The sequence below is a fragment of the Zootoca vivipara genome, chromosome 1 (genome assembly GCF_963506605.1).
Source record: "Zootoca vivipara chromosome 1, rZooViv1.1, whole genome shotgun sequence".
Lineage (NCBI taxonomy): Eukaryota > Metazoa > Chordata > Lepidosauria > Squamata > Lacertidae > Zootoca > Zootoca vivipara.
This window is the reverse complement of record NC_083276.1, coordinates 55629428-55773606: the sequence shown is the minus strand read 5'-3', so window position 1 is coordinate 55773606 and position 144179 is coordinate 55629428. Positions and strand designations below refer to the sequence as shown.

Genomic DNA, 144179 nt, shown 5'->3' with positions numbered 1-144179 from the left:
TTCAATACCCTGGAAAGGATAGTATTGTCTTCTCATCACCACAACTCACTCTAGTAGGAGAGTAGGAGCCACCTAACTGACATAACCAACTTGAAACTGTATAAACCTGCTTAATGTTTGACTATCATTTACAGTACACCAGGCATAGGCAACCTTGGCCCTCCAGATGTTTTGGAACTACAGCTCCCATGATCCCTGACCACTGGCCCTGTTAGCTAGGGATCATGGGAGTTGTAGTTCCAAAACATCTGGAGAGCCAAGGTTGCCTATGCCTGCGGTACGCTGTATATGCATGGACAGCGGCATAACTAGCCACTCAGGTGCCTGCGTGCGCAGTGCATATGGGGGCGGGACTAGCCACCATGAGGGTGGGGCTAGCTGCCATGGGGCGGGGCTAGCTGCCATGGGGTGGGGCTAGCTACCACAAGGGCGGGGCAAGTCACCCACTGGGCAGGGTGAGTCGGGGCAGTGGCCAACAGCCTCCCCCTCAGCTGGAGGGCAGCCGGGGTGCACTGCAGGCCCAGTGCCACACGTGTCCCATGCCATGTCCCATGCTGCATTTTCAGGCAGCTCTGGGCCCATCCGCTGGAGGAAGTCCTGCAGCCCCAGTGCCGCCCGTGGCCCCCAACCCCCTCCCTCTACTATTGTGCAGGGGTTAGAGGTATATGGGGGTTGTTTGTCATAAGTCTTATCAGAGAATGATTTATTTTAAAAAAATTAATAAATATATAAAGGTAAAGGGTCCAGTCGTGACCAACTCTGGGGTTGCGCGCTCATCTCGCATTATTGGCCGAGGGAGACAGCGTATAGCTTCCAGGTCATGTGGCCAGCATGACAAAGCCACTTCTGGCAAACCAGAGCAGCACATAAATATATATATATACAGATACAATAAGAGAAAAGAGTGAACATACACCCATTTAAGAGGTTTCTCTGGAAATATTTCTCCCTCCAGAGATACACTACTCTTGACCTGAATACCAAATGTATGAACATTCAGGTCAGCATTTTAAATCAGGAAGCTAAAATGCACATAATTGTATATTGGGCTGTGATCCTTACTGCAAAGGATAATTGGTGCCCAAGACCTCAGCACTAGCTTCCTTTGGGTGTAAAAGGTGCCAAATGACCAGGCTGAAATTAATCCTACAGCTGCCACCACTCCTGTTAGTCTATATCCAGCAGGAGCCAGGAAACATCTCAAGCTGCACACCAGACATTCAGGAGAGCAAGAGCTAAACATCCAGACTCTCTGCCTCTTGAGCCCCAAGCTCTGTAGCAGTTTGACTAGTGCATGGGTAAGCAAACTAAGGCCCGGGGGCTGGATCCAGCCCAATCGCCTTCTAAATCTGGCCCATGGACAGTCTGGGAATCTGCGTGTTTTTCAATGAGTAGAATGTGTCCTTTTATTTAAAATGCATCTCTGAGTTATTTGTGGGGCCTATCTGATGTTTTTACATGAGTAGAATGTGTGCTTTTATTTAAAATGCATCTCTGGGCTATTTGTGGGGCATAGGAATTTGTTCATTCCCTCCCCCCCAAAAAATATAGTCCGGCCCACCACAAAGTCTGAGGGACAGTGGACTAAGCCCCTGCTGAAAAAGTTTGCTGACCCCTGGTGGGTAGGTACTGGATTCAGAGCCAAGCAAACCAATGTCCATAGACAAGGTTCACGGGTTATGTCCCTTATTTCGCCCCGGTTAGGCTTCCTCAGTAGCTTGCAAAGATAGAATCGTAAACTCAAAGCTCTAGGTGTAATGCCAAATACTGTAATGTTCCTCAATGTCTACGGACATTGCTTTGCCATGCCTGTTTGCCAATTGGATATACTGTTGCCACCTTATGGACATTGGTTTGCCACGCCTGTTTACCAATTGGATATACTGTTGCCACCTCTACACCTGATGTACACCTCTTCTTGTGGAATTCTAATATTATTTCTACTTCGAAAGTACTTTTGAATTGACTTATCTCCACATGAATTACCTCATGAACACTTCATTTATTTTGGACTGAATCCTTGTTGATATTTTGAACATGTGGGTGTGCCATTTTTGTTGACTTATGTTGATTTTGTTAATCTGATAAATTCTTTGAACAAAGTTTTGAATAAGATTTTGCATATTCTGTTACAACAGCGCATGTTTACATAGATATTTCTCTCATACTAACCATTAGAGCTGCTCCCCCCCCACTGAGAAACTGGCAATAAGCACCCAGACGTGGATAGGTGTGATGATCCAAAACTGAGGCACTAAATAAAGGGCAAAACCACTTTTATGGAAAGAAGCCTGGATACAGAGGACAACTATTCCTTAGCCTGGGTCACCATAACTTTCCAGCACTGAAGTGCGAGTGAACATGATACCTCACCAGGAAGGCATCTGACCTAATTAGCTAGACAGCCATAATGGCCTTGGACTTGCCTCATATGAGCTAATGCAGTGGCAAGGGGGAATTCCTGTTTATGGGAATGAACTTTTTACCCAGCCACAGTGTGCCCAGAAGCCTGAGCCAAAGAGCCATTTTACAATGAACCAAGGAAATGCTTCTCTTTGTGCTTCTCAAATCAGCCAATAGAACAGGCATAGGCAAACTCGGCCCTCCAGATGTTTTGGGACTACAACTCTCATCATCCCTAGCTAACAGGACCAGTGGTCAGGGATGATGGGAACTGTAGTCTCAAAACATCTGGAGGGCCGAGTTTGCCTATGCCTGCAATAGGATATAGATTCCAATCTATAGATTGTAATAGTTTCAGCATAAGCAGTTACCAGATATGCAACTTATTTTCTTTTGCGAAAAGAATGTTCGGGGGAGGGGAATTGTGTCAAAGACCTTGTCTAAGGTATATGAGGCATGAACTAAAGAGAATGAACTAGGAGCAGAAAGCCCTTAGTTCAAATCTCAGCTTGGCCATGAACTACCATCTCAAAGTGATGTAATGAAACCAGAATTTTAGGGACAGATTTGTCCTGGCACAGGCAGGTGGCTGTTGAAAAGGAATGTTGAAAGGGTTACAAAGATGAAGGGATACAAAGACAAACATTTTGTCTTCTTAGAAAAAGATACTCTCTAAACACAAAGCTATGATTAACAAGTTAAGAAGGATTTTTAAAAGAAAATGATATCAAACTTCTGGGAGTTCTTGTATGCATTGTTCCATCTTCAGGGAAGCAAAGGTCACTTTTTCTGCATCATCATCATCATCATCATCATCATCATCATTTATATACTGCCCTATACCTGGGTGTCTCATTTTACTCACAGAATAAAATCAAGAGCATGAGGAGCTCCTAGCCAAATAACATCATGAGACAAGCAGTAAGAAACTTGCAGCAATATACTTCTGAATATTTTCTTCTTTTCTACATTTGAATGGCATGCGAGCTAATTTCCTGAAATAAGTAAGATGTTGCTTTTTTATTACTATAATCCTGTCTCTGGGGTTCCTTTCTAGTGGCCTTCCACACCCAGTTGCAGATGGTGGGGTGGAGGGGCAAGCCCTGACCTCCAGTTGCCTGCATCGTCACTGCATACTGGGATGGAGGGAAAGAGAGGGGAGGCAGCAGCAAGTTCTATGCGGTGCAAACACACCAGCAGGAACTGCAAAGATGAATTTCAGAGAAAGCAGTTTTTAATAATAGAGGTACATGATGGCAGATTTAGAGGACATAGTATAATGTAAGGACAATACATGGTTTGTGGAATAATCCAGTAAATCAAACATGGGATGGAGGTGATGTGTCAGAAAAGAGACATCTCCGCTGTTTGCTTTGGATTATCCTTCATATGAATATTGAAACCATCCATTTCTTTTCAAAAAGAGAAGAACTTAGCAAGATTAGTAAATGATGATGTCTACATGGTGCAACAGCCATCTTTTATTATTAAACCTCATTTCTAAGACACTGACATTACATTGTTAGAAAACAAATGTGTATCTCCTGGTGTCTTCTAATCACAATTAAAATCTTCAGTTAAACAAAGCATCTGTTCTCTGAGACAATTCAGGTTCTTGAGGACAATCCACACAACTGCATTAGCACCCCAAAAATTGGATTGAGTGGATCCATGCAAGATTCAGCACGTGGTAAATAGTTATGTGTGTGATACACCTTTATAATCCATATTTATGGTAACTGTGGAATAATTTTGGGTCACTGGGTAGATTGTGAAGCAACCACACAATCACATCACCATGTCTAAGTTGAGCATAGATCCATATAAGACACACTCCTACTTTTCTACTTGAATCGTGCAACTTAGCTGAATTTTTTGTGTGTGGAAGTAAGGTCCACTGGAATCAACTGTGCTTGCTTCCAAAGAAATTAATTTAGGATTGGGATTCCAGACTGTATTTTACATACAACTGAATTATCACAGTGCGAGTTTCTTTGGTGCCAGATAAATCACACATGGCAGAGCCTTTGGCTCTCCTTACTAGACTAAATATAAATATCCCTTTACCTTTGTGAATCATCTTTGAAAAGGAATGTGCATATCCTTCTCATATAACTGCGAATCATCAAACCAGCTGATGGATACTAAAGCTTGCCAAGAATCAGGCATCAAAACTCTTGTGAACTGGTTTGATGTTAAAGAGGGCTGCTGGCCATGGTTACCTATGAAGTGTTGTGTAACATGAAACTCTGCCGTACATAAATCACTGGCCTTTAGTATCCTGCATCTGGAGCTTAGATTTCTTGGACTTTGGTTAATGTCAAAAAAGACATTTGTTTCATATAGCATTCAAACATTCCACAAGACAGAAAGCATTCTGGGTTCCTGGCTCCGTCAAATTTGTAACTACTATTGGAAAAATCCTAGGAGGACCCCTAGAGGATCTCTAGATGACAATCACATCAGGAAGATAATAAAAACCCAATCATTTCAATCCTGAACATCCTAACCAAATCAAGTCTTTCTTTACGATGGACAGCTCCATTAAAAGATACAGAGAAGCCAATGAAGGCACTTGTTGAAGAGAATGTACAGAAAAAAATGCAGCACAATGAAAAACAGGTCTCTGGAAGCAGTGTGTCAGGAGTATGGGCAGGAGTCAGGCTCTGGGGCCTGTAGTGCTTTGCAGGACTGGGGCCTGCCTCAGCTTGTGCTGGAGAAGCAAGGCGTGGCCACACAGGTGAAGACCTCAGCTTGTGCTGGAGAGGCAAGGAGTGGTCACTCAGGTGAGGCCACTTGATACCTCACTGCACCTGGTGGCAGGAGCTGGGAGGGATAAAAGCTCAGCATTTCCCTTCAGCTCTTGGCCACAGCAACGCTATCCCTGCCTGGTTGCATCTGGCCTCTTGATCCTTGCTCCATGGACCCTTGCCTTGCAGACGTCTTGATCCTTGCTCCGTGGACCCTTGCCTTGCCGACGTCTTGATCCTTGCTCCGTGGACCCTTGCCTTGCCGACGTCTTGATCCTTGCTCCGTGGACCCTTGCCTTGCTGACGTCTTGATCCTTGCTCCGTGGACCCTTGCCTTGCCGACGCCTTGATCCTTGCTCCGTGGACCCTTGCCTTGCCGACGCCTTGCTTCTTGTTCCTTGAACCTTCGCCTTGCTCCTTGACCCTTGGACCTTCGCCTTGCTTCTTGTTCCTTGAGCCTTCGCCTTGCTCCTTGCTCCTTGGACCTTCACCTTGCCGACGCCTTGCTCCTTGACTCCCAGACCTTCGCCTCTGCCTTGCTCCTTGACCCTGCAACTGCCTGCTGCTGAACTCTCAGCCCCGCACCTGTTCCTGCTTCTACACCACCATCTTGCCTCTGGTCCTGACGCCCGCCGACCGGACCGTGACACAGTGTGATGTAAATTCCTTGCTGATGCTGCTCTGTACATTGATGTGTTACCTAAATAACAATATTCTCCCTTGGTGCAAGGCATATAAATTAATTCTTCTAATATGTGACCTTCTAAAATAGGACTGGGGGACATTTTTCAGCCCAAGGACGGCATCCTCTGAGACAAAACCTTCCAAGGGCCACATATCATTGGCAGATGGGGTTGGTATATTTATTGTTTAATTGTAACTGGAATTCTAGAAATTATGGAAATATTAGTGGAAGGTGCAGATATACAACATAAAGAAGGCAAAGAAATGAATATTTCAGACACCAGTATTAGTACTCCATTGTGTTGGTTGCCTAGACGGCAATAACAAGATACAGGAACTGTTATCATTTGCTCCATTATCACAAGCATGTTGATAATATCCCTTAAATGATCTGTTTTATTTGAGTTCTGTAAGAGCTGGATTATGAACCTTCTGACCTAAATCCAGCACCTGTATTTCTGCTTCATTTGGGGTAAATTAGGGGACCCAGGTGGCGCTGTGGTTAAACCACTGAGCCTAGGGCTTGCTGATCAGAAGGTCGGCGGTTCGAATCCCTGTGACGGGGTGAGCTCCCGTTGCTCGGTCCCAGCTCCTGCCAACCTAGCAGTTCGAAAGCACGTCAAAATGCAAGTAGATAAATAGGAACCGCTACAGCGGGAAGGTAAACGGCGTTTCCATGTGCTGCTCTGGTTTGCCAGAAGCGGCTTTGTCATGGTGGCCACATGACCTGGAAGCTATACGCCGGCTCCCTCGGCCAATAATGCGAGATGAGCGCGCAACCCCAGAGTCGGTCACGACTGGACCTAATGGTCAGGGGTCCCTTTACCTTTACCTAGCGCCCATGGACTGAAAGAATATCTGCCACAAGGGTTTATTTGTAGCATGATCAGAGTGTCAGTTGTTGCATTTGCTGCACAATGGATGCACCCGGAATACACAGGTACTGTATATCTGCAGCTGTAAAACTCAGTCCTTTGTATTCTCTTCTTTTTCCATCTGGAAAACAGGCATGGGTAGGCACAGGAGCTGGAGAATGGAAACCAGCATGCCCTTAAATACTTGGCATCTCCTTGTATTCCAGCCATGGCAAGGTCTGGGCTAACACACGCTGTTCTAAAACAGTAATTCCCAAGTGATGAATCAGGGCCACCAATGAATCACACAGAAGTTTACCATGATGATGTTCAGATATTCCAAGAAAAGAAACACAGACAAAAAGAATCCAAAAATCAGACAAACAAAAAAGGCAGAAGCATGGACTTAGGCTACACTGATAGAGGCTGTGTGCATGTTTAATAGCCAATGAGTCCCAAACAGAAAGTGAAATTTGAGTGTTAGCTGGTTGCCTTCAGTCAGGTCTTTGTGCAGTTGTTTTGTGCAGGAGGTTTTGTATCAGAATCCAAATTTCAGGGCTAAATTTCATGTTATGCAGCTCCGATTTTAAGGGCAGTGTTTTTGTTATTTTTCTAAGTGCCAGAATTTCTATGGATTGGGACCCTAGCACGGGAACATAGGAAACTGCCTTATACAGAATCTGACCATCGTTCCATTTTAGCTCAGTACTGTCTACACTGACTGACAGTGGTTCTTCAGGGTTTCAGACCAGAAGTCTCTTCCAGTCCTACCTGGAGATGCCAGGAATTGAACTTGGGACCCGCTGCATTCTGGTGCCTAAAAACATATAATGATGGTGCCAAGTGAGCCTCCCTGGAGAGAACATTCCACAAATGAGGAGCCACCACAAAAAAGGCCCGTTTTCGTGTTGCCACTCTCCAGATAAGTAAATAATATTTATTCCTGTTAATATTTGTTCAGCAGTACATTTTCCCATAACTCTCCTAAACACAAAAGGTATTTTAAAAGTTGTTTTGTTGCACCAGGGTGATAAAACAGTTTAATCAACTTAAGTTGCACAAACCTACATTTCTGGTATGTGTTTGAAACGCTCTGGCAAAATACTGATAATCTGGAGGTGACCTTAGACTGCAATCTTACGTTGCTTTCCTAGTAATAAAGCCCACTGAACTCAGTAGAACCTCTGGATAGACATGCATACAACTGAGCTATACAATATTTTGTAATCAAGTGACAACTCTATTAAGACCCACCTTTTGCATTCTAGTATTGATGCATTTCACTATTAATTGCATTCCACTACCACCCCATCTATTTTGCTTTCCCTTAAGGGGATTCAATCAGTTTTGCATGCCACTGGCCTCTTTGCTCATGCTGTAAGCAATAGTGCATAAATCTTTATGCTTAGCCTTCTTGTTAGTATGTCAGTGGCAAGGGTTCTTCGTCGAGAGGATTTCCCTGCCTAAAGGTTTGCTCGTTTAGAAACAAAATTTAGCCTCAGTGAGAAATAGACTTCCTTTAAAATGTATTACTAGTAAAACCACGATCTCTAAATTTAAATTAGTTTGCAGACGACACCAAATTGGGAGGGGTGGCTAATACCCCAGAGGACAGGATCACACTTCAAAATGACCTTAACAGATTAGACAACTGGGCCAAAGCAAACAAGATGAATTTTAACAAGGAGAAATGTAAAGTACTACACTTGGGCAAAAAAAAAGGCACAAATACAGGATGGGAGACACCTGGCTTGAGAGCAGTACATGTGAAAAGGATCTAGGAGTCTTGGTAGACCACAAACTTGACATGAGTCAGCAGTGTGATGCAGCAGCTAAAAAAGCCAATGCAATTCTGGGCTGCATCAATAGGAGTATAGCATCTAGATCAAGGGAAGTAATAGTACCACTGTATTCTGCACTGGTCAGACCTCACCTGGAGTACTGTGTCCAGTTCTGGGCACCACAGTTCAAGAAGGATACTGACAAGCTGGAACGTGTCCAGAAGAGGGCAACCAAAATGGTCAAAGGCCTGGAAACGATGCCTTATGAGGAACGGCTTAGGGAGCTGGGCATGTTTAGCCTGGAGGAGAGAAGGTTAAAGGGTGATATGACAGCCATGTTCATATATATAAAATGATGTCATATAGAGGAGGGAGAAAGGTTGCTTTCTGCTGCTCCAGAGAAGTGGACACAGAGCAATGAATTCAAACTACAAGAAAGAAGCTTCCACCTAAACATTAGGAAGAACTTCCTGACAGTAACAGCTGTCGGCAGTGGAATTTGCTACCAAGGAGTGTGGTGGAGTCTCCTTCTTTGGAGGTCTTTAAGCAGAGGCTTGACAGCCATATGTCAAGAATGCTTTGGTGGTGTTTCCTGCTTGGCAGGGGGTTGGACTGGATGGTCCTTGTGGTCTCTTCCAACTCTATGATTCTATGAAATTTGTACCCTTGAGTCCCTTTTCCGGCACATAATGATTTGCTCTCAGGTGCTATCCTGTGTCAGCCTTTGGGCTCCTTCCTATTGAAACACCACCCTGGTTCCTATTGAATAAGAAGCAGCTATTCAGGATAACGGGGCTGTTCCTATCTGGAATTGCGGGTTTTTGACGATCGGGACCATCAAGGGAACATCTGATTGTCCCTGTTAACACTGTGCAGTTTCAAGGGATAAAAAGGCCAGCTTTTAGCATATCATTGCCCAGTAAAAATAATCTGGAGAAGATTATTACATCTGCGGCCCTCCAGATGTTTTGGCCTACAACTCCCATTATCCCTAGCTAACAGGATCAGTGGTCAGGGATGATGGGCATTGTAGTCCAAAACATCTGGAGGGCCAAAGTTTGGGGATGCCTGTGTTAAAGGGACAACACCTACAGGGGTACAATCCTAAACAATCCACCTACAGGGGTACAATCCTAAACATTTAGGATTAGCATCCACACCTTTGGTTGTGGGGAGTTGAAGCCCGCTCTGTCAAATTGGTGGCAATTAGATGGTCGTGTACATAGATCACATGGTATCCTAAAACAAACTTTTTTTGGAAAAAAATTAAATAATAATATTTCTATCAAGCCATACAACATTTAAGTGACAAAGTGGAGCTTCTGGAATGTGGGACATTCAGTGTCTCAAGATTTCTCTCTCAACCCTAGATTTGAGAGAACCCCATAGGCCCTATTCTGGCATTTTCAGCTGAGTTTCACTCTAAGTTTTCAGAGGCTGGCAGGGCAGCAGCTAAGGGCCTGCTAATTCTACAACCTAGAGGCTGAATGATGTGCTATCTGACATTATCTTATTTTTTTAAAAAACACCAAGAGGAAAAATAAATTTCCCGCTCTTTCACCGAAACATTCACAATACGAAGCAGGTCAAACGCATATTTCTTCCTTGAGGGCAGGCCTGCAGAAGTTGTGAACTGTCAATCTGAACATGGTCCATCAAGCGTGGCCTACCAGGTTTTTGATGACCCTTCTGTCATTGCAGTCCCAGCGAGGCAGTGAAAACAGGTTGCTGGTGGGTTGGCATGCAAAATTGTGGGCAGCGTTCTGGGAGGAGGGCTGCTCCTGCCTCAAGGGAAGACACCTGCATTTCTATATACCACCTTCAGAACATAGCATCTGTTGGTGGGAGGGAAGGAGAAAGAAACCCAACAGGAGAATTATTACTGGTCCTGGGGTCTTCTTCCTTTCATCTGAGTTTTCCAGCCCATTTTTTATTAATTACAAGGTGGGGAGCATTTCATTGTAACTTAATGCATTTAATGCCTGCATTTGTATTCAAATATTGTTGTACAGGAGTGAACAGAAACAAATGACAAAATTGCTTTTGGCCTGTAGGTGGAGTAAGAAGAACATTGTTGGGGAAACAGAAATTTGCCACAAAGGTCAGTTTAAAATACCATATTCACAGCCAGATGGGGAAGGAAGTAGACATTTAATAATCTTTGAATGTGCAAATGTGAAATCTATTATGAACCGTTCCACATGAAGAGAGTTTTTGTCCAGTTCTTCTACCTTAACATCAACATCAAAAGTGGTAAGCTTGTCTTCTAGTTTCACCATAAAACGCCATATTTCTTCATCTGAAAAAGGCATTATAATTTGATAGACAGTTTAAAATAATCTTTGACATTTGAACTGTGTTTCCTTTTGATTTTAGTAATGAAGCTAGTAATGATTTCAGTAATAGAGCAAGTACTGTGTCTATCATAGATATGATGGTGTCACACATTTTTGGCTATTGGTACTCCATCTGTAAAATAGGAATAACAATAACCTCACTTATTTAATTACATTATTTACTTCAAAAATTGTAGATACCACTTGATTATTATTTTTTAAAAAACAAAGTGATTTATAGCTTCAGAGTCTCACTGTTAAAGTGAAAACAGCAATTATTTACAGTAAATAAAGGTTATATAAAAAGTACAATGCATGTTTTGCTAATATGATGCTTGTTTTAAATATTGCACCATAGACACATCATAAAGTGTCAGAAATTATTGTTTTTATACCTTGAAACCATATTAAAACAAGAATATCTGCCACTTTAAAAATATGTCTATCATAAAACAAAGACGAATTATACGCACACACACTAATTTTCATAGTATGTAGATTATACATACTATGGTAATCCAGTATAGTGACAGGCTACAATACTATGCACACTTTTTCTGGGAGTTGATACCTTGAATGCAATGGGACTCTCTGCTGAGTAAAGACACAAAGAAGTACATTGCCTAAGACAGAACCACATCCTTGGTTGAAATACCATCTCTGACAAGAACTTGCTTAAGGCAAGCCACTGCTTTTTCAGCATCACTCCCTTATCCACAGTATGAGGCTGATCAGCAACCTAATGATTCTGCTGTAAGGATTTGTGAAATAATGTGTAAGAGCACTCTGAACGATCTCCAGTTCTAAATGCAACATCTTATGAATTCCATCCATTTCAGTTTTTTGCCACACGGTGGAGCCCTCAATTGCAGTAACGGTGTGTTATCCCAGGATGATAACAGTGTCTATAATTACTTGTAAAACTTGTCATTTTATATTAAAACCCTGAACGCTTCTATTAGTTGTGTAAATAATGAATTGGGGCTAGCGGATTAATACATTATAATGTATGACAGGGAGAAGCAATTATGTAATTTTAACATCCGTGATGAAGAAAATGTAGGTGGTTTGTGCACTTATTAAATACTCGTGAAGGCTGGTGGAAGTTTCAGCTAGAACTCTGGAGGGCTTGTTTATTTTATTGGTGACCAGTCCTTGGAGAATGGATTGTAGCATTGGATCAGGCTTGAGGTGGGCAGTGTGCTCTGGCATCACCCGGGTTATTAGACAGGATAACCAAACAGTGCCTCCAGAGGCAAAGGCAGTATACCTCTGGACAGCAGATACCAGCAACAAACAGCAAAGAGGGGGGTGTTGCCTTAATGACCTTGTGAACTTCCCAGAAGGAAGTTGGGAGCAGAATGGCAAGCTAAATGGGGAAGGGCTGTGGCTCAGTGGCAAAAGATCTGTGTTGCAAGGAGAAGGTCCCAGGTTCAATCTGCAGTAGCATCTTCAGTTAGGGATTAAAGAGGCTTGTCTGAAACATTGCAGAGCCACTGCCAGTAGCCAATGCTGAGCTAAATGGACCAAGGGTCTGACTTGGAATGAGGCAACTTCCTAGTATGTTCCCATTTTCCTAAGTAAATTCTTGTATGCTTCTGGCCATCTGATATGTGATTGGGGTTGTGTTCATACACTGTTAATTTAGACCAGTGTTTCCCAGCCTTGGGTCTCCAGCTGTTTTCGGACTACAATTCTCATTATCCCTGACCACTGGTCTTGCTAGCTAGGGATGATGGCATTTGTAGTCCAAAAACAGCTGGAGACCCAAGGTTGGGAAACACTTGATTTAGACGGTCTGTGCATGCACCCTGGTCCAACAGAGGAGCTATCAACTCTTAAAGAAGCAGATATAAATACATAAAACAAAACCTCTTTAATGGGCATGGACGAGTGCTTGCGTTATCACTCATGGGGCTCCCTCTGACACTCATTCCACGAACCATATTCTAGACATTCTTCATGTTGCCATGGCTTGTCCTTTTGTTGCAATGGGGAATAATTGCATCCTTCCCTCCACCCAGCAATCATATATTGTTTGAGGATGGAGGGGGGGGTGCAATACTCTCTAAAAGTGCTTTTTAGACAGATAACACATACCGATCCTGCACAACACATGACATTTTTGCTTGACCAACTGATATTGGTGAAGGCCCCAAGATCTGAGAAAGGGACTGTTACATTTAGACTTTGAGAAATTTAATTTTGGTGTAATGTATTCAGCTGGAGTTGCCTCTGGTCAAGAAGGATATTGAAACAAGAATTAAGAAAGTTCAAGGAGGAGAGAAGGTCCAGAGGACAAGTCACAAGCCCCTCTGCTCTAGAATGTACCTAGTTTCCTTTCTTGGAATAGTCAATAAAACGTTCCTTTAGAGATGCTTTGGGATGCTGTGGCCCATTTCCCATCCTTCCATAGCAATCCTCTGGTGATGGTCCATTCTTCTTTGTTGTAAATACAAAACTCCCCAGATTATTCCCAAAGGGGTGTGAAATAATAACACCAAGCTGGTGGTCCACATGTGTGACAGCTTGTTTGGGTGAGATGAGATGACTTCATAAGCCAAAAGAAAAGAGAAAAAAAGCTTGCGTACATGGTGGAAGCAGAATTTACATCAAACTGTCTGGATCCCTTCTAATTACAGATTGTACTTTAATGTTGCAACTCAATGTAGCTACACACATTTTTATTTTTTAAAAAGTTCCACTGAACAAAACAGAGCTGGCATCTGAGGATCACAGTGTAACTGCCACTGAGCTGGCAAAGAAAGCAGGTTGTGACTGTCATTTCTGATTTCATGTTAATTTTTCCCCTCAGTTCATTTTTTCTCTCTGTGGGAGGATGAGAGAAGGAATCACTGACGCCAGCAGATAGCAGCCTAGACTTCAAACCATCCTTGATCGATTTCAAAGAGCTCCCGCTTAATAAATATTTACCCAATGTTACCTGTAATTTGTGCACGTTACTGATACATATATAGACAAAGGGACTGATGCCACAATAGTTCTGTTAGATCATTCCGAAGAAGCCAAGTGGAGCGTCCCGAATTTACCTCTTATCGGTTCAGCCGGGAGGAAACAGGACCGTTTCAGCAAGAAATGTGGATCCACTTGTGTTCCTCACCAATGCTGCCTTTCTTAGTGCATATATTGCAAGGCTGCTGCTCAGTTGGCAGGATCCGAACCCCGCATAATCTGTGCACTATTTACTCTGAAGCAAATCCTGCTGATGGGGACGGGGGGGGGGATAGGGTTCCTGCGGACTAAACGTGTGACTACTGCCCTCTTTCTAAGGGTAGCCTTTTCTGTGCGTGGCGGGCAGGTGGGAGGTGCACATCGACTCTCGCTCCCCGCTTGCAAGGGTCAAACGCCGCTGCGTTTGTGTCGCTGTTGCCGGGATGCAGCCCACCCCTCTCGCCAGCCTCGTTTTCCTGCTCCGTCCCACGCTCCTCTGGCCCTCCCACTCCAGCAGAAGGAAGGCTCTTTGAAACCAGCGCTCGGCTCCCATCTTTTCTTCTAAACGTGCCGAATCCTTTGTGCTTCCCAACCCGGGTGGGAGGAGGGAGGCGCGGGCGGAGGCGGCCCGAGGCCCAGGCCGCTCCGTCGGAGAAATGCCCCCGATCGCGGCTAAGAAGCTAACCAGGGGGGGAATCAAAGCCCACTCCCGGGGTCAGAGTGACTCGGGAGGCACCCCCTTTCCTCGCAGAAGCCCCCCACGGGCAGCCACTCCCAACGGCGGGCTCCCCTTTTCTGGGGCCATCGCCGCTTTAAGCTGAAAGCCACGCTGGGCGGTGGGCTGGGTCGGCGCGCTCCCTCCCCCCGCTCTCCCACGTGGTCTCGGCGCTTGTGAATTGCCCTAGCTGGAGGGTCTCGCTGCAGACGCCGGTCCCGCCGCCCGGAGAAGAGCGCTCTCTCTCCCTCTCCGTGGCGGGCGGCTGTTTTCCTCCGGCGGACTTCTCGGAGCAGCGCCACGCCATGAGCGGAGGAGGAGGCAGCCGCGGGCGTCGGGAGAGCCGCGGGGCCACCCGGCCGCCGGGTCCCAGCGCAGCAGATTGAGGCAGCGGCGGCGGAGGCGAGAGCGGGACGAGACGGAGGAGGAGGAGAATGCGACGTGCGGGTCTGGCCGGGCTGGGCTTCGTAGCCGGGCTGTGGCTGGTGGCGCTGGCGGGGCTGTGGAGCGGGCGCGGCGCCCGGGAGCCCGGCGTCGAAGCGGCGTCGAGCGGCCGCCTCCTCCGGCCGCCCAGCGAAGCGGCGCAGAAAACTTTCCGCGCGCTGCTCACGCTGCCGGGACAACCCTCGGAGGGACCGGGCGAAAGTGGGCAGGAGCCGCCGCCTGTTCCCGCGGATCCCCCTCGGGGCGTCGCGGAGCCACCCGTGCGCGGCGGGATCTTCTGGAGCCGGGCGCTGGAGGCGCAAGTGCCGCCGGGCTTCTCGGCCGAGGAGGCGGCGTCGTGGGTGCGGGCGGCCCGCGAAGCGCGCGTCTTGTCCCTGGAGCGCGGCGGCTGCGGGCGCAGCTCCAACCGGCTGGCGCGCTTGTCGGACGGCAGCCGCGCGTGCGTGCGCTACGGCATCAACGCGGAGCAGATCCAGGGCGAGGCGCTCTCGTACCACCTGGCCGGGCTGCTGGGCATCCAGGAGCGGCTGCCCCCGTTGGCGCTGGCGCGGGTCGAAGCCCGCGGAGGGCAGTGGGCTCCCGTGCGCGACGAGCTGCGCGGCTCCCCCTGGGCCGACGGCGCCGTGGTGAGCCTGGCGCGCTGGGTGAACAACCTGACCGACGTGGTGGCTCCCGCCCCCTGGCGGGCCGAGGCGGGCGCGGCGGCAGCGACGTCGGGCCCCCGTCGGCTTCAGCCCCTGTCGGCCGGGGAGCTGCGCGGCCTGAGCCAAGCGCAGCTGGTGGAGCTGGTGCAGTGGAGCGACCTGATCGTCTTCGACTACGTGACGGCCAACTTCGACCGGCTGGTCAGCAACCTGTTCAGCCTGCAGTGGGACCCGCGGGTGATGCAGCGCGCCACCAGCAACCTGCACCGAGCGCCCAACGGTGGGCTGGTCTTCCTCGACAACGAGGCCGGCCTGGTGCACGGCTACCGGCTGCTGGCCATGTGGGACAAGTACAACGAGCCGCTGCTGCGCTCCGTCTGCGTCTTCCGAGAGGCCACCGCCCAGCGGGTGCGGGAGCTGCACCGGGCGCGCAACGCCGCCGCGGAGCTGCTCCACCTTTACCGGACCCGGGAGCCCCTGGCCAGCGTGTTGGGCTTCCTCTCCGAGCAGCAAGCGCAGCTGCTGCAGGACCGTGTCGACTTTGTCCACAAGCACATTTTGCACTGCAAAGCCAAGGCAGCCTCGCTGTGACCCCTCTGGGCCTGGGTGGATTTAACATTTCGATGGGCATAATGAAGGCACTGGAGGTGTGCCCGGTAGCAGTGTCCCTAAAGGAGATGAACGCAGGGGCCACGGTTGTAGGTGGCTGGAACGCAGCTTCTGATTTAGAGCACTTCTGGAAACCTTGCCTTGAAATATCTGACCAGCCTGCCGAAAAATGAACTTAATAATTGAGAGTATTTTTTTTTAGGGGGGGAGGGCAGAGAGACTAGTTAATGGTTCCCAGACATTTTCCTGCTGGGATCCATCAGCAGAATGTGGTCTTCCTTTGTTTGGCGCACACAGTTTAAATTCCAACCCCAAAAGTGAAATTTCTGACTAGGCAGCCTTATGCAGCCTGTACTCCCAGCTTCCCACCCGGTCCTCAAAGGAGACCTGGGTTGGCTTAGATTTTTGTCAGAGGGATGCACTGAAAACAATGGCCTTTCTAAGGTGTAAGGTATAATGTTGCCCTGATGCACCTGTCCTGCACTATTGTCTGCTATAAAACTAGGCCAAGTAATATCCTTCCATTGCACAGTGTGTTGTTTTTCTTTTCTTTGTGTCCAAAGTAATTAGGGTCCAAAATAACTCTGAGGGACTCAGTCTGTGGCCTGGGAGTATACGGTGCTGGAACTAAATGGTCCTATCTAGTCCCTTGGATAAGAGACAACTGGGAGCCTCCTGTAACATCATGGCATAATGATAATAAGTGTATATTTTAATTGCTATATATCTCCCTGTATTAATTTCATGCCAGGTTTCTCTTTCAAGTGTGCCCCCCTTAATTGCTCTTATAGGAGCATCCCTTAAGAATTCACTCTGAAATACTCTGTGCAAAAGCTATTGCCATGGGTGGGTGGAACCAGCTACCTTTTCCTTCCAGTGGGGATTTGTATGTGCACAAGATTCCCTGTAACAATCCCCTTTATTGTATATGAAAAAAGTACTTGCTATCCAGCAACACTCTGCATCTATCCCACTTATGGACTTGCATTTCCCTGTGGCTCTTCCTAGCCAGGGCGGACATAGTTTTGACAAAAGTTAGTATTTTTAAAAAGAAGAAGTGATGAGAAAGTCACTGTTCCAGTAGCTCTTGACTTTAACCAGTGAGAAGCATTTGGCAAATATCATTAGTTTCTCTGTGTGTCTGTTTTTATATGTAACCACTGCTGTACAGTAAATAATTGACTAATGGGGTGATGGAGGAGAAAATATTCCCAGGTTTATATAGTATTGTCAGTGTATTAAAATGTTTTGATGCATTAATCCGGAGGAGGAAAACATCAGTTTCATGCACTTTACTTTGACTTTTCTTATTTTTTTAAATATAAAAAGACTTTTTTATTTTAAAAGAAGTCTGCATTTTAGGTACATGACGTATGTTCTTAAGCTCTTCTGTAACATACTAAAGAAATGGATATTTCAGTAAAAATGTGTTAAAAGTTTTGCCTTTTGGTGTTTAAGGTTTTGGCTTTATGAAAAGCAATGTCTTTCTTCCGACACTTTCCCTTCTCTTTCCTTGTTTTAATGGGTGTTTTTCTTTACTTGGTATAAAAGAGTTAAGTTGTTCCATACAGAACTTGCTCTTTAGAGTTAACTTTGCAGCCTCTCTCCCTGTGCCTTAGCTGATCCAAAACCCTGTGCTCATCAAGAATGCGTAACACGCATGTCTAATGGTTGCTGCTGATTTGAGTAAGAATTCCTACACAAATTTCTAGGAGAATTACTGTGTATTTTTTTTTAAAACTAACTTGATTCAGTCAGTTCAGGTTTCAGCACTGACTGCCTCTGTTGGTTGCTTCTCACACACTGTTGAAAAACCTGTTATAGTAGTACCAAGAGCTATAAAATCAGAGCATCTCTGAGAGCATGTGCCATATTCAGCAGCTGTTAATTCCTTTTCCATTTTGGTTTCTGGGAAACCAATAACAAATGGAAAAGTCTATGACCTACTGTTCATGCCAGAATAATTCAAGGCTTCTTTTCAGCTTAGTTTCTATCCAGATCTAGGTGGGAGTGGGGGACAGAAGCTGAAATGAAATGTGTACATAATTGCAACTAAAGTTCAAAACCCCCATCTAGCAAGGGAGATCCATTATCTAACCAGCACCAGTGCTCTTATCAGTGTGTATTGTAATGCTTGTTTGGGTTCCAGGGAACTGGCTGGCTATGTCTTCCAGTGCGTGTCAATACAGGGTGAATACAGGCTGTCAATAGGTCGTATGTGGCCAGAACTGGTTTGGGTCTTTAAAGTCTTTTGGCAGCCTTGATTGAGCTTCTGAGGAGCCACACCGTACATTAAGGAGGGCAATGTTATAAACGCCTCTCTTTGTAAACACAGGATGTAGAGGTATGGAATAAAGCGTCTGAATTCCCTTTGAACTGTATGTGCTTATCAGATAAGAATATAATCTCTGCCACATCTGGGGAGATATCTGCCTTTGCAGACTGGAGGTCAGAGGGCATTTTGCAGGCATCAGATAAAGTAAGTGCAGTTGAAATCGTTTTGAGCATACAAATATCCTTAAAGAGTGCTAAGAGCTTCATCGCCAACAGATTGCACCCATTCTGGTAACAACGCTTCCCACAAGTGATGGGGCTGGTTCGAATCATCTTGATCATAATTACTTCTGAGCCCAAGAGCACAATGATGTTTTTACAAAGGTTAGATGCTGGACCTTTAAAATACCTAGGGCTTGTTAACTAAGTATTGTTCTCAGACCTCCTTAACTGCCCTAAGAAGGCTCTTTCACTCCACTGCCCAGACTGACAGCACTCTTTCTTTAACTCTTATTTATAACTCTCCACTCTTTTATCACACTGCACAATGCACAGAGTCCCATGTGCCGCTTCTTTTGCCATTTGCATGATAATATACAATTTAGCTGTGTGATTCTTCCTAGCACTGTTTGTCAGCATGAGTTTTGTTAAGTAGCCTGGCTGCAGGGTTCCCCCCCCCCCAGATGTGTTCGCTTAATGAAAATGCATTTAAATAATATAGCAGTGGCATAAACTCTCAACCACCCGCAAGAGCGAACGGTTGGTGCTACAGAGATCCTTAAGGTTTTCCTTCCGCTTGAAATGTTTCTGAAAGTATCAACACAATTGCAGTTTCAAACTGCTTTAATGGGTGATATGTCTCTGCAGCAGTGCCAGATCCGAGCCTTAGATAATTACACCTTTCAGAAAGGAGCCGGGGCTTCCTCTCTGATGATTGGTGACTATTTCAAATTATACGTAGGCAGTGATGTTTGGAAATGGGAGAATAGTTTTAAGTGTATGATGCTGGAGGGGGGCAGGAAATCTGTGAATGGGGGAAATGGCTTCATGGGGGAGATGGGCTGTTAGTTTGATTGTATTCCACCAGATTCAGAGCATGTGACTAGAATTTATTAGGACCAGGAATCACAGAATTGTAGAGTTGGAAGGCACCACGAGGGTCATCTAGTCCAACCCCATGCAATGCAGGAATCTTTTGCCCAACGTGGGGATTGAACCCACGCTCTCAGTACCACTGCTTTTCTGGTCGACTTGTACTTCCCATCGGTCCCCACCCCCTTCTTCTTTCCACTCCTTTGCCTCTCACCTCTGCTGGTCCCCCTTGCCTTAATACCATTGGCTCATATGATACCATAGCTGCTTTTGTTTCTCTTTTCAATGAGTTGGTATTCTCTACCTGAGCTCCACCACATAAACCTACACGTTCGGCCTCCTAGGACTAAGGATTCTTTCTCCACCCCTGCCCCACTCAAATATATTATAGGGCCACATCCGGAGAATACATTTAAAGCATAAAATATTGGAAATTGTAGTTCAGGGTGCTGGGAACTGTAGTTCAGTGAGGCGTAAATTACAGTTCCCCAGGATTCTGTGGGGGAAACTTTAATGTATGCTGTGGATGTGACCTATATCTCTGCTTAGGAAACTAAATGTCAAGCTCCAACCAAACATTTAACCTGACATACTGCTTTCCTATGGGTAGGAAACTTTATTTTGTGGAATAGCATTTTGCTATGTGGTACAGCCCTCAGTAAGAACTTGACCCAGGTTGGCTTTCTGCTATTGGTCACAAGCGGCCTTATGTACCACAACCTATATGGGGGGTAGGGGAGCTCTCTCAGCCTGGGGGCCACAGTCTGTTGTGGACAGCCTTCCAGAAGCTGTGGGGCCAAATGCAAAATTAAGCGGAGCAATAGCACTCAAGGATAATGGAGGGAGTGTGGCCTCTCAAGGGCCATAGAGAGAGGTTTTTTTGGTGGGGCACACTTGGCCCCTGAGCCTCATGCCCCCCCCTTCTGGCCTATACAGTACATTGATAAATGGAAAGCCATTTTATTCTGAATTTCAGAATCAAGCTGTGGATGCAAATCGGTTGAACTTTCTCAGCATCTTTCCCAGGGCCAGGCAGATGGTCAGCAACAGGATTAGCCACAGTTGTTGAACTGTTGGTGTCTATGCAGTTGGTCTAGTAAAATGTGTCATAGTATGTTGTGCACTAAGCTTTAAATCTGCTTTGGCCGCTGTATTTTGAAAAAGGAACATCCCTAGCTCTGGCGCAGCTGAGGCTATCCAGTTCTAAATAAGTGTTGAATTGCATTCCGATTAGTTCTGTAAGATCAGGTGCTGGTTCATTGTTGCCCCTCTGCCCTGCCTCTGGAATGATTCAGCTGCAGAAAGCCAGTGCAGACAGGAGGGAAGAACCAATTAGTCCACTCAGCCAGGGCTGAAATCTATGAGTAAGACATCTTTTTGTCCTTCCTCGTCCTCTCTTCTTTAGGGGTGTGTGGGACAGCTTGCCAATGGCTGCTTCAGAATAGGAGAGAAATCAGGGGAAAATCTGGCTTATCTATTGCCAACAGAAAACACAAAAAGAAACTTAAACAGAGATTAAACTCTCTAGTTTTGGACTAGATCCCATAGTAGTTAAGAAGCAAGAAGCACATCTTTAATCTGAGGGACCAAGGCTGCTTCCAGGTGACCCATCTAGTCAGCAATCACCCCCATTTGTTTGCAGAGAGGTTAGAGATGCTGCTGCATCCAAGTCAGTGCTATTAGACACTGCTCAGGGCATTTCCCTAGCACTTCCTTTATTGCAAAAGCCAACTATAATTTTGCAACCTGAATTTGCTGGTATGTGACTGAATCCCAACCAAAAATAGTGACAGCCTGGAAGCACCCTAACCAATACCTAAACTGTGTTATGACATTTAACAATGTGCTTCAGAATTGCAGAGAAAATAGTGTGGGGTTCTCTGCAGATTAATCTGCTGGTGCCAGGGACCCTGGGTCTCCGAGAAATACATTCTTCAGTTCCTATCAAGTTAAGGAACCCTCCCTCATCCATTCCTTTAAAACAGAACACTCTCTTATGCATTCTTGGTCTGCCACATTCCTTGGATTCCAGCTCCTGCTTAATACCCTGCCTGAGCTTTTGCTGCTTTTTACCCAAAGAATCAAAACTTTTTTTCTAAACTTTTTACTGATTGTGCTCTCGGCATCGTTGCTAGTGTGACTTCCTTTAAGTAACTCCAGCCATTTATTTGAGCACAAATGGTAAAGCAGATGGATTGGCAAAATGGAGGAAAAACATAAACGGAAAAGTTGTTCACAAGAAAAGAAAATTACCAGTGCAGGCATGTCTGTGCAAAGTTACCTAACTTGTATACAGATCATTCTGTGATGCTAGGTTTCCTTCCGCAGAGTCTGGAGGGTTTGGGAGGAGACAGTAAGAACCTATTCAATTGCAGGAGGGAAAGTGCAGAGGTCCTGCTGAAACCATCTCTGCATAATGCCTGCACATTTTCAAAAGTTACACTCTGCTTCTTCAGCTTAGTCATTCATGTAGGTTGCACCATATTGCTATTCAATTTGATACTGTTTCGCTAATTAATCCAAGGGCATTATGAATCACATGTGAATCATCTAATCCTGTGGAACCAGATCCAAAGAGTACACTATTCACCTTCGCCCATGTAGTATGCTGCCATGTTTGAAGCGGAGATGTACTGCAAATCTGAATTTGATATATGTGGTAACTAAGGGTCAGACTGAATGAGACACCAATCAAACACTTAGCAACTGCATTATTGGCTTTCTATTGGGGTGGGGGAATCCAAATGGGGATCGTGGCATCTTGCATCGTCCCAGTTTGGACTGGGCCCCATGCACCTTCAGTTCGTGTTTGGGGGGAGTTCCCATTTGCTCCAATGGGAGTTTTCCCACTTATGCAAATAACCAGCACAGAACGCATAATCTGGATCAGGACCACAGTAGAGTGGCAAAATGTGTGCAGACTCCTTTTGTAAGTTGATCCCTTGTTTATTTGTACTGACATGAAAAGAGAGGCCTTTTTTTATTCTTGCGGAGGTGGAATCAATATGGAAGGTTGGAATCCTGTGTGTTTGTAGGTAGACTTATATCTGGAGAGGTCAGGGTCTCTAAAGCAGAGCTGTGATCTGCCATACAGCTCCATGCCATTTCAGTACAGACAATAAATACTGACCACATAATGAACTGGTAGAAGGAGAAGCACAAAGAACCTGTGCACATTTTCCTATGAACAAAGGACGGTTAGTGTTTCTGAACAAAGGAGAAGGGTAACTAACTTCAACTCTTAATCTCAGGGTCATGGGTTTGAGCCCCATGTTGGGCAAAAAGATTCCTGCATCTCAGGGGGTTAGACTAGATGCCCCTCGGGGTCCCTTCCAACTCTGCAATTCGGTGATTATATGGCTGGCTGTTTTGCACAATGCAACTTAATGTTCCAAGCTTCCAAATTCAGCAGGATGCTTGTCAATGGAATCTTCACCTGCCTTTTCCTGCCCCCAGCTCGTTCACTTACCATGTTTCAGCAAAAATCAGTTTTCTAGTTGCTTGCTTGTCGAACAGTTTAAGCTGCTATGAATTGTTGAATAGTGGCTTTCAAGTGCTTTAGCTATGGGATTCCTTCCGGATTCTGTCTTTGCTTGAAGTCCAGAACTGGAAGTGACCATACAGGCTCATCTGCCACAATTTCATTGGCATCTGCTAAGAGCAACACATTCATCTAGTTTCTATGACTGCCTGATAGGTTTTAAGCCACAGTTTGAACCTCAGGGACTTGGGGATCTCATAAATAGTAATACACTTACCTTATTGTTTGAGTAAGCATATTCTGTAGTTACCCAATCAGTTCATGTGTAATGATCACATTCACAAAGTAGCTTCTGGTATGTTGAATTTGCTAGTGTCTACCTTGCAGGTGACAGCATTCTGAATTTTCAGAAGACCAGCTTATGCAGTGATGGTCACAACTGCTCTAGATAACATGCTGCTGCAAATCTACCCCGCATGTCCACCATTAAAGTGGTTTGTGACTATGCATATGCTTACTGCATGTATAGAAGCTAAGTCTTTTTTCGAAAATTGTTTGGGATTTTTAGCTTTGGGAAATGCATCACACCTCATTCTGAACAACTTTTTCCAGTTGCCAAATTCCCCAAAGTGCTGCTAGTTTGTTTGTTTGTTTTTCAAGCAATCTGCTGCAGCGCAGATGGGGCAGAATTCAGTACAGTATTTGGACAAGTAACATTTCACCATTGCTGCATCAACAACAGAGTACTGCCTGATCACTTAACAGTTTGAAAATGTTGCCAATGCCCGGCAACAAGGGATAAAGATAGCAGCTTCATTTGGATTCCTTGGGGTTGGCAGCAGACGCTACCTTTTGCTTGGCCAGGAAAAGAAAGGAATTTTTTTGTGATTCGTTTTCCTTGGGGACTTGTCTTCTCTACGGTGATCACATCCACAATGCAGGTCCAGTCCTTGTTTGACTATGAGATCACATTAGGACCTAATTCCATTTGGTGTGTTACTCTGTCTTGTTCTGGATTCACACTGTGCCATTTTAACTGGGGCTTCAAAGCTGTACGAGGACATGCCAATGTCTCTTAACAATAATAGGGTAGACTCTGTAATCTAGCAGCTCCTGCTGAGGCCAAGAATGACGGCAGGGATAGCCACCATCTATAAACCCTTTTACCTTGAGGTTGTTCCTTGGCCCAAAGCATTAGCCAGGAAGGACTTATCTGCATGGGGGACGCGACCTAGATTTACAGGCATGAGAGGCCACGCAGCAGGGTAGATTCATACAGGCAGCAGGCTACCATCCTAAACTGTAGGCAGGCAGTCTAAACTGCTGCAGGCAACATTCTGTACTACTTCTTCGTATTTGGTTTCCCACATCTTCCCAAACTGAACTTCCGTTTAGTAACCTGCCAGTACAATGAGCGCCCCCAGTCCACAAGTGCTCAAAAGCATGTCATGAGTTGCACGAAGGGTTCTTGGCTGGTCTGGTCTGGTCAGAGATGGAGAAAGATTGTGATGAGTGTGTGGATCTGTATTCTGGGAAGGAGACCAGTGAGTTAGTTGCCTGCAGGGAGTCCTACCTCTGTGTCTTCTGATGCCTGATGCAACTCGGGGTGAGAAGGGTCTAAGAAAAAATGACATTTTATCAGTGGTAGAGTCTCTTTGCTCACCATAATTACACAGGTCGACCCATAACTTACAGAACCAGAGGAAATTATGCAAAATAAGCAGCCTGTGATAATTTGTGCAGTTTATGCAAGCAACAGAATACAAACTCTTTTTTTTGCATAGGTCACAGTAAACAGCATTTATTTGAAGGCCCAAACACCAAGGGTATTCATGCAACATTTTTACTGTTTGCAGTTCACAAGTGCAGAACTTCAGTCTGTTCTGGTCCCCAACATGGTTGACATGGGGTGTGGTGTAAGCAGCCTGTCTCGCCACACTTGGGAGAGGCTTCTGGGGGTGCACAAGGACTGGGAGAATGAAAGAGGGGGGAATATGGAGTTTGAAGAAAAATGCAGGATCTGGGACTGGATAGGGCAGGAAAGGAAAGGAAGCTCATTGAGGTCTGGCAACCTGGCATATAATAAGCCCTATTGAACTTTTTGCTAAACATGCCTTTAAGATGAAACGGCTTCACACACACTTTAAGCAGGCAGACATGCTAAAAAAAACCATTAGGATCTCTGAGGGAGACAGAGCTATGCTCGGAAAGAAGCATATGTAGATGTTAAAGTCAGATAAATGCATCCAGAAGCCAGCGATTGGGCTCCATATGTGTACACTAAGGATCTCACAATGATATTGGATAAACCGATAGATTGGAAGAGACGGAGGCAAATGTGGGCTGCTGTTTCTTCCGTTTTCCAATCAAAAAGCTTTTTCACGCATCAGCAAAGCTTTCCCAAAATCCTAGGAAAGCAGCAGACACTTAGGCAGTTACAGGAAGTGGGATTAGCGGGCTAATAGCACAGATGGTGCGTTTAGTGGAGGCACTTTGAAGACATTCTTTGCACTGGCATCTCAACACAGCACAAAGGAAAGGTGGCTCATTTCTGTGCCTGTACATTTCATTTGTAGGAGTTATAATTTTTTAATGCGTCTGTCTTGCTATCTTCCTCTTTTGTGTCCTGCTGTGGGGAAAAAATGCATTAATAAACTATATTTCAAAGCTGCCGGTGCAATTTTTTTCTTCTTATGGCTTTTTGGAATTGAGCTAGGAACCTTTCAGTCGCGGTCTTTCAAATTGCTGAATATTGTTCGGCTGTTTTCATTTGTAGCTCTGTCACCTTTAGGCTTCTGAAAGTTTTCTCTTCTTGAAATAACACTTTCCTTTGCATTGCTAATGTGGTATTTAAAAAGTTGCTAGGCTGGCAAATATTTTTGTGTTTATCCTCTTCCTCCTAACACAAAATCACGTGACTCATAAATCATAGATATATTTGAAGGGGAATATACTGATATAGGGTGTATACTGAGGTCACTATTCCAGAGCCCTCTTGATCTGAGGTGTAGAACTGTCCTCATAAGAACATAAGAAGTGTCTGTTGGATCAAGCCAATGGCCCACATCTAGTCCAGCATCCTGTTCTCACAATTGCCAACAAGATACTAGCAGGAAACTCACAAGCAGCGCCTGAACACAATGGCACTCTCCCCTCCTGTGATTTGTAGCAACTGACATTCAGAAACATGCTGCCTCCAACTGTGGACATTGATCATAGCCATCTTGGCTATTGATAGCCTAATCCAAGCTTCCTCAACCTTGGCCCTCCAGATGTTTGTGACCTACAACTCCCATGATCCCTAGCTAGCATGACCAGTGGTCAGGGATGGTGGGAATTGTAATCTCAAAACATCTGGAGGGCCGAGGTTGGCCTAATCCATGAATTTTTCCAACCTCCTTTGAAAGCCATCCAAGTTGGTGGGCGAAGCTGCCTCCTGCAGGAGTGGGTTCCATAGTTTTAACACTATGTTGTGTCAAGAAGTACTTTCTTTTTGTCTGCCCAGAATCTTCCAGCATTCAGCCTCATTGGTTGTCCAATGTGTGTGTGTGTTTCTTTTGGGGGGGGGAGATTGAGAGGTCAAGGCTGTGTGGGCACAGCAGCAAAGTGAATGCCCAAGCAGCTCTACCACTGAGGTGATGCCACTGCTGGGAGAGTAGCTATGCAGCACCAGCCCACCCATTTCTGCCGCTTTAAACTCAGGATGAATCTTTCACATTTCACTATGCTAGGCCAGCCACAAGGGACCCAGGTGGCGCTGTGGGTTGAACCACAGAGTCTAGGGCTTGCTGATCAGAAGGTCGGCGGTTCGAATCCCTGCAACGGGGTGAGCTCCCGTTGCTCGGTCCCAGCTCCTGCCCACCTAGCAGTTTGAAAGCACATCAAAGTGCAAGTAATTAAATAGGGACCGCTCCGGCGGGAAGGTAAGCGGCGTTTCTGTGCACTGCTCTGGTTCGCCAGAAGCAGCTTTGTCATGCTGGCCACATGACCAGGAAGCTGTCTGCGGACAAACGCCGGCTCCCTTGGCCTATAGAGCCGCAGCGAGAAGAGAGCCGCAACCCCAGAGTCGGACATGACTGGACCTGATGGTCAGGGGCCCCTTTACCTTTACCTTTACCTTTAGGCCAGCCACATTGTCAGGTTTTTCTTGTATTGGTGTTGGCAATGTCCAAAGCAGACACACATGCGGCTGGCCAATTGCACAAAGGGTGGCAAAGGATCTGTGGCTTGGACGACATATTAAGCCAAAGCATGACTTAGTTCACAGCAGTGCAGTAACAGTAGTACCAGTGGAGGAGCATAGCAGCTACTATTTCTTCTCCAGGAATCCCTCTATCTGAGCTAAGCTATTGTTTGGCTTAGCAATGATTCTTCAACATCAACTTCGTTGGACTGCTAATGTTGTGCGGATGCCTGATGATCGTCTTCCAAAGCAACTACTCTGTTCCGAACTTAAAAATGGAAAGTGTAATGCTGGTGGTCAGCAAAAGAGGTTTAAAGACTGTCTCAAGGCAAATCTTTAAAAATGTAGTATAAACACTGACAACTGGGAAACGTTGGCTTGCGAGCGCTCCAGTTGGAGAACAGCCTTTACCAAAGGTGTTTTTGCTGGTCCATGACCGTAATAAAGATATTATTTATACCAAAGGTGTCGTGGGCTTTGAAGACACTCGAACTCAGGACGCAAGGGAGAAACGTGCTAAGAGGAAGGCACGCTTGGCAAATCCACACCGTGATCAACTCCCCCCTGGAAACCAATGTCCCCACTGTGGAAGGACGTGTGGATCCAGAATTGGCCTCCACAGTCACTTACGGACCCATTGTTAAAACCGTGTTTATGGAAGACAATCTTACTCGGCTATGAGTGATCGACAAAGAAGAAGAAGAATTGTTTGGCTTACTGTGTCACCTGACCCATGTTTGGCAGCTCAAGCAACAAAAACGCCAGGCATTTTCCAGGGTTCTAAAACACGTGAGGAGTTTCCACGCGAGCAGAAGGCTCCCTGATACAGTCACCCTCCAACTTGCAGAGAACACTGAAAACAAGGATTGAGCATAGCTCTAGCATGCTCATCGCTGCTGCATCTCCCCACTTTGTGTCTTTAGTAAATATTACATATAAACGCCCGAAGAGGGTGATACACACTCCCATACATCCAAAAACAGTGGACATTTGGGCACATTTGCAAATTGGAGAAACTGTCGTGGTTGCCACAGCACCCTGCAACCAAGCACACACTGACTGCAGCCTACTCTGTTAGCTACCACAGGACACTTGTTTCAACTCCAGTATTAGTGGAGGCAAAGAATAGTCAAATTAGTCTGACTGCCATCTTGCACAAGGTTCTGGTGAGGAATGGAAAACTGACCCCCAAATTTGTGACTAATAAAAACCCCCAACTGAAATAGATTTCCTCTACTCAAGCGATGCTTAGTAACTGAATGAGAGTTCATCGGTGGTTAGCATCTTATACACTGTATGATTGTATTCTGTTATTCTTTTACGACAACGAAAATGCAGCCAAAGAATGTCCACTGGCAGCTGCCAAGCATCTAGGAGAAATATGTTTGCAGAATTCAGAGGGCCAGGACACAAGCATACGTGTGTGTGTGTGTGTGTGTGTGTGTGTTTATGAACTGCTTTATCGTTGGCTTTTATTTATAGAGCCTACAAAGAAGGTGTAGCAATCATCTGCAGGCTCATAAAAAACAATTACTTTTGTCGAAATCAATCCAAACTACAAGCAAGGAAAAAGAAAGTTCAAAATGGGAAAGTCTAGCATATTACTTCCAGGTTTGTAAAACAGATTGCTGGAAGTTTTGTGCCAGTCGGTGTGCAGGAGGGAGGCAGAAAGTGCCCAGGACACTTGACCTGTACAAATCAATTTAGGGAATGTTGTCCCAAAATAGCACAAGAAGAAAAGTCCTACTGGAACAGATCGGTGGCTATTCCAACATCCCATTCTCACAGATGCCTGTGGGAAGCCCTCAAGAACAATGCCCCTTTCCAGCTCGTGAACCCAGCAAAGGATATTCAGCTGATGATGGGTCCCAAAAGAACAGTAATATGGGATCCAGGAATGACTGAAATCTCAAAACAAGCATACTGCTCCACCTTGTTTCTATCACTATGCTTCCAGTTTTGTTTTTGTTTTGTTTTTAAGTGATGAATCACTTTTCTTTTTCATACCATTTGCCATTTCCTTTGGGGCACTCCTGTGAAAGCCAATAAGCCATTTTAAAAGGGCTGTCAACCAATTAAGAGAACATTTACTTGATTAATCGTGTGGGATTTTCACACTGATTAATTAATCAAATATAAATAAATTTGGATGTTGCCAATGATTCAGAGAGGTGTCCTTAGTCAATCTCTCTTCCCAGGGAACAATAGGAATTATAGCTCTGTGAGGAGAATAGGGGTCTCCTAACAACTCTTGGTACCCAGTACAACAAACTACAGTTCCCAGGATTCTTTGGGGGAAGCCACGACTGTTTAAAGTGGTATGATACTGTTTAAAATGTATAGTGCAGATGGGCACTGGCGGAGGAATGGGGGGGACGCGGGGAGCACACTGCCCCCAGCACCACCGGGGAGGGGGGGTACCATCGCGGCCGCACCCCAGACACGCAACACGCACCCCCCACCACCATGTCGGGTGCCACGCCCCCCCCCGGACGCACACCATGCCCCCGCAGACAGGGGCCAGAGCCCCAGGATGCAGGCCACGCCCCCGCCTGCTCTCCACCCCCAGTGCTGGAGCATGCAGCTTTGCCACTGCAGATGGGACCTCAGTAAAGATGCCTGCTGTGTAAATTAGTTTCTAAATAATGAAAAACCCGTCTGAAAGAATCATCCCTTTAAAGTTCCTTCTCTGTGGAGAACAGAAAGTTCTAAAACGGAAGTGAGATCCCATGTGACAGATGACATGCATATAGTCTATATGCAGCCTGAATCAAACAGTTTGTAATCAATACATACCGGTAGTTAGTATTACTGCTGGCCTAATAATGTGCAAATGGAGACTCAAGGTCTCATTCCATGTTTGCTAACAGGTGTTAACAACTCAACACTTACTCAAAAGTAGCCTGGAAACATATGTTCACAGGAAAAAAGAAGACTATTCAATTCTTCTGTGAGAAATTAGGTACCTGACAGGCAAATATCCACAGCCCTGAAGTGAATGGAAAAACTGGAGGAACACAAACCAGACTAGTTTACCCAAGAGAGAAAGAGAGGGGTTTTTTCCCCTGCTTTTAACAAGATTTTGGGTGAAAACTATAGCTGAGGTATGTACTTTTTCAATTCCTGGAAATTATTCTAAAGCCAAACCAGGAGCACATTATACATTTTTATGCTTTCAGTAAATGGCACGGAAGGAGAGGTATAGACACCAGAAAGGTCAAGCCTACCAGAATCGTTAAACAATCTCAAGATTTTTGCAAATTGCATTGACGCATTAGAACTCTTAAATGGATTTTTCTGTCCTGATTTTTTTTTTTTTTTTTGCATGCTATATTCTTTCCTGAGGAAGAGCAAATCTAAGAAATCTGACAGTTGTGATTTGGGTGAGGGATTTCCATTAAAGGCGTTAATGTGGCTTTTCAAGTGTCTGTCGGCAGGTGACAAAAGATGTTATCTAATGACTGACAGCTTTCACACTGGCTTGTGATGCACAGCTGATCTGCGGAATGTCAAGAAAGAAAGAAAAAATTACTGACAGCCTGGAAGCATATGGAAGGGTGAAATCAAATGCTGTGGATTGTACCTCCGGAGAATTTAAGCACATATCTTTGTATTATTAACAACAGCTTTCATGATTGAAGATTGACATGTGTATTTTATTATTATTTTTACACCACCATGCTATGTAGTCCGCTAGCTTTCTGTTTGCACTGCATCCATCATGGACAAGGAACATAACAAGGTACTTTGTGGCTTCCCATAGCAGTGAAATGTTATGAGGACAATGCTACAGGGTTTTGTTTCCTTTGGATGACAACACTGGAGGCTGACGTTGGCTTTGTAATATTTGCTTTCTTGTTTTTTATGTACATTGAAGCGCAGGATAGTGGAGGCAAGCACACATACCCCGAAGCAGATTGCACAACACTGGTTTCTGCACCTGGAGCAGGAGCTGGCTCTAAAGGACTGTAGTTCAGCGACGCAACAACTTCATTGCATACAGAAGGTCAATTCCCAGCTTCTCCAGCTAGGGGTGGGAGAGAACCCTGTCTGAAATCCCAGAGAGTTGCTACCATTCAGTGTAGACACCACTGCGCTAATGGTCTGACTTGGTAAAATATAGATTCCTTTACAGGGTAAAGGGGCCCCTGACCATCAGGTCCAGTCGTGTCCGACTCTGGGGTTGCGGCGCTCATCTCGCTCTATAGGCCGAGGGAGCCGGCATTTGTCCGCAGAGAGCTTCCGGGTCATGACAAAGCTGCTTCTGGCGAACCAGAGCAGCGCACGGAAACGCCGTTTACCTTCCCGCTGTAGCGGTCCCTATTTATCTACTTGCACTTTGACGTGCTTTCGAACTGCTAGGTTGGCAGGAGCTGGGACCGAGCAACGGGAGCTCACCCTGTTGCGGGGATTCGAACTGCCGACCTTCTGATCTGCAAGCCCTAGGCTCTGGTTTAACCCACAGCGCCACCTGCGTTACACTAAATTCACAGTTTGTCTTCTCTCCAACTCCAGAACTGCTGTTTCTTCAGGGGCTGACTCTGGTATTTTTAGATTTCAGTGGAACCCTGTGCAAGGCTGAAATTGGGCACACCTGCCTCATGACTCCCATTCTGTTTGTGCATTAAATCATATTGATGCGCCCTGTGGCATCCCTACCAATGCCCAGTTTGGGGGAACCAGCCACACTGCCCTAAATCTGGCTCTGATTTCTTTCCCTGTAACACAGATTAGAACATCCAGCCCTATATGTGAATTACCGGTACCTATTCTGGAGACCATCCACAGCTATTAAAGTCATAGGGACCCTGTGATCTTCCAGATGTTGTTGTATGACAATTGCAAATGCAATAAAAATCTGGCTTTTGTTACACATATTAGTGTGTGATGTTAAGTTAAGCCCTCAGTATGGAACTGCTTAATATGTCCAGTTCTACCATCAGGTCCTTTGTCTCCTTCACTACCACACCCAATGCTTTCTCCGTGGCTAAAAGTACACTTCCAGAAGTATACCTGATGCTCCAGAAACCTTTCTGAAACACCATTTATGGTGATATACTGAGAGAGTGAGAGAAACCATTTTACGATACATCTGCAAATAAGTGTTAGCTTCACTGTTATTTTCCAGAGTACAGTACTGGCATTTTAATAGGGATTGTAAGTTTCTTTTCAGTTAACGGCAAGCATCAGTATGTTCCTTATCATTTGCAGAATTTATTTTCAGTGTGGGAAGGAATTTGCTCACTGATCACAGCAGGAAGCAGATCAGAAAGTTCATCAGCATTTAATTGTTTCCATTAGGACAATACGAGAACAAATACACATTTCCCACTGGATCCCTCTATTCCTTTAGCTGTGACAATATCTACTAATCTTTTCACATTTTGTACGTTCACAAATTTTATTGGATTTATTCACGTCATCCTGTAAAAGGATGGGGAAATGGACCATGGATAATAATGGTTATTAACGCTAACCCGTGCCTTGGATTTCAGGAGTGAATTAATAATAATAAAGTGATTTCTGCTTAGATAGTAGCATACCTTTTATCCACCGATCTCAAAGGACTTTGAAGAAGCTGAACAAAAGTTTGACAGAAGTCCTTCGAAGAAGAAAATGAATGTGCTAATGAAAACAAGAGGCATAGATAATTTAGCGCTGTATCAGCTCAAGGAAGCTGGTGTTTTTCCTTTGCCCACTGGAGTTTGTTCTGCACAGCTCAACCCATGTTGTGGAGGCTTGTGGTGGAGTGCACAAATTACATGTTGTTCAAGCTAAGCTAATCAGGGGTGGCTTGCACAATAATTTCAGCCTGTGGCTTGCCACTGAAAAACCACTGCCTGTTCTGATTCTCAGCCAGTCCAACCCATAATGTGACGAGTGTGTACATCCACTGCCATGTGCAAGGCCAGGCCCAGTTGTGCTGGAAATACCCCAAAAGCAACTTTTGCCATGATTTGGCAGGGGAGGCACACTTCCAGCTTTCCAAAGGCTGAAGTGGCCAGGGAGATACCGGCAGTTGCAAAAAGCAAGAAGCAGCTACTGGCAAGAGGAGGAGGAGGGGGGGAAGGGGCAATATTAAGAGGGGAAAGGACAACTTGATTGCTACAAGGAGGGCAGTTCTGTGCTTTGCTGCTCGGTTAACGGAGATGAGAAACCAGCCTGGCCAGATTAACGTTTGTCAACCCTGCATGGCTCAGGGCAACATATTGCTGGGATGGGGGAAGGGGTTTGTTCCACTTCCATGGTTGTTGTTGTTGCTGCTGCTGCTGCTAAGAAGATGAGATGGCTTTTGCTTCCCCAGCACTGCCATGGTGCATCACGCTTTTGTTACTAGCAGAAAGTAACCTGAAAAGAGAGAGCTAGCTAAGCGGCAGGAGAGGAAACCCAGAAAATGTTAGGGTAGTCCAAGAAAAGTGTCTGATGTAGGACTTAGTTTGGCGAGCAGCAGCAGCAGCAGCAATAGCAGCTCATCAGAACCTATAAGTGACCTTCACTTTCCTTCCTGATATCAAAAGGGAAAGGAGTGATCTGAATCCATCCAAAGCCACCATTGGTTTCAACCCAACTAACTATGTCCACGCAGAAGGAATTGCACAATCCCATGAGAATTCAGCGGGGCTTGTTTTGAGGCAACAGGGATTGTAGCATAAAGCATCAAGATAACACACTTGCTGTTGTTTAGACGTTTAGTTGTGTCCGACTCTTCGGAGCGTGTCAGGTACTCCTGTCTTCCACTACCTCCTGCAATTTGGTCAAACTCATGTTCGTAGCTTCGAGAACACTGTCCAGCCACCTCGTCCTCTGTCGTCCCCTTCTCCTTGTGCCCTCAATCTTTCCCAACATCAGGGTCTTTTCCAGGGAGTCTTCTCTTCTCATGAGGTGGCCAAAGTATTGGAGCCTCAGCTTCAGGATCTGTCCTTCCAGGGAGCACTCAGGGCTGATTTCCTTCAGAATGGAGACGTTTGATCTACTTGCAGTCCATGGGACTCTCAAGAGTCTCCTCCAGCACACTTACCTTGAATTAAATAATCCTGTTGACTTAAGTGCCACTTCTGAGTAAATGTGTATAAGACTGCTTGTGCCATTGAAACCAATTGCTTCCAATGGAATTAGTCACAGTTAATTTAAGTTCCCTTTCTCTACTGTAACTGAGCCTGTAACTAAACAACCACCTGTTTCTTCCCTGTTCCACCCCCACCCAGCTCCATTGATCACACCTTCCTTTATTTCCCCTGCATTGAATATTAAATTGTAAGCTTTTCAGGACAGAGACTTGTCCCCTTGGACTCTGAAAGCACAGGCACACTGGTGGTGCTAAATGAATCAATTTAACTGCATCAAGCTCCCAGAGTTTTTTATGGGCAGATTTCCCCTGGTGTGTGGGGAATTCCTTTTATGGACAATAAAATCACACACACATTTTACATGAAATTAGCATTTTGGAGATCAGAGGTTTTGCACTGTAAGGCATTATCAGTATGTGAGAATGAAGACAGATTGGGACTTTCAAAGTTATGTGATTTCATATCTAGCTTTGCAAACACCTTCCCACACTATGCGCTTGCTTTTGGTTTGGTCCCCAAGACAATGAGGTTATAGAATTTTTGCTAATCAGGATGCCTACCAGTTTGCAAAAGCACAAATTGCTATTAAAAGGACACAGCAGTATGAAATTAGCCATGTTACTGTTCCTATAACATGCATTTATGATATTCCCTTAATTTAATTGCAGTAATATGCAGAACTTTAAGGTGGTAATTTTGAAAAGAAAATCTTTTACTGGGGCATAAATTTCAGGAAATTAAGAAATTACAAGACGGCAAGACTTTACTCTGGAAGCAGTAAGGCTTCTTCTTCGAAGCTAATCTGCCCCAGCTTTAACACGTAGACTCTATCATTTCGCTATCTGTAGTTTAGGAGGTAACTGAGCACTTGCCAAACTGGCTAAATTCACTGGGGCTTGTTTCCACGATGGTTGAATGATGGACAAGTATATATAGGACCTGAATACACCTTTCAAGAGGGCATGGTAAGTGTCCTTAGAAGCGCACATAGATGTAGCTGGACACCAGTCCTTTTGGACTGGGAAACTAGAAAACAGTTGGACCTGGTTCTTGCTCATGTGAAGAGACCAATACTGACATAACAATGCTTGGGACTTACATAACAGCTTTTCCAAAGTACTTAAAGCACTTTGGATACATTATTTCAGTCATCTTATGGACCACACCTATTGTATACTTAGTCAAGGTCGGCCCACCCATGGGACCAGGTAAGGAGACCACCTCAGTCAGCAGGATCCACCGGGCAAGCAGATGCCAATGTAATAATAATAATAATAATAATAATAATAATAATAATAATAATAATAATAATATATTTATACCCCGCCCATCTGGCTGGGTTTCCCCAGCCCCTCTGGGCAGCTTGCAACAGAATATTAAAATACAATAATCTATTAAACATTAAAAGCTTCCCTAAACAGGGCTGTAGATCTTTCCAACCCCTTTGTTCCTGATGTAGATCTTCTATCACCCCTTTTTCCCTGGCAGGGAAGGAGGTGCCATTTTGGAACCCACCTCAGGTTCTAAAATGTATTGGGCTGGCCTTGTACTAGTGGTCATTAAGATCTTTGGGCAGTCACTGTCACTTAGCCTACTTCCAGGGTTATTGTGACAATAAAGGTAATTTAGAAAATTGAGCATAAGAAACTGACCCATACAGAGTCAAACCATTGGTGCATTTAGCTCAGGATTGTCTAACTGGCTGGCAGCAGTCTCCCAGGGTTTCAGACAGAACTCTCCTAAGCCTGCCTAGAGATATTGGACATGGAAGGTAGAACCTTTTGCCTATGAAAACACATTTCACTGAGCTGCGGTTCTTCCTGGGACGGATGTTTTATAGAACTACTAACTGGCCCTGCCACGCGTTGCTGTGGGTTATTTGTGTGATTTCCGCTACCCTGTGCCGATCCATGACATATCCCTGTGATTCCCCCACTCCTCCCCTTCCCCCCTGGCTTATCCCTGTGATTCCCCCCCTCATCCCCCTCCCTCATCCCTGTGATTTCCCCAACTCTGTCCTGATCCATGACCTATTATGCCCCCTCTTCCGCCCACCCGTGGCTTATCCATGTGATTTCCCCCCCCTCCTCCCCCTAACCCCCCTTACCCCTGTGACTTCCCTCCTCTCCTCCATCCAAGCCCCCCCCCCTCGGGTTATCCATGCGACCCGTTCATTTTGCACACAATCATTCCCCCAATGCGCGTGCTCTGTAAAATTCTGTAAAATTTTGCCCTGTCCCAGCCCTGACTCCCCTACCCACGTGTGTTATGTGAAATAACATTTATTCTACCCAAAGTCACGGCCCTGTAAAAGGTCCATATTCAGTTGATTCTATGCTGCGGCCTATTCTGGCCCCCCCATCCCCCAAAGCCGAGGCGAGATACTGTGGAGAGGGCAGGTTTCATCCCTGTGTCTCCCCCCACCCTGTTCTGACCCATTACCTATCCCTGCCCCCTATTCACCCCCCATCCTCCCCAGGCAGGCCCCTACCTCCACTTGGCAATGTTGGGCCTTGTTGCTGCAAAAGGCCTGTTTTCATTTGGTTGCTGTGGAATTTTGTGATGTCATCTGGTGGCGCGGCTTTGCAGGCAGCAGTGGGCGATCTGCCTTTCTATTGGATGCTGCTGGAGTCTTCAGAGCTTCTGCTGGTGATGTCTAATTTGGGCACCACTTTTTTGTGTTTAATCATTATTTTAGGTATGAAAGGTTTGCTTTTTTGGAAAAAAAAATTATGCCAGATCCCTCACTGGTGGGCATGGAACATTGTGGCCAAATTTGTTACATTACAGTTCAGAGGTTACGGAGAAAGGCTGTTACATCTGCGTGCGCAGTGCCTACATATATATGTAGAAGAGGGATTCAGAGTGCATAGAACCAAACTACTCTCTCATTCCTGACGTTTGTGACCTGGTAAACATCTGTTATGCACTGTATTTTAAGAATTATATGCTTCAGATGGTGGTGGTATCATGGGAAGTCTCCAGGCAATAACTTCAAATTCCTGAGTTCGATGCTCTTCCTGCTAAGGTCATACCACCCCCACCCCCTTTGCTTTCTAAAAAAGAGTCTATTTACTTGTTTTGTTTGTGGGTATAACACTATCTCTGGAATTAAGCTGCTCTTAATGAAAGCTTCAGTAGTCATCAGCATTCATATGCTTCTCACAGAGCAGCAAGTTTGCTCTATCAATACTCGTTAGGTGACTGCTGTTAAAAATTCTGCATGACATCTCACCTCAAGGCAATCCATTCTCTCCCTCCTCCTTCCTCAGCTTCCCTCTCTCCAGCACTCATGGAATCTGAAGTCGTTTCACATTCAATACGGTATTTTGTTTTCCTTTGTTCTGAGTAAAATGGCATGCAAAATAGGCGGGACTATGGCAGCAGCAGCAACACCTGCCTGCCGCGAGTCTAAAAATGCCCTTTGCACAGATAACTTTCAGCCTTGAGCCTACAAGCCACATTTGGCCTAGCAAGTTGGTTCAGGAGGATGTTTCCCCTAGACCACACCTACATACCCTCCAACATTTTCCCGATGAAAATAGAGATGTCCCATTCCATAATGATAATTTTTACTATTTATAGCCCACACACCTTACTGGGTTGACCCAGCCGCTCTGGACAGCTTCCAACATATATAAAAACATAAAAAAATCAAACATTAAAAAACTTCCCTATATAGGATTGCCTTTAGACAAAATCAAATCAAACTTTATTTGCATAGCCGACGGGCCATAGCATCAAAAAGACAAACACCAATAAAAATACATTACAAATATGGTTACCAATAAAATTTATAAACCTATTAAAACCCAAGTTAAAAGCTGGGTTGTCATTCAGTCGATATCCCTCTGTCCCATGGGCGGCAACCTTCTCGCTTTTCCAGGCCGGTTAAGTGTAGAGTCCAGCCAAATTGAAAGATTGTGAATATAGCCTTGGGAGGATGGTCAGGACAAGGAGAAAGATAATAATAACCAAATAAGCGGAGGATAATAAATAAAAGTGAATTAATAATCTCATTCCTTGAAACTTGGCATAAATAAAAAGAATAAAATCCTGGGCGGGGAATCCAGGTGACTACACTGTTGTCATTCAAATAGCAGCTCTCAGTCTCATTGCTCTCTCGATAAATCTGGCAACCTTCTCTGTTATCGAGCTGTTCCGGTCGGCTAGGAGTGAAAACAATTTGGCTTCACATGAGCGGCCTGGGATGGCAGAAAGGAGCGGCGTGATGATCTCATCCCTCAGGTCTTTATATAGGAGGCAAGACAAGAGAACGTGTCACACGGTCTCTACGTAGCTGGATCCACAGGTGCAAAGCCTGTTCTCGATTGGATTTTTTTGGTATCGACCTTCAAGAACAGCTGAGGGTAACATATTTAGTCTGGCCAGCGTGAAGGCCCGCCTAAATTTTGGGATGGTTAAGTTAGACAAATATGGTGCCCGAGAGTCAAAGTGGGCGGGGGGCAGATAAGCGTACCAAGCACTAAATTTCTTAATAGAGGCCAGATTATTCTGTTGTTTGATATCCTTCAGGCGCTGGTCAATAAGGGTTTTTGCCTTGGGGAGACCCATTTTAAGTAGGTGCTGTGCTTGGAGGCCACATGTAAGTAGTTTTTGATGCACTGCTTTGGACCACAGACTTCTATATGCATCCCGTGTAACTAGGGACAATAGGCCGGATGGATTTAAATTTAAGCGAAGCCAATAATTGAATGTTCTTAGCCAGGTCCGAGTTTCGACAGAGGGGAGGCCGGCCTCCAATCGTAGGGCCGCGTTTGGTGCACATGGCGGGATGGCTAGAATCTGTCTTAAGAATTTAGATTGGACCGTTTCAAGTGTGCTACATTGATTTCCCGTCCAGATTTGGGCCCCACAGTGTAATTGTGCCAAAGGTTTTGCTTGAAAAAGCTCTGGAGCCACTGGAATATGCCTGCCTCCCTTCGTATAGTAAAAGCAAGACAGTATCTTGGCGCTTTGGGATGCTTTTTCCCTAGCGTATTTATGATGAGCCTCCCAAGACCCCGTTGACTGGAAAACTATTCCGAGGTATTTGAAAATTTTGACCTGTTCTATTGGCTGATTGTCCATCTCCTATCTGTGTAGTCTGTGTCTCCTAGTGAAGACCATGACTTTGGTTTTTTGGTGATTTACCACCAGTTGATCTCTCCTGCAATAGGCTGAGAATTCTCCTAGAAGCCTTTTGAGGCCTACTTTAGTTCGTGATAGGAGAACCGCATCGTCCGCATAAAGGATTGATTTTTCAGCCAGCTTAGGGGCATGAAACTTGGGTGCTGTTGGGTATTTGACCATGTCGTTTATGTATAAATTGAATAAGGCCGGGGCTAAGAATCACCTTTAGACATCTCCGGGGTTGGATAACTCCAAACCCTCCAATATTTCTTCAATGAAAATAGGGACATCCTAAGGAAAAGTGAGACATTCTGGGATCAAATCAGAAACCGGAATGGCTTCTGGAAAATAGGGACACTTGGAGGGTCTGCAGGTACTTGCCCCACACCTGACATCAGATATGAGGCAAGCAGAAATGTGTCTAAGTAACTTGGCCACACAGCTGCTCCTTACAGAAAGCTGTTTTGCCAGCCCTGTGCTCAGTGCTTTACCAAGCGTAGGGTTGGCAAATCCCCTTGCACCAGACAACCAGCTGGTTGCCAAGCACTTGGGAAACAATGCGCAAAGCACTTTGACAAGTGAGCACCTGCCAATCATCTGACATTCCTCTAAAGCAGGGTTTCCCAAACTTGGGTCTCCAGCTGCTTTTGGACCACAGTTCCCATCATCCCTGACCACTGGTCCTGCTAGCTAGGGAGGATGGGAGTCGAGCTCGAAAAACAGCTGGAGAACAAAGTTGGGGAAATGTTGCTCCCAAGGCAAATACAATGGTACCTCGGTTTTTGAATGTAATCCATTCCAGAAGACCGTTTAACTTCCAAAATGTTCAAAAACCGAGGTGCAAAGTGTGGCCAGCAAATTCAATAGAGAAAATTGAAAAAACAACAACAACTCAGCAGAAGCCATTTGACTTCTGAGGCGTGTTCAAAAACAAAAGCATTTACTTCTGGGTTTTTGGTGTTTGAAAACCACTGTAGCAGTAAAATCACTTCTAAGTCCAGTATTTTATTTTATTATATAAAATGCATGATAAAAATGAGTAAATAAGTAAAACAAAAGAGCAAAACAATAATCCTCGCTTCCCACAGATACATTTAAAAGGCTGTAGAATATTAATCAGCCAAAGGCCTGGTTGAAAAGGAATGTTTTTGCCTGGTGCCTAAAAAATATAATGAAGGCACCAGGTGAACCTCCTTGGGAAGAGCATTCCACAAATGGATAGCCACTACATAAAAATCCCGTTCTTGTGTTGCCACCCTCCAGACCTACTTGGAGGAAGCACATGAAGAAGGACCTTGGATGATGAACGCAGAGTCAGGGATGGTTTAAAACTAAAGAACATGGCGTTTGATCCTTGATTAGGATCTCTCATGCTTTCCTTTCCTTTGCTATTTATTCCTGCTAGGCAGTGCATTTTTCTGGGGAGCGCAGGGGGACGCATACCCCTAAACATTTTGTGGATCTTTGTACTTTTTTCCATTTACTGTATTTATTGATTTGAACAATAAAATGGTAGTTTTATTGAGTCATAGAATCATAGAATCATAGAGTTGGAAGAGACCACGAGGGCCATCCAGTCCAACCCCCTGCCAAGCAGGAAACACCATCAAAGCATTATTGACATATGCCTGTCAAGCCTCTGCTTAAAGCCCTCCAAAGAAGGAGACTCCACCACACTCCTTGGTAGCAAATTCCACTGCCGAACAGCTCTTACTGTCAGGAAGTTCTTCCTAATGTTTAGGTGGAATCTTCTTTCTTGTAGTTTGAATCCATTGCTCCGTGTCCGCTTCTCTGGAGCAGCAGAAAACAACCTTTCTCCCTCCTCTATATGACATCCTTTTATATATTTGAACATGGCTATCATATCACCCCTTAACCTTCTCTTCTCCAGGCTAAACATGCCCAGCTCCCTAAGCCGTTCCTCATAAGGCATCGTTTCCAGGCCTTTGACCATTTTGGTTGCCCTCCTCTGGACACGTTCCAACTTGCCAGTATCCTTCTTGAACTGTGGTGCCCAGAACTGGACACAGTACTCCAGGTGAGGTCTGACCAGAGCAGAATACAGTGGTACTATTACTTCCCTAGATCTAGACGCTATACTCCTATTGATGCAGCCCAGAATTGCATTGGCTTTTTTAGCTCCTGCATCACACTGCCGAGTCAAAATGAAAGTACCCATAAAAATTTTTTAGGGAAAAAAAGCACTGCTGCTAGGAGCGCCTCAAATGCAGCTTGAACACCCAGCACTGCCCCTTTTATGATTCATGGTGACTTGACTGTGAGCCTTTGTGGTGATGAAAGCATTATGCCATCTAATTTATGGGTTGATGTACAGAAAGTTGGCAGAGCCGTTCTGTGAAAGTCCAAAGCTGCAAGTGTCAGTTCTCCTTGCCTCTGCGTCAACAGCTTTGTTGTTGCGAGTCTCGTTTCTCATAAAGAGCAGCCCCCCCCAACCTGTTAGTTTTATCTCTTTCAGAGAACCCTCTGTAGACCACTTGCTACATTATGCATGGTGTTCAATCCCTGTGATAACATACTGCTGTCCATGTGAAGGATTGGTGTCACCTTCACAGGCATTTGATCCTTGGCTGGGCCCTCTAAAGTTCACAGGGTGATTGAAAATTCCCCTCAGTTCTTTGAGTGTATCACACGAGCAAATGCTTTGAGGCTCTGAAGCTGGCGAGGGCAGCATTGGTTCTCTCAACAAAAAGGCTTTCCTGTCATTTGCAAACGGACAGTGATGGCCTCAGACATCTTGGTGCCTGAGGCAATAAAATAAAATAGAATCCAAACGGTGGCAAAAACACAATGTATTATAATGATTCATGTATTGGTTTGACAAATGTTTGTCAAAAATTGTCGACAATTTGTTCACCTATGACACTATCCCAAAACCTGTCGCCACCTCACACTATCCAATAGGTAAGAGTGGGCCTAAAAGCTAACAGCATTCAAGTTTACAAGAAGACATTATGGAGGCACATGTTTTTGATGTTCTGATAGTGAAGTATTACAGTACTAAGTTACATTTCACTAGGTCTGAATGACATTTTCCCATCAATGAAAAATGTCAAAAGGGGGTGTGGAATCATATTTTCCCTTTGTGAATCTTCTACTGATAGGTACTTATGCTTTGTTTCTGACATTTTAGTTTCCATCAAAACGCTGTTAATGATCTTTAAGGTCTTTTTCAGAGGATCACTTTGCCGAGGAACAAGCGCACAGGTGGTAGTCATTTGCTATGTGAGATGCATATGACTTCTTCCAAAAAAGTGCTCCAGGTTTCAGATTATGGCTTTTCCCCAGAGTTTAAAAACCACAATATATTCTGAGGAAAAAAATATGTATCTTTTCCACCAGCTAATGGGATATCCGATTTGGAATGCTGCTGCGTAGTGTGGAGTTGTGCAAATGTAATGTGCACCTGCTGAATATTATGTAGGGCTGGAGATGGGAAAGCGGCTAGAGCTGTCCACCATGTTGTCGACTCCACAGCACCTAAGCTAGCTTGCTTCCAGTCTAGTCACAAACACAACATGCAAATATCCATCCATGTGAAAAGAAATCTCCACAAGCAGAAGAGTAGATAAAAGGCATTAATGTTTTCCACCTGCACTGGCAGTGGGATGTATTATGGATGAATTGGCCCAGATTTATCATAAGACAAGAGTCCATATAGCATATAATGCAAAGTAGTCCCATTAAGAACCATGAGTAATGAAAAGCGAGAAGTGTGTTTGTGCGCGCGCGTTATTTATCTAAGTGTCAGAGTGTACTGAATTTGCTGAATCAGCCTTGGACAAATTATACAATATGTCTGCCCCAGTTTCTCCATCTGTAAACTGGGTTAATGATATTTATCTAAAGGGTATAACCAGAATTAACTAGGTGATTAAGATGCTGCAGAAAGTCTAAGCATAAGATTACACTGTGTCTTTATTGTCATAAATCTCGGCGTGATTGTGTTACTTGCCAGTTCTCATATGTGGAATTTGCTCTTCTCTTTGCAGCTCATGATTATTGCATTACGAGATTAACACAGTGATTCCCAGATGCAAGGCAGATCCCACTCTGAGGGAGGCACAAGACATCTGGAGGGGATTTTAATTTTTTTTTCTTTTTTGGCAAGGGAAAGGATCCTGCAAAAGATAGAACCAGAGACACTTTCTTCCCTGGGACAGGAGCTTAACACTGCAGCAATGAAAGCTCCTATGCTGCTCATGGAGGCTGCAGAAAGGTTTCTATGGAAATTTTTGGACGTGACAGATCTTCTCCCTTCTGTCTGCTTCCCTGGCTGGCTACTTTTTAAGGAAGCAGGAATGAACACACACACAATCTTCCTGTGACATGTGAAAATGCTATGTGTTGGCTTCCAAAGAGATGGATGCTGGTGGGCTGGCATGTTAGGGGGGGAACCAAACCCACATTGGAAAAACACTTATTCTAAGGACCAATCTTAGAAAATTCATGAGATTTAGCCAACTTGGGTTGTTGTTGCTTTTTTTTTCTTTAGCAACTATCTGAACAGTTCCTAGACCCTAAGTCCTCACAACTAGTACAATTGCTATAACAACGCCGATAGTGGGCTTTGGCATGAACCCAAAATACCAGCAATGGTCAAAATACCAGGCTCAGAGAAGAAGAAAGTACAGTTGTACCTTGGATCTCAAATGCCTTGTGAGTCGAACGTTTTGGCTCCTGAAGGCCGCAAACTCGAGAGTGAGTGTTCCAGTTTGTGAACGTTATTTTGAACCCGAATGTCTGATGCAGCTTCCGACTGGCTGCAGGAGCTTCCTGCAGCCAATCAGATGCTGTGCCTTGGTTTCCAAGCCAGTAAGAAGAGGAAGACAAGGAACTGCTGTTCTCACATGCTCCACCCCTATACACCAAACCTGGGAATGGTATACCGGTAGTTGCTGAGATGCTCTAGCCCCCTAGCACCTGTCTGAAAGGGCCCAGCAGCCCAGATTCAAGAAGCTGCCTTGATGATAAAGGAAGGGGTGGAAAGGGCAAGTGGTTAACTTCCTGCTGCAGGATGAAGCCTTCAGCCCCCATGACTCGAAACTATGTTATAACCTCTAGAAGAGGGGTGGAGAACCTAAGGCTTGGGGAGGCCTCTCTGTCTGGCTCTTGGGCCTCTCTCCAGGCAGGCTGCTCCCCAGCCTTGCTTCATAAACCCTCAAGTGCTTTTGCCTGACTGGAATGAGCCCTTGAACTAACTTCTGCTTGCCTGGATGGAGGATAGAGAGTAGTTGTGAGAGCATGTATTGAAACCAGCCCCATATTGCAAGTTAAAATTTATATGCATGCCTCTGCCCACTTTTTTTGCCTCTAGCCATGCCTACCACTGGCATGTCGCCCCTGGAAGGTTTCCCAGAAAGGAATGGGGCCCTCAGGTTGAAAAAAAAAATTCCCCACCCCAGAAGTTCATTGAAATGAACTACTAGACTGAACTATCTGAAACAAATGTACCAATGACAAACGGATGCCTGCATTTAAAACCAACAAACCATATTTTTTTACCATTTTCTAGTGTCGTTTTCACATGGTTTCTTAGGTGTGATTTTGTAGCTGAAGCAAAAATACAGTTGAACAGTATGAGTTTTCTCTCAAAGTTATATTGGACTGAGGGTTTCTTAAGAGCAGCAAAAAAATCAAACCCACCTCAGCAGGCTTTCACTGAAATGGGTTCACTTCATTTCAGATTATCGTTTCCCACTGGTTGCATGATTATTGCTTGCTCCTGAATGCTACTGCTAGAAACGGTAGTTTCCCACTGAAGTTAAATGAATTATTAGGGAATGGTTGGAAATCTCAGCTCAGGGGATCAAAGGAAGTCACTAATTTGCAGACTTGGGTGGATAGAATTCTTATATCAAAGCCAAAGGGACACAGAGCAAGACTGAACAAATTAGCTTCTTACTGCAAAGAATAGCTTTTCCACACCTGAAGTAAAGGAACTCTCAGGGTCACCGCTGAAGGGAGGTCTATAGCAGTGCATTAGCACTTGTTTGTTCATAATTCACTTTTACCTTTAAAAGGAGATAAACAGATGAAATTGAGGGCAGGATGGCTGGATTTCATTTAACATCAAGTGGTTCTAAGAATTTCACTCATGAAACGGGCCTGTTGTAGATGTAAGCTCATGGATATGAAGTATAGAAAATGCAGGAATTATAGGAGTTTCAAATGTACCTGACAGATTACTGTATAGTGTTTCACCTAAATTGGAAGTCACAAGTTCCCAGCTTACATGTTAAGAGTCTCTAGGCTATGCATGTGACTGAAGAAAAGACCTCAAAGTGTTTCAAAGAAACATCGAAAGGGGCCCAAGGTTGTGACCTAATGCAATGAGTTGTTAAATAAGCAGTGGTATGGTTTGTGGCACAGAGGAGAGTGCACACTAATTTGGAAGTAAGTCCCACTGAGGTTGATGGGGCTTACATCTGAGTAGACATCTTTGGTCCCACAATAGTACTGAGTAGTGTAGCCCCACAACACAAAACAGGAGGATGGGGAGAGCATTCTGCCTGGCAAGCTGCAGTGCATATCCTGATGGAACAATCTCCTCTATGTTGAATTCCTCCCTTAATGTGGAGATTAGGGTTGCCAGACTCAATAGAGGACAGGACTTCTGTGCCTTTAATTGCCCTGCTCTCTTTTGAGTCTGGAAACCTTAAACAGAAACCAGCAGATCCTTTGCTTGGAAATGAAACAAAGGGTCTGCTGGTTTCTCTTTAAGGTTTCCAGACTCAAAGGAGAGCAAGGCAATTAAAGGCACAGAAGTCCTGTCCTCTGTTGAGTCTGGCAACCCTAGTGGAGATAACAGATCTCCACTGGGATATCAGGTAGGCATAGCTGATCCAAAATGGCCTCACAGGCCAAATTCAGAGGTCTGGTGGGCCTAATCAAGCCCACATGGTTTGCTGTGACTGGGCAAACGGTAGGTTTCTGTGTTGTTAGTCAGGTGTTCAATGTCCCACATTAACTGAGGAAGTGCTCTAGCAATTGCCCTAGACCAGGCATCTCCAAACTTTGGCCCTCCAGATGTTTTGGACTACAATCCCCATCATCCCTGACCACTGGTCCTGTTAGCTAGGGATCATGGGAGTTGTAGGCCAAAACATCTGGAGGGCCACAGTTTGGGGATGCCTGCCCTGGACTCTTCTGCATTGTATCCTCCTGACCCCCACAAAGCCAATTTAGGGGGAGAGTAGTGGCAGAAGTCCTTGCGTGGGTTTCTGTTTGTGGGGCCAAATGAATCTGCTCGGGGGTTTCAGGGGTTCCTTCTATGACAGGGGTTCTTCAGAAAATGTTCCATAACTGAAAGTTTGAACATCACTGGCCTAAATGGTAAACCCTGAAAAGGACCCTACCATGCCTTGGCTGAGCATCATCACATTTTTATCCATAATTCCTGGAGGGCATATTTTTATTCTCAGATGTTCACATAATGTGTGTTACAAAAAGGGCCAGATGCATTAGAAGGAACGTGACAACAATATATAAAAACAATGTTCCATTTATGTGAAATCAACTTGGATAAATAATAAGGGTTTCTAAATATGGATAGATGTCTTTGTGTTCTTGTGAGATGATACTGTTTACAATGAAGCAATGTGCAACAATAATTAAAGAAAATGATGATTAAGGAATAGTTTCATCCCAAATGACGACATAGCTTCGGGAGTTGTTAAATGGCTCTGTCCTTATTCTTTTTTTTGTCTTTGTGACTGTGCATAAAAGGAGCAATACGGACATGTGAATAATTCAGCTTAGCCCACAAAATAACTTATTTAGAATATTCTCAGATAGCAGGATGGAATATTTAGGAGTTAAATCAAAGCCTTTCTCTGGCAACTCTGGCAGGTTATGTTCATCCACAGACGTGGAACATTAGCGACAGCTGTGCGTCTTTCATTCATAACATTTCAGAAACTGCATTTATTCAACAAGAGGACATTACATTTTGCAGCCATGCACTCTAATAAGATGAGATATCAGTTAATATGGGAACAGCAGGAAATCAGATAAGGTGATCTTCGGGGACTGCCTGCTAAAATGAAACTGGCCATAAACTCTAACGGCTTGTATTGCATGAAAAAGTTATCTGCTTTACAGTCTCAATATTAAAAATATGATTCCCCACTCCCTTTCTGGAATTTACTCTTTTCATTACTGTGGCAAGGAATGCAAATAGCTTCGTGATTAATCCCACAAACTGGAAATTGTAGTCATTCTTGAATAAAAAGGATAGCTCACTTAGCATACTAAAAGATTCTCTGCAGAAGAGAGTAAGTAAATCCATTTTGTGGAAGCAGGTAAATAGCTTAGTGATGCTATGAGTGAAATTAGCCTACCATTATTTTCAGGGAAAGCATTTAAGTCTATATGCAAAAGCCCAATGACAATAGTTCCAAAAACAAAAAAACCTGCCACTTCTTCTCCATAATATATCAGTTAAGGGTAATTTTAGGTATCAGAATATTGTCCTAGAACCTATAGCTTATTTCATAATTTCCCCAAAGACATTCAAGTATAGAAACTTCATGGTTGATTTCTTTTGGAGTGTCCAGATTTGGAGTAGGATCATTCCACTGCAGAAAGTCAGGAGGTTGTGGACTCCCCGCTCCTTGGAGGTTTTTATGCAGAGTTTGGATAGCCATCTGTCATGAATGCTTTAGCTGAGATTCCTGCATTGCAGGGGGTTGGACTAGATCACCCTTGGTGTCCCTTCCAACTCTACAATTCTATGATTCTATGGTCATACATTTAAAGCACATTTAAAGCACGCAGACACGCGGGCACACACACACGAATGAATCCTGAAAACTGCAGTTTACCCCTCTCAGAGCTACAATTCCCAGCACCCTTACCAAGCTGCAGTTCCCCAGATCCGTTGTCAGGCATGTGTGCTTAAAATGTATGGTGTGCAATGCATCCTTCTGGTGTCACTATTTAATTCATGCATGCTGCTTTGTTACAGTACAGTCGAACCTTGGTTAGCAAACGACTTGCGAGTCGAACATTTTGGCTCCCGGACACCGCAAACCCGGATGTGAGTGTTCCGGTTTGCGAACGTTCTTTTGGAACCCGAACGTCTGGCACGGTTTCCAAATGGCTGCAGGAGCTTCCTGCAGCCAACCGGAAGCCACACCTTGGTTTCAGCTTCCAAGGTACCATTGTATACAAATCAGTGCTCCTGGCTCCCCACCTCCATACCCTGAGATTACAACTTTAGCCATTTGCACAGTACATGAAAGTGTAAGAGTTTCCTGCTGCATTCCAGACCCCTCTGTGCTCAGTACACAAAACAGGAGTTGTACATCATGATTAAAGTGTTAAGCCAGGACACGGGAGACTCGGATTCGAAATCCCCACTCAGCCAGGAAGCTCCCTGGGTGCCCCTGGACCACTCCCTGACTTTCAGTCTAACCTACATCACAGAGTTGTGGTGAAGATAAAATGAGGACCACCTTGAGCTCCTAGAAGAAAAGGTGAGTTGCAGGTAAAAATAAATAAATCTAGTACCTGTACCCAGGTACTATTATACATTACATTGTGCGTTGTTTCTTATTCTGAAGCATTAAATCCTAACCAACTGCAGTATGGTCTACAGGAAGAATAAGGAAAAAATTGTAAAATGTATCATGTTCTCTTCCTATTTTCTGTCTTATATGATGTGTCTACAGTCCACACTATCATTTGTGTTTTAACCAGTGGCAACAGCATGTGTGTTTGCATACTCTGGACTAGGTGTTTAAATGGATGGTGTCTGATTTCCTATCAAAATATGCCTACATGTACAGCCATATATATTCAAAGGTAGTACAGAGAAAAGTTCAACTCCTACTCTTTGATGCACTATTGGGTTCTTCCCTCCCACTGCCTTCTGTCACATGAATATATATTTTAAGAAATGTATATTTTTAAAAGTACAGTTAAAAAAACTTAAAATGGCTTATGCACTTTCAACAGTTTCACACAGCATTACAAACCACAGTAAAACCAAGTTTTGTTCTGAGGTCTGAGCAGCTTGTAAAATCTAGATCAAGGATTATGAAGGTAGCATCCTTATGTAGAAATATCAACAACCTCAGATATGCTGATGACACAACCTTGATGGCATGCCATAGACCATAAAGAAGGCTGATCGCGGAAGAATTGATGCTTTTGAATTATGGTGCTGGAGAGTCCCATGGACTGCAAGAAGATCAAACCTATCCATTCTGAAGGAAATCAGCCCTGAGTGCTCACTGGAAGGACAGATCCTGAAGCTGAGGCTCCAATACTTTGGCCACCTCATGAGAAGAGAAGATGCCCTGGAAAAGACCCTGATGCTGGGAAAGATGGAGGGCACAAGGAGAAGGGGATGACAGAGGGCGAGATGGCTGGACAGTGTTCTCGAAGCTACCAACATGAGTCTGACCAAACTGCGGGAGGCAGTGAAAGACAGGAGTGCTTGGCATGCTCTGGTCCATGGGGTCACAAAGAGTCAGACATGACTAAACGACTAAACAACAACAACAAAAGGTAGCATCCATGTGCACAATAGCACACTTGAGGTCTTCCCCGGTGCTCACAAAGCAAACCATGATCTGTAACCCAAGAACAAACCTTGGGTACAGCTCATGGTTTGCCGATAGACAGAAACCAGAGTCTGGGGTTCAAACCAAGGCTTAGCTCCCAGCATCCTCTACAGGAGGCTGCAGGCTCACACTAAGTCATGATTTGGATTAGCATTACAGTACCGGTATGTGCAAACAGGGCCTGTGTGCAATGGTGAAAGGAACATTAGAAAGAAGGAGAGGTAAAGTTGCAAAACAATTAAAATGGCTGTGCCATTAGGTTTTGAGGCAGAAATCTAAGCCTAAATGTAGATGGAGCTGCCATGCAAAAAACCCCACTCATTTCTCACAAGCAATTGCAAATGCACCACATTTGAAAAGATGCTTGTTATAGAACATCGTAGCCTTAGGAAAACACAATGGGCCTCCCGCATTTCAGAACACTGTAGCTCCATTGAGCAAATGCTGCAGCAGTTAATGCCTGTTGCTTCTTCTTTTTTTAGTATTTTCATCTGGCAACCATACCCCAAGAAATCTGTTATCCTCTTTTGTTCACTTCAAAACATGTTATTTCCGGCAATACAGACAACACATTTTAAAACATTTAGGTACCACAAAAACATCTGTCAGCTTAAGAGTTCAAACAGAGGACTCCTCAGGAATGGCAGAGGCCTGCACTAACACCCAAGAGGGGAAGCATCTTGTAAACCTTTTATGAAGGCTCAGCACAGATACAGCTGGGAAGATATTTCTGTGGAGTGCTAGATAATCATGGCAAGAGGGGAAAGGGTAGGAAACTGGCCATATGGGGTTCTTTTAGGCTTTATTTTACTTGCAGACTGCTTGTCATGTTTCCAAGCTTCCACAGTAGGCAAACAGGGATGAGAGCTGCTGGGCTACTGAGATTTAATATGCAGTCAAGTGGCAACATAAATCTAGAGATGCACGGTCCTTCCTTCCCTATCATTGGTCCATTGAGACCATGTAGTAACCAGCTGTTAGGGTCTGTACCATCTGTCTCTATGAAGGATGGGGAACTTGTGATTCTATAGATGTTGATGGACTCCAGTCTGCATTAGCCTCAGCTAGCCTCCAGTGCTCCCTGGAAGGACAGATCGTGAAGCTGAGGCTCCAATACTTTGGCCACCTCATGAGAAGAGAAGAATCCTTGGAAAAGACCCTGATGTTGGGAAAGATTGAGGGCACTAGGAGAAGGGGACGACAGAGGACAAGATGGTTGGACAGTGTTCTCGAAGCTACGAACATGAGTTTGACCAAACTGCGGGAGGCAGTGCAAGACAGGAGTGCCTGGCGTGCTATGGTCCGTGGGGTCACGAAGAGTCGGACACGACTAAACGACAACAAAGCATGGCCAATGATGAGGGACGATGGGAAATGCAGACCAAGAACATCTGGAGAGCCAGAGATTTCTCATCCCTGATCTACAATCTGCCATCTACTCATAAGGAGATTATAGCTTTAAAAAGCCCCAATTCATGTGTTCAACTGAGTTGGTAGAGATACAACTTACAGAAAAAGGCAGGCTTGTTGAAGCAGGCTTGCCGGTCAAGCACAGTACTTCCTTGCATGTGCCAAGAAAGTGGGATTCTCAAGTAGATTCAGGGCAGTAGCAACTAGGGCTCCTCAAGATGTAGATGGGATCAGAAGAGAGGAACATAGATATGACACCAATGCAGATGGTTAACACATAGGAACCAATACACATGTATCCAAGAAGCTCCTATGGCTAACAGCCAGAATATCTGGAAAACCAATGGAAAACAATAGCCAACATAAAGATATCATACCAGGCAACTTTTGACAAGCTGGACACCAGGGTGCATGAGGAAGTAAGCCTAGAACATATAAGGAGGGTCAACTGGTAGGCAAGTTAGCAGTAAACTCAAGAACACTGTGTGTATACAGTATTATCCAGGTGAGAACTGGATACCTCAAACCAAAGGCCATCAAGACTAACATGTCTTAGTTAATGGAGATAGTATCAGACCTCCCCTTCAATAGGACCTATCCATTAGCTACCATGAGAGCATAAGACATAATAGGAGGATACCGGTAGAAGGAGGATAGAAGGGAGCTTGGTGACAATGCAGACAATTTTGAGGCTTCAAAAAGCCTTGGTTTATGACCTGCCATCCCTAATATATTCTGGGAGAATGTGTTCATATGATAAGGAAGCTGTCTGTAATAGCCAATGGGTAGAACTGCAAAAGCTATTTTTCACAAGCTATGATAGTAATTGTTGAACTGGCCCTTGAGCTATGGAAGATAAAAGGCAGCAATGTATAAAAGATCAAGATAAATACCCACAAAAAGCTTTTAATAGCCCAATTAAAATCACAATGTTCTTCTTCTAGACCAGATCACTAACTACTCCTTAACTCACACTCAAAAGCATTGGATGTTTACAGATCATTCCTTCATCCTTAACCCACCCACCCCCCACCCTCATCTCCAACCAAAATGAAGCCTAATAACATCCAAGAAAGTTAAATTTGGGTTTTTTTTTCATCTGCTCACATTCATCGTTTGTAAACACATTGCTTCTTCTCTTCATTCTGTTTTCTCCCTCTCATATACTTACTAGTGCTTCACCTCTGATGTCTAAACTGTGAGCTCTCCCTTCCCACCATGTTATACTGTAACACAAGTGGTGGGCAACCTCAGGCCCAGGGACCAAAATCAGCCCTCTAAGCCTCTTATCCAGCTTTTGGGACTCTTCCCAGCCATATACCCCTCTCCAGGCCACATGTCTCCTTTGCACCCTCCTTGAATGTTTCTGCCTGGCTGGAACATGTTTTTGAGCTCCAGTAATGCCTCTCACTTGTATGGATGGAGGATAAAGAGGTAGGGATAGGGTGTGTGTGTGTGTGTGTGTGTGTGTAGAAACTAGCGTACTGTAGAATGGTAAAATTTACAATGATTGTTCCGCTTACTTTTGCTTCTCCCTCAGCCATAACTGGTGTGCAGATTCATGTGAAGTGAATGCAACCCTTCAGCTGAGAAGGATTCCCCACTCCTGATGTAAAGGGAATTGCAACAGTAACAATAACCCCAATACTGACATTAAGCAGGCAGTCACAACACTTTGCGATGCGACTCCCATTCATTTTAAGAACTTACATACTGCTTAATGTAACATCTACCCCTCATTTCCCTCTACAGCTCATGCAGAAACCGTCTTCTTGATCCTTGGACCCACTATTGGTCTCCTCCTCTCAATCTGTAGGAGCCCGTCCTTGCATGCAGGGGACCACCTGATCTCACTGAGGGTTTGAGACCCATCGGCTACCCTCACCTGGTTTAGCCGGCCAGTCAAAGCCTTTTCCCAGGGTGTGGCTGCTGTCACATGCCTGCTGCTTCTACCGGTAGGAGCCACAGGTGAGAGCCAAGTGCAGGGTGGGGACCCAAGGTGGACAAACCACTCCAGAAGGAGCAAGAGGTACTACCCTCTCCTAACAACCCCCTGGGAGGAGTATATCCCCCAAAATGCAATGGCTGAAGAGGCACAAACATATATTTCATTATAAGTAGCAAATTAAGCAACTGCCCAAGCATCTTTGATACAGGCGCAATTTTGGCACACCTCTGACTGGCAAATCTGCTTCATGACATATGAGGCACTGTGCAGATGCCAAGTTGTTTTTCTTAAGTTTTGTTTGATTTCCTGATGCTATTGGCTCCACTGTAACATCAGGGCAAGTCACGCACCAGCAATCGCCATGGGATGTTTTCATGTTCAAGTAATCTGAAGCAGAGCAGAGTTGCTGTAGCAATTTTGCAAACTAGGCGTTTAATTATGAGCCGAACTAAATTCAGTCAGCGCTGAATCCATTTCGGGCTACCATAAAGGGAAATGTTATAATCTCAGATCATGTAATGCTGGGTTTGCCATTGAAATTAACTTTCTAGCTATAGAAGAGCTGAACGTTTGACCAAAACATGAAGTTATGACTGCCGTCTCAGATGTCAATGGACATACTACCTGCCCAATTGGCAACACAACTTTTCTGCTATAAACTACCTCTTTGAAACACACTTGCTGCTTGAGGCAACAAATCTCCAACAATGTAAACATTTAGAACCCTTATTGATCAATACATATACTGTACTGTATATTTAGCCCATGCAAACATACAGAAGTATTATCTATTGCAGCCTTTGTGAATCTGACGACCTCCAAATGTTTTGGACCACGACTCCCATCAACCTCTGCAAGTGCGGCTGTTGATGGGTGTTGTAATCCAGAACACCTGGTTGGCAATGGCTGATCTACGGGTACAACTCTCTGGTAACTAGCCCTTACTCTCAGTTACTTGGAAGTAACTCACTGAACTCAGTGAATAAAGGAGTTGTGGAAATGGCCAGTTAACAATTTCCTTCACCTTTTTGGCCATGGTTCATCTCCTTTGTCCTCTGGAACACAGGCTTGGAAACCAAGCTTTGGGGGCCCAGCGAACAGCCTGATCAGAAACAATGTGCTATAGTAGGCTACTTGCTGCAAATTGAGGCTTAAACAAATCTGCATTAAAAAGAAAAGAAAAAACTTCCTTTTTGGAATGGCAAATCCTAGTTTTCAAGGCACCCTGAAGCCAAGAAAGAGAACCAGCCAATTTGCTTCTTTCCTTTATCTCCTCTTAGTACAATAGTGGGAAAAAGAAAACATTCTCTCGACTTCAAAGAGCTTCTGCTGCTTTGTGCTGCTTGAGGCTCCGCTCCCAAAGAACATGCCTGGCTTTTCAACCGGGTACAGAAACGCGCGCGCATTTCCCCCCTTCTAAACACAAGAGGAAATCTCTCTTTTTATTATTTTTATATTTATATAAAAGAGAGGTCATAATGAATCACATATGAGGAAATCCCTTTTCAAACCACCATGGCTTGGCCGCGCTCGCGCCAGCCCCTCAAGAGCAGAGGAGCAAAAGCATCGCCGCTTTAAGTGACTCAGGAAGTTAAACACGCGCATGCACACACACACTCACAAGGGCCCTGCGCTCCAGAAGCAAAACTAGCGCGCTTGATTCGGAATAAAGCGGGGGGGGGGGCTGAACCAAGGGGTGCCGTTAAGAAAAAACACTGGGAGGGATTTTTTTGGTGTGTGTGAGATCTTAGCCCAAAGTTGCTAAGAAGCTGGCAGGAAATAAACAAGGACCCGAAAGAAAGGTGGCTTTTGCCAACGAAAGCAAAACAGCAGCGCAGAGCTCAGTCTCCAAGGCTGGACAGTTGTCGCGGGAGGTGAGTGAGCGAGCTCCGCTTTGCAGGCGACGAGGCGGCCCGGGCATCCTGGTCTTCCCCGCCTGCTTGCTCCCTTCCAGCACCGGCCAGCACTTCGGCCGGCGATGGCTTCCGAGAGGAAAGCGAGCGGCGACGAGTGCTTCCAAGATGGCACCTGCGACGTGTGCGAGCCCGACGAGGCGCAGAGGGCCGTGCAGGCCTGCGAGGACTGCGGCTTCTCCTTCTGCGGGCCTCACGCCCAGGAGCACAACCGCAAGTACGGCGCCCACCGGACGGCTTGCGTGGCCGCTGCGGAGCCACCGGGCGGGGAGGCCGCGGAGCCGGAGCGGGTCCCCGGAGTCGGAGAAGGGGAGCGCAAGACGGAGCGCAGGAAGTGCGAGGAGCACGGCGAAGACCTCAGCTTGTACTGCAAGGAGCACGAGAAGATCATCTGCGTGCTGTGCGCCGTGTCGGGCTCCCACCGGCAGCATGAGATCATCACACTCAACGACGCCTACGAAGCCGCCCGGGTAAGGATCCTGAGCAGGCGCTAGTTGGGCTAGGATCGCGTGGTGCCCGAAAGCCAGCGGCGCCCCTTTGGTTTGGATGCAGGCAGCATGGCACCCAGGGAAGCGCACTTGTTAAAGGGCTGCGAGCGGGGACCACTTCGGAAGGCGCGTTCATAAGCGCACTGGGAAGTTTGGCTGCTGGAAGGGTTTATCAGGTGTCCGTTCTTCTGGGTAGCAGAATTCACCAGTCCCACCCCTCTGACTGGGTGCTGTGGCTTGTGCACCCTTTCCCTGCCGCTTCGGAGAGTCACGGGAGCTTTCGTCCAGCTGCAGAGGAAGGACGGGGGCCGACGGAAAGGGATGTGGCAGAAGTGGAGGCGGGGCAAGGAAGTCTGATGGCCCGTTTCTCCTTTTAAGAAATAGGCTCTAAAAGTGCTTCCCCCGGCCGATGAAGCAGAAAGTACTTTCAGACTCCTTGTTAGCGACTTTCTGTTTACCAGAAGGTTGTTGAATGCATATTTTCTGTGGTGCTATGGTCAGAAAGAACCAGAGCTAATTGGTTAATTACCTTTCGCTCCCTGCAGTAAGCAGACTTTATGATTGCAATGGTTCTCCTCAACAAGACCATTGATGGCACAGTGGGAGCCCTGAGGATCATGACCTGCAGGGATTGAGTGATTATTTAATTTCTGTACCACTTAATATATTTAAAAACATTAAGCGGTGTACAAAAAACTGAAACAACAATACAGGCCTTGCAGCACAATACTTTGCAGGTCTAATTTTAGTAGAGCACCTTGAGTTTATTGGACCTTACTCCCAAGTGTGTATAGGATTGCAGCCTCAGACTGCAAGCCTTAATCCTCAATTATTATAAAGTAGCTCTAAGTCTAAGGAGTTGACCAGAACTATGTAGTGGAAGAAGTTTGAGGGAATCTCCTTGAGTAAGGAATCTGGGTTAACTTTGTTGTAAAGAATCATGCCTATAGAGCCAGGGGGAAGTGGTACAGTATACTTCTGCTAAGGTTACCATCCTTCCTGAAAGAGACTATCTGCATTTCACATTGCTGTGATAGGAAAAAATTCAATGGGAACAGCTCATCCCACAACTGAATTCTATCTCATGTTGATGGAGAAGTGCACATGTTGATTTTCTGCCCATCAAGCAGCTGAGAACGGCATGTCAATTTAGGGGGCGGGGAAGGTGGTTTCGGAATTGGCTTTATGCAGCTGTCACCACTGGAAATCTGGATTAAAATGTATCCCTTGCTGTTGCTTTCCCTGTGTTTGGAACTTGCTTGCTGCCTGACAACCATGTATGTTGCTATTGCAATCCCTGCTCCTTGTTTTTGCCAAATACAATGGTATTTGGGAATGAGAACATAAGAGCTCAGTGGTACATTTACCCTAGTGTCCCATTTCCTGCAGTGATTATCCTGTTGCCTTCCAACAGGGTGTGAAGGCAATAGTTCTCACTAGCTGTTAAGTGTACACCACCATAGGAACCTTGTGCACATGTGCTATGTGCTCACATGCAGCTCCCTCGAATGAGCAGGGAAACAAATCAAGAAGCTGCACTTAACCATAGCTTCCTGTTGCATGCAAACTGGGAACTGTAGTCAATGGCTTCTAAACAAGCCAGGATTTATAAGCCAATTTTAACACATCACGTCCTTATCCTGGCTTGTTGGCAACATCTGACCTATTGTTTACTGAATTTCTATTGACTGTGTAGTACATGGATAGGCAAAAAAAGGCCCGAGGCCCAGGTCCAGCCCAATCGCCTTCTAAATCCGGTTTGTAGGTCCAACCCCCCCCCAAATTATAGTCTGGCCCCCCACAAGGTCTGAGGGACAGTGGACCAGCCCCCTGCTGAAAAAGTTTGCTGACCCCTGGTGTAGTATGTAGCCATTCTCTTGCTGAATGTGTCTATTTCCTCTTGTTCAGGCAGGAAACAGAGACTGAGAAGCCAGCATTGCCATAGTCTGCTGTTACAGAATATCCCATGCAAACCAAAGAACAGCTGATACATCTAATTTTAGGCTTTCTGTCAAACATAGGCAGTTTGTTTTTGGGCGATCCCTAGAAAAAAAGTAGCTGTTCACAGAACTGTAGGAGGTGTTTCAATGATGGTGTTAACTTTTCCAGCTGCCAAAATAGATTTGGGGGAGGAGGTATTCTGCAGGCTTGCAACTTCCAGTGAGAAACAGACTCCTCTTGTTCTTGGTATGCTTTTAAAAGGACTCAGTGCATATAGATGGGGGTGGGGGATGTGGGACTTATTTTAACTTCCAGCATCTTTACTGTGTGCCCACAGAATACTGTGCCTTACAGTTCTTTTTTTAAAACAACAACAACAACAACAACAACTTTTGTTTATTTCTGGATGAAATATTTCATTTCCCTCAATATATTCCGGGAGACAGTGGGAAAAGTGGGCATCTAGAGGATTGGTCAGATTGATACTTGTATAACACACAAAACTGATGAACAGGTTTTAAGAAGCATTGCCAGTTTGGTGTGTAAGGTCTCCTGTGATCATTCTTTCAAAGCTTTGCAGCTTTGCCCATTTCCTCTCCTTTTCCTTATGTGGAAACTGAAGGGAGGGGGAAGTAATATGCAAACCATTCCTCAGCATCCTTTGTGGCTGATAAATAAGAGGAGGACTATGTAGTTGGCCATGTGGGCAATTGCACTGCACTTCTCACTGTCAAGCTGCTACCGGTAGTAACAATTTGTGTATTGGCAGTGGCCCTGTTTGTACACATAAGAGTAAGCCACTGTTCCAAACAAACTATGGGTTACCGCAAACAATTTTTCTTCTGTTTGCTTGAAGAGGAGCAAGCCATGAGTGCTGGCTTGCTTGTAATGCAAAGTTAGTTTTGATGTTTGTTTTCCACCTCATTCATGATAACACCAGTGATCTATGGCTTATACGATGATGTTATATGAAAATAGGCCACTGTGTGTAGTGAGTGGATTTAAATGTGACAAGGCATGCATTGAAAATTTGCACAAGAAATGCCCTTTTGCTTCTTCTGTATAAATTGGCTTCTGGAGAGACACTTCATGAGTAAATTGGAAAGAAGTGGTGGAATGAAATGTACTTAACATTGTATGTAGGGAGATGATGATGATGACGACGACTTTTAATTCATCAGTGGGTTGGGAAGACATATCCCTTTAAGTAGTAAACTTGAGAAGAATTGTTCTCTGTTTCAACTAAGTTCTCTGCACTGTACTGATTTCTTTTTGGGAGTTATTTTACACAAAGGAACATTTTTTAAAATTGTGATTCTCTACCTGCAGTCTGAAGTGGCACAGCTCATTCCACCATCTTATTTCTGTTCTGCTGCCTCTTAAGAGGTGCTTGTCATGCAACATTTAGAAGACATGGGCTACCTTCCACAAGTCTGCAAATCAGAGTATCATGTCTGAGTGCTGTGTAGAACAAGTTTTGATGTTCAGACAATAATAAACTGGAAATGGAACATCAGTTCCACAAGGCTGGCTGGGAATAAGTTGTGCATATTATTTAGACAAGAGATTCTCATATCTGTAGACACATGGAAAACCTACTGACATACAACTCTGCCTAATCTGGATATATATATTGTATGCTTATATGGCCATGTGACATTGCCATAGTCCTCACTCTTAGTATAGCTCAATCTTGAATTTCCCTCCTGATTATGCAAGCAGATTCAGTGTTAACCGAATAAAGGGTTGGATAAGGTAGAAAAGAACCATAGAATTGGAAGGGGCCACAAGAGGCATCTAGTCCAACTCCCTGAAATGCAGGAATCTTTCCCCCAACACAGGGATCGAACTCACAGCCTTGAGAGTAAGCGTCTCATGCTCTACTGACTGAGCTAATGAAGTTTCTCTGTGTAATATTGAGGTCATCACAATCAGGATGCAAGATTTTCTTGAAACAGCTTTAACTTCTGATGAAATAAGTTCCCTTGCTAGTTTGAACTTCTTATTTCAATAACTTTGTTTCTCTTCCTCCTCATCCTTACCCCTTGCTGTGGAGGGGGGGGGGGGACAATGTTTGAAGTGTTTCACAGACATTATTTCAGTAACCCTTATAACAATGCTGTAAGCCAAGTCAATATTGTTCTGGTATGGCAGATGAGGAGCCTATTAAGAAAACATTTATTAGCCTAAGGCCAGCTACCATGACTAAGGTAGGTTTTGAACCAAGAATGACTTGGCCCATGCACCTAAGACTATATCGTAGAGCAGCTCTCATTTAATCCTCACAGTTGGTTTTGGTTTATACAACCTTTATTTCCAAGATGCTCTCTTTGGGGCCAGAAATGATGTAAGATTACTGAATTTAATTTTTCTAAAACACCTGAACATGTAAGCCTGCACAACCAAATGTTTAGACTTGGATCTTTCCAAATGTTGAACATATGAAGCCGATTTTATTTTTACTGGCTACGATGCATGAGTTAGCCCATACATAGGAGTGTATTTAAGTATTGCCTCACAGTCACAGGCAGCTAGTTTTTCGAAGCCTGCAGGCACCTTCCTGGGGACATGGATGTGGGAGTGATTGCATTTGTCATTGTTGGAAAATGCTGAGGAAGTGTATCCAAATTGTGTATAACTACAGAAAGTGTATTTCATTGGGAGCAGCCCAGTATAAATAGATCTTGGATGAAGTGTTTGCCGTGATGTAGTGGAATTGGAAGGCTGCCAGAATTCAAAACTGGTGACTATTTAGGCACCAAAACAACAATTTGCAAAGTGTCCTGTTCTTATTGTGTTTGGACATCACAAACCATGGTTTCTCATGAATGGAACAAGCCTATCCTCTTGGAATGCCCGCATGCTCTCCTTTTTCTCCCTGGTGTAACTGATGAGGAGTTCAAAAGCTTTTGCTTCTGATTTTGGTTAACAGCAGCCTAATGCAAGGGTGGGGAACCTCAGGCCTACAAGTCTGAATGTGGTTCTCCAGGCCTCTCTGTCCAGCCCTTGAGACTCTTTTGAAACCACAACCCCTCACCAGCACTGGTCCACACTCTTTGAGAGTGCTTTTGCCTGGCTGAAAGTGCCCTTGGACTGTGGTAACACCTCTTGTTTGCCTGGATGGAAGATAGAGGGGTGTGTGTTTGTGTGTGTAGAACCTCTGGCTTTCGTGTGGCTGGGGTCAGTGTTAGATATACAAGCTAGGTGCCGAATGGCTCCTTAAACCAGGGTTACAGTAGCCAAAACAGAATATCTAGTTGCCATTTTGGGGCCAGATAGCTCAAAAGTTGTATTTTTCATTACAACCTTTTGGTTCCTATAATTCATTATGATTGTGTAGATAAAATATAACAGATAGAATTCTTCAGGATGGGATATATTAGTGTGTGCCCCCCAGGAATGCACCTCCAGATGGTGGAGACGTCAGGCGCCATCCGGGCGCCCTGGCAACTTCACTTCGTCTCAGGTGGCCAATAGGTGCAAAATGCACCTTGCGCCTGGCTAAATTCAAATGCTTGCTGGAGTGTAACCTCCTGCACAAAGTCACGTCCATTGCTCCAGTCTATTTTGCTTCAAGCTCTGCCCACTTTTGCTTCTCAGCACATGGTCTCCAGAATATTGCATATGAGGGAAGGCAGCCCTTAGGCTTGAAGAGCTTTCTCACCCTTTGTTTACTGTTATGTCCAAACCCTAAACTTGGATTAATCTGTGCCTAGTGAAAGCCAGCTTTGTAAGTCGTGGTTTGAAGCTGGCTTGTTTCAACAAACCAACCTTAAAACTAACCACAGCTTGCTGGAAGTCAGACAATACAGCAGGGTGTGACTAATAGAATATGGAAGTGAAAGCTTCTGAACAGCTCCTCAGCTGTATTGGAGGGGTGAAGAGGGAACAAGGGGAGGCAACTCTAATCTTGTTCTATCATGATAAAACATTGGTTTTGCACAGGCATCCCCAAACTGCAGCCCTCCAGATGTTTTGGGACTACAACTCTCAACATCCCTAGCTAACAGGACCAGTGGTCAGGGATGATGGGAACTGTAGTCCAAAACATCTGGAGGGCCGAAGTTTGGGGATGCCTGGTTTAGCATGACATCCATATGTAAACGCTGAAAAGTCCAAAATATCTTTCAGGAGCTAATGCTGGATCTTTTAAGTTTTGGTTGACAAATACTGAGGATAAAATTCAAAATATCTCAGGCAATCAGAAAAAGTTATTGTCTAAACTGTAAGTCATGTTAGGAAGGACAGAAAAATACTAAATAGTCCAAGTGTGCCTCTCTGAATTGCTTGTTTCACTACTGATGCCTCCCCGTCCCTTAGCTATGAGCTGCGATTTAGTTTTGGAGAGAGAATAGTTCAAGCAAAAGTAACAAATATTCCCGGGATTCTGCAAGTGCTTTGTGCTTTGGGCCTTTCTTGAAGTGTGAACTCTTGATTACTTCCTTAATTAGTTCTTTCCGTCTGCTCCATCTTACAATTGGAAGCACAGAAGTGCAGGATTAAATTATCAGACGGCCAATACCAATTACAGAAAATAAATGAAACATGGAGCCAGGTCACCATTGCCCAGCATATTCTGCGCTCGGCCTTTACGCTGAAGGGTACTGAGTCACCCCTTGCAGATGGCTGCCTTCTTGACTTCAGTGAGAGATGAAAAATACTGAGCATCTAACAGGATTTGAGCCTGCTTGAAGCTGAGCCATGTGACACCAGCAATGAATGATTTGGCCTGTGCAATTGCATTTAATTTTCATTCCAATAGTTTCCCCAGTGCTCTTGGCAGAGACATTTCTTCTTCGTTGAGACCTCTGCTTGCTTAACCTCAGTCCCAGAAGAATGAGTGAATGTATTCAGGGGCTCATAGCAACTTAGCTAATAGAAAGTGCTGAAAGATTGGTGCTCCCCCTCCCTTCCCCCCTCCAAGCTGTCTTGTGGAAATCCTTGTTGCCTTTGTAGAGTTGAAAAGAGTCTCATGACCGTTGCCCTCTTTGTCTTTCAGAACCGAGAGCATGTGGACCTGAAGGTGGCCATGCTAGATATGGTGGAAAGGTTAAAGTTCAAGTGCGCAGACCCCAAAGTAAGTTAATAAAGTGCCTTTTTTTTGTCTTTTCATTCTCCTTGAGAAAAATGCTTGCTAACGACTATCTGCACGTTACATTAAGATCTAATTAAGCCTGTCAGTCAAATTTTTTTTTGCCAGCTTCGTATGTGCCTAGAGATAAGTAGTCTCTTTCTCTCTTCTCCCCCACCCCGCCTGCCCGCTTTCATTTTATGACTTGAAATGCACAGTCCGTAATTTTCTTCCCTAAACAGCATGTAATTGTGGTTATGATTTTTTATATTATTTATTTATCTCATCCGTATACAGCCCTTCCTCCAAGAAGATTTGCATAGCATTTGCAGCTCAAGCCTATTGTAACTTAGGACACCTTTTCAGACCCAGTGCCTACCTTTAACCCAAACACAGATTTGGGGACCAGTTGATTAGCGTTTAAAACCCATATATTTTCGTTGTGATAGCATTGCTTTTGTTACCCACATTAGGCTGCAAATCAGTAGGCCCATCAGTTGAAAATCAATGTCGCGCTGAGGTACGACATTGGGCCCTCCACCCCAAATCCACCACACCCTTCTTTGCTTCACAGCTGCATAATGCGCTGGAACTTAAAACTTAAAAGGATTTTCTTTTCCATCAATTAGTGAGTGGCAGTCGAAGCTTTTAGAATACATGGAAATGGCCAATCTAACCTATAGAATCCGGGACCAGGACGAAGGAAAGTTCAAATTGCAATGGAGTAAATTCGTTGAATATGCTAAAGTTAATTACAAAGATGTGAGGGACAGGGGATATCGCGAAGTCCCTCCCCTCCTAAGTTCAAGCCAATCCCCGAGCACAGGGGGAAGCAGAGAGAGTTCCGATTCCAGTGGGGAAGCAGGAAGTCGTGTCCGAGGCTCAGGCAAGGTAGAGGAGCCAGGGTCCCAGGTGGGACAGGAAGGGGCGAATAAGGGCGGGAGACCCATCCCCCCAACTCCGGAATTACGCAGAAAGAGGAGGGGAAAGAGGATGGGTCTGCCAAAGCTTTTGTGTTGGAGAAAGACGCGCCAAAAGCCATTAGGAGGTTCTGAAACCGTCTGACCACATCACTCCGTGTAAATAGCAATGACTTGAGCACTGTAAATACGCAGCACCAATAAAAGAATAAAATGCAGAGCTGCGTAGCGTCGTTACTCTGAAGTAGTCCACTCCGGCCACTGTGACAGCAACCTCCTAATCCTTTTTGGGCTACTTTGGAGTTGCCGGGATGAGCGTGTCAGAGGCGGAGAAATGGCGGCAGATCGCGGAGCAAGCCCAGCAAGAACTGCAGCAGCTGTCGCTGCAGGCGCAGGGGGAATTGAAGGCAGCTAAAGAGGAGACTAAGAAGGTCCAGGACGACCGGCTACAACTTGCGGAACAGGTGAGAGCGCTTCAGGAAAAAGAGCAGCAATTAAGGGCGGTGGCGGTAGACCTCCAAAACAAGCTGGATGCAGAGAAAAACAAGGCGGGAGGGGCACCCCAAGTCCAAGTGCTGCCAGGAAGGAGAGCCGGGACCCTAGTAAGCAAGTTCAATGGAGACCCGAGGGAATTTCAGGGCTTTGAGACTGAGATTGTGTATGCTCTTGAGCTGCACCACGATGAGTTCCCTGATGATGAGCACAGGGTAGCGTTTATTGTGGAGCACCTTACCGGGGCAGCCAGGGAGTGGCTAAGACCGTTAATTGCAACAAGGAATCCTTGCATGAAGAATGTCAAACTATTTCTAGAAGGTTTGAAAACGATGTATTCGTCCGATAGTCATATGGACCAGACTAAGGAGGAACTTCATAATTTACGCCAAGGAAATATGACAGTTCGCGCGTATTGGGCGAAATTCACCATGCTGGTGCACAGATTGGGGTGGGAACTAGAGTCCCCCCCAATGCAAGCGGCGTTCTACTTGGGGTTGCATGAGGAGGTGAAGGATGAGCTCTCGAGAGGTCCAAAGCCCAGTAATATGGATCAGCTGAGCAAAGCGGCTCTGGCGGTGGGGGTGAGACAGGAATCCCGGTGGAGCGACAAGCAAGCAACGCGCGCAAAGCGGGCTTGGTTCCCACGGTCGCAGGAGAAGCCACTCCCCCAACAACCCTTTCAAGCCACGCCTGGGGCCAGTCAGGACCAGGAACCCATGCAGATTGATAGCGCGCGCGCGCGGGCTTTTCAAACCCCAGCGGCGCCAAGACGCAAGGAGGGAAGGGGTGGGAATTGCTTTCTCTGCAACTCCCCCCAGCATCTCGTCAGAGACTGCCCACATCGCATGGAGTGGCAAGGAAAGGCGGGAACGGTTGTGCCCTCCCCCACTGAAGCAGCACCACAGCAGGGAAACGGGAAAGCCTGGCTGCAGGAGACAAGGGGCGGCAGCCAGGCACAGTCAGCAGACAACAGCCCCAGCCCACCCACCCGCACAGAGAGGAGCAGAGCCAGCCCACCCCTCCCAGAGCAGGAGTGGTTCTAGAAGTGACGCTCACGCTTCCAAATGGCTATCCCCTGACAGTCCTCGCCCTAATTGACAGTGGGGCGTCAGCGAACTTCTTCTCGAGAAACTTTGCAGAAGAGCACCAGATCCAGCTTCTGCAGCTGGACTTTCCTCTGCACGTGGCAACCATTGACGGCAGAGAGCTGCTGAGAGGGGCCATCACTCATCAAACCCCCCCCATGAGAATGACGGTTGGAAGGCACTCAGAGACACTGGCATTCAACGTCACCACCATCTCAGACCCCCCCATCGTTTTGGGCATGAGCTGGCTGGCGCGCCATGACCCCTCCATAAGTTGGCACCAGAGATGCATCACTTTTGGATCGGACTTTTGCCTGGAACATTGCATGCAGCACCAACCAGGGGAGGGGCCTCCGATAGCCACGGTGGCCACCATGCACGTCAAAGGGGGTGAAGCGATACCCAAGCCGTACTGGGACCTGCAGGAGGTCTTCAGCGAAGCGGAGTCCGACCACCTACCCCCACACAGGCCTTTTGACTGCCAGATCAACCTGGTACCAGGGGCAACTATACCCCCAGCCAAGCTGTACGCCATGTCAGACCAGGAACTGGAAGATCTGCGCGCTTTCATCGACAAGAACCTCAAGCGGGGGTTCATCAGAGAAAGCAAGGCAGCAGGGGGCAGCCCGGTCTTCTGGGTGGACAAGAAAGACACGCAACAGCGCCGTCTTGTGGTGGATTTTAGACGGCTGAATTCGGTGACAGAGCCAGTGGCTTTCCCCATGCCCAGAGTGGATGATCTCCTGACAGCGGCACGCAGGGGCAAGATTTTCACCAAGCTGGACCTGAGGGGGGCGTACAACTTGATCAGGATCCGGGAAGGCGATGAATGGAAAACCACGATGTTCACGCCTCTGGGCTCTTTTGAATATCTGGTGATGCCCTTCGGGTTGCAAGGGGGCTCAGCATGCTTCCAGGCCTTCATGCACCACGTCCTGGGGTCCCTCCTCTTCAGGAAATGCTTGGTCTTCCTGGATGACATCCTTATTTACTCCAACGACCCAGTGCAGCACGTGAAAGATGTCAGGGAGGTGTTGCAGCGCCTGAAGGAGAACCACCTGTATGTGAAGCTGGAGAAGTGCAAGTTTCACACCAAGGAGGTGGACTTCCTGGGCTACAAGCTGTCAGACAAGGGGCTGGCGATGGACAAGGACAAGGTGCAGGCCATCCTGGACTGGCACAGCCCCAGGACTCGCAAAGATGCCCAACGCCTACTAGGCTTCGCCAACTTCTACAGGAAGTTCATCAAGAACTTCTCTCGCGTTACGGCTCCCATCACTGACTGCCTGAGAGGCAAGCAGAAGTTCAGGTGGACACCAGAGGCGCAAGCAGCGTTCGAAAGCCTCAAGAGGGTGTTCGCCTCAGACCAGAACCTGTTCCACGTGGTTCAGGACGCGCCCCTACGCGTGGAGACAGATGCTTCTGATAAAGCTGTGGGCGCCATTTTGTTGCAACTGGACGCCAACAGAGAGTGGAGACCCTGTGCCTTCTTCTCCAGGAAATTGACTCAGCCAGAGCGAAACTACACAGTGTTTGATCGGGAACTTCTGGCGATCCACGCTGCGTTCCAGCACTGGAGACACTTCCTGGTGGGCGCCAAGCACCCCATCCAGGTGTGCACAGACCACAAGAACCTGGAGTTCTGGAGAACTGCCAGGGTGCTCAACCAGCGGCAGATACGGTGGGCAGAGTTCTTCTCGAACTTCAACTTCTCCATACACTACATCCCGGGAGAGCAGAATGTCAGGGCGGATGCCCTCTCCCGCAAGCCAGAGTACATGGAGGAGGAGGCGCCACCGGCACCCAGGCACATTTTCCCCCCGTCAGCATGGTCCTGCGGAGCAGCAGTGGTGAGCGAGGCAGAACTCACAGCACTGACGGCAGCGGATGAATTTGCCAACCGCATCTTCAGAGAACTGAGAGGGGGGGGGGGAGCAGGCAAAAGACTTTGCAGAACGCAGGGGGCTGCTTTTCTACAAGGGTGCACTGTACCTGCCCACCACCCAGCTTAGACGTACGGTCCTCAAGCAGATGCACGACAACCCAACGGCGGGTCATTTTGGGAGGGACAAAACCACTCACCTAGTCATGAGACACTTCTGGTGGCCAGGGGTGCGGGAAGATGTTCGAGACTATGTACGGGGCTGTGACACCTGCCAGCGGGCAAAGGTGGTCAGAGCAGCACCACCGGGATTGCTGGAGCCCTTAGCCACGCCACACAGGCCGTGGGAAGTGGTGTCCATGGACTTCATCACAGATCTGCCTTCTTCCAGGGGCAAGACCGCAGTGTTGGTGGTGGTGGACCTCATGTCCAAAATGTGCCACTTTATACCGTGTGCCAGGGCGGTCTCGGCAGAAGAGACAGCCAAACTGTTTGTGGATCACGTATTCAGACTGCATGGATTACCCTTAAGGGTTATTTCGGATCGTGGCCGCCAATTTGTTTCCAGGTTCTGGCGGCGGCTCATGAACCTCCTGCAGGTGGAGGTCAGCTTGTCGACGGCTAGACACCCGCAGACCAATGGACAGGCGGAGAGGGTCAACGCCATTCTGCAGCAGTACCTGAGATGCTACGTCAGCCAGAGGCAAACGGACTGGGTGGATCGCCTGCCACTGGCAGAATTTGCCTACAACAATGCGGTGCACGTCTCCACAGGGGTGTCGCCCTTTAAGGCCAATTACGGGCGTGACCTCAGATCTTTCCCTGAGAGGGAGGGGGAGGAGGAGGAGGAGGGCCCACAGGCTGAGGATTGGGCAGAGGAACTGGAGACGGTGCACCAGCAGCTCAGAGAACACTTGGAGAGAGCCAAGGAAGCGTACAAGAGGGGGGCAGATCGCCACAGGCGACCGGGGGAGGTCATTAGGGTGGGGGACAAAGTTTGGTTGTCCTCGGAGGGCCTTCCCATCAGAGGGCGATGCAAAAAGCTGGCGCCCAGAAGGTTGGGCCCCTTCACGGTCACGCAACAGGTCAACCCGGTGGCATACAGGCTGGCACTGCCAGAGGACATGAGGGTGCACCCAGTGTTTCATAGATCGCTGCTGTCGCCGTACAGGGAAAGCAGCAGGCTCCGAGACAGCGAACAAACCCCTGAGGGAGGGGGGGAGAGGGAAGGCAGGGAGCAACTCAATGAGGCCACAGCCATCCTGGATTCAAGGTGGGGGGTGGGGGGCCTGGAGTACCTCATGGCATGGGAGGATGCTCCACCGTCCCAGAATGAATGGGTCCCAGCCACTCAGATACAGGAGGAATTCCTGGTAGAAGAATTTCACGCCCTTTTTCCCCATAGACCCAAGCCCTGGCACATGGAAAGGGAGGGGGAGGGGGAGGAAGCACGGGAGAGCAGTTCACCATGGCGCTGGGAAGCGGAGTTTGAGGAACCAGAGGATGAGGTATGGGTGTCACCGAGATCCACCCAGTCAGAGGAAGGAGCAGATTGGCAGAACATTTTTACCCCCACCAGCTCTGACGCCACAGACTTTTTGGGATTCCCGTCCTCCCAGGCGGAAGGGGGGGGGGCTTGCAGGACTGGGGGGAGGTGTTCACACCAACGGGCTCGGAAAGCACTGAGTTCTTAGGCTTCCAGTCGTCACCGACACCTGGGGGGGACCTGGGGAGGGGTGAAGGAGAGCTTGGGAGGGGGGTGGATGTGAGGGACAGGGGATATCGCGAAGTCCCTCCCCTCCTAAGTTCAAGCCAATCCCCGAGCACAGGGGGAAGCAGAGAGAGTTCCGATTCCAGTGGGGAAGCAGGAAGTCGTGTCCGAGGCTCAGGCAAGGTAGAGGAGCCAGGGTCCCAGGTGGGACAGGAAGGGGCGAATAAGGGCGGGAGACCCATCCCCCCAACTCCGGAATTACGCAGAAAGAGGAGGGGAAAGAGGATGGGTCTGCCAAAGCTTTTGTGTTGGAGAAAGACGCGCCAAAAGCCATTAGGAGGTTCTGAAACCGACTGACCACATCACTCTGTGTAAATAGCAATGACTTGAGCACTGTAAATACGCAGCACCAATAAAAGAATAAAATGCAGAGCTGCGTAGCGTCGTTACTCTGAAGTAGTCCACTCCGGCCACTGTGACAAAAGGTATGAAAACTTTAGTGGTAATAACATAACTCTCATAATGGTTCATATATATTTAATTAGACAATACGATATAAGAGTGAAATAACTTATCACCTGCTGGAAGGAGGGAAGTCACGCCGTGTATCCTGGTGTATATAATGTATATCATGTCAATGATGCATTAATGTTGATAGAAAATAAATAAAAATTTATTTCAGAAAAAACAAACTTAAAAGGAATTTCTTTGAGCTGTTCTTTTGTAGACATTTCCGCTGCTGGGTGCTTGGTTGGTTTGGTTGGCAAATGAACTTTTTTGGGAATATCCCTCCTTTAAATGTGAGCAGCTTTTCAAGTAAATGTACAGGGGAGGAAATATTGCTACTTCAAAAATTGTGATGTGGTTTGGGGAATGAAAAATAGAAAGTGATTGTAGAGTGAAGAAGTGGAAGAAAAGGGTTAAACTACAGGCTGCAAAGGAGTGTGGATGTTTTCCCTGGTGGGAATAGAAGGCGCCAGTGACTGTTGGGTGATGCTTAAGGGTAATCAGGCACAGAGACAGCTGATGGTGGGAAGTAGGTGTGGTAGAAGCAAATCTGTATAATGAAACAAACCATAGTTTCTTTGATGGTCTGCTGAGCATCATTTGGCTTAAGCATGGTTTGTTCAAGAAACCATGGTTTAATGTGTGCAGCCTAAACCTATATTTGCCTTGGTTCTTAAGCCTTTGCTGATTGTTTCCAACTGGGGTGGTGAATTCTTGAGAGTTGTGTCTCATATGGGAAGTATCCTGGGGTCTGCATACCAGTTGTAAGTGAGACCCAAGGCAGAGTGGGACCCAGGGCAAAAGTGGGCAGAGCAGTGGATGTGGCTTTAACCTATCTACCATAGGTTACACACAAAAGTCAGATGTTTTTTGCATGCACCAGGGCCAGAGATTCCCCACGCTGGCTTACAAGGTAGCATGTTTATTATGTTTTATAATGAAGTAGATTAATATTTATCTAGTTCTGAATCTATGCATTGGTGTTCTGCAATTCTTTAACCCGCTTCAGAGAGTGAATTGTTAATCTTTTTGTCAGCTGTCAAGTGCAGAGTATGTACCTCCAAAACTATCCCCCAATCTGAGTTTTTAAGCACCTGCTGTGTGCTCGGTGCTCTTCCAAAGGGGGACTTTCTGAGTGCCAACACGGGAGCTGTGTGGTTTCCGTAGTCTGTGCCCTTCCAATATTATGAAGTGGGCTCTTCACTCTGCTTTCAAAGTCAAAGTGAGAAGTGCCGTCATCAGGGTCAAGAGAATGGTAATTGTGTAATACAGTATCATAGAGTGTAATGCAAGATTTATGGGTCACACTCTTGAACTAGGTTGGCCATCTGTACAGAATTAATAAATACAAGTTGCTGTACACGGGGAGGGGTTGGTATTGTGATTTAGGCCTGCCAACTGCTTAAATGTTACTTGATTCATCAGTAAAAAGCAAGGCAGTTAATCCATGACTGTAATACTCCTGTTAAGAGATTAATTTCATTAAGACAGATATATTTAGTGATGCCTGGGGAACTGGTTATCCGTCAAAAGGGCTTTCTCAATAATATCACCCAGGTTGTGGAAAAAAATCCCTTTGGAGGTTAGGTTGGTGCCAACATTGTGCAGCTTTACGTACCAGTTGACATAGCTGCCAAGTTTTCCCTTTTCTCGCGAGGAAGCCTATTCAGCATAAGGGAATTTCCCTTTAAAAAAGGGAGAACTTGGCAGCTATGCCAGTTGAAAACCTGCTCCCCCCCCCACAGCTGCTTAAATTGGTGCGATTGACCATTGTATCTTGTGTTAATAGATTACTGCTTCCCCCCCCCCCATATAACTGCTGTTTTAAATTTTGTGTTTACACATGCTGTACTTAGGATGAAGGTTGGAATAGAGAATAAAATACTAAATAGAATAGGTGATATTTGAGGAATATTAACAAAGAAGAAAAGACATTGACCCTTGTTAAAAAAAATTGATCTGAGCTAGAAGTAAGTGGAGCTGTTATCCACCCCGCTCTCCAAAAAATTTTCTGCTTGACTCCTTAAAGTAGGGGCATGTTGTTGTTGGTCAACAACATTTGCAAAGTCACATTTCCTTTCAGCTGCAGTCAACATGGCCAGTAGTCAGGAATGATGAGAGTTGCAGTCCAGCAATGTCTGGAATGGCACGAGTTAGCCACCTCCTGGACCTAAGTCATGGGAAATGTAAAAGATGCATGATAAAAAATACAAGCACTGCAACTTGTGTTGAGATGTTTGGGAAGGCTCAGACCAGAATGCCTCCTTTATTTGCTTAAAGAGGGCACTCTTACAGTGTTTAAGAAGCTCTGTTTCTTATCGATAGCTTTGCTGTTCAACATGGAACTCTGAATATTCAGTATTCTGTATAAGTAAATGAGATTGTAACTCCAAGGCGTTAACTATGTTCAGATCTTTACAGTCCACCCTGTTCTGTTCCTTTCTTGCACACGTCTAATTGGCTATTATGTGCTTGCGTGAAATTGTCTCCTTTTCTGCTGGTTTTAATTGTCTTGGAAGAGCTATTTAAGAAAGAAACAAACTGCTTCAATCTCTGGATGCTGCCGCATCCTTGACTTGTACAATCTGGCTCCGATAATCCTCCGGCGCTGTTGTTCCTATAGCAGATTTCCCGCTAGCATCACAGGACTTGATTAATCCAAATGCTGATGTCCCACAGGCACTGTAGTTATTTTTAGCATTATGGTTGTGCAAAGGGTGGGTGAAGATTTATGGCTTTGTCTAGTAAAATATCTAGCTGCCTTTCTCTATATATGGGACTTGGATGCGTTCCAGCAGCTGCATCTGAAACAGCACCTCCTTCATTGTTGCCAACTCTTAAATAGCCCTTTTTGTTGTTTAATTAAAAGTTCTAAGATCCTGAAAATCTTGAATGAAACTAGTCGGAGACATAAGCAAGGATAACAACAACAACAACAATTTATTATTTATACCCCGCCCATCTGGCTGAGTTTCCCCAGCCACTCTGGGCGGCTTCCAACAAAATATTAAAATACATTGGTCTGTTAAACATTAAAAGCTTCCCTAAACAGGGCTACCTTCACATGTCCTTTAAAGTCTGGTACGTAGTTGTTTTTCTCTTTGACATCTGGTGGGAGGGCGTTCCACAGGGCGGGTGCCACTGCCGAGAAGGCCCTCTGCCTGGTTCCCTGTAACTTGGCTTCTCGCAGCGAGGGAACCACCAGAAGGCCCTCAGCACTAGACCTCAGTGTCCGGGCAGAATGATGGAGGTGGAGACGCTCCTTCAGGTATACTGGACCGCGGCCGTTTAGGGTTTTAAAGGCCAGCAAATAATTGATTATTTATACCCTGCCCATCTGGTTGGGTTTCCTCAGCCACTCTGGGTGGCTTCCAACAAAATATTAAAATACCTTGGTCTGTTAAACATTAAAAGCTTCCCTAAACAGGGCTGCCTTCAGATGTCTTCTAAAAGTCAGATAGTTGTTTTTTCCCTTGACATCTAGATTGGAACTCAATTCCAATGGTCTTGCTCTGGAAAAAAGCAGTTTCTGAACAAGTTGATAAGGAGCGGTGTGTGTGTGTGTGTGTGTGTGTGTGTGTGTGTGTGTGAGAGAGAGAGAGAGAGAGAGAGAGAGAGAGAGAGAGAGAGCTCCACTACAGTATCTCCTTCTTCACTTCATATAATCCTTCCTAATTGTCTGGAACATCTATTTCTGACTGCATCAAAACATCCTGTTTTCAATTGACGTATGCCTTGTGGTTTTTACTCATCAGACTTCCATGTACAAAATTGAGTTTTGCTCCTGAGGTTTAAGAACCGTGAGAATCTTAAGTCAGTTTTAAGCTTCTAGAATTGATGTGAGTTAAATACGGTAAATAAGAAAATGCCACTTTTGAAGATGCTGTATGTGTTCTATGTTTTAATCTCAAAATTGTATTGGATTTAGCACTGTGACATTTATTTTATTCATTTATTTTTTAATGATGTCTAAACTACCCTTCATCAAAATAGATCCCAAGGCAGTGTGCAATAATAGCAACAATCAAGAAATACAATAAAATCTCTGTTCCTTGAGCTAACTTTTTCAGGAATGGAGTCTAAAGAACTGAGGCAAATAACTATGATGAGAGGTGAAGTTATAGGCCTAATAGACAAAATAAAAGCTGGTTAATTGCCAGGTCTGGGTGCTATTCACCCGAGAGTTCTCAAATAACGCATATGTAAAATGTAATATGTAAAGCGGGTGGCGCTGTGGGTTAAACCACTGAGCCTAGGGCTTGCTGATCAGAAGGTTGGCGGTTCGAATCCCTGCGACAGGGAGCTCGGTCCCTGAGCTCCTGTTGCTCGGTCCCTGCTCCTGCCAACCTAGCAGTTCGAAAGCACGTCAAAGTGCAAGTAGGTAAATAGGTACCGCTCCAAGCGCGAAGGTAAATGCGTTTCCATGCGCTGCTCTGGTTCGCCAGAAGCAGCTTTGTCATGCTGGCCACATGACCTGGAAGCTGTACACCGGCTCCTCGGCCAATAATGCGAGATGAGCGCCACAACCCCAGAGTTGGTCACAACTGGACCTAATGGTCAGGGGTCCCTTTACTTTTACCTTAAAATTATTTATCTTCCAACAAAAATATGTAGCTTCTCCCTAAGATCATCCTCTGCACCTGAGGACTGGAAAGTAGTCAGTGTAACACCAATTTTTTTGGGGGGGGGGAATGGCTCCTCAAAATTCCAGGCAGTTACCATCTGTCCTGATTAAACTGGTGGAAAGCATTGTTAAAGATAAAATAACCAAGCACGTTGAAGAACAAACCTTGCTGAAGCAGAACCAACGTGGCTTCTGAAAGGATAAGTCCTGTTTCTCTAAACTATTAGAATGACTTGAGAGTGAAAAAAGCATACAGACAGGGTGACCGAGTTGACATAATGTCATTTCAGCTTTCAAAAAACTTTTGACAAGGTACCTCACCAAAGTCTTCTGAGTAAGCCTAGCAGTCACGGAGTCATGGAGTAAGAGACAAGGTCCTCTTGTGAATCAGGAACTGGTTAAGTAACAAGAAGCAGAGGGTAGGAATACATGGATAGTTCTCGCAATGGAGGGATGTAGAAATTGGCGTCCCCCAAGGATTGATATTGGAACCTATGCTTTTTAACTTGTTCATAAATGATTTAGAGTGAGAGGTGACGTGGCCAAGTTTACTGATGATACAAAATTATTCAATGTTGTTAAAAGAAAAAAAGATTGTAAAGAACTCCAAAAGGAGCATGCAAAGTGAATGGGTGGTCCATTGGAGGCAAAAAAAACCCCTTACCGGTAATTTCACATGTACACTCATGGGATCTGAACTCGCAGTGACTGAACAGGAATGAGACCTTGGGGTCATGGTGGATAGCTGGATGAAGATGTCAACCGGGTGTGTGGCAGCTGTGTAAAAGGCAAATTCCTTGCTAGGGATCATTAGGAAAGAAATTGAAAATAAATGTTCCAGTATTATAATGCCGTTACACAAATCTATGATGCGACTGCATTTGGAATGCTGTGTGTGGTTCTAGTTGTCTCACCTGAAAAAGAATATGATAGTTGGAACCTTCACTATACAGCTTTTGGTGTTAACCTGGCCTTTGACACCTGAGGTGTGTATTTTCAGGGCCAACCCTATTCCTGTGACTAATTTGTCTTAACTTTGTCTTAAATTTTTCTTAACATCTGCTGGCTAGTTTGCAAATGGTTTATGTGCCTTTTCCTGTAAGCTTGATATATTTTGATTTCTGAATATGCTGCCATGAACACATGAATGTGTATATAGAAAAAGTTTTTCTGGCAGCCTCTGTCTTCATCACCCATAATACTTGCCCTGTTTTAGCTACCATGATGAGAATATAGCTAAATCGCCTCACCCAATTACTATTTTTTGAAGAGAGAAGGTGTTGAATCATTATCTTCTTTATTCTTAGTGACCAAACCTTTAGCTAAACACCATCAAGAAAATTTTTCAGGCCACATTGCTTTTTCTTAATCATTTTCTAAATTTTTTTTAAAAAAATTCTTATTCATTTCGTGCTGTTTCAAGTCTTCAGCAATATCTGCTGCCAAATGGTGATTCATTTGTGCAAACAGATAATTATGAAGCAAATGCCACTTTTGACAAGCAGAGCAAAGCTGCCAGGCTCTTTCCCCTTGAGCAACGCCACTTTTTGTTTCCAGTGCTAGATTGTATTTGACATTTAATTTAAGCGCCCTTGGTACCTACTCACAGGACTTTGCAATGATAATGGAGATAAAGCAACCGAGAGCTGCTTATGACAGAACCTTTATTCTTCCAATTGTCCCCACACTTGAGATTGCACTGAAGTGCCTTATAGGCTTATATGCATTGAGGAAAGTGTCTTAAACTAGAGACTCTGGGGAAGAGGAAGAGACCCAGAATGATTTAATCATGAAACTCATTGTGTGTTTTTTTTACTCTGACATAACACACTGATCCACTTGCCACAGAGCAACCTCTGTGTGTGTGTGTGTGCGCGCGCGCATATGCACATGTATGCAGCGAAAGGAAAGGTAATACAGACAGGAGAGCTCTCTTGGTACCAAAGAGCAGAGCAGAGCAGTCGAGTAATTCAATTTGCAATCTTCCTGGCACAATTGGTTCTCCATGTGCATACACACTCCATTGATCTGTAGTGGACCAGGCACAGAGAAAATATTGGCATAGGCTGTTCTCCCATGAATTGGAAAGCAGATTTTCTCCCCCCCCCCAACCATCTCACCCCAAATGCCTTAACCTTATGGATATGGTCATCGCCATGACCTTGTCAGATGCTGAAAGCAAAATAGGACACATGGGTTCATTCTGAGCAGGGGTGACTCCCCCCCCCCCAAAAATGCCATGATATGAAAATAAATGTATCTATGCTACAGCTCTCTCTAGGGAGTTGGTATCAGTTGGTGTTTAGTAGATAAACGGAAATCTTAGCAAGCAGTTGGCACAACGCTTATGAAAACCTAAGGCCAAGAGAGAGTTTATACCGTACTTTAAATCATGCTAGTGGACATGCCTCCCTAATCTTCCCTTAAGTCTTGAGAAAAGATGCATTCATATCAACAGGTGTTTTACAAATTCCCCTGGGACCTGGTTTCCTGGGAGTGTTCCTACATGCATTATGTTTATGAGAATACAGTTTGCCAAAATGTTTGTGAAATCAAAGAGGACATAGACATGTTTCTATATGAATAAGTCAACACTGTCCACATATTATGAGTGATGTACAGGGAAACTAAGTTTCCTGCTTGTGTTTTGATGTAAAGCAGCAGCGGAGAATTGGATCGTGCCAGAGAGCCATATCCTGAGGGCCACCTTTGATGGGTGAGACCAGCCGGCTGCCAGTTACCTGACATTACACTGATGCATGTGACCTGTTTTCTTCTACCTGCAACGCAAACCATGCAGACACAAGACTTTGCAGGCACCATTGATTGGCAGGGCCTGCGGGGAGCTGCATATTTACTTGCCCCACACCTGATGTCATATATATGGCATCAGGTATAAAACAGGTGGCCATGGCTGGGCTTGAAACACATTAATTAGGAAACATTAATTAGCCGAGTGGGGCCAATTAATCCCATGGACTGAAGGTTCCCCACCTCTTGTCATAAAGAAGCTTAGTAGAATGAGGAGAGTCAACATTCTGGCACAGTATATGCTAACTTTATTCTGCAAAATTTCATTTCCTCTTTTTTTTTAAGAGGAAAAGAAATTTTGCAGAATAAAGTTAGCATGATTTTTTTAAATTGTAAATTTATTACAGAAAGAGGGCAGGAAAGAGAAAAGGGGAAAACAAAAACAATATACGTAGTCCCTTAAGATTCACAATACAATAAACATCAATACTACATCCATATTAACTTCCATGTACAGGTGGATATATGCCACTCAAATGCCTGAATGTTATCCAAACAAAGTAGGTGTTTACAGAATAATGTTCAGATGGAGCAAGGGCATTAAAGTCTTCACACCATTGCATAATAGATGGTGAGTTTTTTTCCTTATCGGCTCAAAGTATGTCTCTTAGCGACCATAGGGTTTTCCTGTTGCCAGTCCCCATGCCACTGGTATATGTGTAATTTAAAACATCCACATATATCAGAGGTTTCAGCAATACAGTATTAATATGGACATCAACTTCAAACCAAAAAGGAAACATCACTGGAAAAGCCCTCGCATTCCTCAATGAGACATACACAGCATTTCACCTCCAGCATTTAGTTGCTTTAAACAGCGCTTTATTGTAGAGACTTTGTATAGTCCAGTATACCCGAAATACTTTTTTTGCTGAATTGGTCTGAGTTTTAAATCTAAGCATTCTGTGTAGATCCTAGAGAAGTTTTCCTTGGTTTAGGTTGTATATAGAGCATGCAGTAAAACTGCGTCTCTCTGGATGACTTATGGTGTGGCTATGGAAAATGCAAAAAGCTGTTGCTGTTGGTGGGGTGGCATCATTCATGAAGTCAGATGTGACAGCATCTGCAATGCAATACGATGCCTATTCCTCATGTAGCTTTAGTGTTACCTGGAGGCCCTCCATGCGCGGAGGGAACATATTCACTGAATAAAATGAGTTCTCTGAGACTTCATGTGTGGGGGCTGAGTTATTTTGAAAACAGAACTGGGAAACGGCAGCACCTGTTCCAGCCTTCAGAACAAGTGGGCACATTCTGGAGATGTTGGCAGTACTGTATACCCAGATGTGGCACCTTTATTTTATTTTATTTTTTGAAAGAACCCTTTTGATGAATCCATTGTTGTACGTTAACCACATCTATATCTCTGCAAGTTGTCCGGATGCCGCTGATGAGTACCATCAAAAGGCAAATGAACAGCAAACTAATGAGCTTGCTGAGCAGTTGTCAGAAACATCACTCCTAATGGAACAAAATTGCTTTATAAACAGACGGGCCAGGAGGCCGGTGAATGACTAATCTGAAATTCTTTGAATTGGCTTGATTCATGAGCAGAGAATCTAGTTTTAATTGGAGCAGAGGCCTGGCTATGTTTCAGGAGACCAGTGTGGTGGTGCGCTTTCCCCCCTGTTGCTGTTTTGCCTCTGTATTTTGTACAGAAGTTTCAATGAACGTCTTGTGGAGAGAGCGAAAGTGACATATATTGATGGCTGTACCGCTCTGCATCAAGGAAACCGTATATTCAGAGCCGTTAATGCAAATCACTCTTCCAAAGAATCATTCATAAAATAGTCATTTCCCCCTGTGCTCCTTGGCTGAGCTTCTTCCCCCACCCCAACACTGTTCACTTTCCCACCAGCTATCCAAGGACACCTCTCAACCATCTGTATAGGTGGGTAGCAAGAATCACCACCTGGTGCTGATTTAAAACCTGGGTACATGGGCTCAGTCTTGATTTTGTGCATGTCTGTCTCGCTGCCCCCCCCCCCCACTTTCACCTTGAACAGTTTAATGAGTCTTTTAAAACAAAAGGAGGGTCAAGTGTATTTTTGGAGGGAGAGCGGGTTACAAACTGCGGGGGGGGGGGGAAGTAGGCACAATTTTCTTGGGCACAAGTGCATGTTAGAGAGTGGGTTGGGGGTAAGCTTGCAAGCTTAAAACGGTTGATCCTTATATGCAATTGTTTCCTTAGGCTTTCAGAGTTAGCATGCTGCTTGTTTACAACTTGATGCTTCAGTTTCACAGAATTTGGATGTCTCAAGGTGGGGTGGGGGTGGGGGTGGGGGTGTAGGCTAAGCATTATGGAGGTAGGAGGAGGGTTAATGGTAAGTAACAGGTAATATTTACAGAACTTATAGGGTACCCTGTTAGCAAGTTCTCAGGGTGGTTCACAACCATAGGTTTATTGTGACTTGAGAGAACCTCATCTTAGATTGAAGAAGCCCATCCTGGCTTCTCTTGGATAGTATAGACACCGACCCATATTCCTGTTACTTTCAGAATTGATTTTTGCACTGTGTTCTATATGACAGTATGCTTAAAGATGACCTGGAAGCTTTGGTACTAATGGACCATCACCTATTATTCCCATGGTTCGGCACTGGCTACCACTCTGCTTTTGAGGATAATTCAAGGAGGGTTGCTGTTTTTATCATTGCTTAAAACCCACAGCTGCCTTTTGTATGAGTCCTGCCAGTCAAGGCCTAGTCATCCGGCACTGCTCTAGCCAGTCCTTCTGGTGGGACAATGGCTGCAAGAAGCAGGAACCTTGTGATCAGGGCCCCAATGCCCAGAAATCTCCTCCTGAAAAAGTTAGAAAGTCTGCCTCTTTATTAGGGTTTTTAAAAAGTTGGAATGCTTTCCTTTTTTTAAAGTAGGCATTTAGCCCTTCCAACTAGTAGACTTTTAAAAAATGCTGTAAACTGTTTCAGACTGTTTCTGAGAAAGCACTTCTTAACTGTTGTAAATAAATAAAGGTACATTCACATGAGTATCCCTAACGATGCTTTTGCTTTGATTTGTGGTTTTAGAACTGTCCTTGAAATTGCACCGTTGCTTCAATGCCTCATTGAGAAGGTGAAATGCTGGCTGGCTTTTTACCTGGCAGGATATCTGGCTAATAGGATGAATGTGTCTGAAGCAAGCGAGCTGTTTCAGCATTCTCTTTTTTGCTGCTTCCTACCCTTGACCTGTGCATCTCCCCCAGAATGCCTCACGAGCAATTTCCAGGACAACTTCAGCGCAACGCCTTATTTTTCGTCATCATTCAGTGGTGCTAATTTAATAGAGAACGTGGCTTATGCTCCTTGCTGACAGCAGAGTCGCTGGAAAAATCCGGTGCTAGCTATTGCCATTTTTCAAAAGAAGGCATCTTCTGCCAGTACCTGTAGTTTTTGTTTTCATATTCTTGCTTTATGTTGCTATTTCCCCCCTTACCTACAATTAAAGTGCTGCAAAAATAATGTGGTTGCTCTGCAGTGTCTACACACACACACACACACACACACACACACACACACAGCCAGCCTGCACAATTGCTCCTGTGTTTCAAACAATGCCCATCTGCAATTTGCAGCTTCAGTTTTTATAGGTTACTCGCAGCCAGTTTGCATTTGCATACTAGGATGCAGGAATCATACAGGCATTGGGATAGAACTGGAGAGAATTTTTTGGCTGGTTTAGTGGGAGAGCCTTCATTTCTAGCACATTCTTAAAACAGGGTTGGTGGTTCTTTAGCAGGTATTCTTGGTGTGCAGGAAACAGATACTCAGCTTCCCTGTTACCGTAGTAGCATCCCCGGCCCGGGAGTGTTTGTTTTCTAGCCTACTTATCCTAGTGAAATGCACCGTTAAGACTGCAGTTCTATACGTATTCACCTGGGAGTAAGTCCATTAAACTTGGTGGAACTTGCATCAGAGTGCACATGCATTGGGTTGTTGCCACTTTCTTATGAGTTCCTTGTGTGCAGTGGTTCTTCTGACAAATACTTCCAGATGAGCAGGCTATGGTGAAGCCAATGGACACTTGCTACCCAGTCCTCTATTATGCATTCAGCAGAATGAAATGGTACAGTCCTGAAGTGGTGAAGCGGACTGATCAGTTTTAATGCTTTCCGATTTTGTTGTACAAAAAGTCCCGGCCGGAAGAAGGTTACCTTAGGTAGTAGTGCAGGTTTTGCATTTGCTGAGTCTTTCAAACCACAATAGCATGGCACTTTCTTTATGCCAATGGACATGCAGTGAGGAATGTGATTACGAAAGTGCCATGAGTGCCTTTTTGATGGGGCCTGCGACCTCAGCTCATATCATTTTCTGACTAGTTTAGAAATTGAATATTGAATATTAGAGATTGAAGAAGAAGAAGAAGAAGAAGGTGGAAGAAGAAAGCATAGTTATCCTAGTTTATGGTTGAAATGCTGTGCCATTGGGGGAAAACTTTGCCTTGCATTTATTTCATTAGATCTTTCCAGGCCATGCTACCCATCTTTTTTTGCTGCTGCTGTGAATATGGTGCCATCTATTTACAAAGAACAGGTTTGACTGGTCCCTACCCCTAGGGGGTTATCTAAAAGGAATTGTAGAATCATCAAACTGTGGAGTTGGAAGGGATCCCAAGGGTCATTTAGTCTACTCCCCTGCACTGCAGGAATGTCAACTTGATCATACGTGACAGATGGTCACCCAACCTCTGCTTTAAAACTTCCAAGGAAGGAGAGGCCAGTATCTTTCATGGGAGTCTGTTCCACTGTCAAACAGCTCTTACTGGTGGACATTTCTTCCTGGTGTTTAGTTGGACACTCCTTTCATGTAATGCATGATATACATGATTTTAATGTATTTTAATCTTTGTTGGAAGCCGCCCAGAGTGGCTGGGGAAACTCAGCCAGATGGGCAGGGTATTATTATTATTATTATTATTATTATTATTATTATTATTATTATTTCTTTCTTTTTGTTAAGTAGAGGTCTTGCTCCCCTGCAGCAGTTGTCATTTGTAGTTGTACATGTGGATTTCATGCTGTGTTTTATGTGAAGATTTCTTCACACAGAAATTTAGTCAGATCTGAACTGCTTCTAAGAATGGCTCTATACCAGGCACCCCCAAACTTTGGCTCTCCAGATGTTTTGGACTACAATTCCCATCTTCCCCAACCACTGGTCCTGTTAGCTAGGGATCGTGGGAGTTGTAGGCCAAAACATCTGGAGGGCCGCAGTTTGGGGGTGCCTGGTCTATACGTTCCATTTCTCTCACATCTACATAACAGGAATCAAAAGGATGAGCCATGAGGGACCTCATTCCTCCATAAAACAGTAGAGGTGTGATGTGGGAAAAGCTTGTTTTCAGAAATTCTCCAGCTTTGTCCCACTGCAGATTGCAGAGGTGCCATTACAGCTGCAATCAGCCTTGCTTGCCTTCACTGTTGCAGTTCTTCTCTCTCCTGCTGGCCATGAAACTTCAGGTCTTATGCGTCAATAGCTTACAACATTTGGCTCAACCTGTGGAAATATGACCTGTATTTTTGTACATGCTGCACTGTACTAGAAGACAAAACGCTTACCTGTTTTTTCTCCTCCTCAGGATAGAAGTTGGGAGTGAGGGTGTAAAAAAGGATAATTTGAGCAAAGCTCAACTGTTAAGAAATCTAGGACTTTTTCTTAACTCTTTAAATAAGCTATCCAATTTAAGAAGCGTGAATTTATGCATCGAGTTTTTGGCTCTCGCTTGGAGGAAATCAGATATTCTTCAGGATTAGCAGAAATTTCTCGGGGAGGCGCTAACATTGACCTGGCACAGTGACTGCATTGCTGCTGTCTTCTGGTTTAAGGCTCGTTTTCTCAGCTTGAGATGTCTCTTTAAACATTATTTATTTATTACTTGCCAGTTCTTGAACCAGATCCTTTACAAGGTGATAATGAGCCATATTTTGCCTTAATTTTTATTTTATTTTATTTTTAAAAAATTATGGTTCATTTAAGACACAAGTTGGACTGTGTAAGTGTTCTATAATAATACTTGATATTTTCACAATTGAATCTGGTGTGGAACCGTAATAAATTTCATTTCATTTCGTATTTTCACAACATTTAAAGATGTACTTAAAAAACCCCTTACTGTTCCCCAGGGTGGATTTGATTTAAATCAAACTGATTTAAATCACGATTTAAATCACGATTTAAATCACTAGTCAGTAAGGCTTGATTTAAATCATAGTTGATTTAAATCATAAAGACTAATTCTTGCTGGTATAACATTATTATGCAAGTAGATGAAGATTTTTAGAATAACAACTTTTCATATTAGTTTTTTTATCCCCAGTTTAATAGGTTAATCATTCATATTTGGACAACTTTACTGTTGTACTTAGGAAGGAGAAAAATAATCATTACCTTAATAATAACAATTTAAATAGATTTATTCAACTGAAACAATAACATTTCAGCAAATGTTATTTGCTTAAACAAACATCCATGTTTGTTAACTAATTTGGCTAAACAAAAACAAAATATATATATTTTAAGAAACTTAGACTGTCAGCCCAGTCTACACATGAAAAACTTAAATACTGTCCAAACAATCAGAAAAATATTGTTTCTATTCTATTCACTGAACTTCTTGAAACTTAGCACTGAAGGGGTTGCTTCTGTATTCATAGGTTTGTAGAACAATAGGATTAAGGTCTTTTTCTCAACTCTGTTCATGTTATAACATTTTTGCTGTGAAGAAGAGGCATGTGATCTCTGTTGAGTCAAATTCAGTTTTGAGAACTGCAAAAGTAAACCAAGCACCTGTGATAATATCTTGTAGGCAGAGAAACTGCCCAATAATCTTACAAAAACCTCTGGAAGAGGTGAATGGATTAATGGAATTTATTTACCCCCAAAATTAAACATATACAGTACAACCTTATACTACATAATTAAAAAAACTAATCTTTATTTCATGATGGAATAACCTTTGGATGGTAATATGTTTTCCTCAAAAAGCATTTTATTTTAAAAAAATCCAATTTAAATCAAAAAAATCGATTTAAATCAAAAAAATCCGATTTAAATCAAAAAAATCCGATTTTTTTTTATTTTTTTTAAAAAAATCATTGATTTTTATCCACCCTGCTGTTCCCTTAAGACAAGATTCATTTAAGAAATAATACTTGATGTTCTACTGTTTCTAAAAACATATTCTGCCTCAATTCAGATTTGATTTGATTTGAGATGAGATTTGCTTGGCAGACTCTACTTTTGAAGTTCACCCTTCAGGGAACTCCCATTCTTCTCTTTGTTGAGAGCAGGGATTGGAAACCTCTGAGCTTCCAGCTGTTGTTGGACTCCAGCTCCCATAAGTCCCAGAAGTCTCCAGCTCCCATAAGTCCCAGCCTGCTGATCCAGTGGTCAGTGATGGGAGTTGTAGTCAAACAATGGCTGGGTGGCCAAAGGTTCTTTACCCTAGGTTCAGATAAACAGTTTAAGTCTATGATGGGCTGCGGAAGTGGGCAAGGTAGGTATTTGTCCCAGGGGTTTGGATCACAGTACATGGACTCATTGATCCCCTTCCCTCTCATGAACACTAGGGACGCAGGTGGCACTGTGGTCTAAACCACTGAGCCTCTTGGGCTGGCTGATTGGAAGGTCGGTGGTTTGAATCCCCACAACAGAGTGAGCTCCCATTACTCTGTCCCAGCTTCTGCCAACCTAGCAGTTCGAAAGCACACCAGTGCAGATAGATAAATAGATACCACTGTTGCAGGAAGGTAAACGGCATTTCCGTGCACTCTGGTTTCTGTCACAGTGTTCCGTTGCACCAGAAGCGGTTTAGTCATGCTGGCCACATGACCCGGACAGCTGTCTGTGGACAAACGCAGCCACAAACGCATCCCTCAGCCAGAAAGCAAGATCAGCGCCGCAACCCCATAGTCGTCTTAGACTGGACTTAACCGGGGGCCCTTTACCTTTTTTTTTTAATACCATGAACACATTTTAGCTCTCCAACAGCTACTCTGCAAAGTTCTGGAAGAATATTAATCATTGGGTCATTTATTTAAATGATTCAGCAGCAGCCTATTTACGGTATTTATTTAAAGAATTTATAAACTACCCACTATTTCTGGAAGAAAGATGAGCCATTTGCTTGTTTATTCAAATAATTTTGCACCCACGTTTTCATTTATTTATTTTTCATAATAATAATAATAATCTGCCCATCATTCAAAGATATTGTGGCAGTGTACAAAAAAGAGAGAGATTAAAACGAAGCACAAAGTTAAAAACAAGAATACCTTTTATCCATCTGTAAAACCAGCAAAAACAATGTTCAGCAATCCTGAAGCAGCCTGGTTGAAGAGGCACCTCAAAGAGTAAATTGTTGGTGGCATCCTAATCTCCATGGTGAGGGTATTCCAAAGTGTGGGTGCTGCCCCACAAGAAGCTGTTCCCTGGATGACTTGTTAAATGAGCTTCTGGGGTGTATAATATCCACAAGAAGGGCCCACAGTTTACCCATGCTTGGAATCATAGAATAGTGCCCACCTGATCCTTCAACATTATCAAGCAAGCTTTAATACCATTTTAAAACTAGTGAGATTCAGGCCCTGAAGGCGGGGGGGGGGGACGTGTCTTGCTGTGCCACCAGAGGATATAGTGTGGTGATGTAAGATTTGACCTTCCCTGTAGTGACACCCTGACTGTGGTATTGCCTTTCCCAGGAGCCGTGGTTGGCCTTGACATTGATGAGTTTCTATCACCATATGAAAACGTATCTGTTCTACCAGACTTTTGAAGGGATCTGTTTAGGTTTTTTTCCCTGAGTTTGGGATGGTTCCATATCGCAATACTATTCCTGCTTAAACGTGAAATAGATTAAATTGTCATAAATTCTCTTTTAAAAAGCCCATTATTCTCTTATACTTCAGGTGACACAAGGTGCCATGAAGCTGTGCATTCAGCAAGAGTTCGACAAAGTACGGTGCCTGGTTTGTGAAGAGGAGCACAGAGCTCTCCACTTGGTGGATCTCCAAGAAGCACTGGCCACTGCTCACACGACAGAAGTTCTGGCAGAAATCGATGTCCGCATGGAAAAATTGATGACTGAAATGGCAGAGCTCACAAGGCAGCTGAACACCTTTAATGAGCTAGCCATGCTCAAGCCTGAGGTAAATAAAGTACATGCGAAGCAGTTAACAGCAGAGGGCCGTAAAGCTTTATGATGGATGCAGAGGTTTAGTCTACTACTTTATTGCTTGTCAGCATTTAAAGATGGCCACAAATCCACTAAACTTCCAAGGGGATATGCACAGTTGTAAGTAATAACGCATTATGAGTTGTGTGTGGTTATGTTGATACCCAATTGACTGAGGTGGTTTGAAAGGGCACAAAGCCAACTGCTTCCATCCATTTCAAAGCAAGGCTGCAGCGCTTTGCTGCATGATGTTTGTATCTCAGGACCCATACAGAGAATTTTTCACATTTTTGTTACTCCTTTCAATTCTGCTTTCTATCCAAGTGGAAAGAACACAGTAGAATGTTGCACTTTGGTTATATTTGATGGCTTCCCTTTCTTCTTTTAAAGAAGGAGGGTACTGTGCTTTTTTGTCCTAGAATAGGTCTGTGTTTTTATTACAGCTTTCGGGTTGGTGTAAATTTTATATGGCAGCTGTTTTAGCCACTTTGGGTATACAGTAGTTATCTCCCGTATGCCACGATGATGGTCTTATGTTTTCAGGCTGGGGTTCAGTAAACCACTCATATAATCCAAATACCTAGCATCTAGGTACATTTACAGCACAGTTAGAAATATTGTGACGCTGTAAAAGTAAGCATGGATTATCTCAGGCATAGGCAAACTCAGCCCTCCAGATGTTTTGGGACTACAACTCCCATCACCCCTGATCACTGGTCCTGTTAGCTAGGGATGATGGGAGTTGTAGTCCCAAAACATCTGGAGGGCCGTGTTTGCCTATGCCTGGATTATCTCATCCAGCCCCTAGGCCTGAATCACTTTAATAATATAATAGGCCTAAAGCAGACCTACACCATTTGAGATACACTAAGCTGAATTTATTATCATTATCATTTTCATTATTATTAGATTTATATACCACCCTTCATCAAAAGTTCTCAGGGTGGTTCACAATAATGTTGTAATTAACAAAAAAATATCTTCCATCCAATATTTTTTCCCATTGAATACCAGAAATAAGTTACTCTGGTTGGAGACATTTCCACTGAAATGCTTGGATCTACTCCGTGACTTTCTGTTGATGAATTTCACACCAAATCACCTATAGAGAAATGGTGGTCTCGCCTATGCTAGCAGGGATACATCCAAAGTCAGTTAACCAGTATTTAGGTGGTAAAAATATATTGTTTCTTCATTGATCCTTGTAGGGCTCAAACTCATGTCCTGTTCTCGGACAGGACAAAGGCATGCTAGAAGATTCAACTTATTAAGCACGCTAGAGAACTTGAAAATAATGAAGGATCCTCATTTACTGGCACAGAAGGGTTCTTGAATCTTAAACAAGTTTGGATCCCAGTTCAGTGATATCTTTGGCTGAACAGAGTGATGACTTGAGAGAAACTGTCACCCTATACTATTTTTTCCTATGATAGCTTCTTCAGCTCTAGATAGGTGGTTCTCTTGTGCCAACTGAGGGATTTGGATGGGGAAAGGTGGGGAAATGTCACTTCCCTTTGATCTAGAACGCAGGAGTGGAACCTTTCCGTGCCTCAAGTTTGCATTCTTTCTGGACAACTTTCCAAGAGTCAAATGCCATAGGCAAAAGTGGGCAGAGTGACAAATGTAAAATTGACCTTTGTACGATAGGCTAGTTTCTATGCACACCCATGTTATCCTATCAGAGTTCAAGGACACACTCCAGCCAGGGAAAAATATTCAAGTGAGTATTTTATAGCCTGCCAGTCAAGTTCTGTTGTTTGCCATGTGTTTGTGTCATTGCGAGGAGAGGGGATGGAGGCTTGTGGATTTACTATTCAACTTCCCACTCTACACCCCATTCATTTCTTAAGGATCAGTTTTTTAAACAACAACAACAACTACAACTTGGTTCTCTTGGAATACCTTGATTTTCTTTCATATAACTCCTCTTTATCAGCATTAACTATTAGTCAGGTGTTCATGTGCCAGAGTGGACATGATGAGAAATGGCTTGAAAAATGCTGGGCAACAGAATTGTAATTTAAACAATGAATTAATTATGGAGGAAACCAGAACTTGGCATTTAAAAAATAAAAGGAAGGAAATACTTGCAAGGGCATTAAAAAAATGCTGAAATACAAGATTCCTTAAGCAAAACCCTTTCACGCTGCTTTATTTACATTGTTACATTGGAGTCTGCTACATGAAGCCATGACATCTTCAGACCGATGGTTCCCTAGGCTATGATTGGGGGAAAACAGCTGACTGCCTTATGAAAGAATGCAGCTCTTGGAGCCTGCCAAGATTCTCTAAATTTCCTCCATACTTTCTTTGGTTTTGAAAACATAAGCTATCAGAATTGCCCTATAACCCCCTTGGTCAGTGCAATCAAGTACTGAAATCAATCCAATGGGAAGATGGATCTCTGTGTTACTGTTTTTGAGACAGGGCAACTGGAATCATACACATTATTCCAAACATGGTTGTACCATAGGCTTGTATAGTAGACTTGATATTGGGCTAACATGGAATTTGCCTCTTCTTCTTCTTCTTCTTCTTCTTCTTCTTCTTCTTCTTCTTCTTCTTCTTCTTCTTCTTCTTCCTCTTCCTCTTCCTCTTCCTCTTCCTCTTCCTCTTCTTCTTTTTACTGCTACCTCCCACACAGTTGACTTTTTGAGCTACCCACTATAATCCTAAGGTGACTCTCCTGGATACTCATAGCCAGTTCCCATTCCACGTGCATCACTTTGCGCTTGCACTAAATATAATTTACCATTTTGTTGACCTTAATGCTGTTGGAGAGATCTATTTGGAGCTCTTAACTGACTGCTTTGGTTTTCACCATCCGGAATCATTTTGTGCCGCTTGCAAACTTGAATGATGGTTTCCTTTGAGCCCACATTGTTTATGAATAACATAAACAGGAGATCTATGATAGAGCCTGGTACTTAGTTCAGGATTAAGGATAAAAGGAAAACTACCTAATATTATGTAACTTTAAAGTGTGGTTAAGTACTCATAATACTAGACAAACTTAATAAGAAATAAGTTCTTGAATCTTGTACTTTTTTTATTCTATCTTGATTTGTGGCCTGCACATTCATGGCACATGCTTACAGTTAAGATTTTATTCCAACTTTATTCCAACTTCTTGAGTAAAAATACAAATGTAACCTTGGTGAAACTTTAGTTACTTCCTAGATGTTGTATCACTGATTTTAAGAAACTAAGTTAAGAAAGAACTTGCACTGATTTTTATTTTAAAAATATGTTATAAGCACAGGTTGAGCTCATTCCACACCTTTTGATTCACCTGTCTTGGAAAAGGAACCATAGGTACTTTGATAGTTGGGTGGAAAGGTTGTTGATCTCTGTAGATCACAGAAATATTTTTACTGTTAGCACCTTGGTATCTTTTGTTCACTTTCTGTTCTGCAGCTCTCCCCCCTCGAGAAGAAAAGCTCTCTGTAGCAGTCATTGAGTAAAGGGATTTTTTCTTCCTTTAGTCTTGTGAGGAACAGGGTTTGTTCACCCACATGTCTTTAAAAATTAAATGCCAAGCCCTGTTAGTCAGTGATTTTTCCACATCAACCTTCTTCATCTTGTCTCTGTTTCTTACAAACCGTATACAGTGAGCTAGAGGTAAAGTTTTTTGAAAGCTGAAATGACATTATGTCAACTCGGTCACCCTGTCTGTATGCTTTTTTCACTCTCAAGTTTAGAGAAACAGGACTTATCCTTTCAGAAGCCACATTGATTCTGCTTCAGCAAGGTTTGTTCTTCAATGTGCTTGGTTATTTTATCTTTAACAATGCTTTCCACCAGTTTAATCAGGACAGATGGTAACTGCCTGGAATTTTGAGGAGCCATTTTTTTTCTTCCAAAATTGGTGTTACACTGACTACTTTCCAATCCTCAGGTGCAGAGGATGATCTTAGGGAGAAGCTACATATTTTTGTTAGAAGATAAACAATTTTAAGGTACTGTAAAAGTAAAGGGACCCCTGACCATTAGGTCCAGTCACTGACGACTCTGGGGTTCCGGCACTCATCTCGCTTTATTGGCCGAGGGAGCCAGTGTACAGCTTCCGGGTCATGTGGCCAGCATGACTAAGCCACTTCTGGCAAACCAGAGCAGCGCACAGAAACGCCGTTTACCTTCCTGCCAGAGGGGTACCTATTTATCTACTTGCACTTTGATGTGCTTTTGAACTGCTAGGTTGGCAGGAGCAGGGACTGAGCAACGGGAGCTCACCCTGTCGCGGGGATTCGAACCGCCAACCTTCTGATCGGCAAGCCCTAGGCTCTGTGGTTTAGACCACAGCGTCACCCATGTCCCTAGAGGTGCTCATAAGCTAATTATGCCTTGTGTGGGGCAAAAATTCTCTTTGTCTAAATAGTTATTATACAACTTTTTCTCCTCCCTGCCCTTTAAACAATAGAAAATACAAAGAAACAGTGAGCCTAGAAATAGAACACTTCTGCTGTAGGCTCGGTGCTGGAATAAACATTAGTTTAAACAGAACTATAATTCAAGAAAGGACTAGATCTGGAAGATGATTGATGAATACGTAAATGTAGTTTTAAACATGCAGTATATCTAAAAACAGTAAATTCTTCATTAATCTGGATCTCTTAGGTTAACACATGAAAACTGAAATAACATAATAGCCCCATTTTTGTTCCGAGTAATTATCTTTCATGAAAGGAAGGGAGCAGAAAGAGAAATAGGACTGTTCCACCACTACATTCTGAGGCAGAAGTGGGGAATCTGTGTCCTCCTCGACATTGCTGAATTCCAACTCCCATCAGCCCCAGCCAGCATAGCCAGGAATGAGGGGAGTTGTAGGTCAGAAACATCTGGAGGACCAAAGGTTCCCCACCCCTGTTCTGAAGACCTTGTCTTTGCCAATCTCATGTTGTAGGGGTGGGATATGGAAAGATGCTGGCTTATGTGCTACACACCATATCTTATGAACACATGAAGTTTCCATGTTCAGAATCATCTCATTAGAGTGTCTAAGCCATCGCTGGCTACGTTGAGTGGCGGTTGCTCTTCAAGGTCTCGGTCTAAGAGTGTTTTTAACTGGAGCTGTTTGGAATTGAACTTGGGACATTCAGCATGCAAAGCTTGGCTCTCTGTTCTCCATCTGCTACTAGGCTGCTGATGTAATGTTTGCCCAAGCCTGCCTTTAAAAGCACCAGTTGCTTGCCAAATAATTTAAGAAACCATGGATGAGTTATATGCATTTCTTTAATGTCGTGGATATGCTCGCTTGTCTCTTTAAACAAATGCCTATTAAATTTCTCTATTAACTGGAAGTTTATATTTTGCATCTCCTCCTTATCAGACCCTCAAAGTGAGCAGATATCAAAGCTTGTTTAATGTTGCCCTTTTCTCAGCAGAAGAGAAAATGTTGCTTGTGTAACTCCACAGTGGTATTTACATAGAACTGATTATTGCAATGCCCTTTCCTCTCTCAGAATGTGATATAAAGTGTCCTTAATGTGGCACGCTTTAATGAGCATCAAGCCAGCTTCTTTCTTTGCCTCAGCATATACGTTGCCTTTAGTTCACATGCCTATGTGAAGGCAAGAAGGAGTCAGCCTGATTTCTATGGGATTGTAGGTATTTATCATTTAAGCACCAGGGCATATGGGAGGGGGGAACATAATGTGAAATGCTAGGTACCGTTAGGGCCTTGTGCAATCATGTGCCATCTGCCACCCCAAGCACTGCATAAGTGTTATCAACTCTCATTCGTAGCAGGATGAGGTGGTGTCTTCGGCAATCAGCATCCAAAATTGTTCTCAGCTGGCCAGGATGACCTGAGAATCCAGAGTGAAGGACTCAGGCATGCTTAATGGATGAATGGCGAGATGATCGCTGTTGTTACTGCCGCAGGCCCAGTGTAATAAATGAGCTTTTCTGTGTGCCCTCCTGGTTGCATGTAATGATAATGACCTCCGTTAGCTGAGTGGAACTTCCCTTTTATCATTGGACACCAAGCCTTGCATCTGACTGTCATACATGACTTACTCACACTAGTCTAAACGTGAAAATCAGTGTTTGCAGGGCTGCTCTCAACATTGTTTTAATTTTGTTTGTTTGTTTGTTTGTTTTCCTGCAGAGCACAGATGAAGAAAACAGGTGAGTGCACTTCCTTCCTTCCTTCCTTCCTTCCTTCCTTCCTTCCTTCCTTCCTTCCTTCCTTCCTTCCTTATTTCTGTTTTTCAAATTTTATTTATACTTTCCAAGTTTATACATATCACTAGTTTTATACATTTCACTAATTTTACAATCATGTTAACATTTCAAAAGTTGACTTCCCCCTCTTTCTGCAGTTCCTTAAATTTATTTTTAATATCCTTTGCATATCCAAATTAACTTAATTTGCTCATTTATTCATCTACTTTAAATATGTACTCTTATAAAACTGCAGGTTGTTACAATAATCCTGCCAATGATCTTATCTGTTTACAGTTTATCTGTAAATATACAATAAACCATTCCCATTCTCTTATAAAAAGTTTGTTATCTTGATTTCTTATTCTTTCGGTAAGTTTTGCCATTTCTGCATATTCCATAACTTTTTCTATCCATTCATCTTTTGCTGGGACTTCTGCTTCTTTCCATTTTGGGGCGAGTAACATTCTTGTCGCTGTAGTAGTAGCATACATGAATAGGTTTCTATACATTTTAGGTAGTTCTGTCTCTATAATTCCCCAAAGAAAAGCAAATGTTATTTTAAACACCCTTTTCATTTTATTATCTATCATTTCCCAGTAAGCTTTAACCTTTAACCTACTACAAGACCACCACATATGATAAAAAGAACCTTCTCTTACTTGCTCCTTTCTTCCCTCCTTCCTCCTAATAAGCATGCAAAATTCCATTGGGAATGAGATAAGACTTAAACATTTTAAAAAATACACTGGAACAGTGTTTGTTTTATGGGAGGGAGTTGTAGAAGTTTGGGTTTTCAGCCAAGGCTATAGCTAGTAACGTTGAATCACTTATGTGAAAACTAGACCTGTAAGCAAGGGTTTTGTTGTTCATTTCAGTCATTTCAGTCTGAATGCATAATTCATTTTGGTAATTGCTACCATGGTTCCTCCAAGGTACACCTGTTATCTCCAGTGGTTAGGGGAATCTCTGCGTGGTTCCTGAAAGTCAAGGCATGAAACACTGGGGACAAAGATAGGCAGTCAGCTGTGTTGTGTGGTGGCTGATGCTTTGAACTATAGTCAGGAAGAGAAGCAATAAGCTTTCCTTCCCTGTTGGTATTTTCTGGTAATCCCATGTGTGCGTTTGGGATTGCATTCCTTTTTTACAGCTCCAGATCTGACTTTAGGTTCTTTGCAGTCTTTTGTTTGGAAGGGGGTGAGGCACATTTTTAACACTCTTCCCGTCAGCTTTACACAAAGGGATCTAAAAACGTTTGCCCAATTGCGAGGAAGCATGTATATTAAATAGTGAAAGCAAAACAAAAAATCCAACCAGTTTGTAAATTTTTTCAAACAAGCAACACTGAGAGCTGCTAGTATGGCATGAAACGAAATATTTCTCTTCCAACCACTGATACTAGTTTGAATTCTTTACATTGCATATTTAGCTAACAAAATGCTACCTAATAAGGGATTAATTCACAATGACTTGTTGTTGTTTAGTTGTTTAGTCGTGTCCGACTCTTCGTGACCCTATGGACCAGAGCACCCCAGGCACTCCTGTCTTCCACTGCCTCCCGCAGTTTGGTCAAACTCATGTTTGTAGCTTCAAGAACACTTTCCAGCCATATTGTCCTCTGTCGTCCCCTTCTCCTAGTGCCCTCCATCTTTCCCAACATCAGGGTCTTTTCCAGGGAGTCTTCTCTTCTCATGAGGTGGCCAAAGTATTGGAGCCTCAGCTTCAGGATATGTCCTTCCAGTGAGCACTCGGGGCTGATTTCCTTCAGAATGGATAGGTTTGATCTTCTTGCAGTCCATGGGACTCTCAAGAGTCTCCTCCAGCACCAAAATTCAAAAGCATCAATTGTGCCCACTCTGGACAATTAACGAGCTGCTGTTATGGTCTAAAGCAGGCATCCCCAAACTTTGGCCCTCCAGATGTTTTGGACTACAATTCCCATCTTCCCCGACCACTGGTCCTGTTAGCTAGGGATCATGGGAGTTGTAGGCCAAAACATCTGGAGGGCCACAGTTTGGGGGTGCCTGGTCTAAAGGCATATGAGTTGCAATATTGGTCTATATATAATCTTGTGACAATGTTTATTGCCAAGTATGGAAACTGAATTCAAGCTAATTTCAAATGTTATTGTACCCAAAAGTTATTGTACCCAATTCTTTCTTTTGAAAAAAAACACACCAGTTTATTATTTAGATTTGTAGTGGCCTTATAAATATCACCTCCAAGTTATAAAAATCACCTCCAAGTTATGTACAATATAAAGATAACATCATTACAAAATCACATGTAAAATTCAGAGATTAAAGCACACCTACAAAATCTGTTCCAGAACATACAGTCAAACAGACCCCCTCTTCCAAATATAGATGACATGATCACCACAAAATCAACCTGTAAAATTAAACTGACCACTAAGATACTGTAGAATAACAACAACCGCTCTCTGCAATACAACAATAAAATCTCAACACTCGAGTAAAGAAAAGTTTTTGCCTGGTGCTAGAATGATGGCAATGTTGGTGCCAGTCAGATGGGCTGTTTTGGGAAGAGCATTCCATAGAAGGCCCTCCCTCTTGTTGCCCCCCTCCAGAGCGAGCACTTAGAGGGCCTCAGATGATGCTCTTAAAAGACTGGGTAGGTTTGTAGGGGAGAAGATGTTCTTTGGGTATTGCTGTTCTGAGCCACTGTGATTTAAAAACAGCACTTGGTGCTGGTTTATGAATTTTTTACCTCTTGCTGTGACCAGTTCTTTGCTCTTTATCTGGTTTATGCGTTTATAGATACACAATCATTTGACTGTTTTTTCTCTCCTCTGTGAATCCCTCCAATCCCTATTTGTGGGAAGGTTAATCCAATATATATAGGGCTTCATCACATTTATTTTCTGTTGCATTTTGAAACACACACACACACACACACACACACACACACACCTGTCTGCAGTACCACAGCAGGGAAAGGGGAATTCATTTGGACAATGCCCGCTGCAATCCTTATGAAGTCCATCAATGTGACTTCCACTATTTTAAGATTGAGTTTGGTGCAGGCTGACAGGCTGAATAGATTGCTTCTTCCTCTCTTCCCTGTGGGCCTTATTTTTCATAGCCATGTACTTTCCTCGGTAGGAGGGGAAACGTGCTCTAATAAGACAAGGCAAGCTTGGCATTCCTAATGCACATTCTAGATCGCCAGCCGAATGAATGCTCAGGTAAGTACTGCGCATGCCCATCATTTCCAATAAGCATAGGCTGTTCTGCATTGTTCTCGGGGAACAATTTTGACTTTGTGGGAGTTTGGAAGTGTCCATTCACAAAGAGAGAAAAGGGAAATGGATTAAGTCAACAGGATGATGACATGCAGAAATAGAACACAAATTTTTGTGCATTTCTGTTGGCTGCAGACATGTTGACGCTGTTTTAACACTGATATTAAGAGTACTCAAGGTAATTGGTATGGAATTTTCCAGGCTGAGTTGTTCAACTGAATTTATTGGTGTCTAAGTAGCTTGTTTTATGTTGCTCTTCCATCTCACTGCAGACCTTGCAATTTTAATGTATCTACGTTGAGTAGTTCATGGTGCTTTGAAGTGGTACATCCGAAAGAAATATCAATAGTAAGACAGCTTCTCTTGAAAGTAAGGGGAAAGGTGGCATTGCATCTTGTAATTTTCTGGTTATTGCAGTATGGAGTGGGCCAGAGTTGGCTGCAGAACTGGCCATAGCCTTTGTGTATGATATTTTCCCTAATCTGCAAGGAGTGGGTTTGGTGTGAAATGAATGGAGTTCTCCACTATGTGCATTTTTCTTGAAGCTGTCAATCAGTGAAAATCATATCCACTGTCCCCTTAGAAGGTCAAAAACCATTTTGGGATTCAGGAAGGGTAGCCTCGGATATAGTTAGGAGACGGTTTGCTAAGATCCTTGCAAGGATTTTGCCGGCGGCAGCTAATAAAGAGATGCCTCGATAGTTTCTGCAATCCGTTCTATCACCTTTTTTTAAAAAAAGAGATTGATAATTTTGGCATCCCCAAAGTCTGCTGGGATCTCCTCTCCCAGATTTTTTCATTGAGCTTGTGAAGTTTTTGTGCAAGTTCAGTTCTGCCGACTTTGAAGACTTTGGCGGGTATCCCATCAGGTCCACTGGTTTTGTTGTTTTCCATTTGGTAAATCACAACTCTCCCAGATTTGGAGATACTACAAGCTCATCTCTAGTTTGTTGTTGCAGAAATTGTGAGAGGAACTCAGCAGCTACAGGGGAGTTGTGGTTAAGAAGATGCTGGTAATGTTCTTTTCAGTGCAATGCAATAGCTTTTTTATCTTTTAGAAGTGTGGTACCCTCTATTGAGCACAGGGGGCATATGCCATAATTTACTGGTACTGTATTGGCCGATAGATTGTTTTTGTGGCTTTAAAGAAACTCTGTGCATCACGAGTGTCGGGTAAGTGCTGGATCTCTTGAGCTTTTTTTTAATCCACCAGGTCTATCTCTTTGCCCAAGACTTTCTTTTTCTTGTCAATAAATGCTTTCAAACTCACTGTCATTCTCATCAAACCAGTCCTGGTGTTTCTTGGTTTGGTATCCAATAGTTTCTTCACAGGCTGGATACCCAGAATGAGGTAGTTGTGCTGCCTCCCTTGTGGGATTATCGCCTCATGGAGACTTGCCTGGCACCTAGGATAATGTCTTCAATTTCCGAGGCTTTCACCCTCTGTCTTCCCAATATCCCCACCCCAGTGTGGTTGCTTATTATGGGCCTGCTGTTTGCAGTCTTCTTGTTAGTTATTGTAATCTGACCGGGACATTTTGAATCGAAGTATAGAATGTTTTTAAACAAAAACCGTCTTGTATCCACTGCTGTTGCTCTGGGAAGTCTCCGCAGCAAGTCTATTTTCATTGATGGCAGCTTTTTGAGAGCTCTCCCTAATAAGAGTAGCCTGGATTATATTTTCACGCTTGCATTTGTATTGGAAAAATAACTTCCTTATGCATGCCATATTTTCTTTCTGATGTCATTTCTGTTCCAAAGGATCAGACTTTTCCTCAGTTCCTTTATTTCATATTGAAATTCTTCATCGTGCTTTATCTGAACATTGCCCCCCTCGGGGGGGGGGGGGACCAAGCTCCTAAACTTTCCACCCATCCTAATTTGTTATCTTCTCTCTTGATGCAAAGGATGCTTGTGTATCCATTCTTAATGGCGTAGTTTTTTTTCTTAAATCCTGTCTAATGCCAAGTCCTTCTGCTTTTTCCATTTTGCCCTTTCCTTTCTGTAGCTGTCTTCCATATGCTGACTTACTCTATAGACTGCAGCGGTGACTTCTCTGCTGCATCTTGCTTATCTATTCTTATTATATTTGTCATATTTATGTCCTATGTCAAAATCATGCAAACCCTGACTCTTTACTAAGGCAGCGACCTTCAGATTTCCTACACCCAAGGAATCCTGTCTGCTCAGGAATGCCTGCCAATGAACTCAAATGCATCACATATGGTTCTGGGGCATTGATTTTCACACTTTTTGCTCTCCACGAGCCTGTTCCACGTCGATTTAGCTGCCAAAAGACCTTTATGGGACAGCTGAAAATTTCTTTTTTTGTGAATCAGCATTGGGCACTGCTAGGCTTTGCTGTTGCCCTACAGATTGTGTGCTGCAAATGTGTTCAATGCTCTCTTGCAACTTTATGCTGCAGGGGGCAATTAGTAATGGTGGATATTGATCAAGGTTGTCTTTCAGAGAATCGTGTCTGTTGTTCTCAGTGAAGAAGTCCTGTTAAATTTCCAAAGAATTCCGCTTTGGAAAAATTGTTGTGTTTTAGGACTTGCCGTTTGGTTCCTGTGGGGGCCCTGCCAGTTTGGTCTCATTGTTGCCCTTTGTGGAGTGAAAGAACAAGCCAGATTAAAAGCCTGTCTCATTTGGGAACCATTAACTGTAATTCACGTTTCACACATAACAAGAAGTTTGGATGAACTCCAGCTTTGTGGGTTGTTTTGCTGCTTGTACAGAGGGAGTAGTGAAGCAGTAGCAAAGGGGCTGAATGTGATTGTGTGGAACCTGGCTTGTTAGCTAGGATGTGATCGGGTGAATTTAGCCATTGTGTTGTGCACAAAAATAAATGACCCACATTTTGCCTGTGCCATTGCTGCCATCTCACCTGCTGCTGCCTCACCTTTCTACCCTGCCCCCTAGCCGTGCCAGGAACTTTTCATGTACTGATGCTCCAGGGAGAAAGGATGGGTTTTTGCGAGGCAGGGGATGAACATAAAATGTGACTAGTAGGAGATAAGTAAAAATATTGCGAGGGGCATTTGGTGGTGGGAATGGAAAAATATGAAAGAAAAAGACCTTCTTCACTTGGAGCCTTTGGACCAGCAAATTCTGGCTAAAAGGGGGAGCCTGAGTCATACTATCAAGGGTTGCCAGACTCAATAGAGGACAGGACTTCTGTGCCTTTAATTGCCCTGCTCTCTTTTGAGTCTGGAAACCTTAAAGAGAAACCAGCAGACCCTTTGCTTGGAAATTAAACAAAGGGTCTGCTGGTTTCTCTTTAAGGTTTCCAGACTCAAAAGAGAGCAGGGCAATTAAAGGCACAGAAGTCCTGTCCTCTATTGAGTCTGGCAACTCTAATAATATCTCAAGAGCAAATGTCTATACTTAGCATGAGGATAGCTGAGCTATGTTGCACCTTGCCACAAGGAAAGCAGTGTGGCAAAGAATTTAGACTTAAAAAAAATGAATTAGGTATCAGTAGAAAATAATATCTAAAACTGCCAGCCATTTATGCTAAACTCTGCCTGCATTGGCCACCATTTTGTGACTGGTGGGATTAGAAATATGAAGGGCTGGAGGAAATGGCAGCGAGAGAGGAGAATATGGTTCTCTTTCCAATTTTTAACACTCCTTCGCATCTGTAGATGGTTTTAGTTTTCAGCTGCAGTAAGTGGTTGCTGAATATTGAAGGTTTGAGAAGCACTGGGGTAGGATGAACAGGGACAAATCCTGCATGTCAGTATGGCACTTGTTTTAGCAGCATTGCATATTGTTTACTGTATTGATGAGAGGCTATTTTTTACCATGGCTAGTTGTCCTACTGTTTTGTTCCCTACCCTTCAGTGCAATGAGGAGTGGTATGACTAAAAGCACTTCCGCAAGAGAGACTTCAGGCACCCATTAAACACTGCAGCCTTAGGGGGAGTCCTAGTCTCACTAAATTTCTCACTGTGACAGTAATACATTGTTAACAGGATCCCAGCAGAACCTGAAATTACAAATGGGACCAATCTACTCACCTTACACAGATTGGCTCTGAGTTAATAGCCTGGCTCTCCCACAAGGGAGTAATTGTCCATTGTCTCTCCATCTGTCCTGCCTCTATCTCTATTTGATTAGAACTGGCTAAGGTGAGAGCCATTTGATGTGCATGAAAACTGAGGTTTAACCAGTGCTTAGTCACTCCTTTCTAAAGGCCTTTTTTCCACAGGGAAATTTTTAAACAAGAAAGTTAATTACTTTAGGCAGCCCTTTTCTGCCTTTCCCTTCCTGTTCCTAGATATTTTCCGAAATCCCCTCTGTTTGCTGTTTCCTTTTATTCCTCCCTCTGAGAAGAGCATAAACTAAGCATTCATAGAAATTTGCCAAGATATAAAATTTCCTTTCCTCATGAAGCAGATGTCATGTAGGCCTTTATACAAATCCATGCCAATCCCCCCCCCCCAAAAAAAAGGACATGGAGAAACCCACAGTATCCAGAAAGCGTATTTTCTGCCTATGTAAAAAGTGACTGCTCTTCTTAAAAATAATAATAATAATTAGTTTAACTACTATATGCCAGTAAAGATTGTGGTAATGTTTCTTCATGATAGTCACTGTTTCAGGTCAAATGCATATCCAGTACTGTGTTCTTAGTAATCATTAGTGTTCCTTTGCAGCATAACTAGGTGCCTCCCGTCTCTTTGGGGCTTTCTCCGCCCTCACTGAAGGCTCTGGGGAGAGTCTTCTCATGACCCGCGAGGACTCTCGCAACGCTCTCCTGCCATTTCCTGTTTTGAATCTACTTATTTATTTCCCGGCCCTGCATGTATGTGTCGATTGCACAAAAGTGAGGGATGCTTGTAGTTCAGTCCGCAACCCAATATTGGGTCCTGACACATTAGTTGCAGACCAATGATCTATCCTTCCTTAGCAATGCTTTATTTCTTCTTTGTGCCACTATAGGTACATTACATTTCAGAATTCAAGTGCTAATGGTCTCAAACAACGGGAAAGCAGAACTTTGCTATTAATCATTTAACAACTTGGTGATCCCAAAAAAGGTTTTGTACATTTCAGTATGTTGCCGAGTAAATCCAGTCTAACCTCTAATCACTCCCTCTGTGCTTACTTATATTATATGTTAATTCTGAAAGCCCTCTTCTTCATTGTTTGTGTTTAGAGTACTGCTGCTCTTGGCTTTCCTTTCCAATCAAGGGTCTTCTAAAAGATTTAAAACAATGAAAGACTGAAGCTGAAAATGACGAAAGAATGAGCGTGTTTGAGTAGTATACTGTTTTCTGATTTACAGAAACAGTATTACTCTTTTCTCACTGGGAAAAAAGGCAGAAAACCTATATCGAGTTTGCATTTAGTTCCACGTGGCATACTCTGTCAGTAAATGAAAACTTGCAAAAAGAATCAGGCAAAAAGAAAATCAGGATTGTTACAAAGAATGGAGGGAAAGAACACTTCACAGCTATGCAGATGCTTATAATATCTCCACTGCCCCTCTGTAGAAACAGCTTTAGCTTCGGCTGCAGTTGCAATCTGAACTGTATAGCTTTAATGAGATTGTGGTTCCTGTCTACATGGCAGAAGGGGAAACCAGAGGGGCAAACATAACTGCATTACAGAATATAACAAGAACCCTGTTGGATCAGGCCAAGAGCCAATTTAATCCATCATACTCTTTCTTTCCAACTTCCCTACAGCAGCCAGTTGCCTATGGAAAACGCAAGAGCAAGACATGAGCAATGTAGGATTCTCCTCCTCCTCCTCCTCCTCCTCCTCCTCCTCCTCCTCCTCCTCCTCCTCCTCCTCCTCCTCCTCCTCCTCCTCCAAAATTGATATTCAACGCTGTGCTGCCATCATGACTAGTAGCCAATGAAACTCTTATCCATCATGAGTTGGTCTAATCCAGATTGAAAGCCCTCTAAGATGACCATTTGCCACACTTTGTGGTAGCGGGATGCCATAGATTTTAAGTAGGCGTGGTATGAAGAAGGTGCGTCCTTTTGTCTGTCTCGAGTCTTGACTCTCCCACCATTCACTGAGTCTAGTATAATGAGAGAGGGAGACAAACTTCTCTCTTTAAATCAAAGCAAGGCACACTTCGGTATAGGCATGTTGGGGCAATAGGTTACATCTAGTTGTGTGTCTCCTCGTTGATATAGTAGCAGCTTCTGTGAATGAAAAGGGAAGAAGCTAATTATCACAAATTTGCTTGGACAGCTGGCCGCAATTTTTAGAATGTCTGCACTGGGATGCTTTAGAATTTTATTGTAGCAATGAATGTGGCTTTATCTCTCCCTAAAAGGGCTCTGTAAATCCCCTTGTGTAACCAGTCCAATATTTAGGTGATTTGAGAATGGGATTGGTGATCCTTATTATTTCTACAGCACATTTCAGGTGCTCAAGTCACTTCCTATGCGTTATCTCAGTAATCCTTGCCACAGCCATCTGAGGCAGGCATCATTATCACCCTCAAATTACAGACAGAGAAAATATAGATTTGTTGTAATTGAGTATAACATGCAAGTATCTGAAAATAAGAGCTAAAGTGGAAAAGTCCCTTTTTGTTTTAGGACTGAGGATTAAATGGGCTCTTCTATGTGGCCTCATTTTGGTTTCTGAGATGTCTAATTCTGGGCAGTGATTTGTATTGTGTCCCATAGAGTGCTGTGCACAGGAGACTTGAGTTGACACCAGCAGATATCTTTAGAATAGCATCGGAGAAAAAAAGGTTGTCCTTTGTCAAATTTATCTGTCATCTCAGGGGACACAGCAGCTGGGTGTGCTTTGAATCCACTGAATAGATGGCCTATACTTGCTGTGGAACGTAAAGGGACCATGATTCTTAATACATTGCTTCCATCTGAAGCCATGGTAATGCTTTGAAAAGCTTCTTCCGATTTTCCTGATGAATCAAAGGACTCATGTTGGTCTTATATGTATAGAACAACAACAAATACACAACACTACTGGTACTACTACTACTACTAGTAGTAGTAATAAATGTTGTAATAAATGTGAAATAAAAATACAGTAAGGTGACAGCAGCTTTAGTATTAATCCAGTATTGTTTTATAATTCAGTTTATGCCCCTGTTAACCCAGGGCAGGTTAACATTAAAGAACAATAAAACTATCAAATGAACATATAAAATACAGAATGTAAAAAACAGCAACAACCAAGTATTAACAGAGCATAGCAATAACAACTGATAAAGCAGCAAGCAATAGCAACTGATATGTGAACTCCATACCTACTCAGGGGCTTGGGCAAAGTGATGTGTCTTCAGCTGCCACCAAATAGTAAACCATCTCTGCAGCAGACATATTTCGAAGGGGAGCCCATAATTGGAATAGGGTGCCACTACTGAAAAGTCCCTATCCTGTGCCGCTGCCCCAAGTATTATGCTTGTTATATGAACTAATACAGTCGTACCTTGGTTCTTGAATGCCTTGGTACTTGAACATTTTGGCTTCCGAATACCGCAAACCTGGAAGTGAGTGTTACGGTGTGTAAAAGTGCAGGAGGCTCCTCCAGCCAATCGGAAGCTGCGTCTTGGTTTTCAAACATTTTCGGAAGTCGAACAGACTTCCAGATTGGATTCCGTTCGAGAACCAAGGTATGACTGTACTCCAAAGGCTAAAAGTGTGGTTTATTTAATTTTTTGAGCTGCACAAAATCTGTCTTCAGTTCAGGTATTTACCTGAGCATGTGAGGGTTAAACAAAAGGTCAGGGTGTGCATGCAAGGCCCTCTATCTCCCACATGTCTCAAGCGCTCCTTTTTGGAACTCCTTGTGTTCAGCAAAAAGCTCTGCCAATGTTTCCTACAAGTGTTGTGATGAAAACACTTAGAAATCTCATGTGTTGTCTTATCAGGCTTTTTGATTGCAGGAAGGTTTCTAAGCGTGTTTAGCAGCACTTAGATACCCTCTGCAGACCTTCATGCCAAACAAGCAAAGATCTAAAAAGAAGCCTGCATTTTCAGGGTCGTTTTTTATCAATCCCCCTTATTATCCTTGCATGTTGGGGCAAGGCTATAGATAAATATAGATAAATGCACGTTGTGGGCATGATTCAGCTAACAAGCAGAATCCCCACACAAGGACTTCTGCATGTGCAACAGGACTTTCCTCACCCTGAGATGCTTGCACAGATGAAACGTTTGTCATGGGCTTTTAAAAATACATATTACTGGACCAACTATTAACTCCTTGCTGGCATGGGGATTCACTGAGACCAAAGATTGCAACGCAGGGTTTTTTATTATTATTAATTGGCATGGGGATTCACAGCATACCCACGTCCTACTTGGGTAACAGGTTTTCCCAATGTTATCATTCATGGAGATTCTCCAACAGATCTTTAACTTTGACAGATTTCATATTGGCAGAAGAATTTATACACAGAAATGCTGCTATCAGTAGCTTTCTTATTAAAAAACTAGATATGTATGTCATTTCCACTGTACTCCTTTGTCACTGGAGCAACTCGCAGAATCACAGTTTTGTCCTTGAAGTAACCTGAAGGATTGCTCCTGTAAATAAAACAAGCATTTTGGAGACGGCACAAACAAGTGGGTTGTGTTTCTCTGGAGCGTGAAAGGGCAGGGAGCAAGGGAAGGGCAGCTATTGCCTCCAGATACAGCCTCATCCCCATCATTATTAACTATGTTCAATATGGCTAGGATGAAAGTGGCTGGAAGACCAAGGGCCCAGTTGAGGGGGGGGGAGGTGCTGCACAGGGATGCAAACATGCCTGAAGCAACTGGCACAGGACTGGGAACAAGATCTGCTTCTAGGTCTAAAGTTTAACACAGTCACTGTAGTTGTAGAAACTCCTCGTGCTTACAGGTGAGCTCCGTTAGAGTCTGACGCCTAGTTCAGTGGGCAGAAGGTCACCTGTGATGAAGGGAGTGCTGTCTCAGGGTACCCAGAGACTTAAGGTTCCTACCCTAAACTCACTTACCTGGGAGTAAGCCCCACTTCAGTTGAACTTACTTTTGAGTGGCTAGGATTGCGCCTTAAGATCATACTGGGGACGTGCCTTCTGAGGAGACACAGTCCCAACTTTGGTGGGGAAGCGTACTCTTGCTCCATTGACCTGTATAGAGCTGGCAGGGAAGCAGCCACATTTGGAAATGAAGGGAAAGACACCACTGCCCCTTGTTAAGATTTAAAGTTTACAAACTAAGGCTATTTTATCAGGGCTAGCTCCATGGTGGACCTGAAAGAGGAACTCCTCTTCTTCTGAAGTGATGCTCTTTTACAACCTGCATGACAGCAAGCTTGTCCAGTCCTGTAAAATGGGAAGGAGACCCCCCCCCACACACACACACCTTTTCTGACCCTGTTCTGCTTATTTCTCAGAATTTATTTTTTCTGAAAACTTATGCAGGATGTACCTTGGGTCTAACCATTGTGTTACATGGCTGTCTGTGGATCAGAAGGAAAGGGAGAAATTGCGTCCCTCCTAAGCTCAGTACAAACTTATTTTTGTGTGCGTGTCTTCATTTCACATTCCCTTGTTTCACTTCCTGTGACTCCTTTTCCTCTCCTGACATTTTACTGCACATGCTTTGCTAATAGGAAGGAAAGTGTTCCCACTGTGGCTATTTCTCTGCCTCCTGCCACATACCCTCCTCCTTCCCCCCCCCCAAAAGTGTCACTGTTCATCTAGCAGCAGGTGCAGGCAAGTTGTTGTTGTCATGGCAACAAGGGAAGAGTGAGGAAAATCGCCTTAATTCCGCAGCTGATCGTTAAGGGGGGATGGGAGAGAGGAGATAATTGCAGGAGAAAGGGGAAGTCAGTAATTATATGAGTGCAGCGCAGATGAAAAGGCAGGGCGCAGATGCTGTTGGTGTGTCATACCCCACGTAGCCATTTAAGTCCCTGCAGTCTGCAAAGTGGTGCAAAATGAGAGATAATGTCATTTCAAACAGGGTAAATGAGCTCCCTGGGGGGCTGGGGGGGGGAGGCAATCACCTTTTGGAAGGGCAGCATGCAAAAAATCATTAGAAAAGGGGTAGTGCATGGAGTCCTGTAGACAATGTGGTCCATTTACAAGACAAACACAAAAGGCCCTGGTTGGAGAGCACGTAAAGCAGTTTAGTTCTCTCTCTCTCTCTCTCTCTCTCTCTCTCTCTCTCTCACACACACACACACACACACACACACACACACACCTGCCTCGCAGTGAGTATGGCGCCCCATTAAATATTTGCATATACACAGGTGTATAGTACTTCTGATCTGTCTTAGCAATTGCATATAAAGTCCACATGTGTCCCAACATGGTGTTCTGCAGATAATTTTGGATGAAAACGGCTGTACTCCCTGACTTTCAGCCTTGATGTTTGATGGGAGTGGCCAACAGCGAGAAGGACTCCCTCTGGCCAAGGGAGTGGTAGCCTGCATTTGTTGACTAGGAGTAAAATTGTAGTGTGGGCTTTTTGTGTATCCTGATGAGGGCTTGATATTCGCTGCCTTTCTCATAGGTACTTGATAAAATAAGTATCCCATATATTTCAGTGTCCTGGAAATAAAATGGAGCATGGCGAGATTTAGTTTGCAGGTGGGGAACCTAATTAAGCCCACCAGGTTTCCTCACTTGACCCGAAAGGCGATTTTGGCCAAGCTATACCCACCCATCCTACATCTGATGCCTTCCTGTCAAACCGGGCATGTGAGAGGTGGGGGAGATAATGATCCGGCCTGCCATCTAAACTAGCTCATCTGATTGCTCAAAAGGGGACTAACATAATATAAAAGAATGGAGGAAGGAAAGGGAGTTTGCGTATCCTGAAGGGAGGGATTCTGCTGGTATGGATTAGCATCCATTCTTCATTTGGTGCTGGCAGACTTAGGCCAGGAAGACCTGGGGTCAGATTTGTTTTTGACCATGCAGCTCACTGGGGACCTGGAGCAAGGAAGGCGTTTCAGTGAAGGAATCAGACAGCCTGTCTACACCTGAACCAGGAAGCCCATCCAGAATCAAGAACTTTATCAGTCCAAATGAGACCCCAGCCTGTGTTGGGTTGAAAGCTACAACACCACTCTCTTGCCACCTGTAGGAGTTTCACTGTAGAAATTTGGACAGTTCTCCGCTTGCAGATTTCTATTGCCAGAACCTTCAGCTTCAGTTCCCAAACTCATGACCACCTCTTAATCTAGCCTCTCTCTCGGGTTTTGTAATGATACAAGGGGATAGACTGTATAAAAGTCGCTTAAAGAAGGTTGCAGTGCAAATGAGCTAATCATAGCCTTTCAAGTCATCTTGATAGGTAGAATGGCGTGTAGGCTATTTGCTAAGGTGAGTTTTGTAGCATACTTACCTTCATGAGACATGCGTGCGAATAGAGGTTCCTGAGGAATGGTTTTATGCTGGTGAATGTCGTTTTTGTGAAGGCAGTGACCTAATTCTGCCCAATCTGTTGGTCTGTTTCTTAGACTCCTGCTTCAGACAAAGGGATCTGTGTGACTCAACTAACAAAGCATCACTGTGTGGGACTTCATTTAAAAGCGCAATTAACTTTGCCATAGTCCCTCTGCATCCCCTGCTTTTTATTTCCTTGCACCCCCCCCCTCTTCCAAAAAGCCCATCTTTTTCAGAGGTTTTATTTGCTGCCTGGCAAACTGCGCTATAATTTGGAGAGAAGCACCGAATGCTAGAGTTGAGGTGTTTGAGTGACATAATAATCATACTGGAAAATGTAATTTTCTCTGCGTAGTAGAGATGGGATTATTTCAAGGAGATCTCATTAATGTGCCATTTGCCAACAAAGGCCCTAGTAACCTGTCTCTTAATAAGATTATTTCAGGGGTCAAAACACAGGAGGCTGTTAGGGTGATGTATTTGTCCTTTTGTTCTAAAGGAATACATTCACTTGGATCCTAATTTTCCTTCCTTGTACAGGACAGAGTTCATTTTTCACACAGCAGAGTTTCCCTGCCTCCTGCTTACCTCTGCAATCCTTTGTCCCCTCACAAAATGCTCTTGCAGTGGGAATACCATGGAAATGGTTTGATATATGGTCCTAAGAGTTGCAGATGGAGCAGAGATTAGGTGGGAATCACCCCTCCCCATCCCTTACGTGAACAGAAGAACAATTTAGGATCCAAGCCATTATCTTCTTACATTCAATTTCACTATTTCCTCAATCAAAAAACCATTTCACATTCTGACCTGTATGAACTATATTTCTGTGTGTCAGGGAATTCAGTTACCGGTAGGTAGCCGTGTTGGTCCGACTAAGTTTGTCATTGGTACGAGCTTTCGGGTGCATGCACACTTCTTCAGAATTCAGAGTAGTGGTTATACCTATTGATTAGAAGTAGGGGTTTTTTTGAATTGTTTTTCTAGACCAGTTCCTTATTTGCTAAATGACATTGGTGTATAAATTGTAAATATCATTACATAGATCTGAATTAGCTTTTTCATTAGAAAGCCTCATCTTCCCAAAGCACTTTTTTTGAATAGATTTTGTGGATCATCATCTCTCAGCTCGCCCTGCTGAGTTCTAAGTACCAAAAGGACACAGCGAATGAACACAAAGAGGTTTCAGAAAGCAGAAGAGTGCAAAGAATGACTTTGGTCACTCAACAAAGACAGCCAGGAACATCCAGGGCTGCTTGCTGCTTTTGTTACTCCTCCTCATATCCTCGAACACCTAGGTCACCTGTTGGTAAAGATACTTTGTCAAATAGGCTATTAATAAACATCTTCTGGCACAACTCATTATAAAATAAATCTCAGCTTGGGGGGCTCTGTGGAGACCTGGTATAGGCAGCCTGCTGTCAAAGCCTTGGAAATGGGTAGTAGCACATTTCTTTTTATGGTGTCTAATCCTTTAAAATTAAGATGGAATCGTAACCCCTGGTCGGCATCAGAAGGACTTGATGGAACAGCGCAAGCAGTGCGACATTCACAGCCCCAGAACTCATGCTGGCAAGGCTAACAGGTGAATATGAGGCACCACTCCCAGGTTGGTGAAGCATAGAGGCCCAGTTTGGGTGTGTTCTTGTCACATGACTAATAGCAGGGTCCTTATCGGATCCAGCACAACCTGTGCCTTCCCAGTCCCACTCCTGAAATGGCCTGTTCTGCTGGCTTGCACTGTCGGGGGTGTCCTCAGTGGTAGCTTCTGCCTGCCCACCCACCATATCGATTCTCCACACCACTGGGGCCTGCTGGCAAAGTCTGACAGAGTTGAGCAGGACTGGGCAGGAAATCACCTCCATTCCACCCAAACCACACCCAGCATGGCGGGCTGGTGATTTGGATTGCTCTAACCGTCACTGTGAATCTAAACAAATAGGTATGGCGTTTCGAGGCAGAAATTCATTATCCCTCTCGTATCCAACATAATGTCTCTTATGGTGTATAGAACAGCTGTGCTAGCATAAATAAGGCTGCTTATCTCCATTGCCAGATTTAGATGGATCTGCTGTGAATTGGTTATAAGTATGTAAGCAAAAACAGTATTGAAATTGGTACAAGGTGGAGGCTCACTATTATCTTTAGATTTGAGAAGACTTTCGGAGCGTGATTTGTTTTTTATAAAGGTTTTTCTTTAAAATACTTACCATTTGTATACTGTAATATCACAGCAGCGTACAACAATAAAACACAAAACATCATTAAAACCAGTAAAAAACAATTATAAAATGGTTGTCCAGTCAAAAATGCTTCTAACAGCTACATAGGCCTGTCAGCATAAAAAAAAATCTTCAATAGATGCCTGAAAGTAAAAAGTGAGCAACATTCCAGCCGTATCTTTGCTGAAAGACGGTTCCAGATCATGGGACCAGTGACTCTAAATGCCCAACTTTTAGCTGAGGCCAATTGGGCCTCTGAAACATGGAGGACAACTATCAGTGCTCTTCCAGATAAATCTCAGTGAATGAGCTGAGATAATAAAGGCTCAGGCAGTTCTTATGGTAGGTATCCTGGACTCAAGTTGTTGAGCATATGCAATGTTATTTACTTCCAAACTTAGAACATAGTTCTAATTATCTACACACATGCCTGCCTCTTGTAGAAAAGAACTACATAATAAATACTGTCCCATAGCAGCCATTCTTCTTTCTTTCTTTTTTACGAACAAATAGTATTTCCTGGGAAAGACTATAAAGTGCAAAAAGCCCAATCAAAGGAGCCAACTTTTTGTTTTTCTTCTAGTTGCCAGCAATCCTCTCTTGCTTCCATTTGGTTTTCCAACTTTGCTTCAGTCTGAAATGCTGAAGTTGTGCTATGCCCAGTAAGGCATGCATAAGTGTGTGAACCCACCAAGCTCAATACAGCCCATGAGTTAGAAATGGCAGCCTACAAGATGCTTTATAGTTCTGGTTTATTGCCTGCCTTGAATTCAGGAATGGAGTGAAAGTTTCCATAGGCCACCGTACATGACTAGGTTTGATCAATCACAAATTAAGCAGTGAGGTCACTGTATGCCTTGAAACAGGACCAATTAGAGAGTGTCTCAGCAGCAGACCTGTGTAGTCTGAAATAGGAAATTGCTCATATACATGGTACAAACTAAAATGCTCTACTTCCTGATGCATTTCTGTCAAACAAACCAAAATACACACAGAGAGAGAAACCGTCTGTTCTACTTCAGTGTATTTGCACACTTTCCTCCTTTCTGGTGATTGTCCTAATTCTGGTCCTTATTGAAACATTTGTCCTTTTTTATTTCGTGGTGAGTTCATGTGATTGCACACATTTATCAGAGATGCCTTTGCTAATTTAATTACCCGCTCTGCAGTTAAAAAGAGGGGTGAGGACCGCTAGGCCTCTCAGTTTGTATACTGCAACTAATCTGCACTTGATCCTTCCCTTCTTATTTGTGGCCATTTATTTTTACAGGATATAAACATTTATGTTCAGAGATTCCTGAAACATCCTTTCATTTATTCGGCACCATGCACAGCCTTCTCTAAACAAATTGATACGTTCCAGACAATATCATCATCTGCTACTCATCCCGATCTTATATTTTTCTTTAGGTTATCACACTGGATTCCTGTCTTGCCTCATCATTTTAACACACAGGCACACACGCAATTGTCTAGGCCTCTCACAGCCTAGTTTGGTGTTGGTAATTGTCAGCTCCTGTAGGGCAAGAGACCTGTCAACAGAGTCCTGAGGGCAAGCAGCACTCCAGTTCCCAGTTCTGTCTTTGTACCGTCTAAAGCAGGAAATGAGTGTTGTTTGCATGCATACAAGCTGATTCCTTTCATTTGCAGCAGCCATATTATTAATTAAATGTAAATATTTTGTGGCTGTTGTTTATTTTAGAAGGTTGTTCAATGGTTTCTTATGTGAGGCTGCCTTCTGGTCCAGAGTGAAGCATATAAAAACCTGAGAGAGAGAGAGAGAGAGAGAGAGAGAGAGAGAGAGAGAGAGAGAGAGAGAGAGAGAGAGGAGGAGAATAAAAATAAATACTGGATTATTATTATTTTGCAAACACGGGTGCTGCTCATGGGGCACGAAATGCTTCTCTCCCTCGTTTACAGAGGCATTCCATGCTACATGCTACTGCGAAGTGCGATAAAAAAAATGGCAGACCCTTCAGTTATGTGGACTGTAATGTCTTTCTTTATCATACAATGTGGAAAGTGGCTGGTCCTTGAAAGGTTACCTTTTTTAAAATCATCGCCATTGTAGAGAGAGAGACAGAGAGAGAAGTAGGATTCTCAGAAACAGCTGCAGCCCCAGCAATGAATTTTGCCATATTGCCACCACAATCTCATTCCTCCCGCAACCACAAATGTAACTTCCCCTAACCCTGTTAAAAGTGGATATTTGAATGTAAAGGGCTTTCAAATTACTTTATTTATTCAATTTGTTTTCCACCCTTCATACATAGATCTCAGGCATGAAAATTCAACATAAAACACAAAATGCATAATAAAAACAAGAACAACAAAAAACACCTATTCATTAAGCATAGCTATGCATTGATAATGAAAGTAGCCCCAATTAATTGTGATGTCCACCTGTCATTGAGACTGAAATGGAGGCCTGAACTTCATTACTACAGATCACTCTCTTGCCCCTACCTGCCTGTGGGGAGGAAGATAGAGGAGAGGGTGCTGAACTGGCTCTGTAGAATCCGAGCCACTTCAACTGATGAAGGTAACAATAATACCTCAGCTACCTTGCAAGCAGGCAGGGAACAGCAGGCCCTCAGAACCCTGCTTATGTGGATTGGGGGAAGCTAGACACATGCTGCATTTCCTATTGATAAAACTTAGTAATCAATAAAGACTCCAGCCAGAAGTTTTGTTCTGTAAGTGCATCAAGTCTTTCATCTCACGAAATTGAACCTCTCTCCTCTAAAATCTCTGCGTTTTAAAGTAAGTGATTGAAAGGGAATGTTTAGGTCCAGTAGCTATAATGCTAGAACAGAGAAAGCCGAGTTTGAAATCTTGGCCAACCATGAATTTCTTGGGTTTGAGTTAAAGACTTCTCTCGTAGAATAAAAATGAGGTGGCATGCCTGTGGAGCTGGGGGTCTTCTTCTTCTTCTTTTATACAGAAGTGTAAATATTTATGCAACTTTCCCTGAGCCTTTCTGATAAAACACATTACATATTGAAATAAAGTATGAGCTCTTTGGGACAGGATTTGTTAATGTTGCTGCCTGAAGCAATAGGGCTGAATTTTGATGAGGATCCCAGGATGCCACTGTTATCAGAAATAAAACACCTTGGCTCTTCTTTGCTTGTGAAAGTTCGTCATTGCTAAAGAGAGCATTGGGGCCAGTAATGGTAAAAGTTGTGATATTTGGGTGGTTCTGTTTTAAATCACATGGAAAATACTTTTGAACAACAACAACAACAAAATAAACTGCTAAATAAAAAACAAACTAACTTCTAAGCAGTTAATAGTTTAAGATACATTTATAAAAATACCGATACAATCAACAGAATTTAAAAACAAGTATATATGGCCAAACTACGTGACTAGGTAGGCTTGCCAGAACGAAGAAGTTTTTAGCAGGTGTCAAAAGCAGTATAATAAAGGGATCTGCCTGACATTAATAGGCAGAGAGTTCTTGAGAATAGGTGCTGCCACTCTAAAAGATTGATTCATTGCAGATGTAGCATGAACCATTTTATGGCTCTTGTTAAAGTGTAAATTCCACACATGAAAGCAGGCATGGGGCATGTATGAGGCAAGATGATCCTTCAAGTAAACTGGTCCCAAGGTGCTGAGGGCTTTATATACTAATGCTGGCCTGGTAACAAATCAGCAGCCAATACAGATCTCTGAGCAGGGTGGAATATGCTAGTAGGTCCTCATGCCTGTCAGCCATTGTGCTTCTGCATTAACTTCAGCTTCCAAACCAAGTTCAAGGAAAGCTCCACGTAGAATGCGTTGCAGTAGTCCAGTTTTGAAGTTACCAGTTCCTGGACCACTGCAGTCAAGCTATCCAGGTCCAGGAACCACTGCAGCCGGTGTACCAGTTGCACCTGGTGCAAGGTGCTCCAAGCCACTGAATTCTACAGTGACAAAATATACACAGAGAAAGAAACAAGACTGCACACACAGACTGGATCCAGAAGGACACACAGACTGCATACCTGCTCCTTTAGAGGGAGTGTAACTACATGCAGGGTATAGGCCATCATATATACAGATAAACAGCCATTTAAATATATATAATAACGAGGATTTTCATTGGGATTTCTTCCCACTAAATAGTGTCATTCAGCACTGTAAGAGATACTATTGATAAAAACTCAGCCACCCTTGCAGTTACTTCTGGGTTAATGTCAGACAGATAGAATCTGATATTTTCATTGTGCCGTGATGTTAGACTACCCAAAAAAGGGGATAGCATGTGTTTGTGTAGCTGAATGTACAGTACAATGGACAGTAGAAGAGAATATGTTCTACAGCAGGCATCCCCAAACTTCGGCCCTCCAGATGTTTTGGACTACAATTCCCATCTTCCCCAACCACTGGTCCTGTTAGCTACCAGTAGGGATCATGGGAATTGTAGGCCAAAACATCTGGAGGGCCGCAGTTTGGGGATGCCTGTTCTACAGTGTCCAGCGCATGGTAAAAATACTGTGGTTGTCTACTGGATTCAGGATCACTAGGTGAAGGGGTTTTTTTTGCTGACCTTTCAAAGCCAAACTTTAATCAAGGTGAGTTTTGCTAGTGGAGAAATACACTTTGACTCCAGACTGCTCTCTGGAAAATGCCTTTTCCCATGCCCTTCTCTCTTGCTGGTGATTTGGTTAATCTCTGACTTTGCATTTGCTATTCCTGAGATGTTTGATCCCGCAAACAAATTAATGTCTTGCTGCTACATGCAGCCTTTGAGTTAATCCATGGTACAGCCTGGGCCATCTGTACTGTTTCTCCCTTGTGAAGAAATCCCTCTTGGTTTGCTGTTAATGCACTTGATTTGACCTGAGTAATAAAACAAATCCTTTGTCCTTCAAAAGATATGTCTGTTTTAGACATATTAGCTTCTTAAAATTCTGTCACTTCCTTTATAACCAGGGCTGAAGCAAAGCTAAGCTGAGTTTTTAGCTCAAATATTGCTTTCTTGGTTCAGATGGAAACACTTGCATACCATTTTTAATTATCTGTGTATTAATTTGTTGTTTTAATATTGTCTATTGAAACTGAGTATTTATTTGAACTGAGTAGTCAGGTAGTGTAATAGTAATAATAACAATTCTTACTGAGTACAAATGAGTTTTTCTGCTGACTGTGGAGTTATTTTGTTCCAGACCCTGTGCACAAAGGGAAAAATGTCTTTGAAGTAATGTGTCTTTGGAGTGAAAAGTCATATCAGCTTTGATGCACACCAGTTTGGGAGTGTCCATTTAGTTGTGTTTTATGCTAGTAGGCAGAAAGGACTCTCAGCGTTCCTGCTTGTTTCCTTTTCTAGTTGCAGTAGTTCCCCCCCCACCGCCTCCACTTCTTCTTTGAAGCCTGTAACAAACAATAATTCGAAAGTTGAAAGCACAGTAACAATCCCCCCCAACCATTGCTGTGTTTTACTGATAGTAAAGAGCATGGGAAAATATCTGGGCTTCTGGCAGAGCATCCTTGCAGGTGAAGCGAAATGTTGCATACTGCTGAAGCAGAATTCAGTGACCTGGTCCGTATAGCTGAGCTAATGGGACACCAATCAAAAAGCTGACTAATTCTGATATACACATCAGAGCTACACTTCTTAAATCTCTGCCAAGTATGCCGTCGAAGGTTTCTCTTTATAGTGAAGGAAGCTATGTGGTTGATTCATGCCTGCTGAAAAATTGCTAACACATCTGTGTACATGCATGTACAACCCTAAATATGGATGTAGCTGGGAAATGAGGTGGTTCTGCACACTGTTGAAGTCCTAATATGGACCGGTCTTTCATGGGTGATCTACTCTATTGGACGGTGTGTAAATTAGATTCTTTGCTAGTTTGAGCATAGAATTGGACTTGATTGCAAAAAGTCATATTCTCCCAACCTTAGTTCCCGTTTACAAAACTGAAATATTTCATTTTGTTGTGTTGTCATGAGGACAAGCAAGGACAAGAGCGCTGTGGCAACCTATGGCTATAGGCTCCAAATGTAATCAATATATAGGAAACTATACAAAATCTGGGATCATCAAACTCTACGCATTAGTCTTCTGAGTGCTACAGTCCCTCAACAATTAAAAGGTTTTCAATCAATATTCAAAACGGCCGGAAGAGTTCATGTAGCCAGGGTTCTGAGCAAAATCCATTTTTTATGTCTGCATAGACTTCCTGGAGTTCCTCTTAAAAACCTATCAGAAACCTTCTCCTGAAGGACAAACGGTAGGACAAACTCCTATACCCAGTGCTTCATGGAACTGCCTGTGGTTTGCTGAAAACTCAATATGAAATCGTATACGAAATGTAGCCACCTTTCAATATACCTGAGTCACTAGAGATAAAGATCTGGCTGGAAACATGTTGCAGATGAGAGCGCCTTATTTTCCCAAGGCTCTTGGAAGGTTTGTATTTGGGGCTGTCTTCAGACCATTTTCCTAAATATTGTTCTTCCCAAACATTGAAGTACAAGCACCTACCAACGCAAGGTTGTCTTCATTCAGTTGCATAGTCTAGAAACTACCCCTCTGACCTGTTCTCTACATACACTCAAGGTTCCCACAACCATTCAACACACCTTGTGTCCATTATGCTCGTGAGCATCAGCCTAGCAATCTACTCATGAGCTCCTATATCAGAGACTCCAAATGTAACATTTATTTATTTTTGCATTTATCTCTCCCCCCCCCACCCCACCCAACCCCCCACTCCCCGGAGCTCAAGGTTCTCCTCATTGAGTTTCATTGCTGATTGGGGATTTGGTTTCCAGATCCTAGACTGACACACTAGCCACTATAGCACACTGTCTGTTGGTTGGAATCACTGAAGCTAGAAGACCCAAGCAGCTCACAGTAGAAGGGGAAACAGTAAGGACAAATACAGATGGAAGAGAGTGCAAGGATAGGGCACCCTGAATCAGTGTCCCTTATTCAAACTACCCACCTTCTTCTAGTCAAGGAGCACTTGTGTCACGATCACTTGGAGAGCAGCCAATTCTTTTACTCTCTCCCCTCTTTCCCATGTCTCTCTCCCCCCCCCCTATCTTACATTTAATGCTCCAGTCCCTGAGGAAGCTGCCTTCCGAAGAAGGCCTAATTCTGCCCTTCCTAAAGAGAAATCAGCACATGAACTCATCTTCCCACACCTTGAAATGGCACTTTGCCAGTTTGCGAGCCTTTCTCCAATTTATGTAGTACACGAGTTTCCTCATTATCACTTTTATGGACAAGGAATCTGGAAACCCATTACTTTTAAATGTCTTGCTCTTACGGATACATTTGCTGTTCGTTGTAACGATGCCAATCATAATGAATTCATTCTGCATTCATGCAGATGTCACTGCCACTTTCGGATTGTTTCACTGTCATTTACATCAGTAAATGGACACTTAAAAGCATTGCCCATGAGCCTGTTGATCCAGCAAGAGAGCAAGGGGCAAAGTAGGATAGCAGAGTTGATCACTTCTTTTTCTCAGTTAGAAAACGCTGCTGCATCTTGGGGGGAAATCAGCAATCAATCATTATTGCTTGATGAACTGTTTCCTCCTGACAGCATAATTAAATCACAGCATATCTGACTGATTTGCTCATTTTCACTGTAGATGTTCTGCTGAAGTTGACATAATTTAACAGATCACTTACCATCTCAAGTACCTATTTTGGATTGTCCAGGTCAGGTTAAAAGGTGGGGGTAACTTCTTAACTTGTCATCTGTGGAGTAGCCCTTGCATTTTTCAGCCCCCTCCCCCCACCAAAAAACATAATGAATCCCCAGCGTTTAAGCTAGGAGAGACAGGCGTTCCACTGACAAGCCTGTTGTCTGCAGATAAACCCTCCTTTGCTCAGTGATGCAGAATCACAGGTCACTGAACCAGGAGAGAAAAATAATTTGATGGCAGATGTTTGGAGTTCAAATCATACAGGACCTCTTCAGATTTGATATAACGAGTGTGGGGCGAGTGAGAAGAGAAATGAGAGGCCTAAGACACATAAAGATTAATGGGAGCTCATAACAAATAGTGAACTATTTTGTCTTCTCGGTGTGCACACATGCACTCCTCAGTCACCACAAGTCATTCAGCCCTCTTCTCAGTTACTACATCCTTCTCACGAGTGAAGCAGTCTATGGTAAGGCCTTTCATTCTCTCAGGCTGTGGGTAACCTCCTTCAGAAGAAGAGGCAGTTTCTGGAGAAGAGAGTGCTAGGTGCCTATGCCATCTTCTCTGGTGCATTCTGCGCAAAAGGCTTGGGGAGCTTTGATTCAAGGAGGACTACAGTGGGGAGCAGATCTGCACTTCTCACTGGCTGATGGTGAAAGGGAACAGATGGCATGACTTGGACACTTCCCCATGGGCATAGATCACAGAGATACTTTGCTCTACTCACCTCCACTATTGCATCCAAAATCCTGCACTCGTAGTGTAGAGCTGTGGGGGCACCAGGCCAAGTCCAGACCCCTCTTACCCTCGTGCCTCACTTTGACAGGTTGGTAGGGCACCTACCACATCTGTCAGATCACCTGACAACACCCTGGTTTCAGATGACTCAGTTTCAAAGGAGAGAATCAGTGTTTTCTTCCCAGTTCTTGGCAGGGATGGTTTGGATTCAAGCTGCATCTGCAAAGGAACATTTTTTTCCTTTGTTGCCCGGCTTGAGTTCAATTTAAATTCAGCACCAAAGGTAAACTCTGATTTTGGCAAGGATTGGTTCCACTCGGAAGCTCTGATTGGAAGCTGGCCCAGCGGACTTGCATTTAGCACTGCATTTAAAAGGCAGCTGCACTTGCAGAAGAACATTCAGAGTAAACACTCCTTGCTCCTTTATAGGCATGGCTTTTCTGGTTCTACACCTGATGGCAGGTGTGATCTCAAGCATGGGCATGTCCTTCTGGGCCAGATTAGGACCTCTCACAGGCCTAACTGGGCCCAAGGGCTAAAGGTTCCCCATGCCTGGTTTAGAGTACAAAAAGGCATAAAGGTAAGTCCTGCCTCACTTACCTGCACAAAGAAGAGAATCAGGTAAGGAAGAAAACCAGCCCCACTCTGCTTGACATATTAGCTTTCCATGAAGAAACATTTTTTGATGCCAGGGAACATCACATGACAACCCCTCATGTTCTGTTGTGATGCATTCCCAAATTGGAATGTGCCACATATTTCCTTCTCCTCTCTTCTGAATATGTAGAGTACACATTATTTATTTTGTTTGCTCACCAGTCTAGAATGCCATCCAATGTTGGATGAAATTCAGTACGTCTTGCTGAGGTGGAATAAGCATGACTTCCAAGTCCTTTCCCACTAACCTTTAGAGTTATATGGTGTCCGTAAAAATCTAGAAGTGGAGCCGTTGTTAGGAGGAATGAAGAACACTAATGGAACACCCCAGAAAATGCTAGTGTTGTGAATAAGCCCTAAGGAGGAAGCCCCTACCCGTAATGCTGTGTCTCCAACATCAACACATCCAACATTATTATGCTGTGTGTATCGTCACTGACTCTAATTTGTAGTATCTGAATGCTGAATTGTTATTGGGGTCAGTCCCAAAGTGGCTGGAGCTGGGACCGGTAATAACTATTTTTGCTGGGTTTAACTAATTGTTCTGTTTAATGGGAGTGATGTGAGAAACACCCTTTTACTTTAGCTGCAAGCGCAGCACTGTTTTTACCATGCCTGTAATTTTCTCTCTTCACCTTGCCACTTGTGAGTTGCTCGAAACAGCTGAAGCAGCACAAAGAGATCTGTTTGCAAGCAAACCGGAGGAAGGGGAGGGGATGAGCAGAGCTTTATTCCCTAGATGGGCTAGGTCTTGATTGATCCACGAACAACTTGAATGAGGATTGGAAAATTTGAGATCACTCTGCAGAATCACACCATAAAGGCCATTTCAGAGGCAAGGAAGAAATGGTGAAGATGTGAACAGTCTAATAATGTGCATGCTTGGATTTAAAGTGGTGCCCCCTCTTTCAAGCACATGAGTTGACCAAACTTTGAGAAACCAAACCATCTTTCCATATACTATTGGGTGGGGGAAATATTTCAAAAGAGTCAAATTTTTAGATACCAACACTCCGCATTCCCAGTTCTTAGTTTCTAGACAATTGCTTGGGGTGTTTCCAGCCCTGTGAATGCAGTTGTTCCATCATTCCACCAAGACTATTTCTCCTAGTTAACTTTAATTATAACTGGTAGAATAATAAGTCTCAAATTCTAACATTTTAATTTTTCTAGCTCAAGAGAATGACCTCTCCCCACTCACTACCTGCTGCGTTTATTAACAAATCATGGATTCATAAAGCCTTGCCATTGGTTAAAGAGACTACCAGGGGTGGGGTTGGGTTTTGATGCAGTATATATATATTTGTGAGAAGTGGGTACAGTCAAACCTCGGTTCCCAAACACCTCCGTTTTGGAACGTTTCGGCTCCCGAATGCCAGAAACCTGAAAGTAAGTGTTCCGGTTTTTGAACGTTTTTCGGAAGCCAAAAGTCTGACGCGGCTTCCGCTTGAGTGTAGGAAGCTCCTGCAGCCAATCAGAAGCTGTGCCTCAGTTGCCTGTATTCAGTTGACTGTATTCAACTCCGATTTATATATTTTTAAAAAATCATAGAAGCAAGGTGTTCAAATACTTTGTGTGGTTTTGCAAATTGCTTTGAACTACAGTGGAACGGGGAGGGGGACAGGGGAACCCACAAGATTTTGGAAGAATTCAACTACTGTATAGTCTTTCCAATAGAGAGTTGCTGCAACACAAGTCCTTATTTAGGCAGAGATCTACAGAGGAAGGCTTTCTTCTTCTTCTTCTTCTTCTTCTTCTTCTTCTTCTTCTTCTTCTTCTTCTTCTTCTTCTTCTTCTTCTTCTTCTTCTTCTTCCTGCTTAAACCCTTTAGGATATCTGTGCCAGGACTGTGTGTTGGAGACTTCTGAGGCTGCAGTGCAACCTTCTATTTGCACTCGCGCTGTGTTAAGAATGAAAGCAAGTCCATTCTTGAATGGCATAGTTGGGTTTCTTAACAAACAGTGGCAGATTGTAGTTCAGTGATGTATATCCTGTTGGTTAATAATTAGTACTTGTTCATACAAGGGTTGGCACATTCCACTGATAACTACTTTTGCCTGTACACCTGGCCCCAGCAACACAGGAGGGTGTTGGCCATGATTTGAATATCAGTAATTGACACCAGTGATTACTTTCAGTGAAATAACTCCCAACAGCGGGATTTCATTTCCATTGGGTACATTTGTTAGTTTAAGACATACTATGTTTAGTTAGGGACGCGGGTGGCGCTGTGGTTTAAACCACTGCACCGCTTTTACTTGCTGATCGGAAGGTCGGCCGTTTGAGGCCCCGCAATGGGGTGAGCTCCCATTGTTCGGTCCCAGCTCCTGCCAACCTAGCAGTTCGAAAGCACACAGTGCAAGTACTGGTAGATAAATAGGTTCCACTCTGGCGGGAAGGTAAACGGCATTTCCGTGCGCTGCTCTGGCTTCACCAGAAGCGGCTTAGTCATGCTGGCCACATGGCCCAGAAAAACTGTCTGCGGACGTGGACAAACGCCGGCTCCCTCGGCCTATAAAGCGAGATGAGCGCTGTAACCCCAGAGTCGTTTGTGACTGGACTTAACTCTCAGGGGTGCCTTTATCTTTTTATGTTTAGTTAATTTTTCATTTATGTGGATATACAGTATTCTCTTACACATAAGTAAACTTTCCATAGCCAACTTAAATAACAGCTTAAGATTTGCCTTTTTGTTTAGGAACCCAGATGCAAAACACTTAGAATGCAAAATCACCATACAGATACCTCAATAAATACCAGAATGAGACCTGCTGCCTTAATCTATAAAGCCCAATGGAAGGTCTTTTAAATTCTTCAGTGTATCATTTGCATTAAGATCTAAATCATTTGACCAGTCCCAGCCCTGTGTTCCCATAAGCGCTTTAAATGGCTTTTTTTTTAATGCCGAAAAGAGATTCTCTATTGCAAACTAATTTTGTAATTGTTGGCATTTGCTTTGTCTCTTGCTTCCCGACGTGACCTTTAGAAAAAGAAAACACCGACTCCACTATAACACATGAAGGTTTTTATACGACTCCCCCTGCCATTTTTTTTGCAGCGATTTAGACAGATATAGTATAGAAAGAGACTTGACAGTGCAGTGCTGTACCAGATGAGCATACCAGTATTGGTTCAGTCAACATCATTTTTTACCTTTACCACCTCTCCACTCACTGCTGCTTCCTTTGGCTGAAGAATGCCAGCAAATGTCCTGTGTTTGAGCACCTAATACAGCTTTTCTCAGGTAGACATGAGTAGACAAAAGGCAGCGGTGGCAGCATTCACAAGGAGGGTAACACTGAGAGGCTGGTGTGCTTGCCTTATGGTTTTGTTGCAAAGGTAGACTTGAAATCCTATATAATAAAGTGCAAGTGTCTCTGCGTCCAGTCCCTGTGTCCGTGGGATTGCGCTACTGCGCATGTGCCCCACGGACAGCAGTTGGGACATGGAGCGCAGAGACTTCGGACAGCCGGGCTGAACTGTTGAAGCGGTGGGTGTGCGTGGGCACACGGCAGCATAGCTGCCAAGTTTTCCCTTTTCTCGCGAGGAAGCCTATTCAGCATAAGGGAAAATCCCTTTAAAAAAGGGATAACTTGGCAGCTATGCACGGCAGGTGCGCGGGCACGCGGCGGGCATGTGGCGGGATGCGCTCTGCGCATGTCCCCGAGGTTGCTAGAGCAACAGATCTGTTCTAGCACCCGTTAATTTAACGGGCTTCATGATACTAGTATAGCTATAAAGACCATGTGGTGAGTCTCTTGTCCCCACTGTGGAAGGATGTGTGGATCCTACTTGGCCACTTATGGACTCACGGTTAAGACCGTGTTCATGGAAGACAATCTTACTCGGCTGTGAGTGATCACCAAAAAAGAAGCTTTCAGCCCTGGGAAAATAAGTGCACAATATCCTTTAGGTCAGTAGTAGCCAATGTGGTATGTTTTTGGATTCCAGCTCCCATCATTCTCAGCTAGCATAGTCAATAGTCAGGGGAAATGGGAGTTGTAATACAACTGCATTCAGAGGGTACTTGTGCTTTAGGTGCAACCAATAAATAAATAGCTATTTGGGGGTGGGGTAGGCTACCTGGTACAAGATAGTGTATCTGCTTCCAAAAACATTTTAGTACAAGATAGAGTTGAGGCAAAGCATAAAGGCATCTGTTGAGGGAAGAGAAGAGAGGTGAAGCAAAGCCTAGATGCAAATGTTACCCAAATTATAGCTTAGTCTGATGTGAAAGAAATGTATATAAGTTTCTCAAATCAGGATGTGATTGGACAATTAGAGTCAAGTAAGCATGGCTTGGCTCACACAGAATACATAACCATAATATTGTGGTACGCTCTGCTCCTAAAGTAGGTCAGCAGCCAGCACTTGGGAGCCAAGGGGTCTAACTCTCCTTGTAAGCCTTTGCTGGGACTTTCAGGAATCTGCTCAAACTGTTGAGTCTCCTGCTTCAACACAGCATGCATCTTTCCAGAGCTCTAGAAAGCTCCTATTCCACCATTTTCTCCATCAGTGTCAATTTTGTTTAACATTAACCTTATCTGATTGAAGTTTCTGAGAACACAGTTTGTAATGTATACAATATGAGGCATTGAGTGCTGGGGGTGTTCAGTGAAGATCTGGTATTGCTGGTATTTGGCAGAATTCATTCCTGTTAAAAGCCACTCTGCCTGTAGGAAATTGGTGAAAATGATTTCATTTTCTTTCTCACATCCCAGTCCTAAATATATGCTTCCTTATATCTGGATGCAGCTTTTCTGGACTAAGCTATTGGCTACATCATGGTAAGATTGCGATTTGTTATGCCATGTTAGCACATTGATCAGTGTGCCCCATTCCAAGCATAAAGAAACAGTGGAAGAGCAACAGCTAGGTTTTTTTAGCAGCTTTCTTCCAGGAAGTATCAGTAAGAAACTGAGCACAAGCTAAATAATGACTTCACTTTTTCTGCTGCCTCAAAAAAATATTGGCGTGATAGAATGGTGTTCTGAAGTAAAGCAGTGAGAAGGGACTGATGGTGTGTGTAGACTTGTATGGATAGCTGCCCTTGAGGAATTATATTGGATTTTTGATTGTAGAGATCCTTGCTTTGTCTCTCAGATTGCCCATTTCCCTGTGTGTGTTAAGGCGCCAACTGTAGTATGTCTTCTTGTCATTTTGAAATTTGTTTCATTCCAAGAGACATTGCAGAGTATTCGTACTGCTTTGAGAAAAGAATGCCATAACCTTTGAGTTTGGGCCTAAGAAGGTTTAATCACATATCGTTCTTCTAGTCCCTCCGCATGTATGATGCGGGTGGCACTGTGGTCTAAACCACTGAGCCTCTTGGGCTTGCCGAATGGAAGATCGGTGGTTCAAATCCACAGAATAGGGTGAGCTCCCGTTGCTCTGTCCCAGCTCCTGCCAACCTAGCAGTTCAAAACACATCAGTGCAAGTAGATAAATAGGTACCGCTGTGGTGGGAAGGTAAACATCGTTTCCATATGCTCTGGCTTCCATCATGGTGTTCCGTTGCTCCAGAAGTGGTTTAGTCATGCTGGCCACATGACCCAGAAAGCTGTCTGTGAGCAAACGCCGGCTTCCTTGGACTGAGAGCGAGATGAGCGCCACAACCCCATAGTCGCCTTTGACTGGACTTAACCATCCTGGGACTCTTTACCTTCACCCATATATGAGTTGATTTGGGGAAATGGAAATCAAATTCCTTGCCCTTGTTGAGCTAGCTACTGCACTCTGGAACCATTTTATCACTCAAGCAGTTGGGAGTGAAATTCATTGCACAAGAAGCATATTCTGGTTCCATTACAGAACATTTGGCACACAAATAGTCAGGTAAATAGAAAGAAGGCAACCAAGAGGAAAAGATAGTTCTGCACATTTGCTGACTGACCACCAAATTGTGTTTTACTGAACATACATTACATTACCATGAGGTAGCACAGTCAGCCAATTTTTTTGGACCATGAGAAAAATCCTTTTCATTAAAGAAATTCAGTTTGAACTTCAGAATATCAGGAATTTATGGCAGAATATAAAACCTTTCTGAGAATAACAGTGCTTAACAACTGGTTATACTGAATGAGCTAGTCAATTCCATGTTTCAGCCTCTCCTATGATTGCAGTGTGGCACGAGCCTAACTCCTTGTTGGTAATTTTATGCATTATCAAAGCTGTACCAAGTGGCTGGATGAGTCACTGCCCTGAACTTCCTCTGGCAATCAATTGCAGAGGTGGTGGAGCGCCTAATGATCATCTTTTTAAAAAAACAAAACAAAATCCTTCCACTTGCATCTTCTCGGATACAACACTTATCTACTCCAAAACCCCACAAACTCCCTAGACGCAATAAAAAAAACAATGGGAGGATGACATAGGATACGAGATTAACCCCACGCAATGGACCAGAATGCGGTTTAAACCCTCCTTTAAATCCATATCAACGAAAAGAAAAGAACTCACTCTGAAACTCACCTACAGGTGGTACCTAACGCCAAGAAAATTAGCACTAATACGCCCAGGAACCTCACCAAAATGCTGGAGAGGGTGCACCTCCACAGGCACATACCTCCACATGTGGTGGGAGTGCCCCAAAATCCAACTATTCTGGACAACAACCATACAAGAAATAAGTAAAATAACCAAACAAGTATTAGAAACCACCCCGCAACTGGCCCTACTAAACATCTTCCAAGACAATAATGCCCATTTACACCACAATGAACTCATAACCCACCTACTTTCAGCAGCCAGAAAGATCATAACCAGACACTGGAGAGACCTGTCAGGAGTAAGCATGGACAAATGGTACCAAATAGTATGGGAAACAGCCTTACTAGAAAAACTAACCAATAAGCTGAAACTGACATGAGGACAAATAGAAGAAGACACCTTTATCCCCCTTTATCTCCTCTTTATCACACACACAGCCCAACAAGATAATGACAAAAATCCACCAACAGCAGACGAATCAATATGGCTAACCTGATCCAAAACACCCATCCCTCTCACACATGAAAACAATAACAAAGACCACCACAGCCAACCACAAATGAACAACCACACCTTAGGCCAACCCCAACCTCTCTCACCACCAAAGGAACACAAACGAACAACAGAGAACCTGCACAAGTAACGCTGACATCAAATCCTACATATGTTAAGTAAAATAGAAACATCGCCACCCGACCCCACACCCACCCATCCCCTCCCTGTCCACCTCTCTCCCCCTTTCCTTCCTAATGTCTCAACAAATGAAACTGATTTGTAAAAATGATACATGGAAAAAATATGAGAGGGAGACATTGCACATACTTTTGCAAATCAAGAAATTTTTAATAAAAATAAATAAAAAAATAAAATAAAAAATAAATAAATAAAGATCCAACACTTATAATTTAGAGCAGTGTATTTTTGAGCTTGCAAGAAATGGAATGCAAGCAGCACAACACAGAGCCGGCTTTCATAAGGGCAATGAAATGGCTGCCTGTGTGTTGCCTTTTGCCAGTCAGTTTTGTCAGTGAGCAAGGCTGAATTCAAACTAGCTTGACGTTCATGGCATAATAATAATGTTAACGCTGTGTTGAATGGCAACCGTCAGTGCTGAGGAAGCATATTGCAGGAGGATGTAGCTAAGTGCATTTTAGAGCAGTTACTACCTTACTTTGTTTTTGATTTTTTGTAGCTTGGTTGAACATAAAGAGATTCGCTAAATAGCTTGGGGAAAATAGTTATCTTGCAACCTAACCTGCTTCATAGGATTTGGTTGAGGCAACTTGAGATAAACAGTGTAAAGTTCTTTGCACATGGAGAAGTGTTACAGCAGCAGCAATAATAATAGTGTGAAAATTTGAATGCTCAAGGAAAAGGAAGGAATAGTTCAGTGGTAGAGCACATGCTCCCAGGTTCAATCCCTAACATCTCCAGTTAGCCCTCCATTATGATCTCACTCTCAGTTTGTGTCTTTGGGATAATAACATTCAGACCAGGTTTCTTAGAAGGCACAGGCAGTTATCAGGGGAAGTCTAGAAAAGTGGAGCACTATGTCTACCAAAGCAGTGCTATCAGGGACCTTGTCTTCTGCTCAATGTGTTTTCCTGATGCAGGATTCCCAGAGTACACTCTGCTAGGTTTACGATGTGCTGGATGCTCTTTACTGTGCATATGTCTGAATCTATAAATGAAGAATCCCTGTTCAGAAATAGATTTCTGCGCACAAATGGTGTGTGCTGGGTTATGGTGGCTGTGCGAATGAAATATTCCAACAATGGTGCCTAGTAAATGGGTTAAACCACAGAGTCTAGGGCTTGCTGATCAGAAGGTCGGCGGTTCGAATCCCTGCGACGGGGTGAGCTTCCGTTGCTCAGTCCCAGCTCCTGCCAACCTAGCAGTTAAAAAGCACCTCAAATGCAAGTAGATAAATAGGGACTGCTACAGCGGGAAGGTAAACGGTGTTTCCATGTGCTGCTCTGGTTCGCCAGAAGTGGCTTTGTCATGCTGGCCACATGACCTGGAAGCTGTACGCTGGCTCCCTCAGCCAAAATGCGAGATGAGCGCCACAACCCCAGAGTCGGTCACGACTGGACCTAATGGTCAGGGGTCCCTTTACCTTTATTAAATGTAGCAAATTTACACCAGTTTTTCCTCAATACAAAATCTTTATTTTTTCTAGTTGTCTGTTGTAAAAAGAGAATTCACAGTCTGTCTCTTTCTCAAGCTGCATATTCAGCATGCTTGGGTTTATCATTAGGTTGCATTTAAATTGGTAAGAGCTGGCTAAAAATAGATTTGCCTCTATGGGTAGCTTTTAGAAGAAGGATGAAGACGACTGTTCTTTTGCCAAACCAGCATGCCTTTCCCACTCAGAGCAAAATGATGTGGTCCCTCCATTAGTAGCTGATTGATCTCCGATTATTTACCTCTGTGAGCGAGCTCTAGCTTTTCATCTCTCACTGTGATAAACACAACCAGAATAGAGTTTGATGTTGGCTTTAGTTGGGAAGAGAAGAGTATATTCCATTAGAGAATTGTACATACAGAATGTCTTCAAAACCCCATCTGTTCCATCCCCACCAGTCCAATCAAACGCGTGCACGCACGCACACGCACACACAACTACCCCCCCCCAAAAAAACCCCACATGAATGCCCCCTATTTTCAACTTTCGTTTGCCTCCTAACATGAAGGGAGAACAAATTCCAGAGTTAGAAATTCACCTCACCAGCCCATCTGTGAGTTGTGAGCTAGGCATCTGATGGCATATTAAAGGAGAAATTTGTTGATTATTTCTATAGAATCATTAGAACAATCGAGGTGAATCATAATTTGCTCCCTAGAATGCCTTACACAATGCCATTTCCATGTGTATCTTTTTGGCAGACAACTTTCCTTTACTGCGAATCTACAGATAGCAACAACTTCACCTCAAAGAGTTAGTGTAGACCAGGCATCCCCAAACTGCGGCCCTCCAGATGTTTTGGCCTACAACTCCCATGATCCCTAGCTAACAGGACCAGTGGTCGGGGAAGATGGAAATTGTAGTCCAAAACATCTGGAGGGCCGAAGTTTGGGGCTGCCTGGTGTAGACCATATACTGCTTTTTTAAAAAAACTTTTGATGTAATCCTGCAAATTTAGGTGTACAGTGGTACATGGGTTTATGAACACAATTGGTTCCAGAAGTCTGTTCATAAACTGAAGCGTTCATAAACCGAAGCGAACTTTCCCATTGAAAGTAATGGAAAGTGGATTAATCTGTTCCAGACGGTCCGCGGAGTACTTAAACTGAAGCGTTCATAAACTGAAGCGAACTTTCCCATTGAAAGTAATGGAAAGTGAATTAATCCATTCCAAATGGGTCCGCGGCGTTCGTAAACCAAAAATCCGTAAACTGAAATCATGGCAATCAAAGTGCATTTACTATAGTTGAGGAAAATTCAGGACACCATTGAGGTGGTGGAAAGAAAAGAGGTGGCAAATGGCAGAGCAGACTGGTAAGTTAACTATTTGCAAAGTTGCCTTACTAAAGGATATGAGAGCATATAAAAACATATAGGTTGGAACCAGCAAGATCAGACTAGTCTTCTAAGAGTGGCCAACAAAATGCCTTTCAAAGTTTAATCAAAACACTAGACTTTTCCTTGTTGTAGAAAACTTTGGAAATATTGGTAACCAGGCCAGCTTGAAGTGGAAAACAATTGTGGATTGGGTGGATGTGTGGAAATCATTCTACAACTGCTTCCCAGTGCTATATAGTTCTTAGGAAGAAGGTTCAGTGTAGTAAAGAGGTCAGAGAGAACCTGAGTCCCTTTGTTGCTGTTCTTGTTGTTTGCTTCTATTTATAAGTCAACAGATCATCCAAATTCCAGGGTGGGTTATAACAAATATCAAATGCTACAATTTAAACCCATTTTTTTAATAAAAAAAACCAATTCATAGTAATACAGCACAGAGATGATTCTCTGACTGTATGCAATTGTTTTGTCTTGCTTTTAAATAAAAATTGGGGGTGGGGTAAGTAATACAGCAATTGTGTTACTGTACACAATAGTGGCTGACCACATCACAACCTCCTGCAAACCCCTGGCTTAAAAGATAGGTTTTTAACTAGAGCTTGAAACTCAAGTAAGACACACCACCAAGTGAATCCTCAAATGGAAGGCATTTGAGACACCTGAGTGCCACCACTGAGAAGACCCTATGTCATGCCACCTCACTGTGCAGTTCCCCTGGCATTGGAACTAAAGCAAAGGCCTGTTGCTGAATGTCTTGTAAGTGGTGGCATAATAGAATCTTTGAGAATACCAGCATATTTGTGGCTTCTGAATTCACCAGCCTGCTGCCTTGCTGTTTCAAATCTCTGGATACAGGGACAAGCAAGCCCTGTCCCAACATGTCTATTCACGTTCCGGCAGTCTGTGGTGACAGACGTCAGCTGCTTGTTCATATGTCCCCAAGAATCCTTTGTGTCTGGTCTCCTGATTTTCAAGGGAGAACTTCAGGCTAATCCCAGTGTCTTCCCTGCTTCCTGCCTTTTAATCTGCACTCTGAGGAATGAAGCATGACAGCAAGAGAAGATTCTGCCTGGGCCAAGCACTGAAGTAATATATAAGTATGTAGGAAAGGGAGGGGAACGAGATATATTTATAAACCGAGCGCACAGCGTATTCTCATCTGTCAGTTGCAAGGTCTTATCTGAGCAAACACTCCGGTGGGAAAAACTTTTCTGTGTCCTTTTCCTTAGCTCCTCAGTAGCAAGTCCTGATGTTCCAGCGAAACTTGCAAAGTCCTTTCCCCTTTTCTGTTTTAGCACATTTTTCTCTGACATTATTGTTTGTGAGTAGCTACCGTAGAGATGAAAGGGAGGAGACTGAATGCAATAAAATGGAAGTTTGGTCATATGAAGGTGAATTAGATCAGCTATTTGTCATCTCTGCTGCACAAGCTTTTTGCTGTTAGGGACAGATTAATTTTATTCAAGCCACACATCCCATTACCAGCTAATCAGGAGAATTTCCACAAAGGTGAGAGATTTGCTCATCTGTTTGACTTTGGAAAAGAGTACAATCAAACTGATTGATTGTTAATTGGTTGTTGGAAAGGGTACTAGTGGCTATTCAGCTGAAGGTTCACTCTTCCACTCCCTTGAGCATTGCTGCTGCTAAAGGATGAACAGAGTACCATACTTTAATATTTTGAATACCAGGGAATAGAGGACGATCTATTTTACTCTGCTTTTGAACTTCCTGTAGGGCATCTAACTGGCTGTTGTTAAGCCCTAGTTCACATGCATCAATGGTTTCCTGCCATGTGAATGAGGTCTTGGGTTCAGGTGTTCCACCCTGCTCTCTCCACCTGCTTCCACTTTCAAAACAAACCACAGTTCCTTGACCTGTCCAGACATTGGGAACTGTAGTTTGATTAAACTGAGGCCAAGATCAAACTGTGGCTTCATACGTTGGCTTCCTTTAATGAGCCATCAATTAAACAAGCCACTTTTGAATGTGAACATGACTGGGAAGGACTACGGTTTACTTTGGAAGCATCTGTTTTGCTTTAACTGCCTCTTATCTTTTGCACACCAGGAGCAGCAGGTATGGGAGGGGTCAGGGATGTTCATCCATCTAGCAGAAATATAGGGTTTTCCCATTACCTGTACATCTGAAGCAGGCCTTAGAAGCCACTTGGTTCCATCCAACAGAGACAGGTCTTAATTAGCTGCATGTATATCTCTGTTTCATACGCTGTTAACAGTGATGTGGTATGGAATAAAATGCCGACACTTCTGTGTTCTGCAGAGCAGCAAAGTTAGTTCTGGACATGTGTGCTGGGGACAGTTGTGGGCTCTGGGGACAGTATAGTCCTGTGTTAGGGAAGTGTGCTTTTGCTGCCTCACAAGCACAGGTCTGTAGGTGATCAACAAGGAGAAGGTGGGTCAGCAGTAAAAGTACTACATACAGGAAACAGGAAGCAACTGTGTCATCTCCTTGATTTGGCAAGGCTACCCAAGTACTAAATGTACTGGCCTAATCTGGAGTTTGACCATACAGAAATCACAACCTAGAAATCATTTTATTCCCCTGAAATAGGCTTATTTGTCTATGTTAGCATCACAGTGCATAGAGCAAAAAATAAAGTAAAATGGCATGCAAAATGACTGAAACCTGCCACATCATTCACCCCTCACAAGAGACAAGCATCTTATGCCTCTTTTCTTCAATTTTTAATTGATATTCATGGGATTCTAAATTAATAAAGAGCATCAGGGGGTTTTGGGACGCTTCATATTCCCTGTCATATTACCTGATTCCCAGAATCTGATCTCGGCGAGAGTGTCAGTTTTCTGGTAAAGAAGTTTTGGGGGCAAAGGGGGAGTGATAAAAGAGGGGCTGGGTGGAAGGAGCACTAATAATAATTCTGGCTCATCACTGCAGATGTTGCTCTTGGTGACATGCTAATGAGCGGCACATGCGCTGCCGTTCCAAAGGAACATCGTTGCGTATAATGTACAGAAATTGTTCTGAGAGCTTTTGAGGTGAGAATGCACCACACACGGCAGAGTCTGCGAGCTGCTTTTTGAACAGCTGTGTTTTTTGCTGCCTCCAGCAGGGCTGCTGTGAATGTGCCTCTCCCCCACCCCACCCCTACTTTTCAAGCTTGTGTTTTTTGAAACAAAGAACCTGGAAGCTGCTTCACACATGTCTAATTTTCTGCATGGATATGCATAGAGAAGAAGTTCACATACACTGTCACACCCACAGGTCACAGCCACAAATGGGGGGGGGAGAGAGATGTTTTCCTGGTGCTTTCTTTTGTCAGTCAATATGTAAAACTCGGCCAATATCCTCCCCTTGCACGTCTTGGGTTCCTGGGTCTGTAGCCTCCAGACATTTCTCTGGCGTGTCCACCCCACTCCCTTGTTGAGAATAGCAGAATGCTCTTGTCTGAAGATTGTGTGGGACATTTTGCTGCAGCCCCATTTTCTCACTGGCTACCCCTTTAAAGCGAATCTCCCTCTGTGTGATGATTGTGAGCTTACCTGCCCCAGTCAGCATCCCAGAGCCCTAACACTGCCAGCCCAGAGCCAGGTAAGTGAGGCCCATGGACTTTGAGAAGGAGGCGCAAGGTGCTTCACCTAGAGCTCCCTGGGTCCTAGAGCTCCCCACCCCCATCCCGCGTTCCCAAAGCTGGGCAAGCGCTTACAAGACTTTGGTAAGGAGGCGTGAGGGCTCTAGGACACTGGCTTTTCCCCAAAGCCAGGCAAACAGCATCCCTTTCCAGGAGATCCTGGCTTTATGCATTTTTGTATGTATATGTGTGCCCCCCCCCAAACCAAACCCCCACTCAACATGCAAGTTACCTGCAATAGATTGGCATGCATACACATAACCTTGGTACCAAAAATTGAAATAAGGAACTCCACCGCCCAAAAAGAATGGTGCTTCATTGTAACTAGGGCTCTCTTAGGGATTATCAGGGCTGGGCCCTTGAAGGTGTGAGAGAAAGTACCTCTGAGTACACAAGGAGCACATTATCTTGACTCCTGAGCAATTGCAAGTTATCCATGCCCACATGTAAATTTAGAAGCATGCAGGCTCATGATGTGACAGTTGCTTGGGCTTCAGCCCAGCACCATTCATTTTAGACATGGATCACTGCCTCCACTCCCTTCCAGCATAGCACGCCATTAGAGAGCACAAAAGTCCCTTTTTGGTTTCCTCCCTATGCCTTTCCTAGTTGCTCTTTCCCGCTTCCAGAACTCTTCCTGCTCCCCATCCACACATCTTGTGCCAGGAATCTTCTTCAATACCAGTGGGAAACCCAGAGTGTCCATCCTTGCTTCTCCAAGTGGGATGGGTGGGTTCCCCCACCTCCCTTTTCAGCCACAGCAGCTGAGTTCTTTCTAAAAGAAGACAGACTTCTGAGCCAGGATTGGTGGTGGGAGCTTTGGTTGCCTGAGGGAGGGAGGCTGGTGGTGGCTCTGCTGGGATTTAGGTGAGATTTTAGGGATTAGGTGCCACCACCCACCCACCCACCCATTCTTCAGACCACTCCTGTCCCTACTCAACTAAACAGTTCAAGGGCTGCAAGTTTTCCCCCTTCTCTTCCTCTCCAACTCTTGTGCTTCTTTGTGGCAAAGCTCTACTGTTGTAAGAAGAATGCAATATAGATATGTGTCGTTTTGCCATATGCAGGTGTGAAGGGAAAACCCCGACTGACATTTTCTACACAGAAGTGCCAATCTGTATAGAAAAACTCTACTTTATGAAGCAGCTCATAGAAAGGAGAGAGAGTTTTCCTCCTGTGCTGTGCCTTGAACTGTTTTCCTTTCCCAGAAGAGGAAGTCTATTTCTTCTGCTCCTCCCCATCCTATTCCGGAATCCTCTTTAGTCCAGCAACTAAGGGAAACGGTTTTGCTTCCATGGAAAAATATAGGAAAGTAAATTGATGGAGTTATTCATGTTGCTCTCACCTCCTCTGGCTGTGTAAGCAAAGAACAGGATGAGGTCACTGACTCCCGTCATCCCATTTCCAGTATACTTGGTTACGTGGCCATAAATGGCCACTCAGCATATGACATAATTTGCTTCATTTAGGGTCTGAGCACTTTGACCAGGTGCACATCCCTTTCCCGCATCTCAGTGCCTTCAAGTCTCTTTCCCAACAGCACCATTAAAATCATTTGTAGAAGGCCAATATGACTAAAACAAAATGCCAGCTATCTCCAAGGGAAGGCCATTACATCCAGATCAATTAATGTATTGGGAGAAGTTGGAAGGCCGAGTCCAGACAATAGTTTCCTATATTTCCTCAGCATTTCCACCTTAAAGGGATATTTTCAAAGTGGGTACCTGCAAACTGCCAGTGCTGGGATGGAGAAGAGGGGGGAATGAGGAAGGACTCCCAACGTACTGTTGAGAAAGGGTAGAAATAGGTGTAACATAGGTGCCCTGTGGATAGCTCAGGCAGTAGAGGATGAGACTCTTAATCTCAGGGTTGTGGGTTCAAGCCCCACGTTGGGCAAAAGATTCCTACATAGCAGGGGCAAAAGATTCATGCATTGCAGGGGGTTGGGCCAAATGGACCTTGAGTTCCCTTCCAACACTTATGATTCTATGAAAACAAGGTGTAGACTATAGACATTAGTACATGGAGATTGTGGGTGCTGGGTGTACAACAGTCCTTCATAATCCTTATTGAGATGCACCCCTAACAAGGACATGGTGATTCATGCTGTTACTATTGGTGTCACTCAATGAATAACATAAGGTTCAAGTTGTCAGATGATGGAATATCTCAAGAGTTACCGATTTTACTTCCCTGTGATGGGTATGGGAACTCTGGTATGCACCTGGAGTTCCCATTTACACTTGCATTTCAATGGAGCTTCACGTCTGTGTGATCCTTTCCTTTCTATTAAATTGCTTTTCTATTAAATTGCTTTTTCCTGTAGACCATTTGCAGTCATTAACCGTCATCAACAGCTATCAGTCTGTCAATCACCCACTCCCTCCACCCTTCTGAGTAATACCTGCCCCCCACCATCTTGACTATATATAAGTGTCTGGGGACTTCTGCTTCAGTGTATCTGAAGAAGTGTGCATGCACACGAAAGCTCATACCTATGACAAACTTAGTTGGTCTCTGGAAGGAATTTTTTTATTTTATTAAAATGAACTTATTTAGCCATATGTTCCTTGTGCATTGCAGCACACACCAGTCTTTCTGCCAGGCCACAGGAATTGCCATTGCGACTCCATTTCCAGTTGTGAGGCTGGAGTGGAAGGCTGGGCTCTGAGCAGCCTTGCATCACTTCTTTTCTGAGTGAGCAAGATTACAACTGGAGAATCAAGGGAGTATAATATGGGGCTGTTGATGGGGCTACATTTTCATGAAATGCCCTCAGTCTCCGCGTACTGCAATCTTTATCAAATCTGCAAGTGCCCTTAAAGCAGTTCGTTGATTTTTAGCTCCTGAATTTGTCTCTTGCTTCTGCTTTCTGATGCCACGTCCTCCCCTTTGACTGTTAAATATTTTCCAATATCCCACACGTGTTTCCACCCCCACCAGCATTTCTCCCCAGCAGTGGCTTTACAGCTATATGTGCTTGAGTGATATCTTACATAAACTCATTCTCAAGACACCTTGAAGGGGGGGGTTGGTTGGTGTGGGTTTTTTCTTCTTCTTCATTTTTTGCCTGTTCCAGATGATGGATAGGCAGTAAAATAGACTGTGTGGAAGATGACTACACTGGGGAGCATCTCGCCATGTGTCACAAAACGCTCAAGACTTCCCCGGGATCTTCACTGCATTAGCAAGTGTTTGGCTGCCGCTCTGCAGAAATGGATTGTGACAGATTGGACGTGCCACTCGCACCCCTCCTGCCACCTCTCTTTTGCCTGTTGATTCCCCTCCGAACCTTTATGGTTACGTGCAGGTGTACAAGCAGCAACAGTGACAACAACATAAAAGCTACATAAACTTGACAGCCAGGAAATAGCAATAAAATCATGCTGCATTAAAAGTGAGAGGAGTTGAAGGGGGAATAAAGGCTGTGGTTTCTCAGAGGGAATTATTTTGGTTTGGGGCTTGTTGCTCAAGGGGCAGTCCGCGGTCCCACTGAACCTCCAAGTCTCTGCCTTCCTCTCCCATCACACTAACTCTGCACCTATCCTATTGCTGTGGGTGCACTCGTGGTATTTCAGTTTCTGAAGGAACCACGGTGCCTGAGGCTTGGCTTTTGGTATTCTGCTGAGAAAGAGGCAAATCAAAGCAAGAGGCTGGTCTGCCCCTTAAGTTGAGTAACTTCTGTTTACAGGTTTACACAAAGTGGTTCCCCAATGCTCTAGGGAGCATGAGATGGCCAGTGTTCATGCTGGGAATACAAATGCTCCCTAACTAACTTTCTCGTTTTGCTTTGCTTTGTTTTGTTATACCTGTCTGCTGCAGTTGGTCACTGCCCTCCTTTCCTTGAGTGTTGGTAGATGTGGATGCATATCTGTTGAAAGCTGTTCACAGCTGGAGCACGGCAGGTCATGCCACAAGCAGATGTCTCATGAGAAAGGCAGGTTTTGTACCCACAAATGTGTATAGATTTAACCAGATTCCTTGCATTGGGTGGGGAAGGTGCTCCTCATTTTCCTCTTGCTTATTTCTACAACATGCTTAAATACTGCCTCCTCTCCACATCTGCTTCACTTTTATTGCCTGTTCTGTTCACTCCCATCTCATCTTCTCATTATCTTCATTGATTCTGTGTATTAGTTTATTCAACCCCAATTCACTTAATTACTGTGAGAGGCTCTTTCTCAGTCTGCAGAAACTTTGTCCCCACTCTCTCCTTAAGGCTAACCTGAAAAAAAGATGTGTTAATTGGCTGTTCCAGCTGCAAATCCTGGCCTACTTGGATGAGCTGTGTTCCTTTCTTCCCACCCACAAACACAGTTCATTGAACCAAGACAACAGTTTGTGCTCAAGGTATAACACACTCTTAGTCTGCCCAACACACTTTCACAGTGGGGGAAAACAGGTTCATAGATTGCATGAAGCCCCCAAAATGGTTATCTGATTTTAGATCCTATTTATACTTCAGACTGATATACTTGTTATGTATACTATATATCACTCCAACAGTTAGGATACTTTGGGGAACAGGTGTGGGTTCCCTGGGAAGAGGGAATGCCTGATACCAGTTTATCTGTTGCTTTGAAGGGAGTGTAGTTCTGCAGAGTACATGCCTTGCCTGTAGAAGATCCAAGGTTCAAACCATGTCATTTCATGCTAAGAGACAGGAAACTGTGGTTTGCATAAACTATAGTTGTGCAGAAAAGGCCAGGATTTGCAGTCAAGGATTGGTCTTGTTTTGCTTTGAAACCTTAAGCAAACCATTGTTCCATGAGTATGAATACCTTGGCAAACTGTGGTTAGCTGAGGGTTAGAAGGCATGCTTTGCATACGGAAAGCCCCAGGTTCAATTCCTGCCGTCTCCACTTTAAAGGATTTAGTAGCAAGTGGTGGGAGAGATCAATACTGTGTATTCTGATTGGCAGTGGATTTCCGGGGTCTCCAGCCTAGGCCTAAATGAATGAATAGCCTGACATGGAATGTCTTTTAACCATCATTTTCTGTTTGAGCTGAACCTTGCCAAGGTGTTTCATAAAGATTCACCTTGTTTAGTGTTAAGAAATAAACAGAGAGAGATCAATGGTTTAAGATTAAAAATGAATTGAGGATTTTAAAGAATCCTTTAACTTGATGGAATCCTTAAAACTAGTGGGACTGAGCTATGTGATAATAGCATAAAAAACTTTGTGTAATGCACAGCCAACGCAAGGCACTAGAAGATGAGTGAATCCTTTAATCACTGCAGAACAGCTGCCAGGTCTCGGTCTAACTTGGGAGGCTAGTAGTATTTAAGCCAAGGGATGTTTTCCTTTTAGCAATAGCAGTAAGCAGCCGTATTCCTCCCTCACTGAGGCTGTGGAAGTTGTAGAAGAATAGTGAAATGCAACTACTGAAAGCACCATCTTTGTTGGGTTCGAATATCGTGTGTATGTGTGTGTGTGTTTGGAGCTAAGCATTGCTTTTTAATGGCCATCACCTTGCCTTTGATGGGAAGTTCTTGATGTCATTTTGAATATACCTTCCATCAACCTAACTCTATGAGCTAAGTATTCATATCTCTGGTGTGAATGTGTGGACACCATAGACCTTGACACCATATGCAGTAATAATCCCTTTTCCTACTGTAATTCACAGGTTTAAAGGCAAGTCTGAAAACTTCTCTCTTTATCCTCTCCCCCCACATTCAGGGCTGACTCTCTCCCTTCACCAAGTCCTTCCCAAAGGACTAGGCGATACAACGATGACGATCCTTCACCTGCCAATGGACCCTGTTGAATCAGCAAAGGTTGTTTTGCTTCTGAGGAGATGGTGCAGGTATTTTTTTAATCTAGCAGCTACAACTTTATAATACTGGCACACAATGTATGGTGTGGACCTGGTAAATGTTAGAGATATGGTTTGAGTAGTAGGAGGTCAGAATTCAGATCTCATTGAGCCAAGAAGCTTTCTGTGAGTTGCCTTGAGCAAGTCATTATCTCTCTGCCTAATCTAATCCACAAGATCATTAGGATAAATTGAGACAAGAACATGTTGTGATCTGTCCTGTGGCCAGGAAAACAAGTCTTTAAAAAGTCAAAGTAATGTATTTGATTCTTCCATTATGTTAGGGAAATATCTAGAGATATTTTTTGGATCACATTACTGCTAGCTGGGAAACAGGAGGACTGGCCAGTTCACAGGCAACCAAAGAGATGAGAAAATCCCCAAAGTTGTAAAGGTCTTTTATTGTGTTTGCTGTTAGAGCAATAGAACCAATGTGTTTCACGGTCAGAGAGCTTTATGGGATCAAATCAGGAAGGTGATGAATTGGATTGAAATTGAGTTAATTGAACTTACTTACCATTGAAATCAATTGGATTAAAGTTGTTTCTAACTTGTCCCATAAGGAATCTACTTTTATATCTCAAAATGTCTAACCAATTAGAGCTGATCCTATGATAGTCTAGGGGCAACCTTTTGAGATCTAGTTACCGGTAGGTAGCCGTGTTGCCCTGACGCAGTCAAAATAAAAATAAAAAATCCTTCCAGTAGCACCTTAGAGACCAACCTGTATATTCCGGCGTATAAGACGAATGGGCATATAAGACGACCCCCAACTTTTCCAGCTAAAATATAGAGTTTGGGATATACTCGCTGTATAAGAAATACGACCTGGCATATAAGACGACCCCTGACTTTTGAGAAGATTTCCCTGGGTTAAAAAGTAGTCTTATACGCAGGAATATACAGTAAGTTTGTCATAGGTATGAGCTTTCGTGTGCATGCACACTTCGTCAGTTACAGGTTTACCACTCCTATCAGCCCATCACCCATTCCCATCACACACACACACACCCTCTGACTATACATAAGGGTCTGGTGACTTCTGTTTCAGTGTATCTGACGAAGTGTGCATGCACACGAAAGCTCATACCTATGACAAACTTAGTTGGTCTCTAAGGTGCTACTGGAAGGGTTTTTTCTTTTGAGATCTGTTAGGGAGAAGTACTCCATTTTTATCTACTTGTGGTTGAGACATGTTGAGAGTGTTTATTAATAAGTAATAATATTAATAGTAGTAATAATAATATTTGCATTCTTTTATGCAATGGAGTTGCCTTCTACTATGGCTTGTAAGCACGGCTTACCTGTGGCAGACTTTATTTTTTATAACTTCTCCTCCAGTCTCTTGTCTTGAAAGCAGTGAAGCTTGTTTGTCGCTTAGGGCACTTGAGAATCTGACTGACAGGATGTAATCTTCTAAGGGAAACTGTCATGTGTGAAGGATCCCGAAATAATGCAAGAATTAGGACCAGAGTCCTTCCCTCCCTTGAAACCTGAGATTCGGGACATTTAAGTGGCATGCCTTGCCTCATATCTTTTACCTCTTAAGATTTTGTTCATGCCTGAAATTTTTGCAACACTACTTTCTGGGCAATTCTTTAAAAAAAAATCCCTTTTCTATCCATTTTTGAAAAAGCAGAAGCGTATCTTCATGTTGTTTAAAGTATTTGTTTACCCTTTCACCCCTGCGTATATTCCCTGACACTGTCTGTGCCTCAATAACACTAATGGCTTTTTGTTTTTCTCAATAAAGTTGATTCATGTCCTGGGGGGAAAGCAGCCAAGCCTAGCCTATCAGTAATATTTTAAAACCTCTTGGGATTTTTCACCCCCACACGTGGCAGTCAAAGTGAAAGGGAACAATAAAGCTTTGCTTTGGGTTTAATTCCAGGGGAGGCTGTGGGTGCTGTTCAACACTCTAGGAGGCTTTCTTTTCTGCGGAGAAGGCTTCACAAAAGAAACTTTGTTCCCTTTTGGGACAGATGCTACCAAGCAGTAGAGCTCATTTCTTAATCATTTCTCCAGGGTCACACCGTTTCCCCGATTGCTCACAAAAACACTTTCCTATAGATATGCTTGGAATGGCAGAAGGGGTGGAGATCAGCTCTGAGGATTTGCTTTTTATGCATGGCGTGGCTCGCTTTGTCTCGTCTCCACCAACTTGGATCTTGTTTCCTAGAAACCTTTGCTTGGCCTAAATTTATGGGACTGGTTTTATTAGGTTTCTCATCCCTCTCCCTCCCAACATCCACAATCTGCTTTGACTTTCCTGCTGTGCTTCTTTCTGCTTGAGATTAAGACCAAGTGTTACAAAAACAAAAAATAAAAACACACACACAGTGACACACACAGAGAGAGAGAGAGAGAGAGAGAGCTTTCCAGATTAGGGTTGAAGGTGCTGAGTTTCTGCATTGTGAAGAGCATAGTGAGGGTCCAATGACATTGAGACAAGACACCTTGGATTAGGGGAGAAAGGGTGAATCCACAATGCAGGGAAGATCTATCTAAGCCTGCCTGCTTTTACTCCAATGTTGTGATGCCTCTGCTTCCGCCACGGAATTAATGATTAAATCTTCATTCAGCAAATCTAGGAATAGATCCTGGTCGCCGCTAACTAAAATGAAAATGGACTCTTTTCTGCAACGGCATTTAAAAGAGGGTATTATTTTCCATCAAAATAAATAATAGCCTTTTAAATTTGCTTCTTGGGGGGGGGGGTCCTTGCTATATAGCTCGATACAATGTGGCCATTGCAAAGTAGGAAGTGAGCAAATGCAAAGCTGTAGCAAGGGATTTTTAGAAGCATGCGTTGGGCAGAATCGGATGGAAAGTGGAAATCACATCAAATATCAAGGCATTTGTATAGAAGTAAAAACAATATCCTTTAAATCCCATGGTGTTGCGTTGTAGTTGCTGGTTAGCTCGGTTGGTTAGAGTGTGGTGCTCATAACGCCAAGGTCACTGGTTCAATCCCCAAACGGGCAAGCTGCATATTCCTGCATTGCAGGGATTTGTACAGTCGTACCTTGGATCCTGAACGCCTTGCGAGTCAAACGTTTTGGCTCCTGGATGCCGCAAACCCGGAAACAAGGGTTCCGCTTTGCAAACATTCTTTGGAACCCGAACGTCCGACGTGGCTCCTGCAGCCAGTCGGAAGCTGCACCTTGGTTTCTGAACATTTTGGAAGTTGAATGGACCTCTGGAACAGATTCCGTTTGACTTCCGAGGTACCACTGTACTAGATGATGCTCACAGTCCTTTCCAACCCTACAGTTCTGTTCTAATAATTACGTCCAGCATGCAGATATTGGAGACGTGTAGCAAATTCAGATTACCAGAAGTTGTGGGTAGCCATGTCTCTGCCTCATAATGATGAGCTGAAGGAATAACCGGTGTTCTTTTGGACCAAAGAAAGAACATTGACCTCTGAGTTATGTCCAAAAATAACGCTTGAATATGTAGGTGTAACTCTTAAGTAAAAAAATCTATCCTAGTTCAGTACTTGCTGGCAGGAATTGGTATCGGCACAGTCTGAATCCAACATCCCTTTAGGAAATGTTACATAGTCCCAGCAGGGAAAGCCCCCGAACCTTCGTTGAGCCATGGGTGGGAAAGACTAATGGGGGGCATTGTCACAGAAACCTTACATGGTTGTTATCTGTGTTTTTACCTGTTCTGTGAATAGATGGAACATCTCTGTATCTAGAACTAACAGTCCTGCCCTTGCAGGAAGCAGGAGGCTGACTTAAAATTTAACAAGCTCTACGTGTCAATCATCTCAGGAGCATCCTTCAGAACACAGAGGTTTTGAAAACCCATTTTTCATGGAGCTGCCCAGGGGTTAAAATTTAATCTCTGTCAAAGACATCCGCTGGGCTGAGAATGCTGTCTTCTTTCTTTAAAGGGGTTGGGAAGGGTAGAACCATAATGTAATACACATTATTTAGCTTGCAGTGGGGCTTGCTGCTAGACCCTAGCATGTTCCAACTGCACGTTCAACTTATTTCTGTTTCTCTTAAGTCATTTTTGGTCCAGGGTTTTGGCTAGTGATCAGACGGAAAGATCTAAGTAAGATAAAAAGGTGGTGTGTGTGTGTGTGTGTGTGTGTGTGTGTAAGTCTCAGGGGAGGTAGATTTTATAGGTTGGTTATTGTAAGAGAAGACACTCTTGTCAGGAGTTTTAAATATAGTGTTGAAGAGACAGAAAGGCAAGATGCTCGGAAGTCAAATCCTGTATTTCAGCACTATTTCTCCTTTAGAGTACATGAATATACCTGCACACCATTCGTATGGACTCTAATGTACATTTTTGACAGAAGACATATAGTGGAACCTCAGGTTGCAGACGTAATCCATGACAGAGGCTTGTCTGCAACCCGCAGTGTTCACATCCTGAAGCGCCGCATCTGTGCAGGCGCAGTTTGGCGCTTCTGCACATGCGCGAGCGGCAAAACCCGGAAGTAACCCGTTCCGGTACTTCCGGGTTTCCCACGTTCCGCAACCCAAAAACACATAACCTGAAGTGTCCATAACATGAGATATGACTGTAATTTACCTCTAAGGAAGCTCCAAACAACCCAGCCCACTGTTGTTGTTTTTTTAAAGCAGTGGTTATAACTTGCAGTTAGTATGGTATGCAGCAGAATATTCCCTTTATCACACACCACAGATGGTGAGTGAATTGTCATAAAGGCAACCAACAAGGCTTGTGTCAAGGATGATGTATTGGTACAGACAGCTACTGTAAATAACACCTGTGGAAACAATAAATTTACAAATGTTTGTAACCCAGTAACATCATAGTAGCCCTAAAATACTCGCAGTAGTATATGGTATATCCTGGGTCTATCGGATGACATTTGGTCATCCTGCTCCTCTAGCCCAGTTCCTCTAGCAGAGTAACAACCACAAGTTATAAAATGACTGCTTTTCTGCAGAATTTAATTGTACTGAGTTGCCAAGGAACACATGGTTTGAATTCTGGTTTCTCTCCTGAATCCATAGAACCTACTAAGTCCCATCAGCACCAGCCGGCAGCATGGCCAGTGGCCAGGCATCTTGGAAGTTCTAGTCCAGCATTCCCCATCATTGTCAGAGAACCTAAACTGGCAACTTTCCTAGAATTCATGCCATGCTTTCCTATTTCCCTTTTACCCACAGGAATTTTCCATTGCTGAGGATGGTCCTACATTGAAAACTCCTGCGGTGAAGAAGTCCTTGGAAGATGATCTGAATCTTTGGCAGAAACAACAGTCGCCTTCTGCTTTTACAGTACTCTTCTACCTTCAAGACAACCTGTCTCTTCTCCCAGACACATCCTTTGCAAGCACACTTCTTTTCACGCCTAATGATTTATTCAATCATCAATCACCTTATTTCTAAGGGTTGACAAACAATCTTCTCAAAGACAAGACTGAAAACGTGGTGCTTACGATGAATATAAAATGCCATCACAGTAAAAAGTGGAAATAACATCGTTTTCATTTTAGTTGCAAGGTCCTCGACTAGGTTTCAATCATTCAGTGCTGCTAAGATGGGAAAAATAAACGTTTTCTTTTTTAAAAAATTAGGCTTTCAAGATATATTTGAAAATAAAATTTTAATTAACTGTAAAAGATGCTTTCAGTATAAATAACCTGTTTGGAACAGTGTTATTTTATTTTTAGTACATATATGAGCCTAATGCATCAGACACAAGCTACAGACCTTTAGCATAACTCTCATAATGGGTTTCTATGAGAATTTGAAAACCTGAAAAACTACAATGTGGGATAACCAATATATTAAACTTCTCAATTCTTTTTTTTTAAAAAAATATTTTTATTAATTTTCCAATTAAAACCAATTATATCACATTTCAATATTTCAAATTATACACATATATATATCAATCAAACCGAATGTTATGCCAAATCATCTAAATAATTTATTTTTGGGTTCCCATGCTTCAAGAAATTGGGAATTCCTCGCAACTGTCCACTGCCGTCTTATTTCTAAAGTTCAAATCGTCCTCCAAGCTCATAATATTCCAAATCTTCCCCTTACAGTCACCTAGATGTTTTCCACTTTCATCCGATTGTTCCAGCTGCTGAGATAAATGTCAAACGAAGTTTCACAGATGTTCTTTCTCCTGTGTGAGTTAATCAGTCCAGCCTCCCCATAAATCTTCTTAGTGGAGCTCCCTGTTGCGACGGAGTAGCAGCGCCATCTTAAAAGGCTCAAATCACTTTCATTTTCTCTCATAACCATGAAGATTTACGATTTATTTATCTTTATAGAATTTACAGCTTTTTCAGGCAGGAGACCCAAACATCCAACCATGAACTCTTGGTAAATTAATGGATCTCCTTGCCCTATAGCTGAACTTAGCTTCAGGTCGCTGCTCCAATTTAAAGTGCGTCACAGCTCATAAATCCTCCGAACGCGTCCAGAACTCCTTCCGTCTGACTAGGGGGGGGGCTTTTCTCATCGGCAACTTCACATCTTTAAGAAATATGCTCAGTAACAACAGCTATAGAGTTCAACTCACACAGTCTTTTGCTTCTCTTTCACTCCAAACAAGCCAGGACATCGCGTCCGGGAAGATACGAGGCAACAATATGAAGAAAAAATAAAAACTTGCTTCCCTTATCGCTCCGTCCCCATCAATCCTTCTTCCAGATGCCGTACATTCTTTGACTCCTCTCGCTCAGCAGC

The 144179-nt window shown here is 43.9% G+C and overlaps 2 protein-coding genes across 6 annotated transcripts; both read left to right on the top strand.

Moving 5' to 3' along the window:
- The first annotated feature begins 14649 nt into the window (after positions 1-14649).
- Positions 14650-19192, top strand: FJX1 (four-jointed box kinase 1). Its single transcript, XM_060274818.1, has one exon. The coding sequence runs from the start codon at positions 14910-14912 to the stop codon at positions 16152-16154; it is 1245 nt and encodes a 414-aa protein (XP_060130801.1). The 5' UTR covers positions 14650-14909; the 3' UTR covers positions 16155-19192.
- Positions 19193-54967: 35775 nt separating this feature from the next.
- Positions 54968-143281, top strand: TRIM44 (tripartite motif containing 44). 5 transcript variants are annotated; one of them, XR_004692647.2, is made up of 6 exons: positions 54968-55732; positions 62691-62768; positions 85703-85942; positions 92078-92097; positions 135884-136014; positions 137349-137477. XR_004692647.2 is itself a non-coding variant. In XM_035116243.2 (6 exons), exons 1-5 carry the CDS (start codon positions 55328-55330, stop codon positions 137434-137436), a joined length of 831 nt encoding a protein of 276 aa, XP_034972134.2. In that variant the 5' UTR covers positions 54968-55327; the 3' UTR covers positions 137437-137475; positions 142644-143281. The 5 variants fall into 5 exon arrangements, 4 of the variants coding, with proteins under 4 accessions (XP_034972134.2, XP_060130796.1, XP_060130800.1 ...); XM_035116243.2 differs by lacking the exon at positions 135884-136014 and adding an exon at positions 142644-143281 and having other exon boundaries at positions 137349-137475; XM_060274813.1 differs by lacking the exons at positions 135884-136014; positions 137349-137477 and adding an exon at positions 142644-143281.
- The last annotated feature ends 898 nt before the right edge of the window (positions 143282-144179 follow it).

Coding starts and splice junctions, on each gene's coding strand:
- FJX1 (XM_060274818.1), top strand. CDS start 14,910: ATGCGACGTGCGGGTCTGGCCGGGCTGGGCTTCGTAGCCGGGCTGTGG.
- TRIM44 (XM_035116243.2), top strand. CDS start 55,328: ATGGCTTCCGAGAGGAAAGCGAGCGGCGACGAGTGCTTCCAAGATGGC. Junction 62,769..85,702: donor TCAAGTGCGCAGACCCCAAA/GTAAGTTAATAA, acceptor CTTATACTTCAG/GTGACACAAGGTGCCATGAA. Junction 85,943..92,077: donor TAGCCATGCTCAAGCCTGAG/GTAAATAAAGTA, acceptor GTTTTCCTGCAG/AGCACAGATGAAGAAAACAG.